General features: G+C 30.7%; 12 protein-coding genes and 1 pseudogene across 20 annotated transcripts; 5 read left to right on the forward strand and 8 right to left on the reverse strand.

Annotated features, from left to right (window-relative positions):
* Positions 1–1,710: 1,710 nt before the first annotated feature.
* Positions 1,711–7,211, forward strand: LOC124831607 (Inositol monophosphatase family protein). Its single transcript, XM_047305652.2, has 9 exons — positions 1,711–1,872; positions 1,959–2,055; positions 2,632–2,734; positions 3,347–3,558; positions 3,866–3,925; positions 4,203–4,579; positions 5,003–5,081; positions 5,159–5,209; positions 6,865–7,211. The coding sequence occupies exons 1-9, from the start codon at positions 1,772–1,774 to the stop codon at positions 7,009–7,011; spliced, it is 1,227 nt and encodes a 408-aa protein (XP_047161608.1). The 5' UTR covers positions 1,711–1,771; the 3' UTR covers positions 7,012–7,211.
* An 8,594-nt stretch (positions 7,212–15,805) lies between these two features.
* On the forward strand, positions 15,806–17,422 carry LOC124831606 (transcription factor MYB102-like). The gene is made up of 3 exons (XM_047305651.2): positions 15,806–16,043; positions 16,154–16,283; positions 16,388–17,422. The coding sequence occupies exons 1-3, from the start codon at positions 15,911–15,913 to the stop codon at positions 17,247–17,249; spliced, it is 1,125 nt and encodes a 374-aa protein (XP_047161607.1). The 5' UTR covers positions 15,806–15,910; the 3' UTR covers positions 17,250–17,422.
* A 9,345-nt stretch (positions 17,423–26,767) lies between these two features.
* Positions 26,768–31,220, forward strand: LOC124831605 (uncharacterized). 2 transcript variants are annotated; one of them, XM_047305647.2, is made up of 6 exons: positions 26,768–26,943; positions 27,136–27,218; positions 27,806–29,141; positions 29,682–29,948; positions 30,558–30,713; positions 30,873–31,220. In XM_047305647.2, the coding sequence occupies exons 3-6, from the start codon at positions 27,813–27,815 to the stop codon at positions 30,990–30,992; spliced, it is 1,872 nt and encodes a 623-aa protein (XP_047161603.1). In that variant the 5' UTR covers positions 26,768–26,943; positions 27,136–27,218; positions 27,806–27,812; the 3' UTR covers positions 30,993–31,220. The 2 variants fall into 2 exon arrangements, with proteins under 2 accessions (XP_047161603.1, XP_047161604.1); XM_047305648.2 differs by lacking the exon at positions 27,136–27,218.
* A 1,214-nt stretch (positions 31,221–32,434) lies between these two features.
* On the reverse strand, positions 32,435–38,753 carry LOC124831604 (lysine-specific demethylase JMJ28-like). The gene is made up of 12 exons (XM_047305646.2): positions 38,076–38,753; positions 37,850–37,986; positions 36,556–36,661; positions 36,330–36,462; positions 36,176–36,239; positions 35,353–36,079; positions 34,724–35,047; positions 33,744–34,274; positions 33,595–33,667; positions 33,435–33,520; positions 32,956–33,075; positions 32,435–32,850 (listed from the first exon to the last, which is right to left on the reverse strand). Exons 1-12 carry the CDS (start codon positions 38,583–38,585, stop codon positions 32,779–32,781), a joined length of 2,883 nt encoding a protein of 960 aa, XP_047161602.1. The 5' UTR covers positions 38,586–38,753; the 3' UTR covers positions 32,435–32,778.
* A 6,113-nt stretch (positions 38,754–44,866) lies between these two features.
* Positions 44,867–51,513, reverse strand: LOC124831603 (equilibrative nucleotide transporter 3-like). 4 transcript variants are annotated; one of them, XM_088092185.1, is made up of 11 exons: positions 48,676–48,884; positions 48,295–48,547; positions 47,983–48,103; positions 47,774–47,878; positions 47,428–47,583; positions 47,166–47,309; positions 46,913–47,018; positions 46,568–46,743; positions 46,319–46,479; positions 45,792–46,050; positions 44,867–45,132 (listed from the first exon to the last, which is right to left on the reverse strand). In XM_088092185.1, the coding sequence occupies exons 3-11, from the start codon at positions 48,022–48,024 to the stop codon at positions 45,022–45,024; spliced, it is 1,260 nt and encodes a 419-aa protein (XP_087948311.1). In that variant the 5' UTR covers positions 48,025–48,103; positions 48,295–48,547; positions 48,676–48,884; the 3' UTR covers positions 44,867–45,021. The 4 variants fall into 4 exon arrangements, with proteins under 4 accessions (XP_087948311.1, XP_047161597.1, XP_047161595.1 ...); XM_047305641.2 differs by lacking the exons at positions 48,295–48,547; positions 48,676–48,884 and adding an exon at positions 51,387–51,513; XM_047305639.2 differs by lacking the exons at positions 48,295–48,547; positions 48,676–48,884 and adding an exon at positions 51,387–51,507 and having other exon boundaries at positions 47,983–48,033.
* Positions 51,514–53,634: 2,121 nt separating this feature from the next.
* LOC124831602 (equilibrative nucleotide transporter 3-like) lies at positions 53,635–56,659 on the reverse strand. Of its 3 annotated transcripts, none has more exons than XM_088114971.1 (9): positions 56,529–56,659; positions 56,332–56,436; positions 56,078–56,233; positions 55,792–55,935; positions 55,378–55,440; positions 54,996–55,070; positions 54,750–54,910; positions 54,414–54,672; positions 53,635–54,058 (listed from the first exon to the last, which is right to left on the reverse strand). In XM_088114971.1, the coding sequence occupies exons 1-9, from the start codon at positions 56,568–56,570 to the stop codon at positions 53,948–53,950; spliced, it is 1,116 nt and encodes a 371-aa protein (XP_087971097.1). In that variant the 5' UTR covers positions 56,571–56,659; the 3' UTR covers positions 53,635–53,947. The 3 variants fall into 3 exon arrangements, with proteins under 3 accessions (XP_087971097.1, XP_047161594.1, XP_087971098.1); XM_047305638.2 differs by having other exon boundaries at positions 54,996–55,171; positions 55,335–55,440; XM_088114972.1 differs by lacking the exon at positions 55,378–55,440.
* A 4,153-nt stretch (positions 56,660–60,812) lies between these two features.
* On the reverse strand, positions 60,813–64,197 carry LOC124831625 (cation/H(+) antiporter 15-like). Its single transcript, XM_047305678.2, has 3 exons — positions 63,871–64,197; positions 62,454–63,449; positions 60,813–62,369 (listed from the first exon to the last, which is right to left on the reverse strand). The coding sequence occupies exons 1-3, from the start codon at positions 64,087–64,089 to the stop codon at positions 61,053–61,055; spliced, it is 2,532 nt and encodes an 843-aa protein (XP_047161634.2). The 5' UTR covers positions 64,090–64,197; the 3' UTR covers positions 60,813–61,052.
* Positions 64,198–66,568: 2,371 nt separating this feature from the next.
* Positions 66,569–68,511, forward strand: LOC124831624 (putative cyclin-D6-1). 2 transcript variants are annotated; one of them, XM_047305677.2, is made up of 6 exons: positions 66,574–67,146; positions 67,225–67,311; positions 67,458–67,553; positions 67,655–67,853; positions 67,948–68,078; positions 68,170–68,511. In XM_047305677.2, exons 1-6 carry the CDS (start codon positions 66,982–66,984, stop codon positions 68,308–68,310), a joined length of 819 nt encoding a protein of 272 aa, XP_047161633.1. In that variant the 5' UTR covers positions 66,574–66,981; the 3' UTR covers positions 68,311–68,511. The 2 variants fall into 2 exon arrangements, with proteins under 2 accessions (XP_047161632.1, XP_047161633.1); XM_047305676.2 differs by having other exon boundaries at positions 66,569–67,311.
* Positions 68,512–71,630: 3,119 nt separating this feature from the next.
* On the reverse strand, positions 71,631–74,198 carry LOC124831601 (protein PLANT CADMIUM RESISTANCE 2-like). The gene is made up of 5 exons (XM_047305637.2): positions 73,673–74,198; positions 72,882–72,945; positions 72,546–72,710; positions 72,214–72,279; positions 71,631–72,123 (listed from the first exon to the last, which is right to left on the reverse strand). Exons 1-5 carry the CDS (start codon positions 73,930–73,932, stop codon positions 71,929–71,931), a joined length of 750 nt encoding a protein of 249 aa, XP_047161593.1. The 5' UTR covers positions 73,933–74,198; the 3' UTR covers positions 71,631–71,928.
* Positions 74,199–76,855: 2,657 nt separating this feature from the next.
* On the reverse strand, positions 76,856–79,772 carry LOC148198848 (phosphoinositide binding protein). Its single transcript, XM_088091971.1, has 2 exons — positions 79,381–79,772; positions 76,856–77,666 (listed from the first exon to the last, which is right to left on the reverse strand). The coding sequence occupies exons 1-2, from the start codon at positions 79,617–79,619 to the stop codon at positions 76,991–76,993; spliced, it is 915 nt and encodes a 304-aa protein (XP_087948097.1). The 5' UTR covers positions 79,620–79,772; the 3' UTR covers positions 76,856–76,990.
* Positions 79,773–83,444: 3,672 nt separating this feature from the next.
* On the reverse strand, positions 83,445–84,434 carry LOC124826682 (uncharacterized). Its single transcript, XM_047299580.2, has one exon. It carries the CDS (start codon positions 84,097–84,099, stop codon positions 83,620–83,622), a length of 480 nt encoding a protein of 159 aa, XP_047155536.1. The 5' UTR covers positions 84,100–84,434; the 3' UTR covers positions 83,445–83,619.
* Positions 84,435–89,000: 4,566 nt separating this feature from the next.
* On the forward strand, positions 89,001–93,210 carry LOC124826694 (ubiquitin thioesterase otubain-like protein). 2 transcript variants are annotated; one of them, XM_047299596.2, is made up of 10 exons: positions 89,001–89,144; positions 89,237–89,283; positions 89,536–89,785; positions 90,079–90,144; positions 90,235–90,318; positions 90,455–90,577; positions 92,149–92,201; positions 92,376–92,425; positions 92,501–92,601; positions 92,734–93,210. In XM_047299596.2, exons 3-10 carry the CDS (start codon positions 89,618–89,620, stop codon positions 92,995–92,997), a joined length of 909 nt encoding a protein of 302 aa, XP_047155552.1. In that variant the 5' UTR covers positions 89,001–89,144; positions 89,237–89,283; positions 89,536–89,617; the 3' UTR covers positions 92,998–93,210. The 2 variants fall into 2 exon arrangements, with proteins under 2 accessions (XP_047155552.1, XP_047155551.1); XM_047299595.2 differs by having other exon boundaries at positions 89,026–89,144; positions 89,243–89,283.
* Positions 93,211–96,637: 3,427 nt separating this feature from the next.
* Positions 96,638–97,368, reverse strand: LOC124826681 (calcium-binding protein KRP1 pseudogene; annotated as a pseudogene).
* Between the last annotated feature and the right edge of the window lie 11,942 nt (positions 97,369–109,310).

Consider the following 109,310-nt stretch of genomic DNA (forward strand, 5'->3'; position numbering starts at 1 on the left):
GTCAGAGTGTCTAGCGATATAGTTTATACAATTAATAAAAGAATGTAGAGTATAATTAAATAGAAAAATAGACATATTATAGAAATAGATATAAAGTCACACATTAAAATGCTACAGAAATACCCACAATATAAGGTAAAAACAACGTACAAAATAATTCAAAAGTAAAATAGACATGTTACGGAAATAGATATGAAGTCACACATTAAAACGGTATAAGAATACCCACAATATAAAGTAAAAACAACGTCCAATATAATTAAATAGAAAAATAGACACGATACGAAAATAGATACGAAGTCACACATTAAAATGCTATAAACCCACAATGTAAAGTAAAAACAACGTACAATATAATTAAATAGAAAAATATGCTATATTAACATGAATTTTAATTTAGTTACCTTACAATATGTTTTATCAACAATAATAAATAAAAATAGAGATCTTTTAATATATTATAAAATTGATGATAATTTATTTAAAATTATAGTGGTGTATGGATATTAAAAAATAAACTATTATACATACTCATCAATTTCTACATATTATATTATATCAATATATATTTGACTTTTTTTTTAAAGCAAATTTATTTTCCTAAACAATAACAAAATAATATATTTTTAATGTATATTTTGGTATTATATACAGTATTTGCTAACTTATGTAATGTTTAAAGTGTATCAAATTTTTATTGAGAAAAAAAAATCCTTATTCATACTTTAAACGGTATTTTAATAATTTTTATTTTTAATTTATAATAAAAAATAAAAAAAATAAAAAATTATTTAAATATCTTTAACCTTAAAACTTAGAATCATAAATTTTTATCAACTAAAATTTGATATGAGGTTACATTATATTATATATATATATATATATATATATATATATATATATATATATATATATTTGAAATCCTACAAAACTATTATTTAGCGCATATAGTATACAATAATGTTATTAATTTAATTAAATAAATATATGCTTTTAAAGATCAATTTCGGGTAATTTAACAATATTATAAACGTAAACTAGTTTTTCATATTTAATAAATACATCAATGATGTTACATAATATTATCTTTATTGGATTTAAATTTATTTTAGTTTCTAAAACGTGAAATTGAAATTGATCCATTTCTTTAATTTGTTTCTAAAATTTTAAAATTAAATCAATGTAATCTTTTTATTCTAATTTTGTTAAATTATTTTACACATTTTAATTATATGTCGATTTTGAACATTATTTAATATTAAAAAAATATTAACATTATTAAATTAAAAAAGTATATTTATTTTTTAAAGTTTAAGACCAAAATATATTCAATTTAATTTCACCTTAAATTCAAACATCGTACATATATTCAACCTGTTTATTATAATTAATAATGTTATGAACCTTAATTATTATAAGCCCTTGTTTAGATTATGTCCATATATGGCCATCAAAACTGTAATGACAGTTTTAAAAAGTTTTTTTTAAAGAAATATTCTTATAATTATTTTGACTATTAAGCTAATTATTTAATATATTTCTGTCTTTAAAAGTGTGAATGATATTTTATTTAAGTTGCTTGAATTTTACATTTTGAATTAAAATAAATAATAATTTACACCTCCAAAGGTTTTTAATTTATTATTTTTAAAGGCTAAAATAAAATATCTTATGCTTTGATAAAAAAAAAAAACAATTTATTTCCATTTTCATCACCAATTCATCCCCTTATCCACGTTTATCATCCGTCCCTCCTCAACGGCGAGAATCGATGGCAATGGATATCCTGCGTTCACAAGTCTCCGCCATCCCATTTTTTGACGCTGCCGCCACTCGCCGTCGTCGCTCTGCCACATTCAGCTTCAGCGTAAGGTATCTTCTGTTCTTCTCAAAACGACAAACTTTCATTTCCTCTGAAATCCTCCATTTGCCTCACTCCGATTTTTGCAATCCGTTAGGGCAACCCTTCCTCTCCCGCACCAAAATGCTAAGTACTACAAAGAACTTGAAGCTGCTGTTGACGTAGTCCAGAAGGCTTGCAATTTCACTCTCCATGTAATCTTCTGTGACTTACTTTTTGTGTGTACTTGCTGAATCATGAGAACCGATTCTGTCGAAAATAGATTTTATGTGCATTATTTATTTTTCATCAGTAAGCAGTCACATTGGTCCCTTCAACTATGCAAATGTTAAATATGTCTTAAGATATTTCTAAGATGGTAACTTTAACTTGTAAGGGGATATGTGAGTGTGCTTTAAGTATAAGTCAACCTTATAAAACTAATTTATAAGATGAGGTTTGTAGTTATGTATACTTATATATGTCTTATTTCTACTCTATGTCTCATCTCCAACAGATATCAAATAAGTCCATGAACTTAACTCTAAACTATTATTTAGTTCCTAAATATAAGTTGATATTATATTTTAGTCACACATTTTTTTAAAATTTGGATTAATTTGATTATCGATATATATTTTCTAGCACTCTCAATAATTTCCTTTAGTACAGGTACTAATATGATGTCCTACGACTAATATGATGTCCTACGAGATGAGAAATCAAATTGATTGTTTACTTTTTATAGCACTGAAGAATGCTATGTGATTTGTGTTGGTGGACTTCTGCAGGTGCAATCATCTTTGTTCTCAACTGATGGGAAGGTTATTGAGAAAAATGACCAGACTCCGGTGACTGTTGCAGATTTTGGAGTTCAGGCTCTCATAAGTTTGGGTATTAACTTTGTGTCCAGTGTAAAAAGTCATATTTCTGAGTTGTGATGCTGTATAATGAAACCACCGTGGCGTAAGTGTAACGAATTTTGATTAAAATGGTCTATTACAGTTCTACATAAATTGCTCTTTTATCTAGGGACATTACAACAATATGATGAACATCTTTTTCTAAAGGACTCAGCTCAGTAAAACTTGAAAAATGCCAATGAAATCTGATCGATGCTCATAATTTCTGGCCAATGTGATGTAGTATAAAAAAGCTGAGTACACGAACTAAATTTTTTCCTGATGTGTGCAAGGCCCATTGCACGCACAATGAGTGGATTTGCACGGAAACGAGGGCATTAGGAACAAGTTTTAGATAAACACTTTTTAAACAAGTTGAAGGTAATGTGCGATTTTTTCCGTTTGGAATACCATTAAAAACACAACGTGTGATCCATCAAAAGTGTATTTGTAAACACTAGTTTGCTGCAACATAGTTTTCTTGCATTCATGTAGTTAGCGTAGTATTATAATTAGCATGTAGCCTTGAAAATAATTTATCTGAAGTAATTATTTTAATGGTATTGAAATTTTTTTGTTTTATCATATGTGGTTATTCAAACAGAGTTAGATAAGTTGTTCCCTTCTATACCTTTGGTGGCCGAGGAGGACTCTGCTTTCTTGCGATCAAGAAATTTAGCAGGTACCGTGTTTGATGCAATAACTGCTACAGATAGCTCCACCTGTAAATCATTGACACAAGATGATGTACTAGAAGCAATTGATAGAGGAAGCAAGGAAGCTTTTATATTTGGACCAAAGCCAGCCACATATTGGGTGGGCAAATCTAAGCAGTTATATTAAATGCTGTGAAGTGATGCAGATATCTTCCTAAAAATTTGATCCATGACTTCATTTTTTATGTTGTTGTATGACACATTTGTTCACATTGTGTTCCTGAATATAAAAAAATGGTGGTAATTATTTTTTCTGTTTTATGAAAATTACATACTTTTACAAGTTGACTTCTGTTGGTCGCTGGGACCTTATCTATTTAAAGGTTGATATTGGAATTTTTATATATTTACTTCTCGTGTTTGATTTTTCCTATTATAACTTATGGTAAATTCATTGAATAATGCAGCTGCTTGACCCAATTGATGGCACGCGTGGTTTTCTAAAGGCTGGCAAAGCCTTTTATGTGGTAAGTTATAATGTAGGTTATACTGTTTGAGTTTCTTTTTGATAATGCATGAGAGACATATCCTATAGATTTCCATCTGGAATAGCCTTTTGTTGTAGAGTTAACCTTGTGATAGTGCTTGAATTGTGGTGCACATTGATCTCAGGTAACTGGTATAGATAAGCTGCATGTGTATATCTTTATATAAGGAATTTTTGTTGAGTGATATTTGGTTCAGTGTCTCATGTTTATCCAATTTTCATATTATCTTAACCCAACTAGTTTCCAAAATATACAGGTTGGTTTGGCTCTGGTGGTTGAGGGAGAGGTTGTCATTGGTGTTATGGGCTGTCCTACCTGGAAGGAAGATTTATCTGAGAAATCCTCTGCTGAGATTGACGAGGAGTGGGATTCTCTTAATGGATCAGGAACTGTAATGATTGCCCATAAAGGCTGTGGAACATGGAGGAAAAGTTTGAATAGCCAACTGAAATCACCTGATGTGTGGACCAGATGTTTTGTTGATGGGTCTGATGTAATACATAAAGCACGCTTTTGTATTTCAGACAGTGAAAAATGGGAAGCACTGCCACTGTCTCCTTTATTTAAGGCAGCAAGCGATGCTGATAACGTAGGCAGCAACCAAATCCATCTTTTGCGGGCATGTTGTGGAAGGTCTCAGCAATATTATCCATATACTTTTTACTTGATTACATGCAATCAAAACTTCTTTAACTATTGATGTTTCTATGCAGTAGTGATGCGTAGAGTAGCTGGTAAAATCTAAAGCAATTGTTAACTTGTGTTATTTCTTATTCTATTTTTACTGCTTAAATTTCGTGAGGTTTTTTTAAGTTAAATTTTTGCAGTGTGCTTTTGAAAGGAACTCTTTGTTAATATCTTATATCTGAGGGCTGAACAGAGGAGTTGTTGCTCTGATTAGTAATTACTAATTCATTTAACTGTGATTACTATATTGTAATTTGTTGATAGAATCATCTGATGGAGTTAAATTGGCAATATTTGTTAGATTTATTGATTTTTCACCCTTTCTTTGTTTCAATTGCCCATTTCTTGATTTGTTGTGGACCAATGCAGCTTATGCAAGTATTTGATGGTGGCCTCTGGCAGAGCATCTATTTTCATTCTTCGAGCAAAGCAGAAGCCCGTTATAATGGTATCCTATAAATTTTTAGGTTTGTAGCTGGTCGGATAATTTATTCAGTGATACATTTTTTATATGGTCTTGTGTAGGCCTGGGATCATGCAGCTGGCATTATATGCGTTCACGAAGCAGGGGGAAAGGTATTTCTTTTCCCTATCATTTTTGTTTGCTAAAATAAATGAAAAACATTTCTTAATATCATCATCGTATATGTTAGAGTGTCTTAGATGATCTATTAGGATTGATTTCCACATTTTCTTGTATGTTTCATCATTGTATTTTTTTTATCTGTTTTTCTTGATTCCCTTTAACTTTTAAATTTGAATCGCACTTTTATATTTTTTATATGCTTCTTTTTAAAACAGATGTAGATTAAGTTTAAAAAAATATTAAAAATCAAAACTTTGTTAATAGAAAAACTTTTTCATTGTGCTTCCATTTTTATTTTAATCAATTTCAACTTTCAGTCTTTGCACTTTTTAATGCTACAAATTAAATTTATATATGAATTTTGTCACCACTACTCAATATTTGAATCCCTCAGTGGTTGTGTGGGAATTTGTACAGGGATTGGGAGAGACCTAGACCTCTCAAAAGTCCTGGAGTGTTCATGCCTTTTTATTTATGCTTTGATTATGATTTCGGAATAGCATTATTAAGGATTTTTCGTCAGTGCGGTAGTTGTGTAAAAGGAAGTATGTGTATTCAAGTTTGAGAGAAAATAAGTTGCTATGAATAATAATTGAAATAAAAAAATTTGTGATTTTATGGAACAACTGGTGGGCAAGGTATGGAGTCGTGAAAAATGGGTGAGAAGTCAGAGTTGGAACTTAGTAAACTATCCCTCCTGCAATCCATCAATTATCCATCTATTTATATTTAAATTATATCATCCGCTCACACAATTATCCAAATCTTAATTCTTCAAGCTAATGAACCTAAATCACTAGTAGTCACAAGTCCTTGTAAATTTAAATTAAGTAATCAACTTTATAGATCAAAGATTTAAAATGTCTAATTAAGATTAACGTATCCTTAGTATTAGGTGATCTTTCCGGATTCCAAGTTTAAAGATGTCAATTATTAACTCCCAAAAGAATAAGTGCAAGGTGGTCAATCTCATACAAGCGTTATACGCAGAAAAAATATATAAAGGAATAAAAGCTGAAACTTTAACTAGGAAGTTACATAAGTTCTAGTTTAGCTACATCCAACTCAATGGATTTCTGTTAATTGCAACTCGTTTCATTAATGAAGGCAGCCTTCCTAGCTTCATATTCTTTCTCTCTGTCCTTTAACCTTTTCATTTATGCATGTAGGATGTGAGACTATAATAATTTCTTGCTCATTTATTTCCCTTTTAGACATGCAAGTTAAAGTCATGCATAATAATTTCTGCCAAATATTTACCCTGAGAACTATTACTACTCTAGATGATTGTTGTGCCCCGTATAAATGATGGCAGGTAATTTACATATATTTCCCTTTTCATCTAATTTAAAAGGCGTTCATTGGTATTTGATGCATGGCATTGTTGATTTCTTATTGAAAGAATTAATTATCTTATTGATAATGTGGTGTGGTGCTTGAACCCAGCCGTCGAACTCGAAATCTTTTACTCTTAATCTTATTACATTTTCCAGCTTTGGATTTTATGAAATGCCTTAAAAGTTATTTAGCAAATTTATAATTCACAGGCACTTGTATACGATTTTCATATTTTGACCCTTTAATGCATCACCTTTTCTCTATTTCTCATTTGATGATAATATTCAATTTTTTCAAATTTGATCAGGTAACAGACTGGAACGGCAGTGAAATAGATCTGGCAGCGGATCGTGATGGCCGGCGGATTATATATCCTTCCGACGGTATCCTTGTCACCAACGGCCATATACATAACCAGGTTTTGCAGATTATCTATCAGACTGCAGGAGTTTGATGTTTGGGGAATTGTTCATCCCAATTATTTCTGAAATGATTTATATGAAAATTGTACGTGTACTGATGTTGTTAGAATTTTTTACATTGATTTTTCGTAAAGCTGTGATAAATTTATTCATTTTTACAATAATTATTTTAAACCTCCTTGTAATTTTTTGTTGTTGATTAATGTATAAAATTTATATTTGACCCAGGATACTTTATTTTGACTATTGAATGTAATTGACTCAACAAATATATCAAGAATATGATCCAACAAAACTCATTTGATATTATTAATCTAAAGTAGTTAAATAATTAATATTTTAAAAGATATTGGTTAGTGTAATTATCATATATTAAGAAAATATGTGATTAAATTTTAGTAATTTAATTACGTTTTAATTTATTTTAATATCATATATCAATAAATATGTGATTAATCAGGTAAGATATTGGGTTATTCTTATTATTATACTAATTTAACATATTAAGTTATTATATTTATTAATATTATTAGTTTTTATAATAAATCCTATAGAATTGAAAAATCATATAAATACACAATATTTTATTAAGAAATATATATAGGATTTATAAAAAAAATATACATAGTTCTCTCATATAATTTTATTCATAAAGATCAATTTTTTTTTATTGATTTAAAAAGGTCGAATATTTTTTTTTCAGAAATTGTCAGAACCAAGTGGAAGACAGGTGGTTATAGAGAGTGGACGATCGGATTTTTGAGGGAATATATAAGCTAAAATTTCAAAAGCCGATTCCACTTTCTGCATACAATCTTCTCCTCCAAACCTTCTGAACTCGTTTCTCCTCCTTCTCTCTAACTTCTCTTTAAAATTATCATCTTTTCCTCCATTAAATCTCACGTTTTCTTCCATCTGATCATCCATCAGAGTGTATGTAAGGTTGTTGGTGGCAAGGATCCTCCTTTTAACCGATCATTTAGTGGTTTGAACTGGTAGGTCTTCCTGATTCTAATAAAGTCTAGTTTGGGGCACATGCAAACCAAGTTTCTGTTGTATGTGTTTATCTTCTTCTTTTAAGGTTCTGATCACGTTTCTGGTCTTTTGGTCGTGGTGCAAAGTTTGTATTGTGAGCGATCGGTCTGTTAAGAGGTAAGGGAAGCTATTAAATTTAATTATGCATGTGATGATTTTGTGTATGTATGGAATGAATTGATTCATGATTTGTATATGAGTGTATGAAATGCATGTTTCTGGGTTTTGGGTGGTTCTGTATAAGTCTATAAGGATTCTGCAAAATTATGTAGAATAGTTGAGTGTTCGGTCTCAACCGTTCGGTTATGGTCAGGGAATAAGTTATTAATAGAGTTAGCATTTTAGCCTTACCAGAGTATAATCGTTCGGTTTATAGGAAGTGATTAATATATCACGTGTTGATGGTTATATACCTTTATAATCAGTCTTATTGGATTAGGTATTTTAGTTTGTGATAGCTCATATATTATTATTAGTAGACTTCGTACTTAGACTAGGCTTAAATTACGTTCGTTTATGATCAGATACAAGTTTATGGGTATTTCCGCTAAAATGTCTTAACGTTCGGTTTTGTAAAATAAGTAAAATACCGTTCGGTCTTACACCAAGGATCAGTAGTTATAAGTGTTCGATATAAGCTCTAAGCGTTCGGTTTTGTCAAATAGTGAAATATCGTTCGTTCTTGTTTTGAGTATAGTAGATATCGTTCGTTATTACTTTGAGGATATTGAAATATCGTTCGTTCGAGTATTGATGATAGTTAAATATGGTTCGGTCTTATATTAAGTATTTGGTTTAATTAGAGTGTTCTATTCTTAAGCTGTGTTCGGCTCATGTCAAAGTCATATCTATTAAATAAACGTTCGATTATATTCGTCTGTTGTTTAGATCCTTTCCGTTTGTTGGTAACTAAGGGTGGTGTTATTTGAGCGTTCGATCTTCTTATGTGAAATGTTGTTTGATCTTTCAATGCTGATGTTATGGCTTGGTGCTGGTTGTTTATTACAGCAATGATCTATTATGTATGGGAAATATTATTGGTATTCAAGCAAAAGTTTATGTTTCAAGTAATGTGGAAGAGAATTCCGGGGAGGAATGCCTCAGTGTAAGGATAATGTGGTGGTAAAATATGAATACGGATAGTGAAATTCACGGAGTTCATCCTGATATTCTGATGATTACCAGTTCTCAAGTAGAGATGAGTAAGTCATTGTGTGAGAATGGCGGGAGGCCTAGCCCATAGGTTCTTGGGTGAGTTATAACGGACTAACCTCGGGTGGCAGCTGATGGTTTTCCAGTTACTCCACCACCCGAGTGCACGAACGACTTCAAGCTACGTATTCATACAATCCGGATGGTCAAGTCAAGTGTCAGTCGTACGTGAATTATGATATTCAAGTTATGTGTGATATCTACGTTGGTTCTTGTATGCTATAGCGTTCGGTCTGTAATGATTTGTAGTTTTATTTCACGTACGAATGTATGCTTAATTGAATTATAGTAGCTTACCCTTATTTTATGTTTTTATCCACGTTTTCGTTCAGTTTTCTATTGTAATGATCATCCTTGTTGGATGTGAGCAGAAGGGAAAGGGCTCACGTTGGAATAGGAGCTGGACGGTGAGACTCCTGCTGAATAGGAGATGACCGTTCGGTCATATAGTATAAATAGTTTTAGTGAAACGACCGTTCACTATTTTGTTCTGTAAATATAATCGTTCGGTTATATAATGAACGTTCGATAGTAGTATAGGAAGCTCTTGTAAAGTTCGAAAAATTTTATGGTTATTTTTGTAATAACTGTAAGTTTGACTTTAATATTGTAGTAACTGTTCTATTATATTATTAAATGTTAACACCTGTATATAGTTGTGTGCTATATTTCTGGAATGTTACATAAAGAAATGATGTATTCTGATAATATATTAGTGGTATACTTTTAGGATTATTGTAAGGAAATTAATAAAAAATATATGAGGAAAATTTTGGCTAAAAAAATATATTTTTTTATGTTTATCTATTATGATTCATCTCTCTTTGAAATTTTACTTAGAAAATCTTCAACAATTTTTTTTATTAAAAAACTCCTATGCACTAACTAACAATACGGTTGATAATAGTATTAACACGTCAAATCTCAGTAATAACAACTATGTTACCTCAAAGTATGATTTTTAACTCGAAAAAATCATTGAATAAGTCCAATATGTCGTCCAAATAAATAAAAAAGTTAGCTTTCAGAAAAATTGATAAAGAAAAATCAGAAAACCAGCAAAAAAAGTTGACAAAAGAACACAATCCATTTGTCTATGATTGAGATATACTCACAGTAAAAAAATCTATACTATATATAATTTTCTTTCAATTTTATATGTAAATTTGTTATTGTATTATTATATTTGATCTAGATAGTTGTGTATGTCTTAAAAATCAAAAGTTCATAAGTTAGTGCTTTATTTTTAGTTTAGTGTTTATAAAAGCACAGTATTATATTTGTATACGATTTAGTTATAGTTATTACTTTTAATTATTTTATTAATATTCGTTCGATCACGATTAAATTATTTAATCTTGTATATCAATATATTAACTAGTTATCACTTACTTAAATCTTCTGGTTTCCACCCCAAAATTGACCAGAAGTGTTTTACCTAAGCATTGCAATGCTTTATATGCACCTAACCAAGGATGTTACCTATATAGAATACAAACTGTGCTATTTATTACCTATATATAGTATACATGTTTGACCAGAAGGGATGAATGAGCTACGTACAATTTTCTTTCAAAATCTGTGGCGTTGAGTTAAAGTGTAGTGTCATTTCACTTGTTAGACATGAAAGATTTGTAGATACTTATATATAAAATTGAATATAGAACTAAACATTATTAACAGTGAAATAACATATTATTATAATAAATTATATTTATTATTATGATATTATATTAAAAAATCAATTTTAAATTTAACTTAATTCTATAAAATTGATATTAAAAATGAAGTTTTTACATATTTTTTACATACTATAAATTAGTATCATATTTAGTGGACGTAAAAACTTTCTAACAATTATTTTATCTTCAAGCATTCACTAATGCTACCTATTTCACTAATGTAGAAGCTTTCATATATTAAAAACCCTAATCCATGCAGGAAAGTTCTGGAGCTTCATCCAGGTGTTATTTATTATAAACTGAAGTAGCAATCTAGCATGCTACCATTTTCTCACCACTGCTTATCTTCTGCCACGTCAACCACACACTAACGTTGTTGGATTCAATTTAACGGTAGGGGCCTAATTGTTGTAATTTTCACAAAATTAGGACCCAATTGAGAAAACAAAAAAGAACAGGATAAAATTAAGATTCTCTTTCAAAATAAGGACCTCCTGAATGATTAAACCTAAATTGAAGTAGCAATCTAGCATACTACCATTTTCTCACCACTGCCTGCTTATCTTCTGCCAATCATATTCCATCCTAATCAATTATTTAAGAACCTCCTAGCTTCCTATGCTAATTAAAAAATCTTACTCATTACCTTAAAATATTAGTGCTACCTATTTATTTGCGCAAGCTTCGGATCTCGTATCTGCAAATAATGCCTTTCAAACCAAGAAATAATTATCAAAGTTTGTTGAAGCTATTGAACAGCTCATAACAAATAATTAGCAAATTCTCAGACAGCAGTCACCAAATTTCTGTACACGAATACTTCTTCTCTACACGTGGACACCTTCTTGCGGATCCTCAAATTAAATAACCATATATGTCTATGCGTGCCACAAATAGGGAACCATATAAATTTGATGCGTTTAATAATAAACTATGCGATGATTTCGTTGCATGTCGTGAAGCACGAAAACTTGATCGACGTATCATAATCTTTTGTAGATTGCAGAGAAGTTAGGTTTGAATTAATAAACATATGCATAGTTTAGCAATGGCTCCCACACTGTGAGATTTTTAAGAATAGTTTAATACGAAAGTTTGAACATTTTCTCAACTGTTGCCAAAAAGAGAAGCGTTAGGTTTAAAAAAATGGTGGCTGTGTGATTGGAGAAATGTTAAAGAAAACATAAAGGGAAACAAATGATGGGAGAAAATCTGAGTGGAAGATTAAATTAACGTTTGACTTTGTAGCTTGTTCGCATTAGGCAGAGTTGGGTGAGACCAAAGTAACCAATGGTAATTTCACACCTTACAATCTTTTCCATTCATGCATCTTGAAAACTATGACTAAAAACAAAACTATCAATATCTATCTCACCATTTTGTTCATCGTCATTTTTCTTTCCAGCAAACATGTACGAACAACATCAATTTTATATATATTTAACGTGTATTAGGTGAAAGAGGAGAATGTGATGAAAAGAGTAAACATGCTGCCCATATTAAAAATATTGTTAACATATGATTGAAATTTTCTCACATTTTCTACAATAATTTTTTTAATATTCATTAATTTTCTCACATTTTCTACAATAATTACAATATTCATTAATTTTATGATTTTCATTTAAAAAAAATTCTATTACTTGATACCGACACTTATAAAATAAACCTTATATCTATTTATAAGATAATCAACCTTATCTCATAAAATTCATGGCATGTAAATAGACGAGGGACATAATATTTTAACAATATTTTTTAATAATTTTTTAATAACAGATTAAATTATATGTCATTATTTTATTAATTTATATATTTGAAATTAATCAATCATATATTATTACATAATTTATTATTAAAAAAAATTATCAAAAAAATTTGTCAAAAAAATTGTTAAAAAAGACATTTTCTTATATTAAATTTTGTGCTGAGGGATGTGTTTCCACTTACGGAAATTTGATCTCATATTTCTTTGACGACACTGTTACCAAATCTTACGTCACTTGCCTCAATCATTAGATAAACAACTTTTGCAAACTGTTTTGTTTTAAGCCACTGAGAGAGTGAGTAATTTGGAGTTATTTTACCATTATCATTCCAATTTCTTTTTGATGTCATTAGTAAACTTATAATACAGTGTCTTTTAAATTTTTATTATTTATTTGGAATAGTAGAAATGTAAGTTTTTTATATTATAAAATCAACATAAATTTTAAGATTGAAATTAAAATAATCTTTTGAGGGACTCAAAACTCTATTTAAAAAACCATGACCGTTTTGCTAAATCTGTTAAATAGACTTTTTTTTTAAAAAAAAGGTAAAGGTCTTTTCTTTTTCACTTGCAGAGTTTTATTGTATGTTTCAACATAGGGAACTCTTGAACTCTTTGTTCGTGAATGGTAGTTGTCTCTTGTCAAGGAGATTCAATACAATAATAATAATAATAATAATAAAATATTAAACTTTAGCCAATCGTAGGTTTACGTCCCACACATATATTCGATAGAGATAATAACTTTCTTTATAATTTATTTATACGGACTCAAATATATTTTGCAAATATTTCAAACATTTTAAGAATATTTCATAAATATTTATTCTTTTCGATTAAACAAAAGTTGTATTTGTAAAGGATACTTTGATGTTCAAATCAATCAAATACATCATATTTATATTACGTTTATGGGCTTTTTACTTAGATAGATTTGATCCAAGTGATTAATTACCTTGATTTGATTAATTTATATGCTTAATTATATCTTTATATACTTTTAAACTAACCAACTCAGTCAACATTTTTTAGTTACTGATTATGATTGCTGATATGTATTCTACCAAATTGTCTTGATGCAAGACTATATATAAGAATCGAGTACATTTAAACACAGATGATGAAAATATATTTAAAAGAGTAAAGAATTTTGGTCAGCCAACATATATTTGACCAAACTTTTTTATCTTATGATATCATAAAAACTTACTACATCTAGGGCCTTAAATATCTTTTATCACATATAGTACAAATTTTTTTAAGACATCTTTCCAACTTACCCTATAAAATAAATGCAATAATATGATATAGGAGATGCATATTAACGAATTGATACTTTTCTTGCGTTTTTTTAAATCATAATCAATAATTGAGCTATAATAGTTATAGTCTTGTTGGGATGAAAAATGCAGCTACTGTCAAAGATGACCTCTCTTATCATAAAAAAGTAAGCTTTGCATGTGACCTAAACAGCTTCAGCAGCTGAGAAACTGAAATGAATTGAAATTAGTAGTTTGGATTAGAAAGAGTGCCACTACCATAAACAGAAGTCAATAAACTTTTCAAAGTTCACTTTGACAACAAAGGAGAAAATAAGCAAATTAATAGTGTTCTTCACCCGATTTTCTTACAATTGATCACCAAATAAATAAATAAATAAAATCTTAAATATGATTTTCAGAGGGAACCGTATCAGAACGATGACGTATTACGGAGGGTGGGTGATAAGAGGTGTAATATATATATATAATAAAAACAGAAGAAAATAATAAAAGAAGTTGCTTTTCCAGAATAATTTAAAATAATAAAATAGCTCTTATCCCATATCATGCCTAATAAATGTTTGGGAGGAGTATATAGTATTTTAAATTAAGGCAACACCGAACTCTATTATTGCCACGGTGTCTATTAAATGCTCATCCTCAACCTTCTTTGCATTTATTATGTCCACACATTTAAGATGCTGATTATAACAGTACATGTTTCATCAAATTACTTTCATTTTTATTTCTCCTTTTTTTTTTAATTTTTAATAAGTTTTTTGAGATATTGTTGTCTGAGAATTATAACTATAAGACTATATATATGTCAAAACTTTTCAATCTATTTAATGAATAATTGTTTTAAATTCAAACATATGTTCATGAAAGGCACGATGCAATGAAAGCGAGTGAGATATATGCGTATTTCTCGTATTTGTAATAACTTCCACTTCACATAATAATATTTTACCAATTTTTTTAAAATTGCATAAACAAAAAAAATAAAATAAGCTTATTTTATCAAAACACGTTTTTTTTTTTAAATAAAGAGAAATAAACCGACCCATATTATGTGATAACAAAAAAAAAAGATGAATTTTATAGAGAGAAGAAGTTGCACAAAGAGCAAATAAGCACTTTAGCCAATGATATAGAAGTAAGTGATGCAGGTCATGGTTTGCAGCTAGAGGTGAAAATGGTGAATAGAAAACCAATTAATATGTATGTGTGTATGTGTTTTCCAGATAAGCTAAGCATAGCATTCAACATAAAAGGCTTGCTTCAGGGAAAAGGAAGAAAAGAAAAGGTATGTGTATGCATGGATAAAACAACAAAACCAACGCCGTCTACTCCTGAACTGTAATAATACAGACACAAAGAGAGAGAGAGAGACACGTGGCGTCTCCTTTTCATTACAGCTAATATCAATCCAGAAACTTTCGGGAGTCACACTCCCGGAAAATCATATGCCTTCACACTTCACTCAATCTTAATCTTAATCACTTTTTTAATACAATTTTACATTCACAAACACACAAATCTGTTTACTTTCTTCCTTGTCATTTCATGCTAATCCAGTTTAAATTATAGTATAAGTAAGAAGTTGACGTAATTAAACTCCAACTTCAACCTCAAACCTACGTAGAAATAGATTAACGTAGTGATATAATCGGAATGGTTTTTTCTGTAATAACATTAAGAATAGGGAAAAGAAATTCATAGATTAGATGAGACACGTAGCCAATGCCCAGAGGGATAACAGGAGGACGGCACCGAATCAATTTGACTTCCCTTGTTTCTTAATCTTCACTTTCTTTCTATTTATACCACAAAACTACTACTACGTCCCACTACGGACCCTACTATCATAACTCTGTTTTTTCCTCCCTCTCTCTTTCCCTATTCTCTCACGTCTCATATATTTCCTCCTCTGTCTCTCGTCGTCACCTTCAACCATTCACCTTCTAAAATGGGGAGATCACCTTGTTGCGAAAAGAATGGCCTCAAGAAAGGACCATGGACCTCTGAGGAGGATCAGAAACTCCTTGATTACATTCAGAAACATGGATATGGCAACTGGAGGACACTCCCAAAGAATGCTGGTATCTCACCGAATTAAACAAAATAAAAAAACTGCATTTAAATAAATGTTTTTTTTTTAATTTAATTATGTGAGTTTCAACTGACGAGTTTGGTGTTATTTATTGAATAGGGTTGCAGAGATGTGGAAAGAGTTGCCGTCTTCGTTGGACAAACTATCTCCGACCAGACATAAAGCGAGGTCGGTTTTCGTTTGAGGAGGAAGAGACCATAATTCAGCTACATAGCATTCTTGGCAACAAGTCAGTTCTTGTCTCTTCTCTGAGTTTTTACTCAAAATTATTTAATAAGAGACAAACAACGCTTACTGTTCCTTAAATATTTTATAACGTTTCTTATTGTGTAGGTGGTCTGCAATTGCTTCTCGCTTACCCGGAAGAACAGACAATGAAATCAAGAACTATTGGAACACACACATTAGAAAAAGGCTTCTGAGGATGGGAATCGACCCTGTCACACACAGTCCTCGACTTGATCTATTGGACATCTCTTCCATTCTAAACGCATCTTTCTACGGTTCATCACAAATGCTCCTTGGCATGCAGCCTTCTATGGTGAACCCCGAGCTTTTAAGGTTGGCTTCTTCACTCTTCTCCTCCTCACAGCAACACAAACACCTTGAAATCTGTGCTCCAAAGGGTCAACAGAACCAGCTTTGCGATCCACAGGTTCAGAATCATGTTCCACACTTGGCACAATTTCAAGATCCAGTTCAAGAGGTGCCTGCATGCAGCACCCCCGTGTTCGGCACCCCTTGTGTTTCATTGCCTCTCTCTCAACCACAGTTGGTTGAGCCCCATAATGTGGACCCGTATCCATCATCAAGTTTCACAGACTTCACTTACCAACAACATTCCCATGATGATCAGATAATAAGTGATTGGCACAAAGATGGGGTTGCTTTAAGCACTTTAACAGATGACTATGTCCCTCAATTATCAAGCTATAATTATTATAGTTGTGATGCTCAAGATCTCGTGTATCCTCCCTTGTCCGAACCTTCAACTTTCCATTCCAATAACAGCCATCAGAACTTCAGCTTCGCTTCAGTTCTATCCACGCCTTCGTCAAGCCCCACACCCTTAAATTCAAACTCCACGATCATCAACGGGAGCAACACAGAAGACGAGAGAGACCAGAGCTATGACAGTGGCAGCATGTTGAAATTTGAAATCCCAGATATTTTAGATGTGAATGAGTTCATGTAATGTGATCAGATACACAGATCATCAGCGATTAATTAAATCAGCCAAAAAGTTGATTGATTTTATCACATGCCCCCCAAATTGTTTTTCTGGGATACCTTGATACGGATCCGTGGTGTTGATCCCTGTAACATTTTCCTAATTTTTATTATTGATTGACTGTTTAAATTTCTTAATTGATCTAGCTTTGACTTTATTAGCAAGTACCAACGTCATATCTATTTTTTAAGTTATATGGAGTTTCTATTATTGCTATGGTATGCATGTCAGCTTTCCCTCTATAGATTAGATGTTACTTTAAGAAAAAAGTGCTGAATTAAAAACAACCATATCACTCCAACACTTCAGCAAGCAGATACTATACAATAGCCAGAAGAGCCAAAACACTAAGACTGTACATGTCTTTTTTCAGCTGCATGCTTAACATAATATTCAATATTCTTTGGGTAGAGCAACTTCTCGTAAACAAAATATTAGCACTATCACATTTTGTATACAAACTTTACTTTTCAATCGTATGCTGAGTGTTTGTGATGCTTACAGAAATATAAATAATAAAGAAAAAAGAATTGCAGTGAGAGGAAATCTTTGGGAAGGAAAGACTGAGGAGGAAGGGAAAATTAGGTTTCAGATATCCCGACAGTGAGTCCAAGATTCTGGCGAGGTGACCGGAGACGGCACGCCGGAACACGTGCGAATGACACGTGTCCCGGACACCTGTAATGGATAAGTAATAGTATGATTTGCATGGGGCTATGGTATGGGTAATTGGAGCTCAGGAAGCATTGACTTATAAACAAATGGGGCACGTGTCGTGCGACGTCGGTGACACCGCAACATGCGGGGCCCACGATGTTGCTTTTTTCGTTTGAAATCACAAGCCGTGCCTCTTGTGCTGTGTCTTTTTTGTTTTAGTATTAATATTTTATGAGAGCGCTACCATTAATAATTATTGGTTTACTGTTCACTACTATTAATTGCTTCAGCATTTGAGACACGTGGGTTCAATAATGAAGGAGGCCAGCGGTTCAAGTTTCGCTGAACCGGTTATTTGCTTTGAACCGAGAACGCCGTTACTAAACTGAAGTGGGTTGCGTGCAATAATGTGGTGATGATTGAGTTGAAAAGGTACGCTGCTGTTGCCGATTGGCATGGCAAAACCAATCAATTTAAAGTTTAATAAATTAAAAAATTTGATATAATATAGATAAAAGGTTGAAACCGAATATTTCAATTTTAATCAAAAAGTGAAAAGAAAACTCGGAAAACTAAGTCTTTAAACATTTTACTTTTATAGCTTATCTTTGGTTATTTTTCCTTAATATCACTATTTTAGTCAAATAAATTGAAATAATTTAGACAAACTATTAAATACTTAGAGAGAGAGGAATGGAGCAAACTATTAAACTTACTACATTCGTACTCAATAATAATTTAACATAAATTACAAATTAAAACCATTTCACACAGTTAAATTGCGTACTCACCTATTATTATATGTTTTATCAACCAACGTAGATAAGAGGCCAAATACATGTAATTTTGTTTGACTGTAAATATTTAGATTCATAGTAAAATTAAATATTAACTTAAGCAATTCACTCAGCTTCATATTGTCTAAAATAAATTAAATAACAACTAACTAAGGAAATTAATTTAACGGAAAAAAGACAAGTAATGCTATTGTTGAATTGATATTTTTAAATTTAAATTTAAAGAAGAAGAAAAAATCTTATTGAATGAAGAATCTCATTAATAACCTACGATTATTATAATAAATATGTCCAAATCTTAATACTAATAATAACTGTGATTATTATTATTAAATAGATTAAAGACACCCAATACAAAATAACAGCTAAAAAGATTAAAAACAAAGAGGGGGACATTTAAGAGAAGACAAAACCAAGGAGAAGCTAAAGCAAATTACTAAAGCATTTATATACTTGAGCCAATAATATTTGTTTCAGCTTATTTATACTGAATTTTAATTATTTGATGCATGGAATTAAAGATAATAAATTCCTTTTTTTTAGTGTTCGAGAAAGTACAATCTAGAAAGAAAAAGAGGCAGATATATTTGCTTTTATATAAATAATTATGTAAATAAATAAAAAGTAAGACCGAGAAATAAGAACTAAATGTAATCATACACGAAAGTTGTATCAAAAGTCCTAAAAGCATGAAGTGTCTATCTTCCTTCATCATATGACATGGAAATTACTTCTAAAGTCTGTTATCAAGAATTGAGCTGTCGGAAGCAAATGAGGGTTGTACAGGTGTTAGGTAAATGACTTCTCCTGCGCAGCCCAGATTTCTGAATTACGTGTATTCGAAAACAATCGTTTATGTAGAAAGTACGATCCATATATATTTGAACTGCACGTGCCTTTTTTCATCAAAGCTTATTAACAGAACTACTCAGAAGCAAACAAAAAACTGGTCCTACTCCACATTTTATCTTCTTCATATACTCAACTTTTCATGTCCTTTTGTGTTTCGAATCCTCAACATTGACCCGTCTCTATGTAACTGGGAATTGCCTGTACATGGTTTCTGCCACATGTTCTAATATTCCCTCACAATGCTCACAATCAGCTCCTACATTTCTCTCTTCTCACAACTTTTTGCTTTAAAACACACAAAAAGTAATGTCAAATTTTCCTTGCTATCGGTTTGAGCGTTCAACAAAAATAAAGTCAAATTATATATAGTATATTAATAAAGGAAAAAAACATATTTTATTGTTTTGGTTAAGCGAACTAGTAAAAATTTGAATCTATATTGCAATATTTATTAGATGAGGGAGTAATCTTCACAACGTTCTTCTTCACATAAGAGTTATAACTTTTTTTAGAAGACATTAAAATTTATCTTTCATTTCTGTCACAGTGAGAAATAGAGATGATGAGATAAAGGGTTTTACGAAATCAGTGGTAGACATCATATGCTTATTAGATAAATACAAGGGAAGATTACTCCCTTGAAAAACTGTGTCTAAAAGAAGTGGAAAATTTGCAACTACCTGGTAATGTAATTAATGTGGAAGACTCAATCATTTAGACCTGATAGAACCACGGATCATTATGGCATTCTGTAAAAACAGATGCATTATTAGTAGTATCATTCATCACATCATATTGGGTGGCTCGGATGACTATCGAAGCAGGAAAGTTGGACATTTTTTGGTCAACGCCAAGCTTTCGACCACATACTACCGAAGCATAATTTTGCATTTATATAGGCTTGGTAAGCTGCTAAGTCACCATCTTAATTTGTTTATCTTAGATGATAGCTTTCTTTGTCTCACTCGTTGATAATGAAGGTTCATATATAACTTTGGGTTACTGATTGCATTCTTGAAAGCACATGCCCTTGTTTTCCCGTACGCATGTAACATGTTCGTCAGGTTTACGTCACAGAAAAATGATTGACTTTGTAGACAACCAGGTGTGTGTGCATACGAAGTGGCATTTTGTCGTTAAGAAAACGGGTTCAGAACAATAGAGACATGCATGTCCATCTGTTTTAGATTATTAAGGAAAGGATATTGGTTGTTATGGCCTAGTCTTTGACTCCAACCTATGTATTTGCCACTGTGACTCTCGCTTTCTGTCTCGACCGACCAAAGAAAAACTGTTTCCAACTTCAAAGTTTTTGAATAAGTAAACACTTAAAGTGGATCCATGTCTTATTGTCATCGCTTCGCTTCACTTCCCTTTTCTTCTTTTTTTCTTATCTCTATCTTTTCTCAATGTCTGTTTCTTCATTCCCAGTTTCAGATGATCACAACACTACATATATAAGGACTGATTCATAAGCACAAAAATATCATTTGCACCCAACAAGGGCCAGATTTCTCTTGTTTTATTAGGTTATATTGACTAGTTCTATTCTAATTTTGTATATAAGATCTTTGGCCCTCTAATTATATGATTTAAATCATGTTTTTAATGTTATTAAGTTTGTCTTATTTCATGAATATGTGCAACATTTATCAACCTATATTCAAAATTTGTTTTTTACTTTTTATATTTAATGATAACAAGATATGTTTAATTTCTACAAGTGTTAAAAAGAGAATTTCTGCATGTTAAAATATAGATGAAAACTAAACTTAAAACTGCATTATTTGAGCCCTTTAATTACTCTGAATTTGCTTTAACTTTCTCGGGTTGAACTTTTGCAACGTCTATCCATTTCCTTTGAAATATTCAGACTTATCTTTTAATGTCGGAGTCCAAAAAAGAACGCTTACTTTAATCTAGAGTACAGCTTTATTTAACGCAAATTCTTCATTGATTTTTTTATACTGTATTGAAAATGGTTTGAAATAGATTAAATATGATTTGTCAAATGCTTATCTATAAAACGTGTCTACGGTGGATAATGGCAATCTTTCTCTCCCTTAATATTTCAACAATGACATTAAATTGATGTCCCAGTATATATTTAGTCCTGCACAACAAATTTAAGATGAACAATTAAACTTATATAAAAATGCATGGCTTCTATATATAGGTCATTTATTCGGGTGAGATGTGACCCAGTAGAAAATGAAAAGCTTCTGGAAAAATATAATTGAAGAGTGCAGTTTTCAACGACATGCATGTTAATGGCAGTGACCGATGAGGGAGATATATTGAAAACTGTGGGCGTAGAAAAGAAGTTGAATCAATTGGGTATTGGAGTAGAGCAAGGTCAGCAGAAATTAGAGATTGCAGTGTTTGATTAGTCAATAAATAGCTCAGTGATGTGATTTGCACTCATAAAATTTGTCCATAATTAGGTTAAGATGGCTGCAATTAGGTCTGTAGTCTCTCCACATACGTACAAGTGTCATGTAATTTCTCTACCACTAATCATTATCAAACTTAAAACAAAGATTGGCTCATTCGTTCTTAAATTATTAGAAAAAGACTTTCATCCTTGTTAAGGTCCATTCCAATCGTTCACTCTAATTTTTTTACTTTCATTCTATTTTGTGTTTTCTATATTGTATTTTTCTCTTTCTAATATTTTTCTCACCTTTTGTGATTAGGGTTATTAATTTAAAATAGCGCACTGTCAAAATTAAAATGTATAAGATTAACTTACTCATATATTATAATTATAAATTCAAAAGACCAATATTAGGATAATGATCTCATTATTTCTGCTGTAAATTAGACGTTCTTAATATTTTTATCTGTACATGCAGCGGTGTATTCATGAACTGTTCTCTCAATTAATAAAATAAAAATATATTTCAAACCATCCTCTTTTTACCTTACTTTTTAGTTCTTTAATTGTTGTGTTAATCTTTAATTTTTAACAAAATTCAATATAAAAGATGGGCTTAAAATAATTGGTCCATTTATATCTATGGGCCTATACACATAAATGTGGGGGGTGTTACTCCCTCCACCCCCACACGTCTCTTCCTCCACCTCCCCAATTTTCTAAAATGCCAATTATATCCTTCTAAAATGACAATTATATCCTCAAAAGTTAAAATTTTTTATTTTTATTATTTTAATATTTTAATTTATTTAAAACTTCTGATTTACTTCCCTCTGCACCTCTTCCTCTCTTCCATTTTCGTTTACCTTTCTCTCTTCCGTTAAGCTTCTTCTCCACCTATAACAAATTCATATTTTAACAAATTCATATTTTAACAAAATTATTACGTTTAAAAACTAACCATATATAACATTTAAAATTATAAATTTAAATATAAATTACTGTAAATAAAATAAACAAATAAAATAAAAACGAAACGTAAAAGGAACACTGCCTCTGGACGGATGACATCCTTCAACGGATGTCAACATCCGTTGAAGGCAAAACGGATGTCGACATCCGTTTTGCCTTAAACGGATGTCGACATCCATTTTGCCTTAAACGGATGTTGACATCCGTTGAAGGATGTCATCCGTCCATAGGCAGTGTTCCTTTTACGTTTCGTTTTTATTTTACTACGTTTTGCGGCTCATGCAAGGATTATAGGCTTGGATATTAAAAGGATTATTGGAAGTATGGGAAGGATTTAGGGTTTAGGATTATTGGAAGGATTATGACTACGTACCTGGAGAGGAACCACGACAAGGACACTACACCATAAACGCACTGCACCACGTACTGCACCGAGAACAAGAAGAAGATTGTTTGATAATTCTTTTCACGATCACCAAGCTTTGTAGAAAAATATTTTACTCATACAAGAAACTACGTAGGTTATCAGTGAAATATGTTATAAATGAATAAAATTAAAAAACAAAAATTTTAAAAATAAAATTTTACTGAGGGGCAAAATAGTAAAGGAAAGGTGGAGGAAGGGGCAAAATAGTAAAGGGGAGGTGGAGGAAGAGATGTGTGGGGGTGGAGGGAGCAACACCCAAATGTGGGGAGTGTTACTCCCTCCACTACCACATACTCTCTGCTCCTTACACTTTCTTATTTTTTTTAATTCCAAAAATATTTTTATTTAATTTTATCCTTTACTTTTTTAATATTTTCTTAAAACCTTAATTTTTACTCTCTTATTCACTCACCCACACACCACACCCTTACCCACACACTCTTGCTTTCTCTCTTCCTCTCTTATTCTTCTTTTTCTCTTTCTCCAATTTTCCATCTTCTCCTTTCCCCAATTTACCATTTCCGTTAAGGTTTTCTTCTCCTTTGTTTGGTTCGTGCTGGTGCTTGGTTCATGGGTTCATGCTGTTGCTTGATTCATGGTGGGTTCATGGTGTTGTGAAGTTTGGTACTTCTTTTGTTTATTCTCTCATCAAGGTTAGTGATTCTATATGCGCCTTTATTTTGTGTTAAACGAAGAAGAAGAGAAACGTCAAAGGTTGCAATGGATATGAGACATTCGTTAACAGATGTGGCCATATCTGTTTAAGTTTTTTTTTTAAATTAGTTTATTTAAATATTATATTTTAATTAATTTATAGATTATTATAATATATTACGTAAATTAATTTTATTTTATTTAATTAAATAATTATTATTAATACAATAAATTAATTAACTAAAAACTAAAAAAAAACATAAAGCTTAAATAGATGTGGACACATTCGTTAATAGATGTGACATATCCGTTGAAGAAAAGAAGGGGTGTAGGATTTTTTAAAATATAAAGATTAGTTTTGGAATTTTTAAAAAATGTGGTGGTGCATGGAACAGCAATTGAGATGGTGTAGGGAGTAACCGTATTTAAAATTGGATTATACGTTTCAACCCATTTATTGGGCCGGGCTGTTTTAGCCGTGTATGATCCATAAGTTGCAGATAGTCTATGGTGATACTGTGTTCGGATATGTAACTTTACGCGCTAGGTTATTTCTTTTCTTTATTTTTGCTATTTATTTAAGCACGTCATCAGTGTTGATTTCACGTGATACATATTAAACAGTAAAAACTCACAGCACTAAAATCTTATATAATAATATACACAATTTCATAATCAACTAAAATAACCTATTTCAACTTGCACATGCAAATATCTTAATTATATAAGAGGACAAAGTAATGTTTCTAGAATCCAAAACACTATTTAGAAAAAAAAGTATAATTTAACTTGACACATGAAAACTGGTCCTTATAAGGAAATGAGAAAGTGAAAAAAGCAAAAGAAAAATTAGTGAATGATTATGCGTGAACGTAAGATAATTTTGCAATGAAATGAGTTACTTATATCATGAGGCAATTGAGAAGAAAAAGATGTAGATATTTTAATACAAGTATTTATGAAGTTCATGAGGTATTCATCTATATTTATGACGGTGGCAGCACAACTGAACTGGTGTGAATGCTGACGTGCATGCCCACCGTCCGCAGCCTAATAAAAATATATTTTTTAAATAATATATTTATTAAACATTGATTAATAATTCAAACAATAAAGCATGCGCTGAGGTGACTTTTCTCCTTTTTTGTTGTGTACTTAAATTTGACACGTTCCCTTTCATCACAACACTTATGTTGTTTTCGAGCAAAAGGTGCTCGTCAAAATATTAACATAAATTAAATTATTTAATGACAACTTCTGCTAATACTATGATATAAATAGCCGTGCTTTTGCATATTCATCAGTAATTATTTTTAAATGTTCAAAAATTACATGATTATATTTTCATAATTATGTATAAATATTTTTTATATTCAAGAATATTTATCATTGTAATATTGTTTCAATAGTCGGATCAATAGTAATACAGTTTTCACCAGTCTAATTTTGAGATAATTTTGATCTTAATTAACAATATTAACGTTTGATTTTCTAATATTTTCGAGTTAAATATAATGATTAGACAATATAATAAATTGTTAAGATAAAACAAATTCAATTTTTAAATTACTATCATAATGTTTACTTGTCAACAATTTTTAAATGATGCTCAGCAAAAGCTCATCTAAAAGAAGATAAAATATTAAAAAAATAAATGATAAAAGTATTATAACAAAATACAAGTTCAATTTTGAATTTATCAAATCACTGTACAAGTTACTAAATATTGATTAATATAACAATCGCATATCATTATATATATATATATATATATATATATATATATATATATATGTAATTTTTTATAAGAAATCTGATTTTTTTTAATTTAATATGATAATTAAATGTTTATTAATTTTTCTTTCTACAATACCATTTTATTTGATGTAATTAGTTATATTAAAACGTACCACACCCAATAATCTCGTAGAGATTTAAGACCGTTTATATATTTCTTGTTATTTGTATCCTTTAAGACACCTTAAATTACAAGGTAATTGATCTTATCTAGAATACAACCAATCACATAAATTGAGATATAATAATAAACAAATATTACTAATAATTTATGAAAAAATTTACCATATTTGTAATTCTTTGAGTTTCCATATTATCTAAATTGACAGATTTTGTTTTTCTATTTTTTATGCCAATTGATAAATACATTTTTGAAGTGATTCATAACGCTCAGGATACGTGCAATGGAATCTGCGCGCAAAACAGGTAAACCGAGTAAGGTAAAATCCTCGTATCTATTTGATATAGACTGGATAAATTATACAATAAATTTGACATAAAATATGTTGAAATTTATTTATATTAAATATTTTCATAAAAAAATCATTTACAGATTCATCACGCAAGGAAATATTAATTCAGATTGAAATATTTTTAATACCCTCATTTGATAAACACGAATATAGGCATAGAAAATAGGCAATTGATCCTAGAAGGTTCGTTAACGAAGGAAACGAGTATTTTGTTTATTTATCTTTTTAGGTTAAGTTTAGATTGTTCCTAGAATAGTATTTGAGCTACATTTGAACATGAATTTTTCTACACAGATCGCCCCTAAGAATTGACCACTGATATTATCGAAGGTATTACGCAAAGGATTAATGTAAATATTTAAAATCATTAATTAATAGCATAAAAATAATTTATTAATTTATTATTAGTTTTGAGGAAATATTTGTGAGAAAAGATGATTTTGTTTTCCATGTTGGAAGTAAAATGAATTTAATGGGTGTTGTGTTAGGGTTTGTTCCATTGGTTGAGACGGCTTCAGTCAAGGAGAGACGTGTTCTCTGTGCTCTCAGCCTCACCTCATCACACCTCCTTAATCGCATCGCTTCTTTCATTCCTTCCGTTCCGTTTCATCATCTTCATCAAACCACCATAGCATGATCTCTTCCTTCTCAGGTTCCCTTTTCTTCAACCTTTTACTTCCCTCTTCTTCTTTTCTCTCTGTTCTCCTTCGCCTCTGCATTTAGGTGATTTCAATTTTTAAATTTCCTGCTATATTTTATTTCATGTCTGTTGTCTACGCGCTGCTTTGTTTCTTTGATTAAACCAAACAATCTTCGTCGTTTTTCTTTCCGGGTTCGATTTTAGACTCAGGATCTCTCATGTGGGGAATGCATCTGGAGTTTCAGTAGCAATCCTTGATCCTTCAATTCTGTTGCACCCAAAAAATTGTAAGGGTCTATTGTTCATTCTCCAGCAATTTGGGGGTTGTTATTTTATGGCTATTCCTTCATCTCTGACCTGTATTTCTATTTAATTGCCTTCAAAAGGTAGAGATCTAATCAACCAAAGGAAAATGTTAGAAACGACAGCTCTTACCTTCTAATTTAAATGTCTAACCCCATTGAGTTCCCTTCTTGGAGGGTGAGAAAATTTGTTATAGTTGTGTTAAACATCTTTTCTAATTTTTAAAGCGGGCGGTAACAAAGTGGAAAGGAGAGGTAATATATACAGGCAAACTGGGAATAAATTAGGACTGCAAAAACTGAGGAACAGATAGTGGGACATATTATATGCGGGATCAACCTTCTCATTCCCTTTATGCCTCTTGGATTGATGGATGTAAAATTTATTGCTCTTCTACGTCTATACCTATTATGCTGACGAGTGAAGAGAAGCCACTGTAGGGAGCATTTCCAAAGTAACGGTTTACTTGTGTACAGTATTTGTGGATGGAATAACGTGAAACATACTTGAATCATGTGATCAAAGTATTGATGTATTGTAGTTGACATGATTATTGTTTTGCACTTTGCAGATATTTGATGCTTAGAAATATAAGGAGAGCTTCTCGATCTGTTCGTACTCACAATAGCAGATACCAGGAAGCGAGTAAAAATGGGCCAATTGTCGCAGTTGGACCGAATATCCACCACTGCCGGTTGTACGTGCAATATAAATTTCCTAGTGAAGCACGCAGTTCATTCTTGTTGCATGGGACAAAGGAAGCCTTTCATAAATGCTGTTCTTTTAGGAAGTTTACTGTAGCCTCAGCAAGCAATACAGTCACACATGATTCTCAGATTGCTTGGAAAAGGCTGTACAGAAAGTATTGTTCCAGTGGTGATGGTACACCTACCGTAAATATGATTGCGCAGGCAGTGAGCTTGGCTTTAGCTCGTTCTTATCTGCTAGTTCCTGGTATTTTGGCCTTTACATGTGGAGAGCTTGCATTTGCACAGCGAAATTGGGCAGATTCAGAACGGTACCCATCACAGAATGATTTGTACATGCGTGCACAAGATGGGTATAATTACATGTTTACATTTACATTCATAATAGTTGAAGGACTTATCTTATTAGTGAGGGCTCTCTATTTAGCAATATTATTCTCTCCTAGCATTGTGATGGCACCATTTGCAGATAGTTTTGGACCAAAGTTTAGGAAACTGTGGCTCCATGTTGTTCATCGCACACTAGAAAAATCAGGGCCAGCATTCATAAAATGGGGTCAGTGGGCAGCTACGCGGCCTGATCTCTTTCCTCGAGATTTATGCACTAAGCTCTCGGAACTTCATACTAAAGCTCCTGAACATAGTTTCAGCTACACAAAGAAAACTATAGAAAAAGCATTTGGTCGAAAAATTTCTGAAATTTTTGACAATTTTGAAGAACTTCCTGTAGCATCTGGAAGCATCGCCCAAGTGCACCGCGCTTCCTTAAAATATCGTTATCCTGGTCAGCAAGCAAAGCCACTGGTGGTTGCAGTAAAGGTTAGACATCCTGGTGTGGGAGAGTCAATCAGGCGGGATTTTGCTATCATTAATTTGGTGGCAAAAGTTTCAAAATTCATTCCTGCCCTTAATTGGTTAAGATTAGATGAGAGTGTACAACAATTTGCAGTTTTCATGATGTCCCAAGTTGACCTTGCGAGGGAAGCTGCCCATTTGAGTCGCTTTATTTATAATTTCCGTAGATGGAAGGATGTTTCTTTCCCTAAGCCTGTCTATCCACTAGTGCACCCCGCTGTTTTGGTGGAAACATATGAGAAGGGTGAGAGTGTGGCTTATTATGTTGATGATCTTCAAGGACATGAACGGCTTAAATCTTCTCTTGCTCATATTGGGACTCACGCACTTCTGAAAATGCTTCTGGTAAAGTATCTCTGATTAGCAGTTTTTTGTGTCACTATTTACTTGCGTATAGGGATACTTTATTTGTTATGCGACATAAAGCATAAGTCATCACGACTGATGGCCTCAAATCTCACAATACTTGCTGTAATGCTTGTTTTTATTTATAACAATAGCAAACCATGTCTTTTAATAATTATCAACTCTTTCTAGAAACTGTCTTTACTGTGTGATACACTGATTTTTCAGATCATTACAGATTAGATTTAGAAGGTTTCTTTGTTGGATATTTGTATGGCCTTGGTTGTTTAGATCTACTTTGTATATTATTCATTGAGTTTTCTTTGCCTTATCAGTCAAAGTGAATTTTCTTTTGTCCAAAATAATAGTTTGTTTTTTGAAGGAAAAAAAATTGAATAGTTTGTCTTTTGATAATAATAATCATATCATGCATCTCCTAATCCTTAGTTTGAACGAAAAAAAAATTGACTTCTGGTAATAGTTTTAAACTGTAACATTATAAAGTTTTAACTTCCAAGACATTGCAATGTCTTCTTTCAGGTGGACAACTTCATTCATGCAGACATGCATCCTGGAAATATCCTTGTTCGAGTGGCTCAGAGCAAGTCGCGAAAACAGCTCTTCAAATCAAAGCCTCATGTAGTTTTCCTTGATGTGGGTATGACTGCCGAACTCTCTGGTAGTGATAGAATAAATTTACTGGAATTTTTTAAAGCTGTTGCTCGTCGAGATGGTCGAACTGCTGCAGAATGCGCCCTCAACTTGTCAAAGCAACAAAACTGTCCAAATCCTGATGCCTTCATTGAGGTATTTTTGTCTTCAACTTCCATTCATTTGCTATTCTAAAAAGCTTATTTTCAATGGAGTTTTTAAAATTTGTTTTCACTACATAGTTTTTGAAAGCAAAACAAAACTAAAAACTTGTTAAAAAAATGTCAAAATAGTTTTTTTAAAAAAATTTGCATGAGAAATTAACATCTGCGGAGTATGGCTCCGGATACATATATAGCACTCTAAGTTTTTTCACTTTTCCTTTTTTCAGAACTGTAAAATTGGCAACAAATTTCAAAATACATATGTAGAAAACACTTATCTGAACACATTTTTCTATTCTTTACTTTTTATAAACTGAAAATAGTTTTTTGAAACTACAACAATCGATGAATTAAACAAGATCTTACTAATATGGTTTTGTTTTGTGATATCTTGGTCGAATTTTACATGCACCACAACCATATGTTACATTGATTGTGCTTTCTGGTTTATTGACTCAGAATGTTAAATAATTTATTCTATTATAGTTTTGCATGGAACGATTGACATTGGTTATTGTTTGATTGCTTAATTTTCTGGAGATAAATGCATTTTATTTTCTTGAACCATGTTAGACAATTTGTGTAATTTGTCTTCTAACAGGAAGTAGAAGAATCGTTTACTTTTTGGGGCACCCCAGAAGGTGACATTGTTCATCCTGCGGAGTGCATGGAGCAATTACTTGAGAAAGTTAGGCGTCACAGAGTTAATATTGATGGCAATGTTTGTACTGTCATGGTGACAACCTTGGTTCTTGAGGTAATTGCTTTTCTTCATTTTATTGTGTTCTCTAAATATGTGATAAGACATATACTGATACAGCCAAGGAAGAAGATAGATAATACTTATTCCTTTCCCATATACTATTTCTGTTTGCTGATGTGATTCACCTGTTATTGGAAATTGTTTAATTTGTAGGGTTGGCAGCGAAAGCTTGATCCTGGTTACAATGTGATGCAGACGCTGCAGACGCTGTTACTTAGAGCTGATTGGGCAAAGTCTCTTTCTTACACAATTGACGGACTCATGGCCCCTTGAGCTGATTGTTGAGGCTCTTGAGAAACAATTTTGACTAACATAAAACCCTAAACAAACACATCCCCTCCTAATGGCTCTCCCACATTTTTTTGTTCTATTTTAATCTTTGAAAGTTTTATCCCCTGTATTCATCTTGGTTAATTACCAAGTTATTTTTGTTGTGAGCATTATAGTTTACCAGAAAAATGGAAGTAGAAGTAATAAAACGGTGAATATACGTTTAATGCCTCTGCATATTTCGTATTTAAAGTGAAATCAACAAAAAACTGGTCTTAAATGGCGAGTTAATACTCAAATAACTAATTTCTTTTTTTTTTCTTAGTAGTTTTATGTAACTTTTCTCTTATCAAGTATACACTCATTTTGTAATTCTTCGTATTTTTGTTTCGATTTTATTTTAATAGAAGAGAACCATGTGATCTCTTATAAGGGAATAAGAGATAATAACATTTATAAAAAATATTATAAAATTATTCTTAATGAGTTAAAATGTAATTATTTTGAGTTGAAATATTATAAAATCATTTAATATGATGGGAAATTAAAGATTTTATTAAAATATAGCTCATAAATAGTTTTAACGATATTTCTATAGATTAATTAAAATACAATTATTTTCCCAAATCATGATTGCCATGTAATATAAATTTTCTCTTGTAGTAAATCCTGATTTATTTTAATTTTCTTTCTAAACCCTCAAAAATTATTTTAATTCTAATGCTTGTGATCGTCAAAAATTATTTTAATTCTAATGCTTGTGATCGTCAGAAATTAAAATTTATTTACTTATTCTGGAAAGTGTAAATACATGGTTTTATTTACTTGCTGCAGCGGTTGCAATCAAACTTAAATTCCATGACTTGTTTAAAAAGATAAAGTTTATCTTATAATAAAATTTCCATGTCATCTTATTAGAAATTACCTTACATATGATTTTCAAAATAATTATTATTAAAGTTAATAATTTACACTACAGTATACATTCCGATTATGTTCACAATAAAAATGTGTAAAAAATAGTTAACAATGCTCTTAAATTATACCGACTTCCACACTCGAACAGATTGGCTCATTGCATTTCGATAAACATAAATAAACTATCGCACCCTTTAAAGTTGATGCCTTCAAATCATATTAGAAAAGAAAGAAAATAATACTAACATATTCTTACTATATAAAGCAATTTATATAAGATTTCTAAATTATCTAAATCATACTTTGTATTTAATAAAAGAATTTAGAAAAATTTGGCTAGGAAGAATGATTTGGGTGCCTGCAAATGACATTAGAAAGAAAGAGTGAAGAATACTAATATAGTGACTACTAAATCTCAATTATTTAAAATATATGAAAAAAAATTAATGCAATTGTCTAATGCAGCACCCGGCCTTGCGACAGCTAGTTACGAAGTGATATGAACTTGAACCACAAGGACACACCCATTAAACATCGTCTGGAAAGGCGGAATCCAAATCTAATTAATTAGAATCTAAAAACAGAATTGGATTAAATCCACTCCTTGAAACTAGATTTGAATAGTCTGGAATGGAGCAGTTATGGAGTGGTATTGGCTAATTGGAATTTTCGCAGTCTCAGAGGAACATATACAGAGCATGTATTTTTTATTTCAAATTCTCAGCTAAAGCATAAAGGTCACCGCAAATTAAAGAATAGAAACAGGCAGCAACCAATTTTGAGAATTAATCTGTACAAAAAAGAATACATGATATGGAGCTTAGACATGAGAGGTTCAGAGGCATCTTAAAATATACTTTAGCTTGTGCAATCATGTTCTGCATGTAAGTTCACATATTTCTTTTATTGCTGTATTCATGCTATGAAGGGCCATTTTTTTCACCTGTTTTCATAAACCAAAAACAGAAACAGGCCTTGTGAATTCAGGGCAAACATCTAACAGGACAAAGGCTAAATTGCTAAATAAAAGTATTATTACGAAGACTACCTCCAGTTTTTCTACTTTTGCGGGGTGGTCTTCTGGAAGCAGCCGGGCCTCATCAATCAATTGGATACACTCAGCAACATTCTCAGGGGACACAAATTCCAACTCCACACGAACACAACACTGCAGATAAATAATAACAAACTTGTCATACACTAAAAAACACAAGATAAAAAGTGAAACAAAAGTCAGTGCCTAAATAATGATATCCTCAATCAGCAATCACGTGGAAAGCAAAGGGCATCGATGGTGTGCTAATATTTTTGTTTCCTTTTAAATGTATGGGTACAATGTATGCTTTGATAACTTCATATTGCTTGAATTTCACTTCAGATTTGGCGTCGTAAGTAAATTTCCAAATGTGAAAATCACATTCAACAAGCATGTACATCAAGTTCAAGAACAGTTTAAAATTTCTGTTGTTTAACTAGACTACAAAAGAGACAGACAGGGTAAGAATCTTTGATACAAACGCAATAGACCTTAGGATTCCTAATCTGGTATGGACATCCAGAAGGAATGATGACAGCTTCTCCAACATGTTGCTCAAAAGTCCATGGTTCAATTTCTGACAACAGAAACAGCCGAGTCAATTTTAGTTATGCACAATTATAATACATAATGAAACACGGGTATACTTACTAAATTCCTCCTTAAGTCTCATCTTGTGCGTATTGTCAAGAAAGAAGCTCTGATCTAGAAGTGGATGAACCATCTGCATACAAGATATAAAATTGATCATCACCAACTTCGACAACATCATGTTGGGAATTGTCTTCTTGTAAACATACCTTCTCGTGATGTTCACTAGTATAAGAAAATTCATCAGAGTGTATTTTAAGGTATTCTAAGAGCTTTGGCACGTCTTGTCTTCGAAAGACATCCCATTGAGCACCAGCATTCCCTGTAGCCTTCTTCCTTTTATCATTGTCTGAGTTTTCAACGGAATTTCTAGGATTATGATCTGGAAACATCTCAGAACTTAGAACTATGCTGTGGAAAGATAAAGAGCGATGTGCCTTTTCAGTTTCAGAATAGGAACCACATTCTTTATCACCGGAAATATTGTTGTCTAAATTCTGATTGCATATTGTTTTCGCTTCACAAGAGATGCAAGATGTTCTGTTGACTCTCCTTAAAAAATCAGTTCCTTCTCTTACCAAACTTTGCATTTCATTTTGTTCCCTGTCTTCTGCGTGGTCAGTAGTAGTTTTAGATGACACCTTTTGACATAGAACTTTGTGCTTTTTCAATAACTTGCTTATTCTAGATAGCTGATCAGTGGACAGAGGGATGTCCATGGAATGTGCCATAACGTTAACCTGGAATTACACATCAACCATAGTGAGCGGCATATTTGGCTGTTTTGGTTGGAATATATACTTTCGAACATATTTGAGTAACTATTCAATATAAATATAAAGGCCATGTCTATTAAGATAAAAAAAATGGTAAAATTTAAACAATTACAAGAATGTAATAGGTACAGCCATATTTGTACTGGAAAACTTTTCATGCTTTCACTCAACACCTGAAAACAAGCATACATACAAGGAACAAGGTTTTTAAAGCATACGAGGACACAAGGCTTTTTACTTCAAAAGGCGAGATTATCTATAAGTTATCAACCGGTTAAATGCATACAAGATGAACATGGAAATTTTGTAACGAAAAGGAAATATCAAAAGACGGAGCATATTCCATAAGATGAGAAATTTCCTTTCCATGGTAAGTTTTAATTAAATAAACTAATTCAGGAAATATTACACACCATGTCATATGAGTCATAACAGAGATTTGTCACGGACTCGGCTTCATCATCAGCACAGCCATATGAAATATAAACATATGGTCCTATGTCGTGCATTGTACTCCCCTGTGGCAAATTTGCAGCTAAATTCAAAAGACCTGACGAGGGATTCATGTATTCTTGAATTGGAAGTGCATCGATTACTTCGGCAAAATGAGCTGGAAACTGTTCTTTGAATAGTTGGGAAGACAACCACCCTTTAAGTTTCAGCATCTCATGCCAAGTATTTTTCTTTGGTTGACATTTAAGAGATCCGGTAAAATACTGCCTAACGTTAGTCTCCACCTGCCAAAGTAAGAGTTCCGTATTTAATATTATACTTTCAACAATGGTCGTTCTGTTCAAGACTCAACAGAAGGATCCATCATTTCTTCACGTTTCACTGATCTGAGCATATGATGTCTTTATGCTGCATGATATTGAAAGTTACAAATAGCAAAAACTTCGAACATTATAATTTATTTTATGCTACCAAGTACATTAATTGCAATGAATAGTTTTCTAAGATGGTGCTTATCCTTTTATCTCAAACAACATAACAGTATCAACTTAAAATGTGTTTAGCATATACAAAATATTGATAAACTGACCTCAAACCAATCCAAACAAGCTTCAAGTAAGTCCTTGTTATTCTCATATCTTGTCATGCTCCTCTCAAGATAAGTGCAAAACATGAACAGTGGATCCCAACTAAGGTTTGGTGTACTTTGCAGCACATCTCTCACTACTACAGGATGGCCTCTTCCCCAATGTTTCTGAAAGTGTTCAAAATGATTGCTACCGATGTCCAAAACTGTAGGATAAAATAAGTAATTATCATTAGAATCTTCCCTTTGAGCTGCTTCCGGTAGCTGTTTGTATCTGCTAGTTTTATGATCTTTGTTGACACACATTGGGCAACTTGAACTTTTATCCAGAGTTTCAGGAAAGTCATAGCTGCAAATTATTTCTTCTGCCTTTGCTTCCATTTCTTTGATCCAACTTAAGGGAAAAACGTAGTTTAGATCAAGGTGGCTATTACCACAATCACCAAGCTTTGTAGTTGGGCATGATACTATGGAAGCACCGTTACAACTTGTCCACTCAGTTAACATTGAGGTATCAGTTAAATTGCCATGAGAAATGGCCTTCTCATCCAATAGGTACCTTTTGCCAGAAGTGCAAGCACTTATCCTGTCAGGTTGCTTGGATATGGAAGAGTTGTTTTGTTCAGAGATTCTTCTTTGACTTAATGCGCGAGAACAACTTAAGCAAAGACTGTATGAACAACTAAGGCAGCCTTTATGAAGATCCAAAATGGGTGTTTTGCAATGATTGCTGAGACAAGGGTTCCATAGATACTTATAATTGTCAGCAAGCAACACTAGAGAAACATTTTAATTTTCTCAATAATATCAACAAAAGAGAACTTACCAGTAATTTTTCTCATTGCAGCCAAACTTGACTGGTTTGATGATAATATCATTCATTTTCTTCCCTGCCATGCACAATATCATGTAAGATAACCAGGTTGAAATCAAAATGACTAATTTAGCAACCATCATATTAGAAGCATAATAGTCACTACCTTTAATTTTCGCTTTTGTTTCTACACCCACGTGGTGATCTTCTTTTATTTGTTTCAGTACAGGAAGGAGCATACAGACCAAATAATGAAAATGCAATATCCTATCAACTCTGTTTCTACCAGCTAAATGCTCCTTAAAAAATAAGGCACAAAACCAATCTGTCAGCAAATGCTGCTAAGAAAAAACTGTAGTATCTGTAAAAAGCATTTATCTTTGATGTCAGACCTTACTTTCACTGTCTTCATATTGAGGTGCCAAGCAATCTTTACAGGTGCAAGTTCCTCGGCAAACTGGACATGCCATCTTAACCTCATTTTGAGTGTCAAAATACCTACAGGTTTTTCAACAGATAAATTGCCAAATATCTCATATTTTGATCATAAGCATCAAAGATGCTGGCAACACCTAGTTCTAGCCATTATTGATCAATGTGATTATGCAGTAGCATAGTTATAAAAATCTTGGGATTTGATACATTTTTGTCTATCTACCAATTCGTATTCCAAGATGAAACTTATATGACTTTAAATCCCAAGATACATGAATGAACAAATGTAATTTTGTATCACCCACACAATTCTCATGTTTTTACTTTTTCACCAAATCTTATGAAAAAAATAATAAATCATGCGAGTTTAAATTTTCACATAGGTAGGAATTTGAAAGAACACTTTTGAACTTAACCTATTTGATTATTCCAACTTTATTTGTTACTCCCTCACTCAATGCGTGTACTCTGTTTAGCTATTTCATTGGTGTGCTTCCATTCTTCTAAAATAAAGATTTCAAAGCCTTAGATATAACTAGTAGATTTGTTTTGTATGCCTTTTGTTTAAGTTGTTTTATCTACTTCCATCCAGTTTAAATTGTTTACATTAAATTTTACACACGCACACACATATTTGAGGTAACTTTTCATACCTGAAAGTTACTATTTGATACAAAATTACGATTCACGGAATAGAGCGGCAGTTTACAATTTGAATTTCGATTCAATAACCTGGTGTAGTAGAACTGATTCTAGAAGCGGCACAAACATAACAGGGAACAGGAAAGTGGAATGGAATTGGATGTACAAAATACGATGTACTTTTCTTTTTCACTTAATCTTTTATTCTTATCAACCTCTGTTGACATTGATAATCATTCCCCAAATCTCTATCAACCAATTTTATCAATGGAAGACGGTGGTTATAGCAGAACGCCGAAATTCCACCACATAAACAAGCCATTGCAGTCTAGAATGCCGCCATCGCGGACCTCCCTTTACAAAACGCAATGCCATAGTGCTATAGATGCGCATCTCGGTTATTTAACGACATTGCATCAAAAGGGGCATCTAAGAAGTTCTAGAACTGCACCACAAGTAATGTACAGACTACAGCTAGGAAATAAACTCTGATCAAGCAACACTTCACACCTCATAGGCAAGGACAACAATGAAGCTAGAAATTCACAGTGAAAAAAAAAGAGCATTTGTAAATGGTAGCGAAATAACGAAACAAGTCCAAGTTCCAACCTTTGTTTAATGCAATCCATGCAGAAAAACTCTCTCTGGCAGTTTGAGCACCTTATAAGACTGCAAGAATCACTTCTCTGACACCAATGACACTTCTTCCTCCTCCCCTTCTTCAAATTTCGTCCACACTGCACAACCTTAAAAGAATCAAACAAACTCACCGATCACTACAAAGAAAGACAAAAAAGAAAACGAAAAAGTCAAAATATCAAAAGTCAAAACCCACCTGCAATTTGCCACCAGAACCCCTCTCAACATTCTTGGACCTGAAGTAACGATAAGAAGAAGCCACATTGGGCGTTGAAGAGGAAGCAATAGCCATAACCCCATTCGGCAACTCCCTCCTCAAGTCGTGATTGGAGTGCAAATTCAATTTCAAAGGCAAATTCAATTGCGATTCCTTCTTTTTCTTCTTCTCAGCCTCTCTCTGCAGAACCATCCTTATGAGCTCCAATTGGTTCCTCCTATTGACAAATGCCTCTCTCGAGTTGCCCTTCCGCTTCGCCCCAATATGAGTCTCAACGGCGTCGTTTTGGCTCTTTCTCTGAAGCTTCAGAGACTCCGGAACCTTTTCCTTGTGCTGCCGATGCTGACCTTGCAGGTAGTGAATCTCGCAGAGCTTTAGGTTTTCCATCACTCTCCGCCGGCACCGCCATTGCCGCCCGTCCGTCCGGTTGCACCGCAGATGCTCCGGTACCGCTTTTCCTTCCTCTTCCGGCGTCGATTTTTTCCCCATAAAATAGTAATAACAGTTCAATTTTTATTATTTCTTTTTGTGGCGAAATTGGGATATTTTGTGGTAAAAGTGGGAGTGAAAGAGGCAGAAGAGAACAGAGGAACAGAATAAAAGAAAAGAAAGGGGAACAGGTTAACGCCTAAAACTAAAAGACTGTGATTTTGTGTGTATTTATTTATATGGCAGGAAACAAAATACTAATAGTCCAATTCTCATAACATGTGTGCGCGTGGCATATTCGCGTCATTATTGGAATCCTCGTTTGATTTGATCGCTAATCTTTCAAAAACCAAAATCCTTATCTTTCGCTAACTCACCTCACAAGCTGCAAACTTTTCTGTTAAAAACAATGCTTTTAATCTCTCTTTTTTTTCTTGCCTTTTTGGTGGTGCTCTGATTTTGGATGGTTGTGAATCGTGTCAGTGCAAAATTTCAGGCTCCTTGTTGTGGAAATGCCAGCGCTGAGATGAATGCAGTGTTGTGAATTACCATTTGAGAGATTTTATAAATAAAATAAAACACATGATTGGTGGTTGGAATTAGATAGCTGTTTTTCATGTCTATGATATTAGTATGTGTGTGCTTTTGGTTCTCATGCCATCTTAGATAAAAGTAGATGTTTTTCTATATGTGCTGGTTCTGTACAATCTCATGTACACAAAAACTGGTGTGTCTGATTGTAACAGTATGCCAAACCCGTTGCCATTATATATTCTATTCTGAAAATTACTTGTTTGAAAGTGATAAACTTGGAAAGCTTTCTTGTCAGATGTTTTGATTTTCCTGTTGATTTCTAGTTTTAGATAATAGGAATATACAAATATAATAAAACTTAAATAAACCTGATTGGTTGTGATTGTGAAACTTGAACTTATATCGATCACAGGTTCATATAACACATGTTTTGGTGAAAAAGTTCGTTACATATAAGGTATCACATGAAAGGTCATGTGATTAAATTTATTTTTTGATATTTGGTTCTCTTAAGTTTATATTTTAATGATCTGTGCTGTAAATTTGGATTCATATATCTGAAACAATTAAAAAACTACTTTTCAAGTATTTAACGTTACATCTTCTAATTTACATTGTTATCAGTTAAACTGAGATAATCTCATACATTAATAACATGAAAAATGGTGCATGGTACATGAGATGTTTCCTTAAGCCGGATATTAGTTTTTTATTTTGTTTTTCTGCAGTTGAGTTGCATAAGTTAGAGTACCAAATGTACTTTATTATGGGCCGAAAAGTTGTTTAAGCATTGTTTGATGAAGTCCAGTTTTCTGTGTTGAAATTTTGGGCTTTAAATTAGATGTAGAGAGATGACAATTATCTGCTGCATATATGTGATAAAAAAAAAACATTTTTTTTACCATTAAATAACTTTGATTGTTTTGTTTTCTTAAAACTGCAATCTGTTTTAGCATTTGCAATATTTTATATTTTATTACAGTCTTGAAAGCTGAAAATGGTTTGTTTATTTTGTGAAATGAGAAATGAGAAATGAGAAATGATCACGGTTTTATCTTTATAGAAAATCCTGAATAAGTATATCAGCAATTTCTAAAGGCTTTTTGGTTTTGTAAGTAACGTGTGACATTTTTGACGAATATCTTTGGAGCACTTCTGCATATTGGTTGTTGCCACTCCAATAATGTTAAAGATCAGCTTCTTTTTTTTTTGGAGATATAAAGAGATGTGCACTTATTTGAGTTATCTTTTGCTTTTAGACAGATACTATACAAGGCTCTCTCCTGTAGTTTTTTTTTTTTTGGGAATTTTCTATTTGTGAGTTTTGTTTCCCTTAAGTTCAAAAAGGAGAATTTCAACAAAGAAGAAGTTGGAATATAAAGTTGAAATTGCGTATGCATGCACACAAAACTTCAAGAGATAGAGACAATAGAGAAAAATCATGTTTGCATTTGTTTACAAGGTTCAAATAAAGCTTCCAGATGTATTCACATATATTTATCAATAAAATATTTAAATAAGAAAGGAATTTAAATCTGCATATTTATGAATGTGATATTTATTTATTTATTATTACTCCAAAATGGACCATGACTTCTACATTCAGTAAAAAACATAAAGAAGACACAACCTGTTTCATATAGAGTGCGAGCATGCAATAACCTTTGTTGAAAATCTTCCAACAACGACATGTAAACTACATTGTAAAATTCATGATTATTTGTGGCATAGATACAATATTAAAGGTTGAAAAAGCTCATTTGCAACATAGTGTATTTGCAAAATCTGTTCTGTATATTACCTTAAAAAATGTAAAATAACTAATTTTGTATTAAATCTATCTGGGGGAATTCATTAAATTAATTAGAATTGCAGCTTTATAAACCAGATGATATATGTTACAATATAAGGAGAGAAAAATGTTTTTAGATTGAACGTATCGAATGTGGGCTTACAAATGTCAAATTCGGCTCTTCAAAAAAAAGCATATTTATTTTTGGCACATACACTTTATGGGATTATTGGCAAGTTAGACATTGTAGGTTTTACATAAACTGATTATTCGACTTAATTACTAAAAAAAATATTTAATATATTTATCAATGAAATTCAACCTAATCTAATCGAATTAAATTAGATTAATTGAATAACCAACCTAATAGATATCCCAAATATTTTATGTGTGCTCCAAAAAATTAAAAAGATAAAAAGCATGCCATAATTAGTAATATATATATATATATATATATATAATATATATATATATATATATAGTTTTAAATATATTGTGCAAAATACACGTTACAGAAGGATCATCAGATAGAGTGTAAATTCAATTAAAGTAAGAAATTATCCATTAAGGATGCATATGCATCTTACTTCCAACTCAAGTCACTTTCATGTCACTCATTATAAAGTGAATAGACAGAATAAGTTCTTTTATTATTTTATGCCATCTCATTAATTAATTTCTTCAGTAATTGACCTCCATTATATTGAAGCCATTCATTCAGGCTACATGTGTTTGTGTGTGTAAAACTTGGTAATGTTTATTCCATTAATCATTAACATGATCAAGAAAAGAAGATATATAGTTATTTGAAAATTGAACCCAACTTAGCTTTTCATTTACATAAATACATGTACAATAATAAATTACAGTACTTACACATACATATATACATTGTACTTGAAAACAAAATCATATATTTGTATATATACTAAGAAGAAGAAAAAATCAGTATGATTTATCCTTCGTTTCCTTCATTCTAAGAACAATTGTACCTTGAGCATCTTGAAGCAACTGAGTGACGAGTTCGTCAGGAGGAATGAGTCTCCAAATTGTAGGATGGTCCAAGTCATGACCAATTTGAGCAAATTTATGAGCAGCTCCATTCCCTTCCCTATATATGTGACTCACCATCATCTTGTTAAAGTCTGGTAGAATAGATTTTATATCACTGATATGTCTTTCTACCTCCATGCATCTAGCTTTTTTCCCTTTCTCTATGATCTCAAGCAATGTTTTCGCATCTCCTTCGAGCCAAAGATCATTCCAACCATTTTCACGAGCTAGCTCAAGGCCTCTCCTAAGTGCAGTCAGTTCAGCAATAGTGCTGTTGGCTTCTCCAATGGATTCAGCATAGCCAAGCAAGAATTCTGCATTGTGATTTCGGACAAGCCCACCAATGCTTGCTTTTCCAGTTAGACTTTTGCAGGATCCATCAAAGTTCAATTTTGTCCACCCTATGCTTGGTTTCTTCCATTCCACTGGGATTATTTCCTTGTGGAAATACCTAATCAACCCACAAACAGGACTTTGCACTGGTTTTTGGCACCTAAAAATATTTATTAGACCCAACATTATGTGTATTTGTTTGTAACCACTCGAGTTGAAACAAATGACTGGGATATCTGGAATGTTAATTTGAGACAAAAATTCCTATGATAGCATAACAATCTTAATTTCTCCTAATAACTGTAAGAAAACAGTTGTACAATAGTTGAAGAAACTGGTCGGAATTCGAAATAACTAATGAATTTGGAGGGAAGGAAAAGTTCAATATAGCAACTCCATTTGTTGGAAATCTTTGTTCTGTATTTGTTTTTCTTTCCGGAACGAATTCAATTTCCACCAAAGCAAAAAATAACAAGGAAGACTGAAATTAACACGAACCGATTTTGAGACTAAAGTTTGAAAAAGAAGGAAGATGTAAGGTATGATGCATGCCTAGAAGAAACACAGAAACCTTGAAACATGAAAGACAATAATAATGGTAATGATGGGTTGATGAATAGGGTTGATGAATAGGGTTGTGCTGCTTATTATGAAAGTTAATTAATGGTTCTTGCTTCACGGAAGTTCGCATTAAATGAAGTTGGAGTGAAGAAAAAGGAAAGAAGATTCAAAAATTGATACCGAAATAATGAGAAATGGGAGAGGTTTCTTCTTCAGGAACTCTCTAAACTAAGCATATTCTGTTGCTAAAGAAGATTGCGTGCATGAACTATCATATAAAGATTGCAGGAGAATAAACAAGACTGCACGTTCTTTTCCCTAACGTAACGTTAACCATTGAATTGTATTTTAGTAACTATAATAAACAAAACCTAAAAAACGCATTCATCATCCAAATATGGGAAACTCTATTACGGCTATATTTGTCTGCACCACCAACCACACCATGCAACAAAATCAACGTGCGTACGTTAAATAACTCGAACAAAAAAATCACTGTAGAATAATTTATCTGTAATAATACATATCAATAAGAAGATATCGGTTTTAGTGCTCCTTAAAAAACAACTTCCTTGAGTGATAACTGCACGCACAACAACTGCCACATGCAAACAAAAACTGTTTTTTGTCGGCTGCGATATAATCAGAAATTTAATCATAATAAAATTGAATAAAGATTTTTTCTATTTAGTTATAATTTCTCATGAAGATTTAGACTGCTATACCCAAGATAATTTTTTTTTCAGTAAAAATTCTATAATTAATCCACCAACGTAAAGTTGATCTGAGTGATATTAATTCAAATTTTTGAAAGAAAATTAGAGTTTGAACACGTAAATAGAGAGAATATGATTGAAGTTAGAAGCTTTGTCAAATTTTGTTATTGGAGAACATTTCACAAGAAAAAAAAAACATTTATGAATACTTCACGCATAAAACATAAAAAAAATCTATAATTCATTTTTGAAGATAAGAATTTGACTAAGTTGGCTGATTTGGTCAAATAGATAACAAGGAATGACAATATTTCGATTAATCATTATTTTCTAGCATAAAGGTTTATGTTTGATAATCTCAAAGAGACTATTTTTCACAAAAACAAAACAGCATAAAATAAGCAACACCTTGGGCTTATCTGAAACGAAATGGACTGGGCTTTGGTTTGGGTGATCCGTTTGACCACAACTGGTTGACGTGGACAAATGGATCATTGGTGTCGTGTGGTTAAATATTTTGATGTCCGATGCTAATTACTAATTAGTGCTTCATGCAAGCCATTGCTTGCGCAATTTGTCACTCTTTTCACGTGCCCTTTTATTTCAACGACGCCAATGATGAATTTCTTTTTCTTCTGTTAATCCAATTAGTAATATTTCAGTAAAATATTAAGAGTGGGAGAAGAAATTGTTTGTAAGACTTTTCAACGAAATGACTATTTTTAAAATTGGAGAAGAAAGAGAGAAGAAAATAGAAAATGTGATTATTTTTTAAACCTTTCAAAATTTTAGTCCACTCTTTTTATATTGGAATGAGTATTCTAAAATAAGCATTCTGAAATAAGAAAAATCAAAATTTTTAAAATACCTATTCCAAAATAAAAGGACGGTGAAGGTGCAAAATGTTTGACATTCGATAATATGTAATTTTACTGAAAAACAACTATGACAAATATATTTTATATGTATGATTTTTATAGTAATTATTTTAAAAGTTAATAAAGTTACCAACACACTATTTTTAAATGGAAGGATATCATATAATTATCCTACACTATTGTCATGGGTTTATACCAATATTATTTAAGTTTTATCTCATTTGGGCGGGATATTTAACATTGAAAACTATCTTGTGACTAACAATCTAGGTCAAATAGGTTTTATAGAGAAGCAAATCAATTTTTCAATCCATGAAAGTGTATAATGTTGTCAGATTAGTCCTTGAAATTCAAATAAAATTGAATGAGTAGAGTTCCCTAAATGTATTAGGTTAAAAATTAAAAAATAAAAAGTTAAATAATAATTATAAAACTTGCATAAAAAAAATATAACAAGTGATTAAATTGAAAAAATTTCATGAAAGAATTACAAATATCAAATATTTATTTAAATATTTTAATTCAGTTAATTGATATAACACTGCATTGCCCTCTGAGAGACCAACCAATCCAGAAGGTAAAAGTGAGTGAGGGTTGATTAATACAATAAATATAGATTTAGTATATCTTCAGAATGTTCCATTACCAATGATCCATAACCAGTCAAGAACAGCCCCAGCGCATATGCCACTTAAAAGACATAAGACAAGCAAATTACCCAAAGCATTCTGCTCTGGACCCTGTAATGCAACACCACAAACTCCAAAGTTACACTTGTCTGTGATATAAAATAATAAATATATATTTTAATCCATCTATTTTTCTTTTAATTAAACGAGGAATTAGTTCTTCAATTCGAAAATTGAATATATAAAATGAGTGTTTTGTCTTTAAGAAAGTAAAAATTAATTAATTTTAAAATAAAAACTTACATTTAAAAGAGTTAAAAAACTTATTAGTCAATTTAAAAAAAAAGTAACAATACTAAGTTTACAGGGGATAAAAAAGTCGAAAACACATTTTTCTAGAAAAAAAAGTGCACGAAATTCGACATATTATTAGAAAGTGGGCTTAAAGCCTAACTCAACCTCACAAAACCGGCTTGTAAGGTGAGGTTTGCACCTCACTTATATATTATAATTTGGCCTTATCTCTAGTCGATGTGGGACTTCCAACACATATTTACCTTTGATCCATACTTCTTCTTTTTTTATAAATGTTACTGATAAATGAAAAAGAGGCCCTGAACATCTTTATTAACTAAAGAATTGAATATTTTAAATAATTGAGAAGATACTTAATTTCTTGGTGAGTAAATAATTAAGATGATATAACAAGAGCTAATAGATGCATTTGAAGTTGTAGTTTGATATTTGAGAGATGAGTTGGGTGAACTTGCCTTGTAACCTCTTGGTGCAACAGTAAGAACACAAACAGTGAGATAGCCATTGGTAAGTCCCAGAAAGGAGGTGAGTAAAATCATCCATCCTTGGTCACCATATTTTGCTGTAAAGTAGAATGCTGGAATCAACAAGAATCGAGAAAAGACTGCTATCAGTAGAGCCTTTCTGGATTCCAACTTCAGCCATGGTACAAGGGGAATATATCTTGATATGAGATCCATTATATTATACATAGCTATCAAAACTACTGCGTACCTGTAACATATCCAGTGCTCAAATAAAGTTATTTTAACTTTTTTCTATCAGTTTCATCGGTCATCAAAGGACAAAACAGAGAAAAACAGAATCATCAAAGATCACCTAATAATTTCTAGAAATGTCATATCCACATTCTAATTACAAAAAGTGGGTCTCATCTATTTAATGTTTGTTTTTCTCTTGCACCGGATTGTAGAGGAGTTGTGCTCCATCAAGTCATGTCAAAGGCAAATGGATTAAATAAGACTAAGCATAGAACACTTACCATGTGCCTAACCGATGGGTGCCCGTATTTTCATACAAAAATCCAGGGAAGATTGACAGTGTTACCGCATATATAAAAAATAAATCAACTGCATAATCAAGATTCTCATGAAATAATTGTTTGTTGCTCAACCGCTCTTGTTGCTTATCATCATATCCACCCTGCACAAGTTCCAAATCATTTTAGGAGATGATAAAAATGATTTCCACGTGATAAAGTATTGTCATTGTTTTAACATAGTTATATTACTTGATCTTTAGTCTTTGCACTAATTCCAGCAGCAGCAAGGTCAGCTGCAACAGTTTTTGATCCCTCTAATGCTGCTTTTGAACGGTAATATTTCACTATGGGCAATTTGGTGAAGTAGATTGCATACAGGAATATACAAACTAACTCAATGCATGAGGAAATTGCCAAGAATAGTACTGCAAGAATAAGAAACCATCACCTTTATTTTAAAGATACTGCACTAAGAATCATCATCATGCTGTTTGAAAATTGACAGGAGCTTTATACATGACAAAATAATACTTTATCAAAATCAACCGATCAACACAATATAAGATACATTGTAAAATAAGAATAAAAGCATACTTGCTCCCTTGCGAAGTCCATGACTAGATTTCTCGAAAGCTGCCTTGGTCAGCATTCTCAGAATAGAAATTAGAGCCCCTGATGCTGCCAAACCAGCAAGGTAGGACTGCATGGCAATATGTTTTATTTAAGTAAAAAAAGATAGCAGAAGACCTCAACTTATGAGTTTGTAAACTGTACCTCCAATATATAGGAATTGTAACTAGAAAGCTTATCACTGAAAGATACTGAATGAATTATATGAAAAACAGACCTGGATAAACTCAGGGCACATAAAACATAGATCTCCTACCATGCCACCTTCGACTAGAGCATCTGCTATTCCAAAACAAGCAGCAAGCACACATATACCAATATAAGGTCCAATTCCACCTTTTCCTGATGTTGCTAGATCCACCTGTCACAACAACAGATAGTTGAAGCTTTATGAGCCAGGGAAAATAGACCACTGATTCACTACGGAAATTACATATATCAGACGCTGCAGATTATAAAACTGGAAATGGTATACTTACAACAAGCACAAAGAAAGTGCTAAAGAAGAAAAGAGTGAATCCAGCCAAATTCCGCTTTCTAGTATTGATCTTCGACTCATAGTAAGCGAGTATTATCATTGTTCCAATTGCAAATGGTTGGTAGACCAAGGTAAGTACCCTTGCAGGATGGTATTTCTCCAGAGTCGAACAAAAGATTCTTTAGAATGAATTAGGCAACCCATATTTTAAGAAGCATCGGTCAATCACAATTAGAAAATTTCCATTTCCCATCTTTTATAGGAGAAAACATTTATTGTTGGGAATAAAGACATTGTACAGTTACGTTAACTCCTATCAGAAACTGAAAGCACCATGCATTACTTACAGGGAACAGTGTGTAATAGTAATCTCCTATAGTCAACATGCTGTTCCAGGAAACAAGGGACCCAATTCCAAGAATGAAACAAATTGTCATAGCTTCATATTTTCCCTGGTTGCATTGAAAACAAACCGACAAGATGACAAATTCCATTCTAGAGAAATGTTACCGTTATACATGTTAGCAGTAAGTTCTTTAGTAAAAATTGCTCTGACCTTGGGTTTTTGAGGTGTTCCACAGTAATCACTGGCATCCATGGCTCTCCTCTTGAAAAATAAACGCTGAGGATAATTAATATTTATCAACAATAACCGCTAGTCCACAGATATTTGAGTCCTTGGATAAGAAAATACGTTTTGATTAATACATGAATAAAGTTCTGTGAATAATTAGAGAGAGATAACAAATATAGATGCTATTATTGGCGCAGTTTAAATCTTCAAGCACGAAGAACTCAAAATTATATGGTTCACCCTATTAATTTCACTGGACCTGCAATTGTGTTCTTTTTTAAGGTATTGAATTACCGGTGCCTACTGTGGGAATTGATGGATCCACAACAAAAATACCAGAACAGGCGATGTTGAAGTAGACACAATCTAGATGGCGTTATGGTGTTGAAGCTCGTTAATCGCAACAACTAAATTTTACATAGAGAAAAGCAGCATTGGTATTATCCGAAGAATATCTTGTTGTACGCTTTATGTAGATTAGCTCTATGCAGAGGTGCTGTGGGCTACACACTTCAATTGATTAAGAAAATACACGAACGAACAACTCCTGTGATTTGTTTGATCCATTTCTTATTAGTGGCTTGCTATTAAAAATGAACAAAGTGAACTAAGATTTAAAAGTAAAGAAGAAGAATAATTAAGGAGAAATGAATAACATTAACTTGGGTGACTCGCCTATCATTTGATGCCATAGAAGATGATTCGGATTTGATTAGAAAGATTGAACGCAATTAAGGTTTGCAGTAATTATTTGACGTCGGAACTGTATTTTGATGTGGTCGGAGATGGATTTCCATTACACGCTTTCACTGAACCAATCCTCGTAACGCTTAAGTCTGGCCAGATCTTTTCTTTCTTCAACAATCATCGTATTTTCTTATAAACAACATGTCATTAATCTAGATTTGTTTTCTACTACGCCTCAGTTTTTAGTACAAGAAAAAAAAAATCTTAAAAAGATTAATAAAATTTAATATAGTCTATTCTTGTTAATATTCCTGAAGTTGATTTCTTTTATAAAGGACAACAGAGAAAGCATTAATAAACAATCATAAGATGCAACCTACCCACCATCACCATTAGTTCAATGATTTAGCCCTTCTAATAAAGTTCACCAGGATAACATAATCATAAAATATGTTCCTTTATTTACCAATTAACTTTATGAGTATTAAAGTGGACTCTATATTTTATTTTTGTCTTAAAGGTAATCACGTGGGAATCAATTATAAGAAGAAAAAGAAAAAGTTTGACGGTCTTAAAACTTTAATAGCTTTTATTTTTCTCATTATAGTTATTTTCTGATTTCATAACACCATTTTAAATCTTTTTAATTTAATAAATTCTACTTTCTTTAAATAAACGAATTTAATTCCTTCAGTGATTACAAGTGAAATCAACTTTAACTATTATATGATTTATTATTATTATTATATTTTAAAAAAACAGATTACATTAACTCATTCTTTTTAAAAATATACCTAAGTTAAGAAGATTTAAAATAATGGTACGAATTTTAAACAAATCATTATAATGGTAGAAAAAACCAATTAAATCAATATGTAAATTTTAACTATTTTTTACCTCATGTAAATAATACCATTGTAATTAATATTTTGCTTTTAATGTGTTTCTGTTGTTGATATCAGTTTGAAAAAAAAGAATTTTAACTTTTTTTAATAAATTTTAAAAATAAATTATATTTTTAATTGTAGTTGTTTGAGATTCTTGTTAATTCTTTTAATAAAAATGACCAAAAAATTAATCTAGATCTGAATTTGTCTTTAGAGATATAATTTTAAAATAGATAAATAATTAAAATTTTATAAATAAATTCTAGTAATTATTTTTTATTTTAATTGCACAAAATTTATCTTTATGTAACTCTAATTATTTTAAAACTTTATAAATATTAGAACTTTAAATACCACCCAACAACACTGACGCTTAAGTGTATTTAAGTCAAAATAATGGTTACTTTACACGAAGTGACATTGTTCAAGCAATAATATATATGTTTTGTCAAGCGACAACTTATAATGCATATTAAGGAGGATTGATGATAGCTAATAATATTTTTAGAACTTTTAGATTATACACTAAATATCATTGTTTAAATATGGATATAATGTTTCACCGACAAAATGTGTGATTTGATATCTATGTTTATATGTAGATGAAATGATAGTGATATGCATTCACTTCTATAATTATATTTAATTTTGTTAGGAATTTCAAATTATAATGTTTATAAATATTTTTATTACAAATAGGATTTTGGGATAAAAGAGTTGAAGATAAATATAGTTGTTGTGAGTTGAAGTATTTGAAGTATGAAAAAATTATCCTTGAATAAAATTCATAATTTTATTAAGAAAATAACATGTTATATGCAACTCCAATTTGAGAAAAAGTTATGTGGAAGTTTTAAAAGATGTAGAATGAATAACTTTACTTAAAAGTTTGGCTTTTTGAAAATTGATAAATTAATGAATTTATAAATAAATACGCATATTGAAAATTATATGTGAATTGTGATTTTTTATAAATATTTATGTTTATTGTGTCTAATTTTAGACTTATTCTTATGTTTCTGGTTGGTGATGAATGTAATAATCCTGTAGACAAAATTACGTGGGAAACATATGATATTATATATAAAGAAAAACAAATTTTATTTTGTATATATAAATTAATTATAAAAGAAATAAAGTAAAAGAAATTATTTTGTATCTAAAAATATTTTCAAAATAGTTTTAGACCAAATTTTTTTTATACAGATAATAAGTTTAAATCAATTTAAACTATACATGTAACTATATTTCGTGATTCCCTTGCGTAAAGTTCAATTCTACTTTATTAAAAAACTCACCAAAACAAATCGCATACCCAAGCACCCTGTGAGCTTCTATACAGCCACGTTCATTGCTACTTTTGAACCCAATAAATAGGAATTTTCAACTTCAATACACATATTTATGCATTCACAGAAACGATTGCATCAACTCCAAACTGTCAAAAATCATTTTCATACATCAAATGATAAAATAAAATATAACAAAAATTTAACCCTGAATAGGTGATTAAAAGATCTGGCTGTTGGTTTTCAAATACAGAGAACTCTAGTTCCAGTTTTCTTATTCATATATATAAATGGTCAAATGTTAAGAAAAAGTAATGAAAAAGTATAGTAGATAGTAGACATCAAATTGAACCAATCTGCAAAAATGTCCGCAAAGAATGAGAAAACGTTTCGTCCAAAGGCCCACACTCAATGCGTAATCAGAAAATGACATTTGGGACGACGACAGTAATCCATTCACAAAAGCAGGAATCCATTACGCAGTGAATACAAAAGAATAGAGTGATAGGGTTTTGGAATTTACCAGAAGCAGAATTGTTGTTGTGAAGATGACAACAAATCAGTGGCAGAGTTTGGTTCTTCTCACCCTTTCCTCTTCTGCACACGCGCTCAAACTCCTTTTTCACGCCTTGTGTGGTGATGTGCTCGAGATCTCCACATTTTAAATAAGAATCTCACCCGAGTCAAATTAATATTTATTATTTTCTAAATGTTAATTAATTAATTACATTAATTCCCATGTAAAACAATTTACTCGTGTCAATATTATGGAGGGTTCAAAATGATTTACTTTACCTTTAATAAAACAATTTATTAAATATATTTAGAATATGCTAGTTCTTGATTCAATAGCTTCTATATTAAGTTTATTCACAAAATATTAACATTATAAGTTTTTTTAAAGAAAAGAATGCCAATATACTATTATTATATTTCCTATTAGCTCAATTGGAAACAGGACGCTTTCTATCTCAAACAAATACACGATGGTGTACATTTTTAATTAGATAATTTTATCTTTTAAATAAATAAAAAATATATAATTGATTCAATATAACGAGTATTAATAAATTTTATTTTCAGTACAATAAAAAATTAATTATTGTAATTTTGTTGGAATTTCATTATTTTCATTAATATTTAAGATAATTCAACACGAGTTTAGTGAAAAAATTGACATTAATATATTATTAATTTTTATTTCAATAAATATATGTGACAATTACTAAATATTTTTTAGTTCAATTATCTTAAATATTAGTTTAAATAAAATGAATGAAATTAAAGTTTTATTTTAAAGACTATAATTTTTTTTAATTAAATATTTCTTACACTTAAATGTAAAATTGGAATTTATTTTTATCATATATTTTAATTTTCAAACATTAAAAATAAATAAATATATATTTTTTAACTTATTTACATTAAGCTTTATTGACGAACAATATTTCAAGCAGTTAAATTTACTCATATTCATTCATTATTAAAGTTAAAAGATTAAACTATATTGGGTTAAATATGTTTTTTGTTCCTAAATTATTGGTCGTTTCTGGTTTTAGTCCCTCTTTCAAAATAAGGTATAATTTGGTCCTCATTCTTTTCGAAACTTTGGTTTTAGTCCTCGAAAACTAACGCCGTTAAAAATGTGCTGATGTGTACCTAACGATAGACTGACACAATTTTTTTTCTTGCGTTGAGTCAGTCTTTCTCACCTTTTCTCCCTCTCTCTCCCTCGTCTCTTCCTTCCATCTTCCACCCAACCTCCCCACCCTCTGCAAAAAGGGATACCCTTTCCCTCTTCTTCGAGTTCTAAGACTGCCGCCACCCACGAAGCTAACCGCCGTTGCCTCTGCCAAACCGGCCTGAAGCGACGCTGGAGGGATGTTAAAGGATTTGGTGAGATGGGTGTCCATGGCCCTCCCTTGTTGGACTGAGAATGTCTGCAGTTGTGCTAAGATTTGTTGAAAACGATGGTGCACGAGAAAATGGGAATAACCGATAGCAATATCTTCAACTTGCCCAACACTGCATAATCTCCATGCGTTTTCCTTTGTGTCTGTCCCCTCTTGGACTTTGATACAAGCCTTGTCCAAGAACCTGATCAAACGTAGTGCGTGTACAAAATTTATTATAAAATTGATCAGCAAAGATGCATGTACTGTAGAAATTTGGATGAAGAGTTTGAATCTTGAGGTTTATAAAGCTATTTTGTGCGAAAAAATTATCCATATTTCTCTCTGTAAGTGAAAAAAAAAATACAAGAAATTATTTCATTAAACATTCTTAATCTGCAGACATTGCTAACAACGTCTAACTGATTATCCAACGACAGTTAGCTTTGTGGGTGGCGGCAGTCTTAGAACTCGAAGAAGAGGGAAAGGGTATCCCTTTTTGCAGAGGGTGAGGAGGTTGGGTGGAAGATGGAAGGAAGAGACGAGGGAGAGAGAGGGAGAAAAGGTGAGAAAGACTGACTCAACGCAAGAAAAAAAATTGTGTCAGTCTACTGTTAGACACATCAGCACATTTTTAACGGCATTAGTTTTCGAGGACTAAAACCAAAGTTTCGAAAAAAATGAGGACCAAATTGTAGCTTATTTTGAAAGAGGGACTAAAACCAGAAACGGCCAATAGTTTAGGGACTAAAAACATATTTAACCCAACTATATTAAAGTCTAAAATAAAAATGAATTCTAATTTTACATTAAAATTTAAAATTAAACATATACTTAATCTTTTTTTATTATACTAAAAATAAATGTGACAATATATAGTGAATTAAACTAACTATTTATCCAATAAAAATTATCCATTTATTTATTTAATACAATAAATAAATTAAAATTTACAAACAGTTTTCTTATCATAAAAATAGCTCAAACTTTTGAATTTAATTTTCCCAAATATAGGGTAAATAATAAAATGTATTAAATACTTTGACATGCTCGAAGCACGTAACTTGCAGCAGCTTCTCATGTTAGCCAGTTGGGGATAAAAGAGAAAATCTTGTTATATTCAATTATTTTCTCCCCTGCCTGCAACATGGCTCAAAGAGACAAGCAAATTTACATACACTACTGAGTTCTTTTAAAAGCCTGATTTTCCTATGAGCCACAGCCAATCAAGAGCAACCCCAGAAAATATGCCACATAAAAGAAACAGCACCAGCAAATTACCCAGTGCATTTTGTTCAGGGCCCTGCAAAACCAGCAAGCCATCATTAGATATATAACTAACTCTTATACTTCCTCCCTTATCAAAATTTATCTTTAAATATCTATATTTAAAAATTAATGCTTTTTTAAGAACCAGTTTATTAGACTTAAAAAATTTAAATAAAATAGAAACCAAAAAGTACCGTTTAAAAACAGATCACAAATAATTTTAAAACAAATTCATTATTCAGTTACTATATATAAAATATATATATATATATATATATATATATATATATATATATATAAATTTTACGGGTATAAAAATATACGAAAACGTATATAAACACTTATAAAGAGACATGAGTATAATAATAGAATTTTAGATAGAGACTGACCTTGTAACCTTCTGGTGCGATGGTAAATACACATACAGTGAGATAACCATTGGTTAGTCCCAAGAAAGACACGAGCATGATCATCCATCCCTGGTCCCCATATTTTGCTGTGAAGTAAAATGCTGGAATCAACAGGAATCTAGAAAGCACTGCAATGAGTAAACCCTTTCTGGATTCCAACGTCAGGCATTTGATAAGGGGAATATATCTGGATATTAGATCAAACACGTTGTACATTGCGATCAAAACAAGAGGGTACCTAAAAGAACCTCAGATGATGAGCCGTGTGAAAACGCATTTAGATGACCAAAAGATTGGGAATTAATACACGCTTACCATGTTCCTAGCTGGTGAGATCCAGTATTTTCATACAAAAATCCAGGGAAAATTGATAGTGTTAACACATATATTAGAAACAAATCAGCTGCGAGATCAATGTTCTGTAGAAATAGTTGTTTATTGCTCAGCCGGTCTTGATTTTTAGCATCGAATCCAACCTGCAATAGTTCCAAGTCTTTCAGATTACTGTAATATACTTCCTGGAGCTTAGTTTATGAATTTCTTTAACAGCTGTTACATTACTTGGTGGTTGGTCTCGTTATGAATGCCGGCAGCTGCAAGATCAGCTGATACAGTTTTTGATCCTTCTAAAGCAGCCTTTGAACGGTAATATTTTATTATGGACAACTTAGGGAAGTAAAATGCGTATAGAATTATGCAGAAAAACTCAAAAACGGTAGAGATTGCAAAAAATAGCACTGCAAAATGAGGAAATAATCAATCTTGTGTCAAAGAACAGCAATCTTTAGAGTTAATGGATGACAACCAAATCTACCATGCTGTATAAAACTGCCATAATGCAAAAACAAGTGAGTAAAACTGATATGTGGCAGTGTCAATTAATGAATAAGAGTAACATACTAGTCCCTTTCCGAAGACCATTCTTTGAATTCTCAAAACCTACTTTGGTGACAAGTCTCAAACCAGAAGCTAGAGCTCCCGAGGCAGCTAAACCAGCAAAGAAAGACTGTAAAGCATTCAATTCTAGAATTAGTCTACCTAGTAAAAACAAGACTACTATTTTAGAAGACAGTATATGTGGTTTTTTCGGTATCATGTTCAACCTCATACAAATTAAGCATCGTTATTAGACTAATTAAAATAATGTATTTCTCCGGCAAATGACAACGACTAAATTGATCTCTTCCTTTGGTATTCTTTAATATTTTCCCTGTAACTTCCATCGCTATCTTCTCTTTTGAAAAAAAAAATTAAATTTAGTTTTACAGTTTTTTCTTCATTCTTCTTCAAACAAGGGTTGAGAATTTCTCAAAAATCACAAAACAGGAGAGATAAAGAAATTATGAGGATAACGAACCTGGATGAACTCAGGACACATAAAAGACAGGTCTCCGACCATGCCACCCTGGACATGAGCATCTGCAATTCCAAAACAAGCAGAAAGGACACATATACCAATGTAAGGTCCGATTCCCCCTTTTCCTGATGTTGCTAGGTCTAACTGTGACACAAAGCAGAAAAAATGAAATTAACAACCACAAACCAGTTGCAGCAGACTTGAAGCGGTATAAGACTATAGATTTTATCTTTTTCAAACTAGAAAAAGAAAAAATGAAAAACAGTGAATTAGGACGAGCACTCACAACAAGCACTAGCAAAGTACTGACGGAGAAAAGAGAGTAGCCAATTAAGTTCCTCAATCTAGTGTTGATCCTTGACTCATTATACGCCAGTATTGCCATAGTACCAAGTGCAAAGGGTTGATAAACAAGGGTGAGCACACGCGATGGATGGTATCTCTATGGCAAAAGGTCGTTAGACAGACCAATAAACCTTTCAATTCAAATATGCAACACAGAAAGAAGAACGAACAATTCTGGGTTCGTGAGATACTCACAGGGAACAGAGTGTAGTAATAATCTCCTACTGTCAACATACTGTTCCAAGCAACCAGAGATCCCAATCCAAGAATGAAACAAACCACCATGGCTTGGAACTTTCCCTGCTTGAAACAAATCAATCCAACCATTATAGGTAAGCATAGCAATAACGGAGGATGAATACCAAGAAAATATCATAGTAACAATAACATACCTCCAACCTTCTTGGTGGTTCATTGCCATTAGAAAGATTCATGGCTGCAAGAATCTGCTACAACCAAGTTAAGGTAACAATAGACTGGTTAATGACCATTTAACAGGTTTGGCATTGAGAAAAAGAAGAAAAAAAATCCACAAAGGAAATAGAAACAATAAAGAAAAAAGAAAAAACGTTCATTTTACCACATATGAAAAAAAAAACTGATCTGACTCTTGAAACTTTAAAAAATGTCATATTTAGTAAATATTTACCATTATAATTAAAAACATAATATATTAATAATATTCAGTAATTAAATTGTTTGATTAAAAATTACAATTTTAGAAATCATTTGTTCCTGATCTGTGATTCTGGTTTTTATTGTTTGTTACTTATAGAAATAATAGTTATCATAACGTTACGTATAAAAGAATAAGAAAATATATACAAAAAACAGTTATAAAAACGAAAAAATATTCGTAACCACTTTTTTCCTTGAACAACTTTTCAATTTTTTAATAATAAAATATTATATTTAGATTATGATAATAATAAATATAAATACAATTTTAAAAAACAATGATATATATTGTTATATAATGATTGAATAGAGTAATAAATGAGATAAAAATATCATACCATTATAAAAATTAATGCCTTTATTAACTATTGCGGAAATACAATTAGGCTTACGTTTTACCGTGATAACAACTTTTTTGTATTATTAAATTGAGTTTAAAATGGCCAGTCATCCAATCGTAAAACAATAACTCTGATTATGTTATATCAATAATTAACATCTGTTCCTGTTAAAAAAATGTTAAACGTTTTCATTGAAAAGTAGATTATATATAATATACAGAAAAATTATTTATTTTTAAAAATAGAATATGCAATTAAATGTGTAGAAGATGAAAAATACATTGTAACAAAAGAAAAATGAGAATAAAAAAGAATTAAACGGAATTGGAAATGGAGAGTATAAATAACCATTAATAATGGGTGATGTTAACTAAGAGGAAGTCAACTGAAATGGATGTGTGTGCCAAAATCGTTATAAATTATTTGTAAGTAGTAAGTTGAGATTTGGATTTTGTGATTGTTTTTATTTTCCCCAGAAAGTGAATCTTTCCATACTTTTGTGTAATCAAGCAGAGAGAAAAAGACAAATTCTAAGATATTATCTATTCTCTCTCAATAAATCCATAATTGAGAAAACCATTGGTCAGTTTTCCCTTCATCGGATTATATCCAAAGTTTTCACAGGTAATTTGATACACAGGGAGTCTTCCCAGGATTCACATACATATTAAAACACCCTCTGTCATCAAGAATCATATTCCACAATATCCTCATAAATCAAATTTTATTAAGTTTCAATAATTTTAACAGTGAATTATCTCATTTATTATTTTCAAATAATTCTTTAAGAAATAAAAGGTGAGTTAGTTGAAATAAGTATATTAAAAGATTAAACATGTTTGATTTCTTAACTTTTAGTGAAAATTAAAATTAATCTTTTTCTACACTTTGAATTAATTTAGTCTTTTATTTTTAAAATACCAAGCAAATCTTCTTCAATTTGTTTGATATTTTAAACATATTTTTTTTATTAATATTAAAGTAAAAAATATCAAACGAAAATAAAAAATTCAAATACTAATAAATTTAATAAATTTTAATTAAAATGATTAAATTAATATATTTATAAAATTGAAAGATTAAATTAAATTAAATTTTGAAAAGAGAATATTTTTAATTTTTATTGAAAATTAACCAAAAATATATTTAATTTTTTATTAAAAAATATTCAATACAAAATGAGATCCTAAGCCTTTTTAAATAAAGATATTGTAAGATTAAAGAATAGTTAGCTTAGTTTGAAAGAAGATTCGGGAAGCAATAGTGTCAGATTTTGTTTCCTAGCAGCAGAAAAGATTAGCAATATGCATTATTTTTTCTTGCTTAGACACCGAATTTATAGCATTTTATAACTTTTAATTGGGATTTTTAAGATTACCGAAACATGTGCTATAGCGTGGAACCTTTTTTTATTAAGGGTTAAATTAATCTTTAAACTATTAGCTGTTTTTTTTAGTCCCTCTTTTAAAATAAGATATAATATGGTCTTCATTCTTTTTGAAACTTTGGTTTTAGTCTTCGAAAAGTAACACCGTTAAAAATGTGCTGATGTGTCTAACGTCTCTGTTTATGTGTAATTGTTTTTTTGCTGACATGTGGACAGAAACGTTAGACACATCAGCACATTTTTAACGACGTTAATTTTCGGAAGACTAAAACCAAAATTTCGAAAAAAATGATAACTAAATTATAGCTTATTTTGAAAGAAAGACTAAAATCAAAAACAGTTTAGAGACTAAAAATATATTTAATCTTTTTATTAACGAACCGGCGTGCTAAAAAGCCCGTTGATTTCTTTGAAGAGATTATCACAGTTGAAAAACCAACATTTTAAAAATTATAATAAAATACTTTAAAAAAGCTTAGAAAAATCGTACAATGCATTTTACCCTTTTCCATTTCCTCTATCTCCTTTGTGTCTCTGTTACTATTTCTGCGTGATTTTTTAATTAAAGAATAATTACTTTTAAAAAGTTACATATTAATTTTAACTTTTAAAAATACTGAAATAATAAGTTCTGATTAAAATTGTTACAATTTCGGAAAATTAATACCGCAAACAACATAAATTACATTCTTTTTATTTGTAACATTTCTTTAAATGTCTAATTAACAATGATGGACTTATGTTACATCACAATTAAAAACATGTAACTAGTGACTGATCTTAATTAATAACATTTGAAGAGGTAAAATAATATATTCAAAATGTATATATTTTATTATGATTATTAATATAATAAAAATAAATACATAATTTAATATAATTATAATTTTAAAATAAATCACATACACCAATTATAATATATATATATATATATATATATATATATGATTTCTTTTGTTTATTCAAATATTTTAATTTATCAATATATTAAAATTAAATTTTACAGCTATTCAAATATTTGAATTTATCGATATATTAAAATTTTCAGCTATTTTATTTTTTAATGTAAATAACTATATTGTACATAAAAAAATTATATTTTATTTTATTGATAATATTTATTACAAAAAATAATTTTTTTATAGGTGTAGAAGGAAAAAAAAAGACAAAAATAAATTAATTAAGCAATCAATAAAATATGTTATTGACTTTTCTATTCTTGCTAAAGATAGACATAATTATAGTTGATAAATTCTTAAGTATGATTAATTACTTGGGAGCATCAACAATAAAAGTGATGAAATTGATATTTTAAATTTTTTTTTTACTAAAATCTAAAGAATAAAAGTTGTTCACAAAATGACTTCTATAATCGAATAATTAAATTATTAATATTTTTCTTCATGATAGGTAGGTAAAAAAGTTAAATTTGGATTGTTTTTATCTATTCATATAAATTTTCTCTTATCGCTTTTAAAAAATAAATTTATTTTTCCATCCTTCAACAATATACCTGTTTTTAAAAAATAAACTATCAAAATCTAATTACATATTAAGAGATATATTTTCTAAAAGGAAAATATATCATAATTAATCCCAATTAAAAACATATTATGACATGGTCAATTTTTCCTTTTATGTTCTAACAGAAATCATAAAAAAGCAACTCATAAGATAAAAAAAATATATTATACTATATCAGATCAGAACAGAAATAATAAAATTATATTTAATTTTCCTTTTTTCTTAAAAAACAAAAAGATATGAGAACGAGAAATGAACAAAAATAATAAATAACTCAATAAATAAGAAGAAAGAAAATGAAAAAATATCTTAATAAACTTGCTTATTTTTTATTATCTTTAATTCTATATTTTATTATTTATTAATATTAATAACGTATAAAAGATTAAAAATTCGCCTAATTTAATACTCATAAATTCTCGTTACCATAAATAATTTGAAAGTTTGGGGAGCAATAATATCCCCCAGCCCCCAAATCCTCCCTAATAAAGGGATCTCTACTATATATTTAATGGAAGAGTATTTTTTTCTCAAAAATTTAATTCTAAAACATTTTACCTGTATCTCCTACCAGGGGTAATTCCTGTATAATTTTGAAAAATATGAAAATCAATAATAAGATCTTTATTTCATTTTGAACTAGTTAATTATAGTGTTAAATTCAAGTAAAAGAACATCAAGATTCAAAACTATTTTTTCTTTTTTGCATAAATTAAAAAAAAAACTACCATATTTTTACTGTACATTTTAAGTTATGTTTTCCTTTCTCTTTTTGTGTTGTATGAACATACAAGTTCCAGCTGAAGCCTAAATCCAAAAGTATAAAAAATAACTATGATGACACCTTTTATGAACATCTATCACCGCACTTTAGCTGTGGGTAGCCTCTAAGGGAACATTAGCATCAACTATATAGTCGTTGTGCTAATTTAAATGTATATATGAATAAACTGTTTGTATTTGATTTCTAATTGTATGGGCTTCATTCATGCTATCGTAAACATTACAGAAGAGTGTCCTGTTCCCATTGGCATTACATATCTTTGCATATGTTGTTGTTGATTTATGCTATGTCGGGATTCAGCTGATTCCCATGGTCTTTCAACGACAAAATTGTCCTCTCCATCTGGTCCTTGCCCTACATATTGATGCAACACCAACACCGAAGCCGTTGTTTCAAAGTCTGAAGATGCTAGTAAATCGCCAATGGCTCCTAACTCAGGACACTCACTCCAATCTGTAAGGCCATCTGTTAGTGGTGACATTGTCCCTTGTCCTCTTCCAACTATGAACAAGTCATTCATGTTATTGATTGATCTTATTGCTGCAACTGTTTCCTCCCCATTGTTCACAACCTTTTCTATGTAAATGACTGAATCATCATGTGCAATCATATTCTTGAACTCACTTATATACTCATTATCCAGTTTGTTTTCCCCTCCATTTTTCATAGTGGTGAAACTTCGATCAATCTTTGCCCATAAGCGATCTGTTTCTGAACTTTGATATGAATACTCAGTTGGAATGAAGTGCATGACAGTAAGGTGAACCCTTGGATGTCTTGACATTCTCCATCCATAAGCTAATGCCTCTCTGTCATCTGGTCCTCCAAAATATAGCACAGCCACTTTATGACATGCTTGATTTCCAATCAAGCGGTTGGATCCATTAAATCCCCTATCCACAAGTATACCAACTGAGCATGGTGAGTTTTGTAGTAGATTGTGGTTCACCATTCTTAATGCTGGGATTGTATCTTCCATTTGTCCGTCTACTGTTTGTTGCTTATGGAAAGGAATGATGATGATGGACACCCTTTTTTCTTCAGCCAAATTGCATATGTCTTCATGCATGGTGGAGTAAGGGGAAATGGCTGTTAAGGGTTGGACTTGAGCATAATTGACCTGTTCCTCAAAGTTATGAAATGCCGTGATGATGTGGTCGGTTTGTGCTTGTGTTTTGTTGAGGGCTGGACCTCCTGATTGTCTATTGGCATGAACAATTAGCATTGCAGAAGCTCTACGAGTGAGTTCAACCAAGTGGAGCACATAAGCACACATTGGAGACCTTTTATTGGGATAAGTTGCTTCAAGGAGATTAACTAGTGTGGGAACATTTCGAGGGGTGTGAATGCCCACAAGGACTCTTAACTCTCCATCAAGTCTTGAACTTTGTATTGTTCTCCTTTTATAAGGTACAAGCGTTTTTCTTGGCCTATAAATTAATTTTACAATTGGTGAAATGAATGCTGTCATTATCAGTATTACAATGATCATAACTGAAAATATTTTATCATCCAAGACCTGCATATGCAAAGTTAACTAGTCATCATCATGTGTTGATCCTTTAAGTAATAGCTAGATTAACAAAGAAATTGAATGGTGTACCTTTTGTTCCCTCCCAACATTGAGCACAATAATTTCAATAATGCCTTTAGCGTTCATAAGTAAACCAAGAACAACTCCATCACGATTTGGTATCTGCAACATGTTTGAAACAAGGAGAATTCCAGCAATCTTGCCGAGATAAGTTAGAGAAATCGCTGAGAGAATAAAAGCCCAAGTATTAGCTCCGCTGATTAAGCTGATATCTGTCTTGAGCCCACTAATGGCATAAAAGAGAGGAAGCAAAAGTCCTGAAACAAAGTCTTCAAGCTTTTCTATTATTGCAGCTCCAAGTGGCCCATTTGGAATGACTAGGCCATACACAAAAGCTCCAAAAACACAATGTGTTCCAAGGGCATCCGTGATGAAGGCCGACATCAATACACCAGTGAGCACAATGCATAATTGAAACTCACTGAAGGGTTTTCCGTCTGGAGTTTTCTCGATCAACCACGCCATTGTTGGTCTAACAATAAGAAAGGAGAAAGAAAGAAAAACAAGGTTTGATAGCAGAACCCACAATGATACCCAAGCGCTAATTATTTCCTCTGATAAAGCAATAGTTAGAGCCAACAACATCCATGCACACACATCATTGATGAGAGAAGTTGATAGAGCAAGCTTCCCTAAGTCTGTGTTGATAAGTTTGAGCTCAACAAGCATTCGAGCAAGCACCGGGAATGCAGTGACAGATAGAACAATACCAAGATAGAGGATACAGCTGGCTTGATTTATGTTTTCGTCTGTGTTAGCTATTAAAGAGGATAAACACATAGCAACCATAAAGGGAATCACCATACCAGCAAGGGAAATTAACACCGTCTTCTTTCCAGCACGTTTGATGATCGAAACGTCCATCTCTAACCCAATCAGGAACACAAAGTATATCAGACCCATGTTTGCCATTGTCTCCACCAGCATTACACTTTTCATAGGGAACACAATATTGGCAAAATTTTTATTTCTTCCAAGCACTGATGGACCCAGAAGCAATCCACCCTGTAAATATATTTTCAAATCATTCCATCTAGTTATAAAATATTGAAAGAACAAAAAAACATCAAAGGCTCTGAAATTAAACACACCTGCAATACTATGGCTACATATTAAGGTTACCCACTATACCTTAATTTCCTGTTCACATATTTGCTCTACATGGTTACAACATAAACTGTTCAAATTATCGTATGCATTTTCTTAATCTTATGAATCACAGGTTCTCTAACAAGTTATTGATCCGACAATAAAAATAGTAAGAAAAAATTTACTCATAACATTATTATGAGTTATTTGGATACTAATACATTATAAATGATGCCAAAATTGGAAGAGTTAATAAACAATGATGATTGTGTCTTTTTTCTATGTTGTGTGTTTGATTCGAGAAAGAAAATAAAAGGTGAAAGAGAAATGAAGTTACCAAGATTTCAGCAATTACACGAGGTTGGTGAAAGGGCTTGAGGATTAAAACAAAGAAACGTGTTGCAGATACAACTAACGTTAATTGCAAGGTAAACAGAGGAAGAGAGAAATCTAAAAGGTTATTGGTCTTCCACAACCCATTTGTTGTTACCATGAGTGGTGTATAACAAATTATGGATTTATCAGGCATAGTGGATGTCATGGTTGTGTTGTTCATTTTGAACAAATGAACAACACAACCACTAAACACTTTGTTATAGTCAAGACTTAATTAATTTTCTGATCTTCCTCTACAGAAGATAGCTACAAGAGATAGGGGACGACATTTCTTGGTTGTGTTTTTATAAAAGATGATGAACACAATCAAAAGATAGATAGAGATAGGTTGGTATTGGTGCTTTCTCTTTATCCAAAAGCACCAATGAAAGAGATGATCCAAAATCATGCTTTAATCTATTTTTGAAAACTCGATATGTCTCATTATAACTCCCATCTAAAATGAGGTCATTGTGTATGCCACTTGGACAAACATCATAAATTATAATCACTTCTTATGTTAATCACCTGTATTGTGTAAACATGATTTATTAAATCAATAAACATTTTTCTGTTATTAGTAAACTTTTCATCAAAAATACTCATTTATTATCTATTATAATATAAAAAAATACTAAAAAATTTACTTTATTACTCACGTTTAGTTTGTTGATAAGTATATCAAAAGTTAGTATTTTAGTCATTTGACATTGTTAATTTGTTTTCGATTTCTATTTATTTTGTCACATGTGTTTATAAGTTATTTTACTTTTTTTATCTATTTGTTTTTTTTTTAAACTAATTTGTCCTAAATATGAAAATATATTTCTATATTGTTTTATAATTTTAAATTACTTGCTCATGTAATAACTATTAAAGAATATCTTGTATTTTAAATATTAATAATGATGTATCATCGAATGAACTTATTGTACGTGATTGTTTGATTATTTTAAAATTATTTTAATTTAAATTATGTTATTTTTTAAAATATATTATCTTCCCCTCATTTGTTATTGTATTTATTGTGTTGTACGAAAACAAAGGATAAGGGAAGAGAAACCTATTACAAATGAGAAACCTAACCGTGATCAAGTCCTAAAGTAGAGATGAATAGTTGTTTATGTATAGTTTATATTATATTGCATAATATTAATCTTTTTTAATAAATTTTATATTTTGAAAACATTATATATTGAGGAATAAATAATGTAATACTTATAACTTTACTTATTTGCTTTATGTTTAATGTGAGATATTTTAAACTAGCAGATGATTTTTATTAATTTGGAATGTTAGAACCACGTACATCCAAATCCATTTAGAGAGTAATTTCTCTATCCAGAGTGATGGTGACAACTTTTTATTACAGAATTGACATTTCTACTGGATTTATGTTTTATGTTTGATATTTTGAAATTTTGGGAAGATTTGACCCATGGACTGTACTGAGTTAGATGTTTGTGTAACCAAGTCACATGTAATGTGGTAAATGTTGGTAAAGACAAACAATTGAATGTCCCTCGAGACCCCAATGGCCAAAACGTTACAGATAATCCCCAAGCCAGACCACGGTCAAGTCAAGCGAGACGTTTCTGACACCCTTCCCTTCTTCATCATCATCATCATGTGAACAACTCTGCATTCATGTCGATTCACTCTTCCATCATGAGTTATGGGAACTGTTTAATATTCTGCAACATGAGAAATATGGCAACATTTTAACTTCATCTTCAAAGTGGGGGTGACCTCGATAAAAAAAGAATGGTCATAGTCACCCATTCTAACAACAATAGTAAGAGTAGCAAAACGGGTAGTCAAAGTTATTATTATTATTATTGAGGATGTCATAGTAAAAGAAGATTCCTTTTTGTTCTTCTTGTGATTCATATAGGGAACCGGTCAAAGGGAATAAGGTAAAGATTTTTAATACTTATCATTCAACAGATTTTTCTTTTCCATCATTGTTCCAGGCAAAAGGGTTTCACTTGTTTCAAAAGCCGAAGCTAAGATTATGTGATACATGGACAACAATTTATACAACATCATTCTATCTTTTTCTGTGTTACACCATTTGATATATTTCAAAATTCTCTCTACTGTATTATTTCTCAGCTGAAAAATGGGTGTGTATTACGACATAACTAATTAGAATGCCATGAAACAATGCTTGTTCTGAAATGACACAAAAGGAGGTACTCAGGTTTACATTGCAAGGATGTGACAATGAACCCAAATAGGACAGGTTGGTTTTCCGGTTGCACATGCTCTCATTACCAGATCAACCAGAGGACCACTTACACTCGATGCAAATGACCGAGATATAACTGCATTGTACAGGCATCCCATTATAAAACTAAGGCTAATTAAAGGGTTTTAATTAATTAAAATTCACTAAACAGAATGTAGGAATCTTCTGTAGTGAAATTGTATGACACAAAACATGACACTCTCAGCCACAGAAACAGAAGGGAATTGCAAGAATAAGCAATTGCACTGTATAGTTTTGCCTAGACTGTGTAAGCATGAACGGTGTATAATTTAAAATATATGAACATTATTATGAGTTGGACAAGGTGATTTAAGCATTTTGTATGTGGGGATGAAAGTAACGGTACCACTCCTAATGTTAATCAAAACGCTGTCACTTCCATCTCAGATCAAGCGCACATGCTGCATAATTATGTTCTCTTTCCTATATTTTTAAACCTGTAGAACTTTTATCTTTGGGAGGTGGTAGAAAATGTAGTAATCCTAATATTCAGTCCAAAAACTTGTTAAACTCTTGAGGTACTCCTCTCGCATCTCTGGTGTTTTTCCTGATTTCTATGATGAGGAAGAGCGAGGAGCAAAGAGTTCATATTCCTATTATGTATTTGTAAACACTACTACTTCCAATAAAGAACGCCAACACAACCACTTTATCAACACAGAAACCGAAGCTTCTCTTTCTTTTCCATCAATTCAGTTACCATCTTGAGACTTTTTGTCTCTTTGTCTTTCTTATGCCTTGAATTCCTCAATAGCAATGAACAGAATATAGAACGCAGACTAGGATATCAAGAAAGGGAAGATGGAGTTTGATCTTGAAGACCCACTAGTCAGCTTGGAAGAAGAGCAACCCTTTACTGTATCAGAACTCTTTGCCTCCGAATCAGATCACATGCCCTCACCAAACTACTTAAGTCTAACACATTTTCACGTTTTCTGTTTTGAGGCCATATCTCTTATTCTTCAGGTGAAGTTATGTTTATGTAATAGGTTCATTTCCCCCTCCTTCGTGTCACATTTGCTACATTTTGTTATGTTTCTTCAGGTTCAGCTTTCTTACAAACTAGACCCTTTTGTAGCTTACCTTGCTATAAATTACATGCACCGTTTCACGTCAAGCCAGGAAATTCCGGTAAGCAGATATCTGATGATGCCTATGTGTTAAGCTTATGTTCAGTTCATATTAAAAAAAAGCAAAGAAACCTTGGAACAGTTGTACCTTAATACGTTTCCATAATTTCCAATGTTACCCTGATGCCATTAGTCCTGAGTTTGCAGAAGGGGAATCCGTGGTATCTTAGGCTTGTTGTCGTATCGTGTCTCTCTCTTGCTTCAAAGATGAAAAACACAACTTTGCCATTTTTGGAAATGCAGGTAAATCTTCAAATTCACGTAATTAGAATCATTTTAATAGAAAAAAATCTCCAACCATGGCATGGTAACTTGAAAATGTGGTGTTTATGATCATGAAACAGAAAGAAGGTTGTAACTTTAAGGTTCAAAGTATTCAGAGAATGGAGCCTCTGATTCTCGGGGCACTGAAATGGCGTATGAGGTCAATTACACCTTTTTCTTTCCTGCGCTTCTTCATCTCTTTAGCTGAAATTGAAGACCACTCACTGAAGCAAGCACTCAAAGAGAGAGCTTCTGCTATAATCTTCAATGCTCAAAATGGTAAGTGGCTTGTTTCCATTCATACGTATAACTTGATTTTATCTTCAACTCCAACAATCACAAACTCTGAATTGCATCTCTCTTATGTCTGCAGACATTAAGCTTTTAGAGTATAAGCCTTCAACTATTGCAGCAACTGCCCTCATCATTGCATCGCATGAACTACTCCCTCATCAATATTCTATTCTGAGAGCTTCAATTATATCCAGTGAGTACCTAGATGAGGTAAAGTTTACATTCAATCACTACCCTTAAAAGCAATTTTTTTTTATTCTTTGCTGCTATAGCGTCTACACATTGATGGTGGTTGTTTTAGGAGACATTGTCCAAGTGCTTTGATTTGATGCAAGAGATGATAAGAACGGTAGCAAAAGAGTTAGAGACAGAAAGATGCTTTTTAAGAACAGAAACTCCTGGGAGTGTGCTTGAGAGAAACACCAAACGACAAAGAATTTAATGGTCTATATGTTGCAGAAACAAATTCCTGTTTTCCTACAAACTCAGGAAGGAGGAAGCCGAGGGAGAACAATCATGTTTGGTCCATATGTCGTTCACCATAAAGGAATTATTGTAATCTATTGCATAAAATGAAATTCAGAAATTACGTTATTAAATCAAATGGAAGTTTTGTAAGGTGGCACCAACCAATGCAATGAAATAAAACAGCTGATAGATGAAATATTAATTCTAATTAAACAAGTAAAAAGAGTACTTATGAAACTACATCATAATTTGAATCTGAGTGCAGTTTGTTTAGGTCGTGATGACAGAATTATATCATAGCTTGGCGTATACATTTATTTTCAAACGTTGATATATATCCCATTAACGTAAAGAAAATAGTCAAAATTTCAATCCCAAGGTAATTAAATCATGGCATCAATCTCACAGAAGAAAGTTCTAAAAACTGGTTCATCGTAGTTTGTTTCACTGTTTTAGGCTTGGCTGTGGCTGTAAATGAATACACTGAGGTCACCTGATATGTTCCCTATGTTGCATTTCAAACATAGGGAAGCCAAATCATTGTTCGATTCCTAGATGGATGGCTGTGTCCTTTGCTTTTAGGAAAGAGATCATTGTCATGCATATCTCTTGCCTTTTCTAACGTTAAGGATGTCTTCTCTGGTCAAAAGTACCATGACACATATCATTATTCCAACACCTTTTTATTTAACCAATTTCCAACTTATTAAACAACACTCACCAGCTTTCTAAGACCAAGGACAACTGAACACTTTAAAGAGAAACTCCTTGCAATTAATTCCTTAAAAAGCAGTTGCACTATTTTAACTGAAGTTTGAAAAAAGTTCTCAGTAAAATTTCTTTGCAATATAACTAAATAATAAAATATAGGATATTTTTTTACTTTCACAACATCTGAGCACAGTGTCTGATTATTATACCTATCTATCTGATAAATTTAAAGAATACTATGAATACCACCGAAGATGAATGCATGATTAAGGCCCAAAGCCAGAGAAAAAAGAAATGGAGCTTCTTTTTCTAGGGACTCTGGAATGACAGGATCATGTGATCTTGTTTTCTTTCTTGCGTTTCTTCGTCAGAAAAAAGATTCTTAGGCAAACACTTCCGCTAGAAATTTGTTTTGTGACCTGAAATGCTTTTTAAAACAAAGCATGTGCTTCCCATATAGATGCAAAGTTCGTCTTTCCAATGTAAAAGTTTTCATATTTAAGATATTCTATTAATGAAAATAAGACCTCCTCCACCTCAATTTTTTCCTTCTTGCACCCCATAAATTCTAAAATTCTAACTTTACCCTTCAAAATTATATTCTAATTCCGATCATATTTACAAACATATATTTCGAAATTGAGTAATTTGGAAGAATTTTCAAATCTGAAAGTAAATTCAAAAAGGGTGTTGCTCCCTCTACCACCACCTCTTCTCTCTCCACCTTTCTTTTACTGTTTTGCTCTTCAGTACAATTTTATTTTTAAGGTTATTATTTTTGAATTGTTATTCACTCCCACTCCACTAACCTATTACTAGTCTCAGTAAGAATCTTTTCTTTCATTTTAACCTTAGACTTCTTTCTCTCTTTCTTTCATTTTAAGGTTAGACTTCTTTCTCTCTTTCTTTCGCTGTGAGAATATACGTGTAGTTTCATTCGGTGGTATACTTAGTGAGAAGTTGCAAAGGTTGGTGGTGGTGGAAAGAATTGATCAAGGTCTCAGTGGTGCAATGGTGCAGTGGTGCTTTCTTCAACGGATATCCCACATCTGTCCACGGAAGTCGGACATCCGTGGAAAGTCAAACGGATATCCCACATTCGTTCTGGCCTTTCGCGGGCATTGTTCAGGCGAACAATCTTTGCAACAACGACAACCAGCGACACAGCAGCACAACAATCAAGCACATATTCAAAGCTCGAAAACAATAATAAACCCTAAATTAAACTATAAAAATTGAGCGGTGAACCAACCTGGACAACCGCAGATCCACGCTCCTCCATGCTAGATAAACGACCTCCTCCACACCAGATATGAACGACAATGGAAACTTTGAAACCCAAAAGGAAAATGAAGAAGAAAGAAATGGAGGAGGAGAAGTGAAACGGAAGAGACAACTGGGGTTGCAGAGTAAAACGAAAATGGGAGAGATGGGAAGAGAAATTGTTAAACGGAAATGGAGAGATGAAAAGATTGGATGTAGGGATAGTAAAGTAGGAGAACTAGGTTTCAAATAAATTAAAATAGTAAAATAGTAAAAGTAAAAAATTTTAATCTAAGGATAAAGTTGGAATTAAAGAAAATTGGAGAGGTGGAGGAAGAAGGGAATGGTGGTGGAGGGAGCGACACCCATTCGAAAATTATTCTAAAAATTATACCCCAACTTAGACACCACCGGCCCAATCAGAAAATAAAGAACAAATACATATACATATTCAATATGGAGCAAATCTTCCAAAGCCTTCAATTGGAATGCAATGAAGATTGAAGAATCAAAGGCGAACTGCAAAGTGAAGGATGAAGACGAAGAGAGGGTAGAGCTGAACAATGAAGAAGGAAAGGTGTATGTAAATTTTTCTTATTTTATTATAAATATAGGAGGGGTAAAATGGGGTATTAGAATTTAGGGAGGTGCAAGAAGAAAAAAGCGGTGAAAGGTGAAAACTCTACGTTCGGAAGTTGAATCTTTGAAAAAAAGTTTTAAATAAATTAAAAAGCCTATTTCTAAATAATGTTCAATAGAAGACAAGAGGGTAAGTTACTAAAGATATTTTCAAAAGTAAAAGACTAATTAAGGTTTTTGCATATAATGATTATTAAGAACATCAATATGTTCAATTCATTAATATACTAAAATAATATTATTTATTCAACAAATAAATTGCTTTTATTAACCATTGTGGACAATTTCCAATGAAGTATATTTTAGGAAAAATATTTTTTAAATATGATTAAATAAATTATGAAATTACTTTTTAATTTTAAAAATTGTTGACATCCAAAGTATACAATGATAAATTAATTGTATACAATCTACACCATCCATTATTTTACTGCATTATATCCAGTGACATTAACATATACCTTTTAATGCATAATCCTATTCTAATACTTCTTCAGTACTTCAATTATAAGGATCCACAAAAACTCCAAATGGATTGATATGCTAAACTTGTAAGGGAACATTAAATTTATCTTCAAATAGGTTACGTTCTTATCTTAATTAAAATTAATTTAGTTCAGAAAAAATGTTTTAATTTCATTTTTTAAAATTTTTGCGTGTGGAATGGCGACATGGTAAAAATGGATCAAACTTCAAAGGTTCACTATATAATACACATTTACGATGAAATATTTCCAAGACTAATCAAACTATACTACAGCGGGGTTTGGTAAAAATAAGACCCCACTACTTGAGAATGACATAACATGACATACACAATTACGGTGACATTTTGAAAACTAAGATGTTCCTCTCCAATGATTTTAAAAACAACTTAGTTAACCATTCCAAATTCCTAGGAATGAATGGTACACCAGTTTGTGTCCACCTATGAACCTACACGAGAAATCGGAATGAATTCAGATGAAGAACCGATTTTTCAAGAACCATTGGTAGCAACATCTGTGCTCTTTTTCGTGCTATTTTCATCAGTAGGCTCGATGGACACAGCAGAAGGAGGAATTAACTCGAACAGAGGTTTACTTTCATCTCTAAAGCCACCTATGCATAGTGTATCACCACGACCGTGCCATGTGCCATTTTGAACATTGTTCATCTCAAGTGTTCTTGATTCCTGCAATACATATTACACATATTCAACACAATGGATAACTCCGATCACAGTCAACTCAAGTCACAAAAAAGGAAAGGATTTTGAAATGACCTGGCATAATGTGCAACAAGGACAGACAAGATGGTAGGCGCAGTCGTCCAACGAACTATCACTACCCTGAAAACATCATCGTTTGGTAGTGTGATTACATACATACAAAATCCACCCTTGAATTTTAGAGGATTAAGATGAAGATGAACTGAAATTCTTTACAACAAAATGAAGGATGGATACATGTTTACTGTAGTCTGTAGAAGAGCCATGTTCAAACAAGATAAAACTTATAATTCAGGGAGAAGAAAACACGTAAATAACTCCATCAAAACATGTCTAGGAATAATTAAGTGCTCATAAACAATTACAGTATAGGAAGAAAAAGTCACCTTGATGTTGAACTTCTTCCGCATACGAGTTCGGTAGAATCCTAAGTATACTCCAACAGCAATGGTGAATGCAACCGCTAGGTATAGGAAGTAATGAACCCTCCAGATAGTATAGGCAATGAAACTAACGAGGGCACCAAGAACAAGGACAATATAAACTATAGCCTGCGATCCAAAACACGGAAATTCATACTTCAGAAACCTACATTGCCAAATGTAAAAGAAAAATTCACAAAGAAATTGCCAATTCTAAAAGTGTTTCCCATTAGTTTTAGTTATAACTAGGCCAATCTAACCAACATATGCACTTTTAATTTCAACGAAATTTAATTATACCTGGAGATAGCAAGAACCAAAACCAGCTAGCTTCATATTCTTCCCAAATCGGTAGCAAGGACAACTGCAAAACGAAAAGTTCTACCATTCACAAACATGACTTATCACAAAAAGACCTTGTAAAATCACCACAAACCACAGCACATTATCGGTTTCCGCATGACATTTTGCATTTTAGTCTTTCATTGCCCCAGAAGCATGAACATAAATACATTGTAAAGAAGAAGGCATAAACATGTAATTGAACAATCAAATTAAAATGATTTTAACTTAACCCGTCAAAACGCGACCAAATATATCAGGAACTCAGAAATAATGAATATCAATGTTCCAAATCCCTCACCCCCATCATTGAGAAAATAAAAAAATCAGAGCCCTTCTTGAGTTCTATCATTTAAACCGTGAAAGCATAAACCTATGAACGAGACGAAAATCCATAGCCCACAAATGCACACTAAACAGGAAACCCGCTTTCCAGTCGCACAATTTACATTCCTTAAGTAGGTACCTAAAGATTAACGACGAAATAGAATATCTTACAGGACAAAAATTACTATCTTATAAGGACTTCTCTACCAGGAAATGAAGAATTAATAATTACAATAACCTAATAATTCCCCTTAGTTCTTTCCAAAATCAGCATAGCCTCAGACAAAACTAACGCTGTCCTCGTTCAAAACATTGTTCCAAACACACAATTTGTACCATTGAGAAAAGCACAAAAGAACATGAAAACCACAATATTAGTGCTTTTTTTTTTCAAATAAAAAGCAAGTAACATTAAACCTCACCACGCAGATTCAAGAGCGATGCGGCGATCGTCAAAGCAATCGAGGAGTTCACCCTCCCACATCCTCAAAACCCCACCTTGCTGCTCATCATCCCTGCCCCCAAGCTTCCCCCAACTTCCATGCGAACTTCGCAACGCCACCGAGGAACAGAGCTTGTCAAAATCCACAACCGCCGGACTCTCCAAAAGACTCTCCTTTTCATCATCCCCATTTTCCTCCCGTCCCTCCACCGCCCTCTGTTGCTTTTCCAAATCCCCCATTGCCCCCGAAAACCAAAACTGTTGCCCTTTCTCTTCTCTTTCCTTAAAGATCTTTGCTTTTCAATCAAACCCTCTCTTTCCAAGACACCCTTTGCGATTTCGCTTTAAGGAGTTTCAGAAAAGAGAAGGAAGAATATTTTTTTTTTCAGATAAAAAATAAAGACAGTGAGAATTGAGAATTCACGAACAATATATGTTTTGTGTCGTGGTGGCTTGAGTAGGTCATGTAATGAAAGCAAGTGGAACAATGTTTTTCCGGCGATAATAAATAAAAAAAAATAACAATACTAAACAGTATGATCCTCGGTTGGCGGGTAATAATGGCGTATTGGACCTACCACCCTAAAAGTGAGTCAATTTGGATGGCAGTGCAGCTACCACATTGTCACGCGAATATAGGTAGGATTTATTTTTCCATAAATTACTCCTTTTAATTTAAAGTCTACTAATTTTGATTTTGTTTCTTCTTAATTTGGGTAATTTTTCTAATAATAAACATCATTCTTTTCTTCTTATTCATCAAATGGGATAGATAATAAACAAATCTTTAAGGATGTCAAAGGGCACGCCAAAAATTACTACATCCTGATTCTTTGTTAAAGGAAAGAGAGTCAAAGGTTGAAATTAGAGAAAAAGGACAAAGTTTTTTGCAAATGGGATTATGTTAATATTAAAAAAAAAAACTAATTGGTTGGATGCGAAACGGATTTCACTATCATAGTACCAAGTTGCATCTTCTATAACGTGGCTTTTCATAAGCGTTCCCAAAACATAGTAATATAGTAATCATAGAGATATTTGGAATAAAAATTAAATAAGAGATATTTCTTTAAAAAGTTCAAATCTTGTTATATTATAATGTAACTATCATTATAATACATGTTGATTGAAGGGATAGTTCCTCTTTTATGAAAAGTTTTTTTCTATTTTAAGTCTTCTCTCCTAAGACCTAATAGTTCACTTTTTTTGTATAGAATGTACTTTAGTCATAGTGCAGCTTACTTGAACTATTGTGGAAGTAGAAGAAAACAATTGAATACACACATTCATATTGTGCATAACATAAAAAACAATGTCAAGCAAAAAAATTTAATTAAAAACCTATCATTGATTTATGAAATTTAAAGGTACCACTTTCTTTTACTTTTGACCCCTGGAAAAATATTCTGTTGTTTAAAATAAGTAATTAATTCATAATTTAGAAAGTGTGTTTCTTAGTCACATATTTACAAAATTATATTTTCAATTAAGAAAAAAAATGTTGTCGTTTTGATGAGAGTTTTTTTTAATGTTTAATTATATTATTTTTAGAGTTTGGACATTGTGTGGACAAAATTTAAATAAAGTAAAACAATATGATACCAACTTCTTGTATATTATTCAATTGATCTATCTTTATATATGAAGAGATTGTTACTTACAAACTTTAAAAATAACGAAAGGGTACTATTACTTTGCCTGGTTGACAAGGATACTTTTGCTTATTTAGAAACATCTGAAGCTTCCATGATATTTTTTCTATTTTAAAAATAAAAAAAAAATGTAAATAAAAAGGTGCAAGTTTGTTAGGTTGAGTTAAAACTTAAAAGGTTGGAACTTGTCTTCATGTCGTATGAATGTCATCTTTATGTAAAGAAATAAAAAAAAATGGCGAATATAAGTGGGGCAAGAAAAGTGATGAATTGTAGATGAGGACAAACATGTCGTTGCCAACCCAAGCCAAGCCACCTTCATCTTTATTTTGTGCCTTGGAAATATTGTGTTTTCCAAAAAGTAGAACGTGTAAAAAAAAATTATTTATATAAAAAAATATTTTTTTAATTTTCTTCGTCTAAATTAATGATGTAGAAAAAACAGTCAATGTATATTCTAATACTTGTATACATTTTATTTGGTGTAAAAGTTTTTGTGTGTGTAGTTTCAGGCTAATAATGTTTGAATTTAAGATGTTAGGCTAATGATGGTTGAAAGCGAAACAAGTACACACGGTTTTCTTTCAGGATTGCCTCGTTGGGTTTAAGAGCGTGAAATAATTTATTGTGTGTTCCCTCAACCACCCCACGTGCATCCACTTATTCCCCAACGATTTGACCACTGAAACACCTCGTCTTCTACTATATATCATATCCAAGAAGGAAATAATAATATGGCCAAGACCATATACACCATCATCAAATATGTTCTTATTCCTCAAAATATCCTAAAATGTTCGTTTTTAATCTATGAAAAAAGATTTATCAATTTTAATTCGTATATTTTAACAGGGGAATATTTTTGTCTCACTTTTTCAAATTGTTGATCAATGCAAAATTTGACAAGACAATATATTAGCTCGTTTTTTTTTAATTTTAAATGTAACCAAATTAAAAATATTCGAAGTTAAAACAATTAGCGCTATAACATAAATCATTATACCTAGATTAGAATCAATATCACCTTCAATAAACTAGAAAATTATAAATACTTTTTATAAAATTAAATTACCAATTCAGAATAGTTTCTTTGATATATTTAATTTACCCAAGAAATTAAGGGTTAATTGTTACAATTACTACCGTATTAGATAACTGGTGCTGAGTCAAATTTCTCCACAACGTTTTTTACTATTACGAGTCCTAATCAAGTTCACACCAAAACTGCAAATTCATGCAGTAATCAAAGTAAGTATTAGTGTTCAGAAACATAAATATCCCAACGAAGTTGGCGAACAACTCGATCAAAAGTTTATAGCTGTCTATTAATAATTTCATATTAGCAAACCCCATCAACATGGTAGATGATTTCTCGCCCACCAACCTCCAGTGGTGACAGCTAAGAATGAATCCATTTTTACAAGGTAGATAATCTCTCGCCCATCAAGACGATTTTTCACGTTATCAAGATTTTTCTCGGGTGAACAAAAACTAAAATACAGTAAACAAAGTAGAAAACCATAGATAACACAGATTCTGATTACCATGATAACGACGTAACAACATCATTAAGAGAGTTAAAACATAATTTTCTTTCCCTGAATAGAGAATCATACACCTAACGACCCAAATCAATATATAAGGCGTCAAGTTTTCATTGCAGGTCTAACCAGCCCCAATCCACTACCACTTCCCAAATGCTTGAAGTCTGTGGCTTGAAGATGATCCCCATGACCAGCAAAACCTGTTCCTCCCTTCTCCAAACTCACCAAATTTCTCTCTTTACAAGCCTTGTTGCAGACAAGACATACTTTATCAACGGCCATAAATCTATCAGCACACTTCTTGCAAAAGACATGCCCACATGAACTGAGGGCCACAAGCGACATTGTGTTGGTGAGAGTAACTTTGCAGCTTGGGCAAATGTAGGTCTTGTCAAGTGCCTTGGATTTTTTCTGCTCACTCGTATCCTCGGTAAACTGGACAGGGAAAAGTGTCTTCAACTTCAATTTCTCCTTGCCTTCCGGACAGATAGTACTGGTAGAAGGTGCCTCTACTTTAACAGAAGCTTCGGGCGTAGCAGAAGGCAGCCAAAATGCCTTCATTGTCCGAAGGGCTTCTTCCTCATAGGAAGTGACCTTCACACTGTTTGCCCCATGGAAACCATTCTTATCACGGCTATAATTTCTGTCACTATATTGTGGAACAGCACCATGATTCTGTTGATCAAATGCATCAAGCTCTTTGGCCTTTTGCAACATTAACTTCTCTTCTTCCTCCTCTTTTTCTTGCTTCTGCTGAGCAGCATGGGCTGCAAGCTTCCTGTTTTATTATATATATCAATATTGCAATCACATTGTTAAGGTTCACAACATAACAGCCATTGGATTCACACCAAGGAAAATATAGTAAACAAAGACAATATAGATTTAAAACTTCTGAGCAATCACATAGAACAGCAAATCCTTCTTGATAGGAATGGTAAAATCATTTCCTTTATTGTAAATGAAGTTAAAAAGGTTAAGGAATGGTTGATAGAATAAATATTTTAAATGGTAGCCCCATGCAATATGTAAACCAGAGATGGGATCTAGTAGCTAAAAGTGAAGCATTATAAATATTGATGACAAGGGAAAGTTAAATTAAACAAGGCAAATGGAAAAAGCTCACTGATAAGGGCTAATGGTGGTTAACAGGAACCATATCACAAGAAAAAACAAAGGTAATGTAATAAAAGTATTAAACTTCAGCGGCACACAGAAATGGTCAATCATGATTAGAATTTATCAAATAGTTGATAACCAGCGGTAAATGATATTATGACTTATGACGGAAAGTGATACTTTTCATCTTATTAGTTAATTTCCTTAACTACTGAGCAATCCCCCCAATCTTCATTTCATAAACAAAAATAAGCAGAAAAGAAAAAACATCTAAAATAGTGGATTTCATCCTTCTTTTTCAGTAAAAGAAAAAAAATACCATGTATGTCCCCCAATCCTTTAGTTTTCTTTCAGAAGAACCCAATGAAATCCATATTAAAAGTGAGGAAGTTAAAGAATCAAATCCTATGGAACAACTAAAGCTATTAAACAAAAAGATAACGGTTTCCATTAACCTAAATTGCAAAATTTTGTTTGAACAAGGATGTCCAAGAAATAGTTCTTCAAACTTTTGATGTGTTAGTGTTATTAGTTCTCATTCTTCATATTTACTCACCAGATAGCATACAAACACGAATATATCCATTTTATATAGCATACTTATAAAATGTGACATCTAACTTAAAAAGTGGAGCTATTGTGTCCATTAGGAAACCAGATTCCATAACCTAATTCCAAAGCCATACCATAAAGAATATTCTTATCATCCGAGTTTTTCTCAAGCAATCTCCCAATCTAGTCTTAACTCGCATATCTCAAAGAGGACATAACAAGCGAAAATCTTCAATCTGCAGATTGCATAAAGGACTGTCGAGACAGAGACAAGAAACAAACCAATAGGCACAGGAAGGACATCACCTTTACAAGCCTGCTGTACCATTACTGAATCGCAGCATATATAATTCAACCCAAATTCACAAAAAGAAAAAAAAATCATACAACACTCAAAAGGGATGCCTTAAACAACACGGCTCAACTATCCGAATACCAAAACATTAAAAAAAAATAGTGAAGCGTATTGATCATATCAAAGAACAAAAACTATCCTTGAAGAAAGCTCCACCCATGAATTCTAGCAAAACAACGAATATTCTTAGTTCACAGAACGCCAATACGATCGCACAGCTTCGATAAAACAAAACAATTCGTTAGGAAGTAAATATAAAAGCATATATCAAAAATTTCATACGAACCCTCCCTCCCACCCTTAACAAAGATAACTACAGAACGACCAATACAATTCCATTAATAATTACGTATCCCCAATTTCTACGTCATTCGTCAGCAGGAATTTGAACGACGCATATACTTGGAGTTCAATCATAGACTCTACAATTTCAGGCACAGAATAAAAAAGGGCAACGAATGGATACCTTTGAATGTCTTTCTTCTGAGACAATAGACACTGGAGAATGCACTCTTTGCAAAAGAGGTGGCCCTTGTGGCAGCTCATGGGATCGATTAGGGATTTGAGGCAGAGGCAACACGCGTCGAAGGGCTTGATGGAGTCTTTCCCCAACCTCTCTTTCTGAGTCCCATATCCTAGTTTTCGCTTCTCGTCGTACGTGAAGAACGCGAGATCGTTGTTGTTCTTCGAGTGTCTCTGAGGCATCTTCCCCAAATCACAATTCTCAACTTACACAGACACGATCCCTTATCACACCACAAAACGATCGATTGCTAGGGTTTCAGATCTTCAACTTAGACTTTGACTTGGTTCCGTCGCGTCAAGGGAACCTCAAGAAGCAACCAGAATTGAACTGGACCCCTTAATGGGCTCGGCCTCTCAGTTTTAATGGCCTTTTCAAATTTGTTAACATTTTCCTAATTTTATCTCCTTTTTCTAAAACCAATATTTCTACGAATAAATTTATCTTAAATAAGATGAGATAAAATATAATTAAGCTAAACTATAATTTTAATTATTTTATTTTATACATAAGATTCACGCTGCTCCTTTGTATTTTCAAAATTTAGTTTCATCTTTAACCTCTAAAAAATATCATGTTAATAATTTATTTTAAATTAACTACCATCCTTATCTTGAGATAACTACTTAAAATCATGTTAATATTTAAAGCTAAAGTATTAAATTATAATATAGATATAAAATAAAAGAATAAAATAAGTTAGTCTATAAATTATTGCAATAAAACAATGTTTTAAAAATTAGAGTAGTGACCGAAGCGATGAAGATATCGATCTATTTTATCAATGATTGAATATTATCTATTAAAATGTATAATCTTGTTTATATCGTGAGAGTGTATTTAATTACGATTTGAAAAGACTTTAAAACATTTTTTTAATAAAAATGTGGCATGGTATTCGAGATTTTTAAATACTCGAAATACTTGTACGATATTAAGTAAAGACTGTCATTTTTTTTTAAATAATGACCAATATAACAAGATTCAAATAGTATTTTTTTATATACAATAAAGAAAGAAGCATTCCAAATTATATACTTTTTTAGTAAAGTATTTAATGATTGGATTTTTATTAATTTTGTACATCTATAATATTGTTATGCCTTTTCACCTGTATCGAGATTTCTCTTAATATATTTTTTTCTAATTTTATCTTTAAAAAAATTAATTATTCTATTGATTTAATTATTTTTTATTTGACTGTTTTTTAAAAATTTAACTGTTATTCAATTATAAAATTACCTACAAAATTAATAAAAATATTTATAATAAAATTATAAATTTTACTTCTATTTAATTTTATAATAATAATATTATTATTATTATTTATTATCATAAAAAAACACATATTTATATAAATAATATCCGCATCCAAATATGTAAAACTTTCCAGCTTCCATTTAAGATTTCACTCAACTTAACGGTGATAACAGTATGATTCTCTTTTCTAATATCAAATATTTTTAAACCCATAAACGTCTACCTTTATAGTTAAAAATATAAACTTAGCATTTTAAAATTTATTGTTAGCTAAAAAGATTAGCTTTCTATTTTAATCATCCATATCAGCATGGAGATTAGTTTGAAATGTACCACGATTTTTCTATGTCAACAGTATTAATGTATGAATTATTATAAAAAAGAACAAGATTATTTAATAATCTTTTAACAAATAAGCATTGCAATATGGATTAGTACGTTAGAAACATGTAAGAACTTTAACTGTTTTTACATCTTTTAATTCAAATCGTAATATATATATATTTCTTATTGCCCATGCTAGTTGTTTTAAATTTAACCAAATGGTTTTACTTTTGCTATACAAATCATTAAACACTACCCTTCTATCGCCTGTCTTCTTTAAACTAGATTATTAACATTTTATTTGGTTATAACAATGTATGATAATAACAAAGCTGTTTCCTATTTCAATAATGCCCTGAAATTAAATATACTTTAGTTTTACTAACTTTTTACGAATAAAATAATAAGAAAGTATCAAATAAAAAGAAAATCACATAAAGTACTAATATTTTTTAAGCATGAAGTCCTTTAAATTATAAATCCATTAATCCTTTCAAAAAAAAATTATTTTATGATTACATATTTCATAAACATTATATATTTATTTATATTTGAAACAATAACATAATTGTTTCGAGTAAGGCATTGGGATCTCTTACTCAAAGCACTCAACGCTTTATGAAAGTTCTTCATCATCAAAGTTATTTTGTTTGATCTCTCTTTTTCTTGTCTAAGCTCCAAACCGTGTAGGAAAGTACCAAGGCATTCATCAATTTAGTAACTTTGTATAATAATCTTGTAATAAAGACTAACGATAAGAATTAATTACTTACATTTCATGAATCATATATTTATAAATATTAAAATGAGCTTAGTATTATATCATACTCATTATCAATAAATTATTTTCATTATTCTTATTAATTATTAATTTTCAATCAATGACTATTATTTTTATTAACGGTTATAAATAATTGTTATTGTTTAGATTAGTTATCAATTAATAATTCTTCCAGACTGATTGATATTTTTTCACAAAATGATTGACAACCTAGTCCATGGTTGACCAGTCCTACCGTACAATAATATTGATTAAAAAAAATTTGGAGTTGTAATTTAAACCACAAACTTTGAAGTGGTAAAGAAGAATATTTATAAAGGAGATTTGAGGCTAATAAGAAGAAGTTTATTCAGAAAAGACACTTCACACTTGTGGGATACCCAAAGGAGAGTGGTGGCTATAGTTTGAAGCTAAAGGATATATCTATGATACAGAATATTTGGCACTGGTGGTTCATACATACATATCCCACAATCAGAGACAAATCATACAAACCAACGGCTTTGGAGGGGAAAGAATCCAAGGAATAAACATATTTCATAAACCAAAAAGCATCTCTTATCTTTGGTGCTAAATTTTGCCAAAATAAAAGCTTCCACTTATGGCCACACAGGGGTTTCTCTCCTTGCAACGCAACCATTTTCATACATAATTCCTAACCCATCACGTTCCCTTTTTTTATTCCTTCAAATATTGTTTAAAAACTTAGACTTTAATTTAGTTTAACATTCTTTTGGAATCTACTCCCCATGATCAATTTCGCACTTAAATTATAATTTATCTATGCATGGAAGGCACGTGAAGATGTTGGACTTTGGTCCCACTTCCTTAGTCTCAGGTTCAAAGCTTAGTAATAATCCTATTTCACGCTCAATCACATGAGACATAAATATATGGATTTATTGTTTTTTCGTTTTCTTAACTTTCTATTTTAATCCAAGACATGACCATTTTCTGTATTGCATATTCTCAGGTTCAGATACAATATAGGCAATTATCCCAGATCAGACAAATCTTCGGCCAAAATGACTGTTTAGAATAAATTTTCCTCACATTTCGTGTTGGGTGTAGAGCCTTGTTATCACATCAAACAGTTGTTGAATGCATGAAATGTAACCAAACTACTGTAGTTAATTAGTACTACAGTAACAAATTCTAATAATTAATGCAAGTGGGTAATCTCTGATTAGATCATCAAGCTGAATGCTCTATGATCGCGACCCTTCACTATTTTCAAAACAGGAAAATCGAAATCAATGTTAGTGTCTGTTCTAGTTCAGAAAACTGAAACATATTGTGACAGACTCGAATTCCTCAAACCAAGCATCAAGGGGAGAAAGATCACAACAAAAACTCGTGGCACCTGAATGAATGGATGTGTAATAGGCACCGGAATCCGTATTCAACTATGTTTCATACTCTGATACTTGCTAACACATCAAACATATACTTGCAGCGTTTACTACAAAGAGATGGATGCATGATATTATTACAGCACACAAACTAACAACTGGCTCTGTTTGTGACTCGTGAAAATCTTTGATTTCCGAACAGAGGTGACCAGGCAAAGTTTATCGGGATTATAGTAAAGGGGGAGAAAAAGAATGAACAGGAAACACTAGGATACGATTTTTTAAGATGTTGTCAGTAATGTTATTTCCTCAAAACTAGAGCTTTATCTTATTAATTGATATTATGAAAGTTACATTGAATTATATATAGAAACTCTAATTCTGATCCAAAAAGAGCATACACAGCACTTAACAACTGTAACTGAATTTTGTACATCAAGATGTCGGAAGCATAAATCCGAAGCATTAATCTGAGACCCCCTCTTCAACGTTAGAGGACCTGGTAGAACTAGTTGCAGCACTATTTGAAGAAGCGGAAGCTGGGGGTGGTGGTGTAGATGTCCATGGAACCACTTGATTTTCTTCATCATCTTCTTCCGCTCCATCCTCATCGTTCTCTACATGGTCATCCATCTCATCATCATCATCATCATCATCATCATCATCATTATGGTCGTCATCATCTTCATCGTGATTCTGTCGGCTGCGGCTCTCACGGTTGTTGTTAACACAAGTGTTGCAAACGGAGACGGTGGGTACAAACTTGGGTCCAGTTCCATGCCAAGCCGTGAGCGACTGACAAACATGGCAGAGAAGAATCCTGAGATGTTTGGTGACGAGGAAGTTTGCACTGTGAACCTTGGCATCGCATTCCCAACAGAGGCTGGCTTGATCCGATTCACACGACAACTTTGCAGGACTGTTACAGAGATCACACTTCCTCATCTCAGCCTTGTACTAAATTTTGTTCTCTCTCTGCTGTTATTGCCAAACCACAGACCAGATATCATATATTGATTTGTGAACAAAAATAAACTATGGTGTTCGGGGAAGCTGTTGATGTAACAAACCACAGATTTTGCTTTCTCGCTCTACGGTGGAAAAAATTGCAGAGAGAGAAAAGAAAAATAAGCAAAAACGGTGTAGTGTGAACGCTGATATTAGTGATTTAAAAATAAAAAAAAAAGTGTTAGACCCTGAATGATCGGAAATTAAAGAATCTTGCATGATGGCAACTAAGTTTATGTCTCTGTATAAAGTCAAATTAGTCCTCCTTGTGTCATTCAATCTTCAAGAATATTGCCACTGGCAAAATCCATACTTCGAAGACCGATGATTTACTGGTTGAATTAACATTAGGAGACCTTAATTATAATTGAAGACTAATATAATCGCGTTGTAGTTTTCGGAGTTAATTTAATTATTTAGTTTAGAAAAAGAAAAGGCAAAACTATAGTTGATTATGACTGGGAGTCGAACAAAGTTGGTCAGCCAGTTCGTTTCAACTTTCAATGCATTCATGATTCATGATACCAGTTTTAGTCATGTCTGCATCCGTGTTTGAACTTGGTGAACTCAGTTGAATTTCTTATGTGGATTTGGTCAAGAAAAATAGGTGAAGCCATTAAGACAAATTTCAAGAATTACTGTAACTAATGCTGTTGTACTTAAGACTGATATTAAAGCTAAAACTCAGTAGTGAGAAATTTGAAATATATGAATAAAAATAAACTTTGGTTTTAAAAAAATAAAATAAGGAGAAATTTGAGACTAAAAGTTCTTGCTCTATAAGGAGAGAAAGAGGTAGATGAGATATTATTGAAGTAGCGAAGTCGCAGAGCAATAAGCAGAGATTGGCACGTCAGATTGCACTAATATTTTGTTGTGTCACTCATTCTCAACGTATGGTTGGTTGCTTGGTTGATGAGAGTGTACGGATGCACTTAATTCTGTCTCTCTGAATCACAAACACACCAATTGCCCAAATACAACATTAGCTTTGATTTTTTATAAGGAAGGAAATTCTGAAGATGACACGTGGCAATACAGTAGTTAATGAATCTGTGGGCTTCTTGTGAGGTTTGCCCCATTTTTCTCTTGGAATAGGTGGTTTTTGGTACAGAGGTTGGCTTCAGCGTGGTTTTGGCCACGTCTGTTCTGCAATATATATTATCGAGCAATTAGATGCTTAAATATTCTTTTTCAAATATTTTAATACTAAAAGTCTAATACATAAATAAAAAAATTATAAAACAAAATTTATTCATTTAGAATTTTTACTTCTTTCTAAGTTTTCTACTTAGTCATCTATTTTGACATTAAAGAGTGTGAAAGTGGTGATTGTGACAAAAAAATTGACTTTGTTTAATCAGTTTTGCAAAAGAGTAAATTATTTTATCTTCTCCTCTCTAGTTTTAGGTCTTGTTCTTTTGAGTGAATTTTAGAGGATTTGAAGATAACTTTTTTTATCGTTTATTTGAGTGAATTTTGAGGTAAATGAGAGTGAATTTGGAAATAAATTTTTTTAATTTGTCACGTCAATACAATTCTATACTAATTCTCACAAATTTTATTTCCAAATTCACTCTCATTTACCTCCAAATTCACTCAAATAAACGACAAAAAAATTTATCTTCAAATCCTCTCAAATCTCCTCAAATCCATTCCCTCAAATCCACTCAAAAGTTTTCGGATGCATGTGAACAATTTTTCATTACATTTTAGGTTTTTTATTGAATAATGGTTCTAACGGCATATCCTGATAATAAATCCATGGTTTATAGGTGTAGATGGAGTTATTTGAGCAGAGAGGACAATTTTAGGTTCTCTAGAGTCTTTCGGTCGTTTAGTAAGTAAAAAAAACTAAATTACCGTGTTTTTAAGTTTTTAGTGTGTTGTGAATCTGAGTTGCATGTTTGAGTTGCTTAAATTTAGTTGAAATGTTGAAATGAGCGTTTGTGCTAATGAAATATGACCTTTTGAGTTGAATTAGGGCTTTGAATTGTTTATAGTGATTGAATGTTGAAATGTTGGTATATTGTGTGATTAATATTACATTTAAGGTGAATTGAGACATTGACTTATGTTTAATCTAATGATTGGTTTTTCTTAAGTAGAGAAAGGTGAATGTGGTAAGAGGAACAAAAGTATTGTCATAAGGACAACCTTAGGTAGAGCGCTTAGGTAGAGAATGTATTACCACTACAAGTGCACGATTCCTTAATACTTAACATCAATACTTTATTTAGACAGTCAAGTCTAGAATGCATGATTGAAGGTTTAAAAATTGATTAATATAACTTGTACATATGTCAACCGTTATAATTATGTGTATGAATGATCGTTTGATACATTAGTTTATCCTTATATTTTGTTTATTTGTGTGTGATTGTTTTCTCTTTTATGATGATCACTTTAATGATGAGTGAAAGGATGTTTATAGACAACAAGTGTTGTGAGGAGACACAATTAAACATAGAATATGATGTCCTTTTTATAGTTTTATCTATTTTTTACTCTTTGTTCACTTGAATGGATTTGGGAGAGAGTGATTGAGTGAATTTGAAGACAAATTTTGTTGTTGTTTATTTGAGTGAATTTGGAGGTAACTGAGAATGAATTTAGAAACAACGTTTGTGAGAATTAGTTTAGGATTTGATTGATGTGACACATTAAAAAAGTTTACTTCGAAATCCACTGTCACCTACCTCCAAATCTACTCAAATAAACAATAAAAAAAATTATTTTCAATTCCTCTCAAATCCATTCAATCACTCTCCACAAGTCCATTTAAATGAACAAACCCTTAATGATCCTATTACACCTTTGTTTTTAGTATAATATATCTCAAAGTGATGTAAGACCTTGTATATATTTTGATATTATAAGTTATATAGAGATAACTGCATTAACCACTTATATATTTTTCTAAAGATCCTATAATTATTATACCATATTCGATTATGCAATAACTTTTTAATATATTTTTCTTTCTTGTAAAATAACAATTGTATATTATTTATCATTTTTTAATAAAATCTTATTATTATTAAAGAATATTTAAAGATAATATTGATAAAATACTTATTTTAATTTAAAAAAATATATTTAAAAAGTAAAATTGGAAAGCGAGAATACAAAAGCGTATAATCTCCTTTATAATATATATATATATATATATATATATATATATATATATATGGGGTTTGCTAAGGTGCGTATGCCTGTTTTTCAGTTGGTATATTTTATCAATGTGTACCGGATTTTAGTAGACAAAAATACCCTTATATATTATGGATTCCAAGTTTTAAGGTTAAGGATATTTTAATAATTTTCATTCTCAAAACTTAAAAAAAAAAAGAAACCCCTAAACCCTTACTCACCTCTCTCAATCCTTTGTCTTTCATCTCTCTCACTCTAACATTTTCTCTGTCTAGCCCCAATTGAAAATATCAGAAACACTTGTCACCTTCAAGGCAAAAGTTCATTCAAGATCTCTTCAATTTCACCATCTTCACTAACCTCTCTAATTTCATTATCTGTATTTGTTGAATCATCATCTCTAAAAAACCCTTCAAGCCAATTACCAATTCTTTCGGATGTCATTATGCTTGTGAAAATTAGATAAAATTATATACGACAAAAATTATAAAATGAAAACTCATTATAAAGTCATTTTTTGTAAGAAATTATTTAACAACTGAGTGTTTCTGATTTTTTTCCAGGCCAATTACCAATTCCTTTGATGTCATTATGCTTGTGAAAATTAGATAAAATTAGATAAGACAAAAATTATAAAATAAAAACTCATTATAAAATCATTTTTTGTAAGAAATTGTTTAACAGTGAGTATTTCTGATTTTTTTCCAGGTCAATTACCAATTCCTTTATCTTTGTGAAAATTGGATAAAATTATATAAGACAAAAATGATAAGATGAAAACTCATTATAAAATCATTATTTTATAAGATTGTTTAACGGCAAGTATTTCTGATTTTTTCAATTGGGGCTATAGTAGGAATGACAGATAAATGCTAAAATCTACTAATTGAAAAACAGGCGTACGCGCGCGTTAGCAAACCCCTGTATATATAGGTATAGATTATTCACACTTAATCTTAAACATAGTATTTTATTGATCTTTTATGTGTTTATTTTACATGCTAAAACGTATAGAATAAGTTGTTTTTAAAATTTTTATGTTGTTGAGTTACGATATTGTATTTCTCTAATGTTATTTATATTTTATAGTAATTAATAACAGAAACTATCATATTTCTTGGACACTTTTTTTTTTAATTTTCAAAAAATATCCTTGAAATATAATTGTTTTATTATTTTTTTCACATGAAAACCTCATTATAAAAAAATACATTCACTGTCTTTTCATATTCTACAAAAACTGTTTCAGATTACTAAAGGTGATTATGTATAAATATTCTTTCCAAAATATTTCTTAATTTTTTTTTCTCACATGAAAACTCCAACCATCTACTTGTAATCAAATCAAATTATATTGACCACCTTTACGTTATCTACAGCATTTTTTTTATTTTGAAAAAAAATAAATCTATTTCTTTACTTTATTTATTCACTGTGATCGAAACATATTACAAATTACGAATCTTACAAAAAATAAATTGAAGACCGCTAGTTTAGTTTTAAACAATTTTTCAGGGATAATTTTACACTTCCAAAGGTTTAAAAAGTTCAAAATTTACAAATTATTTCAATTTGAATAAAAACACAATTTCGACATGAAATTAATATCGCTGATTACAAATTAAATAATTATAAATTATAAAAATCTTTAATCTTGAAAGTAAAAATATTCTAATAAATTGAACCGTCAGCGCCGTGCATTATAAAACGATAACGACGATGCGTTTCACATCTGTTGGGAATTTAGGGATTTCCGTTTACTGATCTCAGTCTTGAACTTCACTATCGCAGTGATTATGGGGTTTCTCTTCTCATCGTAACGCGCGCAGGTTCCGTTAAACCTTTCTCATTTCCTGTACTTTTGTTTTCATTTCTCAATGCGAATTGAAATAGACTTCAACTTGATGTATTTGGTTTGCAGTTGCAGCTCCGAGAAAGGGTTTTCTTGCACCGCTAATGAAATTGCCGGTAGGTTTCTATTCAGTTTTGATGGTTTGTATTCTAATGATGCGGTCTGCGTCGATATACCTGTTCTGTGATGTGACACAAAGAAAATTTTGCAAGATTTTGGTTGCCAATATATTAATTTGTTGGCTTTGTCGCTTTAGTTTTTTATTGTAAATTTGTTGTTGTCTCATGGGAACGAGTTTAATTGAATTTCATTATTGGAATATTAACCGTATTTTGGAGACTGATATGAACGGATATTACTTGTGGCAGGGTTTTTCAGTTCTTGAGTAGATTGTTTGTTCTCCTAGAAAGTAGTGGATATTAAAGAAGACCGAACTGTTTTGGAGGGAAAATGCAGAGTAAAGAAGCAGTCGTGGAGGATGGGGAAATAACGTCATCTGTGACTGTTCCAGACACTGAATTTGACGAGTGGAACAATTTTGGGGACGATGACATAATGCAGCAACAGTATTCAATTCAGGCCGACGAAGCTAAGAAAGTTCCATTTGTGGGTGACAAGGCAAGGCTAAGTGAATAATAAATCTGTCAATCTTATTTTATTTCTTATCTAGTGTTTTAGGTTTAATTGGCTTATAATTTATCGTGGTAATAACTTTCCTTGAAACTCTGAATTTGACCCATTTGAGCTTGAGGAAAATGCTATAATTAATCAAGTACAAATCGTATTACTTTTGTATCCATTATCATTTTTTTATTCTTTGCTACTTCTTTTCATGATGGAAGGGGTGGAATATGAGTTTAACAATGAGGGTATGTGTGTGTGGACAATGATTTCATGTGACAAATTTGCAGGAACCGCTGAGTAGCTTAGCTGCTGAATATAAATCTGGCAGTCCTATCTTGCTGGAGAAAATAAAGGTTTGTTAATCTTTTATCTCAGCTTCATCTGTGCTTTATTTTCTCCTTTCATCTTTTTATGTTGAGCTTTTTATACTACCCTTAATGCAGGTGCTTGATGAGCAATATGCTGCCATTCGTCGCACTCGGGGAGATGGAAACTGCTTCTTTCGAAGCTTTATGTTTTCTTATCTTGTATGTCTTAGTTTATCTACCTTAAAAGCATATCCATTACTTTAAATTGGAGGGCTATTTTGTGGTGTATGGAGCATGTAATCAAATATTCCAACAATTTTGGCCAATGATTGAATTCTCATCATTTTTTTTCCAGGAGCATATTATGGAATGTCAAGACCAAGCAGAAGTCGATCGTATCCAACCAAATGTTGAAAAAAGTAGAAAAGCATTGCAAACCTTGGGTTATGCAGACTTGACTTTTGAAGATTTTTTTGCGGTAAGTTATGGCTGCAATTCCTTATCTATGTGGGATAAACATGTCTGCTTATTTATTTTATAATATTTCTTAATATTCTACTGGCTAAATTGCCTACATCCTACTCAAGTTTGAAAAATGTCCAAAATTTTGGTTGTTATTAATCGGAAAAAGGTATATTATTGCATTGAGTAGTACTAAGACTATCTATCGGAGTGCTTAATTAAGAGAGTTGATTAATGCTTTGAAAAATGTCCAAAATTTTGGTTGTTATTAATTGGAAAAAGGTATATTGCATTGAGTAGTACTAAGACTATCTATCGGAGTGCTTAATTAAGAGAGTTGATTAATGCTAAGCATTATCGTTTAACTTTTTTTGGCATTATAGTGTATGAGCTAGCATTGGGTGTACTCATTTTTGTCTACAAATTATTGAAGCACCGTTGTTTACAAATTTTGGACAAAAAAAGAGGAGAGAAATTATAAAACTAAAAGTACAATGAAAACTAAAATTTTGAAGCTCATAATGAAACTCAATCAATACAATTGAGTTCCTGAAAAAATCACAATAAAGAAAATTAATTGAAGGATCCATAAATTTAGATTAAGTGACCACTTTAGCAATTTTTCCATTGGAGTCAATTTCATTAAATAGTGCTAAAATCTACGCTGCATTATGAGGTCCATAGAATTATGTTAAGTAATCCATTTAAGAAACCATGCATTATGGATGCTCTAGTCTCTCCTAAACTTTGTCATGGTTGAAAGTAGCAGTCTATACTTTTTTATACCCGAATTTAAGTCCTTAAACAACGGGAAATGTTTAAAAAAGGTTTTTCATTTATCTTGTTTAATTCCTTAACAGTCTTGTCATGTGAGAATTGGGTGATTAGAGATAATTTCTATTCATGTGTTCAAAATAATCCTTGTGTAATATGTGTGGGGATATATTTGAACTCTTGTTTTTCTTCCAAAAATTTAAATAAAATGAAAGTCTTGGTTATCATGTGATTGATAGTTACCATATTCAATATCATTGCTGCCTTTTCTTATTCTTCTTCTTCGCTTTCAAATCACCCTGAGCTTGATATTCTGTGAAATCTTGAACTAAATAGAGTTATGTTATGCCTATGAACCTAGCAAAGTGCTTTTACACATGCGGGAGCTGTGGTCTGGGCTGTCTTTTTGACCCGCAAGCCATTCACAACTTATTGCTTTTCTTCTATGTTTTAATTTTTCAAATGAAAATAATTAAAGGAAATAAACACTTCTGGTTGTTGAAATAAATAGGGAAATCATACAATAGAACAAATTTATGTCGTTTTAGTATATAGGAAATTTTCTATCGAGGAGCTTTTGGAAATTATTTTATGTTGCTTGTCATGGTGGGAAGTACAGTCAATGCTTGAAATACATGTTTACTGTTTTTAAGAAAATGGTTGGAAGTGGAGGACTGGACCCTATTAGCAGGTTATATTTATTCTTAATCTGTAGAGGCATTTGCATATGTTAGCAAGCTCATACAATTAATTTCATCTTCTAAAGATATAAATAAACTTACTTTTGATAAACACTCTTGTAAAAAATTTCAGTTATTCCTTGAGCAGCTGGAATGTGTTATTCAAGGGAAAGAGACGTCCATAAGGTGTTAAATTTCTCCTTCACCACGAATATGCCTTGTTTACAATCATGAACCCGAAGCATGATATGCTCCTAAAATATTTCATTTCAGCAGTTTTCGGTTCATGCAATTTTCTTATTCTTTTCCTATTTCTGCTCGGGTTTTGTTTGAATGAACTTTTTATTAATATGATCGCAGTCATGAAGAGCTCGTTATCAGAAGCCGAGATCAGTCAATATCCGATTATGGTGAGTGACTTAAAAGTTATCCCAAATGCCTTGATCTCATTTCTTCCAGATGTCTTGACAAATCTGCTTTGTTAGTCGTCATGTTCTTCAGGTTTGTTACCTCTGCTGAAATACAAATGCGTACTGAATTTTTTGAACCGTTCATACTGGGCTTAACCAATACAACAGTCGAGCAGGTATGTTCAATAGTGAAATTTTTGTAATTCTTTCAAAAGTTGTTCGGAAAGTTAATATCTGGCAAAAGAGAAACAATATAACCTCAGTCTTCTGGTTTTAAAATATAATTCATGTTATTTATTGTGGTTTAGTTTTGCAAACTATCTGTTGAACCAATGGGTGAAGAGAGCGACCATGTGCACATCACTGCCCTTTCAGATGCATTGGGCGTTCCAATCCGTGTTGTGTACCTTGACCGCAGCTCATGTGATACTGGTGGTGTCAGTGTAAATCATCATGATTTCATGCCAGTGGCTGGTGATCTCCCAAATGCTAGTTGTAGCTCCGTAAAGAATATTCCTTTCATCACACTGCTATATCGCCCTGGTCACTACGATATCCTCTATCCAAAGTGATAATCACATTTTGGGTAAAAGACCCTTTGTTACTTTTTTGCGGAAAGAGCTCTCCGTTCTATTCGGTTGCCAAAGGACACGTGTGGTCTGTACCTCGTTAATGTTGAATGGTAAATTTTCTTGAATGTTATCTGTTTAGAAGAGATTGATCAACGAAGTACTTCAACATTAACGCACTGAGAATTAAAACTCAGCTCCATACTTTGTGCCTTATATGTTGTCCCTGATTTCACTTTTCTCAATATCTCTGCATAGGGATTATTGACTAGTGTGATAGCGCTGCTCCGTGTCACTATGCGGTTTCTGCTTTGCATGTGTGCGCATTAGTATGTCATAAATAACCATTTTTGTCATTGATGTGTGGAGTGGAACTATTGCATAATTGGGTCTATGTGAACTATGGGACTTGTATAGCTAGCTAGCTAGAGTTAAAAAGAAATATAATCTTGACTTGACCATTTTGATTGTGGTAATGATTAACTCTTGTCATATACTCCTTGATATCACATTATAAATGTGATAATGAGCAAACTGCTACGGGCTTTGTTTAAGTTTTATACTTTTACTTTTGGTTCGATTGAAAAATGAAAGTCCTGCATGGTGAAAAGAAAAAGAGTTAAAGGGGAAGGGGAGGGGTAGGACCTTCTTCCCTGCTTTAAGTTTTTGGATAAGGAAAAGAATTTTGACCAGCACTTCCCCACACAAAAAAGATTGTGGAAAAAGAGTTGCTTTTAGCTTTCTTTCATTTAAAACTGTATGACTTAGAAAAAAATATATTTAATTTTCTTTCTATGTTTTATTATTGCACTTATGAGGTTTATCTATGTCATATGTAGAGTTTTTTTAGTTGATGAAATATACATGGTTTGTGTTATTTGAAGTTATTATTCAACACAATTTATATCATAAATTACAACTTCTGTTTATTATAAAATTGTAATTTTATATTTCAGTAAATTGAATTATTTGCTAAATAATAATACTAAAATATATTGAAAGAATGGTAAGATGTGAATGAATGAAAAAAATAAAATAATGAATACGATAAAAAAAATACTATAAAGGTCAAGAGTTTTTTCATGGCACCCTTCTATTCTTCTATTGTCTTTAATTTTTTTTAAACTGTTAAATATGTAAAAGGGAAGACACGGAATGATTTTTGATAATTATTTTTAACATATACACCTTTGTCCTAAATGTTACTTTTTTCATGATTCAAAATGTGAATAAACTTCATTATTGTCAAGCTGTTAATTTAAAATTAAATAAAAAGATATAGATTACAAATTTAATTATTTTACTTACTCTTTAAATAAATAAATCCCTTCTATAACTCACAAATATATACCAACACAAAAGATTTATAGTTTAGTATATATTTCTAAAAATAGCTATATACTTATTTTAATGACACATCATATTATAAATCATTCACATTTTTTGACAACATCGATATTTTATAATTTTTATGTAGTTTATTATTATTTTTTATAAAACTATTATTTTAAAAAATATAAAGTACAAACGATCTCTTTTCACTTATTAAAATTATAATTATTTTCGATTTTATCTTTTATTTAATTCAAACAATTTTACATTTCCCTCTCTCACCTGTCTTCTTTAACTTTGTTGTTTTCTTTTTCAGTCTTTGACCACATTCAAATGTCCAAATTTTAAAAGCGTCTCAAAAAATTTAAATTGATTTAAATTTTAAATAATTGATTATTTAAGTTATAAAATCCACTCTAAATTAATTAAATAATTATATTTAGATTTAATTAGTTAAAATTATTTGACAGGTTCGTCTGGTATAAATAACTTTTAAATAATCTTTCCAATATATTTTTTATTAATTTTTGCTCTATACAAAATTAAATGTTTTATTCTATTTTTATGTTTCTTTTTTATCACTTATTTCTAACTTCAAACCTTTTACTACTAAACAAAACCAAAGATAATATTATTTGTATTTATGGCAACTGTGAAGGGAATTATCTTAGTTTTACTATCTTTCTATATACATATATAAGCACTAATTTCACACAGTTGTATTAAAGTTTACAATTTTTTTAATATTTTTTAACTATCCTTTTCATAAAAATGCACATATTGTTAATATGATATATATAAATGTGATTTTTTTTATAAATAAAAACAGAATTCCCAAGACAGTTTTTGTTTTTTAGTATGGGGTCTTAAATGTTTTTGTTCGTATATCAATTATATTATAGTATTTTAAAGATATTGGTGAAAAGACAGATATTCTTTTCTTAAGCGTAGCATAAATTCTACTTATTGTTTATAAGATTTGAAAAATCATACTTTGATGTTATTCTTTTATTTGTATACAATTTTATTCTTATTCACTTTACAAAGCTTAATACAATTTTGTGTATATGTTGCTGTGAATTATATAAGACATGTTTCAGAGGTTGGGTTGAGTAACTTCACATAATATATCTTGACACTTTTATTTTTTAGTTGTATTGATAGCTATATTTGTCTTTAGTTCAAGTTTTCCTTTGTAAACACTCCAAATTGATCAGGATACATGCCAAAAACGCACTTAGATACTTAAGTTATTAATTAATTCGAATGGATTAAAATAATATTTTAAATTTACAATAAATGTGATCACTTATCTCTTATCTTTGATCCCTACTTATAGTTTTTGAGACGAGTCCAAGATTAATGAAAACTTAATCACAACACAATCTCGGTCCATTGTATACTAATTAGTATTTACTCTTAACTTTGATTTGCAATGTCTCTTAAGAAGTACTCTACTGCTAGAACTGTCCGTTCAGCCTCTGACCCTGCCCAACCAGATGGTCTTCGTCTTATCCTATTCAAATTTGAGAGTTCAAGCATATGTGACTGACCGTCCCTCTTTAATGGTGTGGCCGCCCGACCAAACAGAATAAAAAAAGGCGAACTAGAGTCTTTTTATAAAAAAAATAGAAATATGAGGTTTATTTTGTTCAATAAAATAAATAGGAAAACGGGAAAATTGGATGTTGTATAATCTTTATATCTTTTCAATAATTACATGTTTGGAAATTATTTTAATTTCAATTATTAAAGTAGAAAAGACAGGGAGAATGAGAAAAATATATAATAAAATAATGTGATGAAAATGGATAAAAAGAAAAATAACATTTTTTTAAATCATTTACTCCATCCTTGAAAGCTTCCTCATCTAAATTTGTATTAAATCAATAAATTAAGGCTCCACCTGAAATTATTAAGTAATAAATGTGTTCATAATCTGCCACATTACACTTAATATATGCAATTACATTTTTTATATGTACATCAAAGTTGACTATGGAATGAAGTAGCTATGGAAAACTCTAAAAATTCAGGTTTGGGAAATAACAAGTGAAAAGGAATTTGGCATGCTCTGTTTAAGCTCTTTCTTTGCAATGTTTCTATATAACAGTAACCGACTACAGTATATGAGGAAATTTAGATTACTTTTCTCAGTCTGTTTTTGTCAAAAGCAAATTTGTTAGAAAAAATAATGTTTTAACAGTCCCTTTAAATATACAACAAGTTACGATTTATAAGATGATTCAGAGCATTCAGGATCGATAGCAATGTGGTGGTGCTGAGAAAGCAGATAGAAAAAGATGAAGAGTAAGGAGTAATAGTAATAACTTATCGAGTGGTGACATTGTTGAATAAGAAAAGTTCATTCAACTAGTTAACCACAAATCCCAATTACAAACACAAACAGCTCCATAAAAAGAAAAAGAAAGTAAAAAAGAAGAAGAAAAGAAGAAAAAAGAAAAGCAAAGGAGCTGTGTGAGAGAAGAAGAAACTAATGAGAAGGGAAAATGGCTTCCTCCAAAAGTTCCTTGGAATTGTTCATCAAAGCAGGGCTCAACCTGAACATCAGAGTGCAGAATTCCATCTCATCGAGTGCTCCATCACCATCAAGATCACCTTCTCTTAGCATGCACCTTATCTCATCATCGTTCATCCCTTCCAACCCAAGCAATGCAGAGTTTCTCTTCAAGCTCTCAAACGTTATCACCTTCTTCTCTCCGTCCATCAACAGCTGAAAACCGTTCGTCAGCTCCTTCATGAACCCATCGGTTCCCAGCTTCTCCATCATTGCAGGGAAGTAGTCCTCAAAAACAACCGGGTTCTTCCTGGATCCCATTGCTGCTTTCGCTGCTTTTACTTCCTCAATGCAACACTCGTGACAAAAAAGAAAGAAATTAATGGGGTTGTGTTGTATAGTGAGACCAAAGGGAGAAACTTTTGTTGTGGGGAAGTTGTTAACAAGGGTATGCGCATTTATATAGACAGATGAATGATGGAAGAAATGGAAGAAAGTGTTGGAGGAAGGAGTGATGGTCGTGTTCTTAGAAGTTGACAATTCAAGTACTCGAGGTTTTTGTAAAGGAAAATTTTAAATCTACATCTCATCTTGATTGATTAGTAGGACAAAAAAGAATGAAAGAGAAATCGATGGGTGTCATAAATAATGTCTATGATTATAACATAAGTATTGACGATATATTATCTTTTAAACATTTTTTGTCATTAAGTTATTATTTTAGGAGAGTTTTGTAGTTTTGAATAAAATTAATAATAAAGGGAGAAGAGTATTTTTTTGTTGCAGAAATTGGAGGGAGATTTGTTGTCTAAAGGGGTTAGTCTTTCGTGGAAGGTGCGTGGGAACCTCTGCAGTGTGACAAACGAAGGTACGAGATGGTCTTAACAGAGACTCATGGAATTAGCATTTTCCTCTCTTTCGAGAGACATAAAAATTTGGTACTTTCTTGGGTTTTGGAGCATCCTTGCCAAATCCAAACACGAAAAGGTAAAAAACAACGAAAGCAAGAAGATGCCGTGAGGTACCTATGTTGTCCGCAAGAGTTGACCCACACATAATTAATTTCAGACTCGTATTGGATTAGGTGTTTAACAGCGATAGTTGTACTCTAATTTGGATCATACAGATTATACTAATAACACTTTTTCACATCATCATAACTAATAACCAATGATAAACTCATTGCAAAATATTTTTTTCAAAAACTTTTTTACAGCAATATATATACACAATAGCTTGTTATCGTTAACTTTCCAATATACGAATCAATTAAACAGTGACATAGTTATAAAAATTATTAAAAAAAAGTTGTTAAAACAATTATTAAGTTGTTTTGTCTTACAGATTTCGAAAAGTGGTAACTTTTTGATGGCGTGGAAAGAATAAGGGTTTTACTTTGTTGGTTTCCTTCTGACAAGTCTTCCTTTTTAAATTTTTTTATGGCTATATAAGGCAAAGGAAGAAAAGCACGCAGGGAAGGTGCCGAAATGGTATAAAGGGAAGAAACAAAGAAGTCAAATCATAGAAATTTCATGTAGTTTTCGAAGGTTTGGACTTATGTCTGTGTTTGCTCGCATTGTGTCTCAGTGGCTTCTGTGAGACACCAATAATGGCTTTTCCTCTCTCCCCCACGAAGGTTATTATCATGTTCCCAAAATTACTATCAGTCAAATGCCTATGATGTGTCCAAAGTTTTCGGAAAACCTTCTTCTTCTTTAAGGACAATCCAAATAAATTCGCCTTTTTCAATCACTTTCTCAATCACCCGATTGGAAGGGAAACTCAATGAAATTTTAAAAAGTTAAATAAAACAGATATTTTACATTCATTTTATATTATTATTATTATTATTATTATTATATAAATAAAACAGATACTGTATACTATTATTACTCTAAATAAAAATAAATAAGTGTTTATGGTTATATATAGAAGTGTAGAAATAAAAATAAATATTTTTAATTTCAGGACGAGAAGTGAAGAATATTTCTTAAGAGAAGAATACATGCAAATGAGAGTGGATTGGAATGGAAATTATTAATCAGTTGTCCCCATTTCTCCACAGTTTCTATTTTTCTCTCTCTCTCTTTTTGTGTACATAATGTACCACATGACCGGATGATTGTCACAGCTCACAAACTCCATATGATCAGACAGCCAGTAAAACGCACAGAGGCGTCAACAGGGGTGACCGGTCTCATAAACGTAAATGATTAATGTTAAGGAAATTAAGGTAAATCGCTTTTAAGGGTATTGGACCGAGATTAAAATATCGCTAATCTTAGGTCCATGCCCAAAAATTATAAATATAAGTCAAAGGTAAAAGGTAGGTAGAGACAATTACCATGTATTTATTACTGTCATTGTCATATTGGATTATCAAACGGTTCAACTACTGACTTTCATATCGGAGTATCTATAACAGGTACACTCCGGACCGACGAGCAAACAAGAGACGCAGGGAGCCAGACCAGACCACAACAAAAGACAAATTGTGATGGTATTCAGTAACTCAATCCCATAACCGAAACACATAATAATATTAACGACAAAATAATTTAAAGAGTCTAAAAGTTTAGCTTTCATTTATATAACATTTATTTTTACAATATTTTATTTTCATTTTCATGTTCTTACTTATTCCTTTTTTATTTTCTCTCTCTATAAATATACAAATAATAAAAGAGAAATAAATAAAAAATAATCAGGTGAATAAAATAAATAGAACTTAATAAATAAATTACTAATAAATAAACAAGTGATTTTTTTTAAAAAGAGAAATTGAGAAATTTCACCATCAATGAGTTAAAGTAAATTTATATAAGATAACATAATATCATTTTCAAACCAAAACTTAAAATTTTTGGTATTTGTAATTTATTTTTCTTATATATCACTTAATTTTTTTATATGACTTTATATAACAACTTATTTATATCTAATTTAGTTATGAATATTATAAAAAAATAATTTTTTTATTTCTTAATACATTAGTAAAAATAAATAATACAGTTTAGTTTAGTTTTCTCAACCATTTTTTAAATTTAATTCGTTCAATTCATGATTATGCTCACTCGTAGTACTAACTTCTTTTGGAAAAAAATATATTCATAAACTAATTATATCATTATAAACTTAAACTAATAAATATACATCTTCTATACTCAACACGCATATAATCCATTAAACTTAACATGCATGCAAGTAAGAAGGAAACCAATATGAAAGAAAAAATAACTTACTCGGAATTAAAATGATACAATTTTAGATAAGAATATGTTAACGAGACAAAAACATTAAAATGATACAATTTTGTTTTCAAATTTATCGAAATAGTACAATTTTAAAAGTTAGGAAATTGTGTCAAATTAGTAAAAAATGTCATGCTAACTTAACACGATTTTTACTCTCTAAAATAAAGTTATTTTGGATTTCAATTAAAAAAAATACAATACCAAATTAACATGACTTTCATTTATATCACAATATAGTGAAATTATATTAAACTGATACGACTTCAATCATAATTAAAAAGAAAATTACAAAATACTAAAATCATACCAAATTGACACTAAGTAGTACCAAGTTTACCTGACTTTAATTGAAATTTAAAAAAAATTAAAATATATTAAGTTATATTAAATTGACACGAATCTTCACAATTAAAATTTATCAATTTAATAAGACTTGTCTATTTTTATAATATTTTCTATGATTTGCATTATTTTAATAAATTTGAAAAAGAAATTATATCATTTTGGTGTTATTACATGTTAATGGACTAATTAAATATTATAAAAAAATTGAAAAAATGGAATTTTGTAGCGAATAAGCCGGCCCCAGTGTACGGCCGAAATTAACGTGAAAAAGTTTCGTACTTAATTTTTCAAACAAATAATTGATAATAAACTTGAAATGCAAAAGCTACCTTAAAATAGGAAATTCTTTTTGGCAACGATGATAACAGATGGTTGCAGGTTATTGAGTTTTTAACTATATCATATAAAATCATCTGTAAAAAGAGTTATTTTAATCACAAATAACTATAAAAAAGAAAGGGAAAACATAGAAGAAAAGTAAAACGATTTTTTTTTATTATTGATAGGTTGAAACGTACGAGAAAAATTAACAGACCAACCAAAATATATGGAATAAAAGGAAGAGGAACAAAAAATAAATGGAAAAATGTAAACGAGACTTCAAATTGTCTGCCACTTACTTCTACCAGAAATAATTGCCTTTATTTGTTTTTTTTTTATACTTTGTATTTAAAATAAATGAATAAGTGAGGGGGAAAAAAATCATATAATGTTACATGTCATTATTATAATCGGAAAATATAATACAGGATAATTGAGAAAAAGAAAACAAGCATTCTCTAACGTAACCTTATTCCATTACATTCTTCATGTGTTGCCACGTAAGGACATAGGTCAGCATGAGTCATTGGTTTCTAAGTTTTAATAATTTCACTGCCAATTGAAACATTTATGGCTTCATTTACCGTAACGGATAATCGGGTTAGCAAATGGATAGTATTTATTCATAATCTGATTCGTAGTTATTTTAAAACTTACGAATACATGTAAATTTATATGAATATTTAAAATAATATATTTTGAAATAAAATTACAAAATAAAATATATAATATAATATAATATAAATTAATTTTAATTAAATTGAATTTAATAAAATATAAATTTTATTTTATTTTAATTTTTTTAAGTAATTAATATTTGAAAATATGATATTTATATTCAACCCTTTTAAAAGTAGGTATTAAAATATTTATAACCCACAAATAATAAATACTTACATATACCAATTATCTAAATTTTATTTACAAAATACAGTTATTTTTATCATTCCTAATTGCTATAATTATTACTCAGACATAAATATTCTATAACATCAAAACATATTAATGTTAAAAACTGTTTATAAATAATTTACTACTAAATACCTTAGATTCAAATTGAAATTCTTGTAAAATAAGAATTTAATCATGATTAATTAGATTGTCTGCGTATCGGCACTATCACATTCATGTTATTATTTTTATCAGATATTCTATTCCAAATTTAATTGCATTTTTAGTCTATTTTTTTTAAAAATGGATTCATTTTTCGGTATTAATTTTTATTTTTAGGTACTTTAAATAAATTGTATTATTATCAGTATTTGGAATATATGAAAGCAATGCATTTATGTAAGTAATGATGGTATTTTGATAAATGATATGTTATACGTAACATATTCACGGTAGTATATTGTCTAAGTATCCAAAGAAAAGAATGGGTGAATCAACCTGTAATAAATGATTACATATATAGTTTAGTTCAATCATCTTCCAGTGCATAGAAAATTATATAAACAGTTTATTATGAGGGTTTTAAAACAGTTTATTTATATATTTTAAAACAGATAACTATGAGATATCGTAATTGTGAAAGTGCCCAAAGTAAAAATGGTAGTGCAAATAGCAAAAAGGGTTGCTTTCTTAATGTTAGAGAGTTGGGTATGAGTTAAAAGAAAGGCATATGTAGAAGGATGGACGTGTATAGGATGGTAAAGTCGGACACATCTTTATCTTTTTGAAAAATATATAAATAAATAGTAAAAGCATGTTTAATTAAATATAAATATTTTTAAGTTTTAATTATTAGTTAACATTCGTAGGTTAGTTTGAAATTAGAATAAAAAAGTTAAAAGTAGGAAGTAACATTGGTTTAAAATTCTAAAAGGTTAAAAATGATATAAAAGATTTAATAAAAGTTTAAATTTAAAAAAAAATATTAGTATAATGTTTATATAAAAATTTAATTTGGTTTTAATTTGTAAATATATAAAATTATTTCATTTTTAAGAAATAAGATTAAGTTAAAAAAATAATAAATATAAATACCAAATTAAATATAAAACATTAATCCTAACATATAATATATAATATAATTATAAATGTTAGCTTGAATACATTATTCTATATTTTAAAAAAAAAACTACAAATTAAGATGTAACCGACACTATGAACTATCCATCCATTAATTATTTAAACGAAAAAGAACAAATTAAAAAAAAAAATTAACAAAAAAAATTAAATAAAATTTTAAAAATATTGTGGGTCACTTGCAACCTGCAATTTTCAAAGTTCACCAATATGTCGGTTGTTTGAGTGGATATAAGCCAAAAATGTAGACGAGTGGAATAGAAAAAATTGCATGGTGGGAAACACACTAACGCAAGTAGAAAATATGTGTTTTTCACAATGAAATTTTTTCTAATGTAATTTATTTGGAAAGTATCTCAGTGAATTTTGATAGAAAATAATGAATTCCAATGCAATAAATGCAGAAAAGAAAATGCTACTTTCATAATAAAAGTACTTTTAGACATTTTCAACTTTAATCCAGACATGTACTGAGATGATTAACTTAAAATTATGCAGAAACATGTCTGGATTTATAATTTCATAATAAAAATTTACCTATATCTTTGTAGGCTGCCTTTATCTCTCATGGAAATGTCCTCATAAATCAACAGGTACTGTGTTGTTAAATTATAAAGTTATTTTGAGCAATGCTTTATGCCAATTTGAAATTAAAAGATACTGATTAGTGAACCTCTTAAAAATGGTCTCAAATCAAATAGTTGTCAAATTATTTAAATATTTAATTTATATTTGTGTAAAACCTCAGTATCTTTTAGATGGTATGAACTTATATGTCATTATAATTTCATAGCATATGCAATGGTCTGACAAGTTGCTAAATGTTTAAAACTTTCAACATACCAAGATGATGGTATTTTTGGACACTATGCATTAATTATGTAAAGGTGACTTTGAAAGTGTGATCTGTGCAAGAAATTATTAATGATTCTAAACAAATCCTTACATGAAAGTTTGATCATATGGCAAGTTTATTTTTAATTATCAAGGAAGAGTGTGAATCAAACTACTAAACGTTAATAATGAGATGTTCTTGGATCACTTTTCCAGGAATGTTCTTGGAACATGGAGAAACAGTTATTGCAAAACTTAGAATTGTTATCTACTGAGGAAGTTTCATTTTGAATTTTTTTTGCAGGTAAATTGACTGATAAAAGTGATGTATATGCTTTTGGAGTTGTTCTGCTGGAGCTTCTCTTGGGAAAAAGCATATGGAAAAACTAGCAACAGCTCAATGCCATGTAGCTATTTATGAAATTTAACTGCGTTGGTATTGAAAATGACATTTAACTGTTTACTTGTAAGATATAGATTTATGCATGTTCTGTAATGTTTTTATGCGTTGGTATTGAAAATGACATGTAACTATTTACTTGTAAGATACAGATTTATGCATGTTCTGTAATGTTTTTATGGGTTGGTATTGGAAATAACAGTAGCTATCTACTTGTAGGGACCTATATAATGCATATATAATGTTCAAATAAAAAATTATCTAAAAATAAAGTCATTCATCATTGATATTTGAGACTCATAGTTTTAGATCTATTGTAGAAATCGAAATAAATAATCAAAGTCAATTAATATAAAAGAATAAAAATAATATAGAAACTTCTTTCTCGTGTGAACATAATAGAGTCAAGAACATAAACACAATATGTTAGATATATGAGAGAAGTGTGTGATTTAGCTTTTTTGGAAGGGTTGAACATTGTCTAATGATAAAAGGGAGATCAATTTTGACATTAAACCTAAAAATAATTTTTTTAATTTGTATGGTTGAATAATGTTATTTTTTATGTTCAACAATTAGTTGTATTTAATAATATTAACTGTGTTTAGAACATATTTTATATAATAATATTTTTTTTTTCAAATTATTTAATTGTGTCTTTTATTATTAAAACATTTTTTATGAAAATCAGATAATATTTAAATAATAATAATTTCCATTCTCGGCGATTTTTTAGAAAACTCTTACTGTCGGCGGTTTTTAAAACTTTAAGTAATTATCAGCAGTTTTGGAGAAAACTTTTGCAAGTACTAGTGATCTTGAAAATTCTTGATAATTACTTGCGGTTTTGGAAACCCTTGGTAATTATATTGACAATTTTGAAAACTCCTAGTAATTACCGACAATAATTATTACTCGTAGTTTTCGTAACTGGAGAAATATATTTAGATGAGGTTAAAACTGTCGATAATGTAAAAAAAACTGCTGATAAAATTAGAAATTTTTGTAGTGTTAATTCATTATTGGTTAAAATCAATTAAGGGAAAAAAGTCTTAATGTTATTTATATATATATATATATATATATATATATATATATATATATATATATATATATGGGGTTTGCTAACTACGTCTGTTTTTCAGTTGGTACATTTTAGCAAATGTGTATCGGATTTTAGTAGACAAAAATACCCTTATATATCATGGATTCTAAGTTTTAAGGTTAAGGGTATTTTAATAATTTTCATTCTCAAAACTTAAATAGCTTTTTCTCTGTCATCCTACTGTAACTCCAATTGAAAAAATCATAAACATTTGCCTTTAAACAATTTGTTTTTGTAAAGAGTTGAGTCATTGACATATTCACCTTCAGGCAAAGGTTCATTTAACATCTCTTCAATTTCACCATCTTCACTAACCTCTCTAATTTTATCATCTGCATATGTTGCATCATCTCTAAAAAAACCCTCCAGGCCAATTACCAATTCTTTTGGATGTCATTATGCTTGTGAAAATTAGATAAAATTATATACGACAAAAATTATAAAATGAAAACTCATTATAAAGTCATTTTTTGTAAGAAATTAGTTTAACAACGAGTGTTTCTGATTTTTTCCAGGCCAATTACCAATTCCTTTGATGTCATTATGCTTGTGAAAATTAGATAAAATTAGATAAGACAAAAATTATAAAATAAAAACTCATTATAAAATCATTTTTTGTAAGAAATTGTTTAACAACGAGTATTTCTGATTTTTTGCAAGTCAATTACCAATTCTTTTATGCTTGTGAAAATTGGATAAAATTAGATAAGACAAAAATTATAAGATGAAAACTCATTATAATATCATTTTTTTTAAGATTGTTTAACGTGTTTTTTATTTTTTCAATTGGGCTACAGTAGGGATGACAGAGAAAAGATTGGAGTGAGAAAGATGAAAGAGAAAGAGTTCAGAGGAATGAGAGAGGTGAGTAGGGGCTTTTTTTTTTTTTTTTTTTAGTTTTGAGAATGAAAATTATTAAAATACCCTTAACCTTAAAACTTAGAATCCATGATATATAAGGATATTTTTGTCTACTAAAATCCGGTACACATTGCTAAAATGTATAACTGAAAAACAGGCCTACGAACGTTAGCAAACCCCTATATATATATATATATATATATATATATATATATATATATATATATATAATTAGTTCAATTAAGTTTTTGTAAAAATTTTTCTCTCGTTAATTAAGTTATGTTATTCTTATTATATTGGAGATCACATTTCAACTAAGATACAAACATTATGTTATAAATTAATTTTATAATATTTAACTAAGCTTAAAAGTTATTTTTTTAAGATCATATTTCAAACAAATTGTTAACAATTTAATGTATTGTACTTCCTGTAACTAAATTACTATTATTTGTTAATTACCAAAATATTTTTTTATTATTTACTTATAACTCATAACATTGAAGTATATTACAAGAAGGTAAAAATGTGATTTGATTAGATTTACATACAATAATTAGGCATGTAATCTATACAATAGAAAAAAGCACCTATAATTTTGTTTTCGTGTTTAAAACATGATATTTCATCATGTTAAAGATTAACTCACATTATATTTAATAGTGAAGTTGAATTTGTTGTAACTAAAACATATACTTACCAAGTCATATTGAGAAAAATGATTAAAGAAGTACAGTTTAAGTAAGACTACCTACATGTTTTTGTGACAATAATTTCACAATCAAATTGTTAAAGAAAAAATAATTCTACATAAAAAAGATACAAACATATTCATGTGAACTTTTATTTGTGGAGAGTATAAATTGAAAATTATATTTATTGAATTTAATACATTGAGTTAAGTACTTTTAGTTTATTGATTATAATATCAGATATACAATATAGAAGCCTTATATATTGCTTATCTTTTTTTTTTTTACAATATTTTAATAGAAAAACATGTTTATAATTTTGTAATATCTTTTGTTAATAAATTGTATAATTTTAAATACTGTAATAAAAGAGAGAAAATTTTCTAACTAGTATAATATTTTTGTCAATCTTATATTAAAACGATTGACTGATTGATATTTGTTTATTTGTGATTGTGGGAGAATTTTAAAATATATAGTAGTTATAGTATATTATAAACTCATATTTATCTTATAATATAATTTTAAAAGAAAATACTATAAAATATTACAAATAAAAAATGCAAACGAAAAGCAACAAATTTTATGACCATTAAAAAGTGTTACACATCAATGGGTTTTCCTGGGCCAGCAGATGTAGCTGAGGGGTTAATAAAATTTAATAGGACAACAAAACTGGTAATGTCTTTTATTAGTTTTTATAATCATAATTTTCTATTTATAGAAACATATAATTAACCTTTATAAATGTGAAAGGAATAGATAGAATGAAATAGAAAAAATGCATAAGATTTTTTTTATAAATAAATAATTTATTAAAATATTTATTTATTTTCTTAAGACAAAATTTTCAAGAATAAATAAAATAAAATGAAGGAGTGTACTATTATGATAAAGTATGTTGTACAATTAAATTAAAATATATTAAATAAAACATTTTATTATATATACAAGGGGTCTAATTACTTTCTAATTTTTGTTATTTTTTGTTTGAATTAATCAATCTATTAATAAAACAAGTAATAAGTCATTCAGTTTTTTTAAACGCCTACAATATAACTCTTTTTATGGATTAAAGTTAACATAGTTAGTTTCGTAAATTATAAATGATATATGCAAATGAAAATGATTAACATTTACTTATTAAAAATAAAAAAAATTCACAGTATTATTTTTAAAAATGGAGATATTTAATAAATTATTTTATTAATGATAAAAAATAAATATCTGAATAAAAAATATTTAAACGTGTATAAAATTACATGATTAAAAAAAATTCCGCAACAAGATGCTCTTTTGGGTTAACTTGTCATGGCTATGAACAAGATAACAGTTGAAGAGTTATTGCTAACAGTGTAACACTGTGCATGAGTTAAAATAATTTTTTTAATAAATTATGAGAATTTTATTTATAAATTAATTTTAAAAAGAATTTTTTTTTGAATTTTATATTTTAGAAATAGTTATGAAGAAAGTTATTTAAAGAAATTCTTCACCTCTTCCTTTAAAGTACATATTATTATCATAAAATAACAATTAAACAAATTCAATTATAATTTTTATTTATCCAGCTTCTTATTATTTTAAAAATTATAAAAATTATTTATAAAATAAAATAAGTATAATTTAAAAAATATTTAGTAAAAAACATTCAATCAACATTCTTTAATAAATTATATAACTAAACCTACCATAACCTCGATTTCAATTCAGAATCATAAAATAATAAATTTACGTGGTTTTTACTCGAATTAACAAATCTATATAACAATTAATATTATATAAAATATAAAATTTTAAGATAATAAACTTATAAATATTTGTTTATTATAATTGTGTAGAAAAAAAAAAATCATGATTAGAGTTATAAGAAATGGTAGGCAATTATTTGGACTGTTAAAGCTACGGATGGATCAATTCACATCGAATGTCTTCCATAACCTACTCATCTCATCATATAAATATTGGATCAACTCTTGTCATAATATATTCTATTGTCTTCAGTGTCAGCAAGCTTAGATAATAATGATTAGAATTTAATAGGATAAAAGTACTGATAACAAACGAAAATATGATTACAGAAATTGAGTTGAGAGGAATTGTTAGAATATATATTAAATTTAGTATATTATATATTCATATTTGTCTTATAATATTATTTTTAAAAGAAAATCTTATAAAATATTACAAATAGAAAAGTGCAAATCAAACTATATGTTCCAAACTTTATGAGCATTAATAAGTGTACACATGTTGGTATGTGTTTTGTCCAGTAGTTGGGAGGTGGTGGAGGAATTAATAACATTTAATACTAGGAAGAAAAAAAAACTAAATATTCCATTCATAGATGATTTTATGATTTTTTATCATTATAATTTTATTTTAATATTATTTTTAATAAATATTAAAAGTAATCTAAATTCATTTATTAGCAGTCATAAATTATTGGTTTATTGCTATTTAAAACCAATTAAGTGAGAAAAAAATCTTAATATTATATATATATATATATATATATATATATATATATATATTGGTTTAATTAATTTCTTTTAATAAATTTGATATTTTTAATTCAATTTTTATCAAGTTTTTATTTTATTTGACATTTAGAATTTTTATATTT

The sequence above is a fragment of the Vigna umbellata genome, chromosome 5, assembly GCF_029865625.1.
Source record: "Vigna umbellata cultivar VRB3 chromosome 5, Vumbellata_1.0, whole genome shotgun sequence".
Classification (NCBI taxonomy): Eukaryota; Viridiplantae; Streptophyta; class Magnoliopsida; order Fabales; family Fabaceae; genus Vigna; species Vigna umbellata.

What these genes read in the sequence shown, in the direction of transcription:
- LOC124826682 (XM_047299580.2), bottom strand. Translation starts at nt 84,099, where the DNA reads ATGAGGAAGTGTGATCTCTGTAACAGTCCTGCAAAGTTGTCGTGTGAA.
- LOC124831604 (XM_047305646.2), bottom strand. Translation starts at nt 38,585, where the DNA reads ATGGGGAAAAAATCGACGCCGGAAGAGGAAGGAAAAGCGGTACCGGAG. An exon ending in TGCAATGAGAAAAATTACTG is followed by an intron (nt 36,080 to 36,175) that starts GTAAGTTCTCTT and finishes CCCTTGTCTCAG; the next exon opens with CAATCATTGCAAAACACCCA. An exon ending in CTAGTGAACATCACGAGAAG is followed by an intron (nt 33,668 to 33,743) that starts GTATGTTTACAA and finishes TCTTGTATGCAG; the next exon opens with ATGGTTCATCCACTTCTAGA.
- LOC124831606 (XM_047305651.2), top strand. Translation starts at nt 15,911, where the DNA reads ATGGGGAGATCACCTTGTTGCGAAAAGAATGGCCTCAAGAAAGGACCA. An exon ending in GACACTCCCAAAGAATGCTG is followed by an intron (nt 16,044 to 16,153) that starts GTATCTCACCGA and finishes TTTATTGAATAG; the next exon opens with GGTTGCAGAGATGTGGAAAG. An exon ending in CATAGCATTCTTGGCAACAA is followed by an intron (nt 16,284 to 16,387) that starts GTCAGTTCTTGT and finishes CTTATTGTGTAG; the next exon opens with GTGGTCTGCAATTGCTTCTC.
- LOC124831603 (XM_047305641.2), bottom strand. Translation starts at nt 48,024, where the DNA reads ATGGATGCCAGTGATTACTGTGGAACACCTCAAAAACCCAAG. An exon ending in GAACACCTCAAAAACCCAAG is followed by an intron (nt 47,879 to 47,982) that starts GTCAGAGCAATT and finishes CAATGCAACCAG; the next exon opens with GGAAAATATGAAGCTATGAC. An exon ending in ACTATTACACACTGTTCCCT is followed by an intron (nt 47,584 to 47,773) that starts GTAAGTAATGCA and finishes TCGACTCTGGAG; the next exon opens with AAATACCATCCTGCAAGGGT.
- LOC124831625 (XM_047305678.2), bottom strand. Translation starts at nt 64,089, where the DNA reads ATGAACAACACAACCATGACATCCACTATGCCTGATAAATCCATAATT. An exon ending in GTGTAATTGCTGAAATCTTG is followed by an intron (nt 63,450 to 63,870) that starts GTAACTTCATTT and finishes ATATATTTACAG; the next exon opens with GGTGGATTGCTTCTGGGTCC. An exon ending in ATGTTGGGAGGGAACAAAAG is followed by an intron (nt 62,370 to 62,453) that starts GTACACCATTCA and finishes TTGCATATGCAG; the next exon opens with GTCTTGGATGATAAAATATT.
- LOC148198848 (XM_088091971.1), bottom strand. Translation starts at nt 79,619, where the DNA reads ATGCCTCAGAGACACTCGAAGAACAACAACGATCTCGCGTTCTTCACG. An exon ending in CAGAAGAAAGACATTCAAAG is followed by an intron (nt 77,667 to 79,380) that starts GTATCCATTCGT and finishes ATAATAAAACAG; the next exon opens with GAAGCTTGCAGCCCATGCTG.
- LOC124831624 (XM_047305676.2), top strand. Translation starts at nt 66,982, where the DNA reads ATGGAGTTTGATCTTGAAGACCCACTAGTCAGCTTGGAAGAAGAGCAA. An exon ending in TGCCATTTTTGGAAATGCAG is followed by an intron (nt 67,554 to 67,654) that starts GTAAATCTTCAA and finishes ATCATGAAACAG; the next exon opens with AAAGAAGGTTGTAACTTTAA. An exon ending in AATCTTCAATGCTCAAAATG is followed by an intron (nt 67,854 to 67,947) that starts GTAAGTGGCTTG and finishes TTATGTCTGCAG; the next exon opens with ACATTAAGCTTTTAGAGTAT.
- LOC124831602 (XM_047305638.2), bottom strand. Translation starts at nt 56,570, where the DNA reads ATGAATCTTTCTAATGGCAATGAACCACCAAGAAGGTTGGAG. An exon ending in TGTGTCCTGAGTTCATCCAG is followed by an intron (nt 55,441 to 55,791) that starts GTTCGTTATCCT and finishes AATGCTTTACAG; the next exon opens with TCTTTCTTTGCTGGTTTAGC. An exon ending in ATAACGAGACCAACCACCAA is followed by an intron (nt 54,911 to 54,995) that starts GTAATGTAACAG and finishes GAACTATTGCAG; the next exon opens with GTTGGATTCGATGCTAAAAA.
- LOC124826694 (XM_047299596.2), top strand. Translation starts at nt 89,618, where the DNA reads ATGCAGAGTAAAGAAGCAGTCGTGGAGGATGGGGAAATAACGTCATCT. An exon ending in GCTTTATGTTTTCTTATCTT is followed by an intron (nt 90,319 to 90,454) that starts GTATGTCTTAGT and finishes TTTTTTTTCCAG; the next exon opens with GAGCATATTATGGAATGTCA. An exon ending in CCAATACAACAGTCGAGCAG is followed by an intron (nt 92,602 to 92,733) that starts GTATGTTCAATA and finishes ATTGTGGTTTAG; the next exon opens with TTTTGCAAACTATCTGTTGA.
- LOC124831605 (XM_047305647.2), top strand. Translation starts at nt 27,813, where the DNA reads ATGCTTAGAAATATAAGGAGAGCTTCTCGATCTGTTCGTACTCACAAT. An exon ending in ATCCTGATGCCTTCATTGAG is followed by an intron (nt 29,949 to 30,557) that starts GTATTTTTGTCT and finishes GTCTTCTAACAG; the next exon opens with GAAGTAGAAGAATCGTTTAC. An exon ending in TGACAACCTTGGTTCTTGAG is followed by an intron (nt 30,714 to 30,872) that starts GTAATTGCTTTT and finishes TTTAATTTGTAG; the next exon opens with GGTTGGCAGCGAAAGCTTGA.
- LOC124831607 (XM_047305652.2), top strand. Translation starts at nt 1,772, where the DNA reads ATGGCAATGGATATCCTGCGTTCACAAGTCTCCGCCATCCCATTTTTT. An exon ending in ACATTCAGCTTCAGCGTAAG is followed by an intron (nt 1,873 to 1,958) that starts GTATCTTCTGTT and finishes GCAATCCGTTAG; the next exon opens with GGCAACCCTTCCTCTCCCGC. An exon ending in CTGGCAAAGCCTTTTATGTG is followed by an intron (nt 3,926 to 4,202) that starts GTAAGTTATAAT and finishes CAAAATATACAG; the next exon opens with GTTGGTTTGGCTCTGGTGGT.
- LOC124831601 (XM_047305637.2), bottom strand. Translation starts at nt 73,932, where the DNA reads ATGGGGGATTTGGAAAAGCAACAGAGGGCGGTGGAGGGACGGGAGGAA. An exon ending in ATCGCTCTTGAATCTGCGTG is followed by an intron (nt 72,946 to 73,672) that starts GTGAGGTTTAAT and finishes TTCGTTTTGCAG; the next exon opens with TTGTCCTTGCTACCGATTTG. An exon ending in GGAAGAAGTTCAACATCAAG is followed by an intron (nt 72,280 to 72,545) that starts GTGACTTTTTCT and finishes TGATGTTTTCAG; the next exon opens with GGTAGTGATAGTTCGTTGGA.